The sequence below is a fragment of the Diabrotica undecimpunctata genome, chromosome 1 (assembly GCF_040954645.1).
Source record: "Diabrotica undecimpunctata isolate CICGRU chromosome 1, icDiaUnde3, whole genome shotgun sequence".
NCBI lineage: Eukaryota > Metazoa > Arthropoda > Insecta > Coleoptera > Chrysomelidae > Diabrotica > Diabrotica undecimpunctata.
Genome location: NC_092803.1, coordinates 181,523,210 through 181,645,105, shown reverse-complemented (window position 1 = coordinate 181,645,105; position 121,896 = coordinate 181,523,210). Strand labels below are relative to the sequence as shown.

The window sequence follows — 121,896 nt, the reverse complement described above, 5'->3', positions numbered from 1 at the left end:
TTTACTCCTGTTGAAACTTTATAACTGGAAGATAGAGGTCTACAATCAAATGACTGGAACGATCGTTAGAAGAACGGCGACACAGCTGTAATAAATTCGTTGTTATTCCATTAAAATATATAAACTAACTGAACTAAATTTTGCAATAATTACATTTGTTTGAAGCGTCCGCACTATATTTGGGGCTGATTTCATATCGCCCGATAAAGGCATGCGGTTACTATGGAAACGACACGCAGTAACTATAATCGGAACTAAGACGATCATAAGAAGGCGTTCAGAGAGCAGCTCAAAAATAAAAGATCTGTTAACAAATGTTTGCAATCTTTTTCTTGTTGCCTCTTTATGTTTCCAAGCCTCTTCACCATGTCGAAGAATAATTTAAAAACACTGTTTAATATATTTGATTTTTGTTGATTTCGATATTACGTATGTTAATAAATAATTATTTTTGAGTTCTTCTGTACCCGCTTTTCGACTCGTTCATGTATATTGAAATCTTTTTTTACATTTTTTTAAGGAAGGATATTCAAAATGCATATAAGTTATAAAATGAGCTATATTTCATAGAAACAATAAAAATGCAAGTAAATATTATTACCAATTCGTACTGACGAAATTTATCACTAGATTCACTTAAATTATTGTTTTCATTACAAATATACGGAAGTGTCACTTTCACACAGTACCGGCGACTCTATCACTAGCTATAAAACAGGTTTTAGTGAAAACGACAACTTCGGCCTGGAATTATTCTTCCCCAGTATTTTCTTCTGTTCCTCTTTCGTCCTCTTGTCCTGTTCTTTTCTAAGTCTCTGCCTCTCTTCGTCGATCTTGCGTTGTTCTTCCACCATCGCTAGTCTCTCTTCAGCCTAAAGGGAAAATATAAGATTAGTAAATATATATGTAGAGATATATGAAGAGAAAAACATTTATAAAATAAATTGCCAAAATGTCGGGAAGCACAAAGGAGCTATGACGAGTAACACCTTCAATATGGGTTAATGTAAAGAAAAATAGATAGAAAAGATACAAACATCGGGAAGACTTACAAGGAATCAGATAAACAAAAATACTTCTAGGAAACTATAACTATAGAAAAGGTATAACAAGATGATTTACCTAACACAAAGCCTATAGATATACTAAGCTTCCTGGGAAGAATAAGAATAGGACTGTTAATTATATATATATTTAAACAGCGAGGGAGAAGATAGAATGCTCGGATTAGGTTTGTTTCTACAAAAAATACAAAAACACAAACATTTAAAGCCTAATTAAGAAAGAATGTGTACTATTGGAATAAAATGGAAGATAGTTTTGTAAGTATCTTACATTATATAACAGTAAAACACTGAAAACTTTTGTTTTCACAACTTCCACAAAATTTATTATATCTTATCACTACAGCAATTTCGGCAGAGCCTTTCTCAAGTGATCTATTTTTGGTATGTGTTTACACTTTATAGTCTTTAACTGCATAGGTTGAGGAGAGAAAAGTAGTTCTAAATGAACAACTTGAGACAAACAGTTCGCCCCTCCTGAACCTATTCAGTTAAAGGCTATAAAGTGTAAACACATACCAAAGATATTATAATAAATGTTGTGGAAGTTGTGAAAATAAAAGTTTTCAGTGTTTTATTGTTATATAAAATGAATTTTCATCAAGAATCCATCACTTATCTTACATTAAATAAGTAATTATCTGTAAAATATAAGTGTCGGGAGCCGAATCATCTCGAATGTCGGTGCATTGTACAGAAATCCTCAGAAATTGTTCGAATATCATTATCATCAGTAGCTCGACACCCTTTCTGGGTCCTGGCTTGTTCTAGGATTTTCCGCCATTCTGCTCTGTTCCTTGGTTTGTTTTTCCAGTTGGTAATCTTAAGTGTTTTCAGATCTTGTTCCACTTGTTCCATGTATCTAAGTTTGGGTCTTCCCTTTGACCTTTTCCCTACTGGTGTTTGCCTCATTATATGTTTTGATCTTTCAGTCTCCAACATCCGTTCAACATGGCCCATCCAGCGCAGACGTCCGATCTTTATGTATGTCATGACCTCGGGTTCATTGTATGCTGTGTATACTTCAAAATTATATCTTCTGCGCATATGTCATTTTCTTTCACACCCTTATATATGTGTCTAAGGATTTTTCGTTCAAACGTACCTAATAGGTTCTAATCGCTTTTCGACAATGTCCATGTCTCTGATCATATACAAGGACTGGTTTTATCAGGGTCTTGTATATTTTGCATTTGCTTTTTCTTGTGATGTTAGATCTTAGATATTTAATTAGTCCATTATATGTTTTATTAGCGATAAGTATTCTTCTCTTAACTTCTTCACTGACATTGTTATCTGCGGTAACTAGTCAACCGAGATATGTAACATTTTTCACGCTTTCGATGTTATAGTCTCCTATTGTCAGATTCTGTAGGTTTCTTTGGCCTGTCGATTTGCTAGCCTTCATGTATTTGATTTTTATTTCGTTAATGTTTAGGCCACTGTTTTGTGCCGCTCTTTCTATCGCATTAAATGCTTCTATCATCTCATTTTAGCTTCTAGCTATGATATCAACATCATCTGCAAATGCCAATATTTGTACACTTTTTTTTATTATTGTTCTCGATGGATGCTATCATAGGCACTCTCAAAATCAATGAAAAGATGATGTGTGTCTATATTAAACTCACTAGTCTTTGCCAAGATTTGCCTCAAGACGAATATCTGATCTATTGTGGACTTCTGCCTGCAGAAACCACATTGATATCCCCCAACTATTTGTTCCGCATATGGTCTCAATCGGTCATACACAATATTTGACAGTATTTTATATGCCACAGTCAGTAGCGTTATTGCCCGGTAGTTTTTACATTGAAGCTGATCTCCCTTTTTATGTAGTGAAATAATTACTCCGGTATTCCTGTCTTGTGGCAGTTGTTTATTATTCCATATGTTCACTATTAGTTCGTGTATCGTTTTCAATAGGGAGTCTCCGCCTTCCTTTATTAATTCTGCGCTAATGTTGTCTAATCCAGGTGACTTGTTGTTTTTCAGTCTGGTAACTGCTTCGTACATTTCAGCTACTGAAGGTGAGGTTGTTTCTCTGGTAAACGTTTAATCCAGTATAATTCCATCATATAGTGGATCTTCGTTTTTTTCAAATTTTTCTTTGAAGAATTCTGCCCATCTTTGTAGTATTTCACTCTGTTGAGTTACTATATCTCCTTCTTTGTCTCTGCACATCATTGTTCTTGGTTTAAATTCTTTTCTACTTTTGTTAAGTTTTTGGTAGGATATTCTGTTTTCTGATGGTTTATTTAGTTCTTCTATTTCTTGGAGTTCTTTTTCTATGTGTTCTCTTTTCTTTCTGCGATGTATTGTGTTCTCTTTTCTTTCTGCGATGTATTTTGTTCTCTTCCCTCCTTAGCATTCTATATTCCTCCTCTGTCTTTCGTGTTCTATGTCGTTGTTATAGTTGATATGCATTATTTTTCCTCTCTGTTATGTTACGACACTTCATCGAACCACTGTCCTTCAGTTGATTTGAGTTTTTTTTGTAGACCCAGGATCTCTTTGGCCGCGCCTTGTATGATGTTTTTACACGCTTCCCATTCTCTGTTTATATCTTCGTGCTTTTGTCTGTTTTCTAGCCTTCCTTTTATATATTCTTTGTATTTTCCCTTTTTTCTGTTGTCTGCTAAGTTTTTTATTTCATATTTTTCAATTTTGGATCCCTTTTCTTTTTTAATGTTTGAGATTCTGGCTCTTATTCTCCTTTCCACTAGATAGTGATCCGAGTCTGCATTTGCCCCTCGTCTGCTGCATACGTTTGTTACGTCTGAGTGATGTCTAGAGTCAATAACATGATCGATCATGTTTACTGTAACCCAATCAATCTGGAGATCTACACGTTCCCTTATGAATATTTTTTCGCTGGAAGCATGTGCTGGCAATGACCATGTTAAGGGAACTTGCTAGATTTATTAGTCTGATGCCATTATCATTGGATACCTAATGAAGGCTGTGCTTACCTATAGTTGATAGGTATTGTTGCTCTTTTCCTATTTTTTTCGTTGAGATCACCATAAATAATTTTGATGTAATTCTTTGGACATGAATGGTATGCTGCTTCTAGTTCTCCATAGAATGGTTCGAATATATTTGTTTTAATATAAAAGACCGCTGTATTTGATCTAAGAGTAAGTTATAAAATAAATTTTAAGGCCATTAAATTAGTAAACATTTAAATAAATTATATGTGTAGATAAATTGCAAACGTGTGTTTTAATTCCCGTTACAATATGTATCTATTAGACCGTACTGGCACCAACGGTGCTATATAATGGGTGTTTTTTTAGAGGTATAGAACTTATAGAGATATAGAATAAAACAAAGACGATTTTTTAAATTGACATGAAATTGACTTTATTCAAAAGATAATCTTTTAGCATTATAATTTAAATATGATTTCTGGCATATGACCGCCACGGCTGACTCTGGTGTAGTCTAATCTAGAGGTCCAATTTTCGATGAATTTTTCCAACATTTGTGGCCGTATATCGGCAAGAACGCGTCGAATGTTATTCTCCAATTGGTCAACGTTCAGTTTTATCGGCTTAGATTAGCGACTTCACATATCCCCACAGAAAATAGTCTGGCGGTGTTAAATGACATGACTTGGAGGCCAACTCACCTGTCCGAAACGTAAAACTATGCGATTACCAAACGTTTCTTTCAATAAATCAATTATGGCACGAGCTGTGTGACATGTGGCGCCGTCTTATTGAACCCACAGCTCCTTCACATCTTGGTTGTTCTAATGAGGAATAAAAATCAGTAATCATGGCTTTATAGCGATCGCCAGTGAATGTAACGTTCTAATTAGCATTGTTTTTGAAGAAATACAGACCAATGATCCCATCAGCCCACAAAGCACACCAAACAGTCAGTTTTTCTGGATGTAATAGTGTCTCAACATACACTTAACGCAGTTTTGTTTGTTGACATAGCCATTCAACCAAAAGTGAGCTTCGTCGCTAACCAAATTCGCTTATGAAAATGGGAATCAACCAACGGGCCTGGTTTTGGGCCAATTCACAGAATCTATGCCTTGATATAACTTCCTTTTCTTGCACAAGTTGGATTTTTTGTAAGCACGCAAACCAAGATCCTCTAAATCTTCCAAAAAGCAGATGGATACATATCCAACTGCTGTGTACGATACGGATAGACTGATTCGGGTCTTCCTCTATGGTACACTCTACATCAGCAACAACTGTACAACTGTACGCACTGTAGGACGTCCCTGTATATGCGTATTATCATTTAGAGTAAATGTGGTGCGAAAACGTTCCATAGTTAATCGAATTAATTGCTCTGATGCACGATTATGTTGACCATAAAATGGACGTAGTGCGCGATACGTATTTCAAACAGAACCATGATTTTCAAAATAAATTTGCACAATTTGGAAGCGTTGTTCAGCCGTCAGTCCATTCATGCTCAAATGCCAAACCAAACTAAACATAAATCACTTGACAGCTGTCAAAAAAGCCGCCAGTTAAAAAAGTGTTGCCAACTTACATTTCTATACCTCTAAAAAAACCCTTATAAGTGATACTTGGCCTTTAACCCAAGTAGAAAAGGGCAAAATTAACGTATGGTAAAGAAAAATTCTATGAGTCAAAGTGGATCCCCACAGAAAAAGAATTGCCACTAATGTGATGGATTTATATGGGACACCTGGAATAGCTCAAGTACCCAAAGCAAGGAGAATAAGATGTCTAGGACATTTAGAAAAAAATGATGAAGAAAGGGTGCCAAAGAAATTAAGGCAAACAAAGTTGAAAAGTAAAAGAAGAGTAGTAACTCATAGAAGACGAAGACCGAATTGAAGGGAATTGTTAGTAATACTAAAAAATAATAAAGACAAAAAACATAGACCATAGGGACCTACGAATAATAACAAATCTCTACTGAAATCAATGAGCACAAATCGTAATAGATAACGAACCCAGTCCAGAAATTAAAATCAGGAGAGGAGTTAGGCAGGGATGTATTATTTCCCCATTACTATTTAATGTATATAGTGAAGCCATTTTTGAAGAAGCATTACTATCTCAAAGTAAAGGAATAATAATTAACGGAAGATCTATTAACAACATAAGATATGGCAAGCTATGCTGAACAAAACAAACAGTTTCTGTGAAAAATATGGACTAAAAATGAATATAAAAAAGACCAAATACATGATAATAACAAAGAAAACAAATATACCAACAAACATACATTTGGGAAATGTCCGATAGAAAGGGTTGATAAATACAAATATCTAGGAACCTGGATTTCAGACAATATTGATCAAACAACCGAAATAAGAGCCAGGATAGAAATAGCAAGAAATGCGTTTGTAAAAATGAAAACAATTCTCTGCAACAAAGAACTTATATTAGAACTGAGAGTAAGAGCACTGAGATGCTACGTGTTTTCGTTACTGCAATATGGACTTGAAAGTTGGACATTAAAGCACACATAAATAAGTTACAGTCCTTTGAAATGTGGTGTTACAGGAGGATGCTTAGAATAGCATGGACACAGAAGAAAACTAACACGGAAGTTTTGCGAGAAATGGACAAAGAATGCGAAATAATAAACACAATAAAAATAAGAAAATTACAATATCTGGGACACGTAATGAGGGGACAGCGATATGAACTGCTAAGGCTGATAATACAGGGAAAGATAAGAGGAGGAAGGAGTATAGGAAGAAGGAGAGTGTCATGGTTGAAGAATTTACGGGACTGGTTTAAATGCAGTTCTATAGAACCCTTCAGAGCAGCAGTAGATAGAGTAAAGAGAGTGATGATGATATCCAACCTCCGATCGGAAGACGGCACTTAAAGAAGAAGAAGTTAAGCTATGAACCTGAAAGGCTTGCGTTAACAATGAATATTTCTAAAACTTACCAATTTTTTCTGTGCCTCTTCTATCTTTCTTTGATTCTCTTCCAGAATTTTCTCCACTATCTCTTGTTTCTTCCTTTCTTCCTCCTATAAAACATATAAGTCACAATCAATAACCGCAACAACAAAAATTTTGTCCTGACCCAGCTCGCTATCATGCCTAAACTTGCGCACCTAATGAACTAACAGTTAATTTACAATTTATCAGAAGACAAAATATTAGTGCGAAGTTTTTGAACCACACAATGCTTTCGAAGTAGAAAAGGAGCGGGCGTATGTGAAGTTAAAATATTGATTTGTTTATTTTATCTCATATTAATATTTATCAAAAATCAATGAGACAATTTTACGAATTCCTTAGGATCGTTTTACAATTCCATTATTAATCTTCTAAATATTGGATTTATATAGTTATCCTAAAGAATAAGGACATATCATGGACCTACGTACTCTCTGGTTTATTAAATCCCGTTAAATAATACATGTAACAACCGTCAAACCTTTTCCGATCTATACGTTAGTACTCACTTCCTTAGAGTTTATGGGCAAATAAAAATGACAGCTATCAGAGCCTTAATAAATCAATAAGCTTTCCTTCTACTCTTTCTCCAGTAGTAGTACGTTACTTATCAACGAAATTTACTATGTGATTATGTACATGTGTTTCTCATACTGTCTTCTGTCGTTCGGGCCATTTGTGAATTGAAAAATAAACTTAGAATCCAGGAACAAATCCAAATCAATACAACGTTGAAGAATACAACGTTTAAACCTTCTCACTCCTTAAAATATATTGAAAAGTAAAGGCAAAAAACACCCCAAAGGAAGTTTTTATATTCTTATACCAAAACTCACTCTAGCAACCGATTAGTTAATAAAAAGCTTATTTTATAACTCAATTTATTAATTATAAAATTAATCACATATTGATTACACATACACAAGCTCCTTTTCTGCCGATGCCTCAGGATTAAGATAATACGGAACTAGGTTATACGAAATTAATCCTGAACATATTTCTTTAATACAAATGATTGGCCATTCATAGCTGGGCATGGACGTTTAGATCATTACAGATACAAATCCTGTTTGGCAGGTCTTAAAAAATTAATTTACACTAACCAAAAACACATGGGAATATTACTGGAATAAGCAAATTACATATTTCGTTGTGAGTAAAGTTTTAAAGAATTTAATGTAGCACACCAAGGACATCGAACTAGTACATACAGAACCAGTAGTAGTAATAGAGTAAAAAACTGTCTTTCGTTGGTGTTATGACTAATTTTTCACACTAAAATAATAAGAGTGAATTTAAAATATAATTTTATGTACAGTGAGTGTTCGAATCTCTCTTAATAGGAGCTAGGAGTACCAAATCAGTTGGTAAATTTAACAAAACTAACTCTTGAATGTAGGATACGAATCCAGGGAGACTGTCTGAACCATTTTAAACAAATAACGGGCTGCGCCAGGGAGACCTTCTTTCCTGTATACTTTCTAATCTGACTCTGGAAAAAGTAATACGTACATTTGAGTCCATGATTCTTTACCCGCGCGTCATTAATACTTGTGGAGATAAAATATGCATTTCACGAATGAAACTAAAGACAAACCAGCTACCGCTTGTTATTAAGTAAAGACACATGTTATTTTTATGAACGCTCCAGACTCAGTACATCGAAACGAGATATAGTTCGTCCCAAACCCTTCTTTCAGTGCGTCATAGTTGATCGAATTCTCTCTAACGCATTAAGCTAGAAGTGACAGAAAAAAACGTGAGTCTGTGATTATTTTACATAGAACTTATAAACTTATTTATCGTAAGCTAATTCTACTTACGGATGTATAATTGGTTGGAGTTTAGAATACGCTAAATAGATATCCAATCAATGATGCGCATAAATATAATTTAATGCAGATTGTCTCAATCGTGACAGTACTTTCACAATGTCAACTGATAAAATGATAATTGTCATTCCAGGTTAGTATTTTCAGACATTTTACAGTGAAAATTTAATTTTGTATTTATTTATTGTATAATAAAAATATTTTAAATATGCCGAGATATATCGAGAAAGAACAAAGACTAATATTAAAATTATTAAATTATTTTCAATTAGAAAAAGACAGATTACGATCCTGCAACTGTCAAATTTAACTAAAATGTCATGCAATAATTCTCGACATTCTAAAAATCCTATATGACGTCAAAATTAGTGACGCACTGACATCATCCAGCGATTTAAAAACAAAGTGCTAAGGAGCATTGTCAACACTCTTTGGTACTATAGGGACAGTGAACTGCATAGGAACCTAGAAATGGATACTGTTAACGATACCATTGAAAAAGCAATGACTTCTTCAATATGTGACTGTTGAAGTCATCCAGCTCCTTGACAACACATCTGGCTAGAAGACTCCATAGGAAGAAACCCTTTAAGCTAGTTAAGTGAAAAGCAGAGGATAGTGCAAGGGGTGGTACAGGTTAATATTTGTGCAATAAATAAATTAACAGAACCTAAGGATCTTAGAACCTAAGAAACTAGTGAGTTTGTCCTTAGTCTTAAATTTTTAGTAATAATTTAAGCTAGAAAACGGTTGCTTATTGATCATATTGTTTGATGAGATTGTAATGTTTTTAAACATCTTATTGGTGTTTATTAAAAAAAAATAATAAAAAAATTTATGTTAACTATTTCTGGAAAATTGCAATTTTGAAAATGAGACATACTGTAATGTTCCCATAGAGCCTTTGGATGGTGTATAAAAAAGGTTTGATAATACCTGTGCCGCGTGGGCGTTCCTTGGTCCATCATCGAGAGCTGCCAAATTTCTTCCATAGCGGTTCTTTGTTCACGCACTGATGACCCTTAGCTTACACGCTATTGGCATATATTAAATGACATAACTTTTCAAGACTAGTATGTAGACATCAAATCTACAGTCTACCTATCAGCTTTACATTGTTCATTTACAGGTACAGAGAAGTTTTTATTACTGAGCTTATTTAACTGATTTTAGAAATTTTATTGAGTCGTTGTGATATGGAGGTTTTACAATTATACAGGCTGTTTAAATATAAATAAGTTTTAATAAATGTAATGACTAATACACTAAAACATTCATAACTCGGATTTAAGTAAATAAGAAAGCTGTATTCAAAGTGGGAGCCACATTTGTTCTCAGTGAATCAATACAGTAATTTTTGTATTCATCAATTAACTTAAAAAAAAGAAGAACCATCAATGGCGAATATTATGCAGCTGTAATGGTCTATCTGGAGGAAAAAAATATAAAAAACTAACTGATCACAATGATTAAAAAAGTACATGGATTGACTGCTTCTAGTCACCAAATGTATTTTTAAGCTTAACCTCAACGACTATTTACTGTTAACAGACCTCAAAATAATGCTCCATGACAAAGAGAAATTATTCTACAAAAAAGAGATTTGGTTGGTGGAAGAGTTGAAATCAGTGTAATCCTCGAAGGACATGATGAATAAGGTTGAGTTTTGTTGTTTTTTCTATATATAGGAATTTTACTGCTAGATGGATATAAAACTTTTTAAAAGGTACTGGACAGAACGAAGACTGAATCATACTGCTGAAGCTGTCTTTGGAGAGAATCAATTGTGCTTTAAGGTTTATTAGATTAACGACCGATCAGATCTCTGTATGACGTCATGAAGCACTAGTTGTATATGCAATAATTAAACCCATTTTTCTGACAATGAAGACATTTCTTTGTAATAACCATCTCAGTTTATAACTAAGACAGAATAGTCGAGTGCTATCAACCAGTGTCAAGCATGGACTGAATTGAGCATTAGAAATGTGGATTCATAGATGGATATTTAGTAAACTGAAATGTTACATTTTTATGCCTTATGCCTTAACTGTAAAAATGGAAAATAAAAAAGTTATTAACAAAGATAACTAAAAACTTTTGAAAAATTTTTCTTTTGGCCTGAACTTTTTTTTCTAGTTATTTTACAATAAAATGATGTCAGAGCAATATTATACAGGTTTTTGCATCGAAACTGTGAAAGTATGTGCAACAAGTAGGCCTCAAATGCTCTGCAGTGTGACAAAATTGTTCTGGTGAAACCTACAGTGACATCATAGAAATATTAAAATTAATCGAAAAATTGTAAGAATTTGAAGATGAATTACCTACAATGATGCCAATGCTAAATTCCGTTTTTTCGCAAATATTCACCTTTGATACTGAATTAGATCCTGAAACGCAGTCTGGACCATCAAAGAAAATGAAAAAACAATAGCTGGAAAACAACTTTTTAAATATATAATTATGTTCCAATATTTTCTCTACTATTTAAAAAACGCGCCTCCAGACTCTACCTCATAGGTGGTCGGGAAAGAGATCGATAATACACTAATAAGTAATACCACAGGAATGTGAACAAAATAATAAATTATATGAATAAAAAAATATACATTAAAAAAATAACCCTAATGGTTCGTTTCTATCGTATTCTTATGAGTATTCAAGACCCGGTTAACTTGAGAGAAATTAATGAAATTAAACACATTTCTAGTGAAAATTATTCATTGAAAACCCTCTATAATATTGCTCTGATGTCCTTTTATTGTAAAATGACCAGAAAAATGGTTATAAGTCAAAAAAGAAAATTTGTTCAAAAATATTTGATAATACTTTTTTATTTTCTATTTTACGATAAAAAGTAATAGGAATAAAGTTGTAGGCAATTTAATTTCCTACAAATAATGTTCTATAAAATTTTATGTACGGTTGCTAACTTACGAGCTACAGCGCGTAAAACCCTTTGCCCCCGGGCCGCGGGACAAAGGTGTCGACGCCACAAACTTGAACCCTCCACCTATCAAAAAAATAAAATTGCGTTCTCTCCAAAAAGAAATCTCAATGTGGTTTTCAATGGATTCATTGAAGATAGCTTTTAAGGCAAGATAAACTAACGAGGATGTACTATGTAGGGTCAACAAAAACAGTGAACTACAAAAAGACTGTAAAACACCGAAAAATGTCTTATCTGAGACACATATTGAGGGGAAATTGATATGGAATACTGCAACTGATTCTTAAAGTCAAAATAGAAGGCCGTAGAAGTGTAGGAAGAAAACTGGTTTCTTGGCTAAAAATCATTTGTACATGGACTTAGATATCAAATAATGCAGGACAATTATGCGACAGAAGATAAGGAGCCTTTGCAATGGTGATCGCCAAAGTCAGATAATTATGATATGGTATGTGAAGAAGAACAATGGCGTCTAACACAGCCAAGGGAGTCAGACTGATGAGGGCGTTAAACTAATGGCTTTGCTTAGGATAACACAAGCAGATACTAGCAGTTTTGTAAGATTAGGTGAAATGAAACCATTTAGAATTAATATTGGAATGAGCAAAAAAGGAATCTGTTAAGTCACATTTTTTTAAATTACAGTATAAAAAAATAATGAGACAAGTTCATAGCACATACTGAGTATTTCGTCACATATTGTTCAATGATCTCATCATCATCATTGGTGCTACAGCCCTATAAAAGAGCCTCGACCTTCCCAAGTCTATTACGCCAGTCAGTTCTATCCATTGCCAACTGTTGCCAGTTTGCTGCGCCTATTTGTCTACCATCCTCATCTACACCATCCCTCCACCTGAGTTTTGGTCTACCCCTTTTTCTACTTCCCACAGGTTGTGACATAAGGATTCTTCTAGGAGGGTTGTTCTGCTGTGATCTTGCCAGATGTCCTGCCCATCTTAGTCTTCCTATTTTTATAAAGGATACTACGTCTTTACCACCAAATATATGTTTATATCTGTGATATATCTCGTAGTTGTACCTCCTTCTCCAAACACCATTTTCACAGATGCCACCAAATATTCTTCTCAGGATCCTTCATTCAAATATAAGCAGGAGATTTTCATCTGCCTTGGAAATGGTCCATGCCTCCGACCCATATGTCAACACTGGTTGTATAAGGGTTTTGTATATGGTTATTTTTGTTTTTTGGCTTAAGTTTCTGCTTCTCATATGTCTACTCAGTCCGAAATAGCATTTGTTTGCTAGGATTATTCTTCGCTTGATTTCTTCCGTCATGACGTTCTCCTTGGTGATCAGGGAGCCTAAGTATGTGAATTTGTCCACCACTTCAAAGATAGAATTATCAACCGTGAATTGGTGGCCGATGTTTCTGGCTCTATTGTTGGGTGTTGATGCCATTATCTTAGTTTTATTTTCATTTACTTGCAGGCCCATATTTTTTGAGGCGTGTGATAAGGTGGTATTGTTCAATGATCTTCTTTAACAAAATTTGATACAGCTTGATGCTTCACTTATCATTGATATTCACGAATGCTTGCATGTAGCAAAACGAATACTGAAATGACTATCAAATCAGATGGCTAACTTGTATGACCATGAATACAGAAGTTTGTTATTTGATATAAGCATTTTAGTATTGCCTGATGTCTTGATATTGGTGACAGTTATGCGGAAAAGTAGTAAAATTGTTATACAGTAATAATTATAAAAACACTTTTACTACACCAACACAAACATTCTATTTAATTATGTCAACTATTTACAAAAATTTAAAAAACAGTACTTAATTTATTCAAACATTTCAATTAATAATCTTTATTCGGATTAATTTAATATGTTTTGATGCAAGTAATTATGATCTATTCATTCAACCATATTTATATTTCAAACAGCCTATATAAATGTAGTAAATAATGCATGCAGTTTGTGATAAAAAGATTTTTATCAATTCTTTATTTTTAGAACAGAAAAAAATATTATTACACAATTAATTAAAGTATGTGCACTGTTCAATTATAAATAGATACAAAAACCAACAAACTTATCTTAAAAAAGTAATCATTATGAAAAATTCTCTAAATGTTCATCAATATTTCACAGATTTGTTTAATAAATATACAATAGATTATTTTTTTATTATTATAAATGTTTCCTATAAATTTGAATTCATTAGTTCTTACACCACAAATATATCGATGCAAAAGATATATTAAATCATTTCAAAAGACTATAGAGGGATAAGAGGTAAAATCTGCACTTGGCTGGATTCTTATTTGGGATTAGGCACTCAAAAGTATATATTTAAAAATCACTGTAGCCAAATTTTTAACTCCCTAGGTGACCCCAGGCTTCCCCTGTCGCAAAAAATCTGTTTTTTCGAACAAAAAAAAATTCCTGAGTGACATTTTAATGCCCAAAAATATGGTTTATTTTTTCTGATTTTTTGGATCAAAATTTAGGTCAGGAAAAATATTTGAATTCTTCAAAAAAATTTTAGGTTATGTAATTAATTTTTGGCAAACTTCTAAATAAATATTTTTTGTGTATTTTTTCTCCGTTTTTTTTTAATGGCGGGGTTAAATTTGTAATTTTCTCTCTGGACTATCCTCATAATTCGAAAAAACCCATTTTTGGTGGGGTCGCCATGTTTTTAGCACATAAATTCACCAGCATGTCAATAAATAATAATTTTTGATATAGTTTTTTGTTATTTGTAAAAGCGGGATCAGATTTTCAAACCAGAATATGCTCAAATTACAACAAACCTTCTTTTTTAATGTTTCCCATGTTTTTAGCACATAACCTCAACATGTAAAAGACAAACGATTTTTCTTATGTTTTTTCCGTTTTTGTAATAGCAAAGTCATGCTGGCCATTTTCAAACATAAACATTCTCTGAATTAAAAAAAAACTGCATTTTTGGGTGACATTTTTATATTTTAAGCACATAACCTTATTTAAATGTGACAAATAATGATTTTTGTTCCCCCTTTCCTTTATTCAAGCGGTGATTATCACTTAAATATTATCATTTATGGATTAAATTAATAAAATAACTATATTACATTTCATATTAGACTATTTTCAATTTTTCATAATTATTATTAATAATAAAATTTTATAAAATTACAAAATTACATTAAGTACATACAATTAAATTTTTTGAAAAATTTAAATAATTTTTCCTGAGCTCAATTTTGATCCCAAAAATGTAAAAAAAATGTAAAAAAAATCAAGAGTGTTTTGGGCAATAAAATATCAACATCATCAGTGGTGCTACAGCCTAGTTGAGCCCCACCACCCCACTCTATTTTGCCAGTCATTTCTGATCATCTCTAACTGTTGCCAGTTTGCTGCGCCAATCTTCCTGGTATCCTCGTCCACACCATCCCTCCATCTCAGTCTTGGTCTACCTCTGCTCCTATTTCCTACTGGTGCCGCTAATAGGGTTCTTCTGGGTGGACAATTTTCATTTGATCTCAAAACATGTCCAGCCCATCTAAGCCTACCTATTTTTATGAAAGATATTACATCTCTACCATTAACGATTTCTGTATACTTCTCATACTATTGAAAATTATATCGTCTTCTCCTAATACCATTCTCACAGATTGCACCAAATATTCTGCACAGTACCTTCCTTTCGAAACAAAATATTCATCAATTTTTTCAGATTTTTTAAAGCAAAGAGTTGCACAGGAACTTTTTTTTTTTTTTAACACCTTTTTTGAGATAGTGGACCTCTGGGGTTAACTAAGGAGCTAAAAATTTGGCTACAGGGGTATATAAATATGTACTTTCGACTGCCTACTCCCAAATAAGAATCCAGCCTATTGGAGATTTTACCATGTTATCCCAGTATAGCCTTTACTTTTATTATAAGTTTCGTATATCTTTTTAAATTGAATCTGTAAATTTTGTATATCTTTTGGAACTGCAGGTTCCACAAAGCTAACAAATGAAATTTTTAACTGTAAACATATATAGTTCATATTAGATGGTTAAACCTTTCAATATTTTAACATTATATGTTTATTATTGTCTTTGATTTTGCTTTATTTCTCATCATGTTTTTGTATCTGATTTAGAACATCTAAAGCAATAATTAATGATACATCCTTCTTACACTTTCCCTACTAATGACAAAACACGACTCTATATGTCATATTAGTAATGATGTAGCTGTTTTTTATTTCCATAGAAGTTAATTTTATACTGCTTTGTGAATTTATCTAAGACTGTTTTAATAAAATGTTTACTATTGTACAAAAACAAATTTAAGAAAAAGCTAATCTCTAAGAATGTTTAATGTAATCCAGAATTTAAGTTAACTGATTTTTTAGGTATCCAATCAATATAGTAAACTACTTTTTAACCATTTACTGTAAGAATTTGAAGTAATTAAAAGTCTTTTTACCATTACTTGCTTTATTTCTCCATATTTTTAATTACTATGGTAAGGGAAAAGGTTGTAGGTCCCTGTAAGCTATTTACAAAGAGACCATTAAAAACAATTACAATATGAAACACGTGTTACAAAAAAAATCTATAATTAATAACCGAAAAAACTCTTTAACAAACATGTAAATGTCACAAATTTCATTTCAGTAAAAATATTGTATTAGTAGCAGAAATTTAATTCTTACCTCACGTCTTCTTTCTTCTTCTTTTAATTTCTCCCTCCTCTTCTCCAGATCCTCCATCATTTCCTTTTCCATTATCCGTTTGGCTTCCTCAACCCTTTTAGTTACCTCTTTCTCTATTTCATCTCTCCTCTTTTCTAATTCTTCTTCTACCCTTTTCTTGACTAAATCTTCTATCCTTTTTGCAGTTTCTTCTTCTATTAACCTTTGCTCAGCTTCCCTCTGTCTCCTGTTGCGTTCCAATTCTGCCAGCCTCTCAACTTCATCCATTTTACGTGATTTGTACTTTCTATTGGATTTATCATTTCTGGAACCATCATCAGAAGCATTACTACTGGAGGTTGAAGATATTGAATTTGAACGTTTTCTGAAAAGAACATACAAGTCAAGTATAAAAATAAAAAATATGTTTTTCGGACTAAGTAGAATGATATCCTATATCTAGTAGGTATCTAACTTTTAATAGAATAGTAAAAAATGTTAATTTTATTGTAAATTATTAACACAATTAAGAAATCAACACTTAAACATAATAACACTGGTGGTTTATTAATCCAGATGGCATGTCTTATTCGTAATATATTTAATCTAATAAATGGAAACTATGATTATACTCTTATGTGTATATCATACTCATAATTACATGCTTGAGAAAAGCTAATATGTAAATATATGGTTTTTGTGCCCCATGTACTATCCAAAATAACAAGAAAATCATGAAACATATACTATTGTTAAACTTAAAAGGTTGTTTTAGCTTTGGCAGAAATTAGCATTTGTTTATGACCAAATACCCAGTTCAAAAGAATAATCTGATGCCAGTGATGTTGCTTTAAGATAGATCTTCATTTTGCTTGTTAATCTTACCTTGACTTAAGATGCTTATCCTTCGTTTTTTCTTTTTCCACTCGATCAGAATTTTTGTAACTCCTCTCTCGAGATTTACTTCTTTTGTGATGCTTACTTTTATGATGCTTTCTTGGAGATCTACTTCGAGATCTGGACCTACCCATTTTGTTTCAATAAAAATCTATGAGGTTATAAATAGTGGAACCGTTGTTGGTTGCACGATATATTATGTAGCAGTGAGTAAATAAGTTAAATATAGTGATATAGTTAGACTAAATTGATTAATCAGATACCTAATCGTTGCACCACCAAGCACAATGAACTTATCAAACTAAATGTCAAATTTGTGACATTATGACATCATAAACGTACCCACTGACGTTGTGCTGTCAGTGTTTCCGGAAATACGTATTCAAAGTTTTTCATAATACCACCGAATAATACTTTCCATAACGTTTGATGACACTATTAATGCAATAATGAGGGGTTAATGATATTATTAGGTCAAAAATTAATGAAAAATCCGTGGATAACATAAATTATCCTTTTTGATTTAATGGCATCATATATTTAGGCAACTAGTAAAGTTTTTGCTGTAATTATAATTGCCTATATATCCCCAAGAGGCGTCGCGACGTCAAAATCGTCGACGCCGGCGAGTAATAGACGTTTGTGTATTTTTAGAGCAAAAAGTGTAGAGCACCACGTTATAGTAAATTATATTGAAATCATTATTTAACATATCGTCTAAGAATGATGGGTACTAATGTAAATAGTCGAAAAAATAGCCGATCAATACCGAAAAACAAGTGGTGTTGTTGATGATTGCTAAAATTATGACCTACTAAAATTTATACGGGTGAGTTAATCATGTGTGTTTGGTCCAACAAGAACTAGTTAGCTATTTCGGTAGGTTCAGAAACCTTTATTATATTTTTGTTATATTTTCGTCTGGTGCGAGTCTATTGCAAAACTATAAAATGTGCGTAATGTTTTTCATGCACTAAATTCTTTATTAGTTGTAATAAAATTTTAAATATAGAAATATTTTAAGGAATGAAGCAGCAGCATTAAAGAAATAAAGAAAAGCCACCGGTTTATTTGTACGAAAACTTATTGAAAAATTTTAACAGTGTTTTTTCAAAGCCACTTTTAACGAATGTTCAAAAATTCTTTAAGATTGTTATTTAAACATTAACACGTTGCTTAAAATAACCAAAAGAACATTGATTTTAGCTCTAGTTGGTATTTTAAATATTATGTCAATTATTAATAGACCCAAAATAGAGATTTTAATACATTTAAGTAATTTATTGTTATCTATGTTAACCTAACCTAACATAACTTGATTGTATATATACATAAAAATATTCATAAAGGAACCTGGATGATACTTGGTACTAATAAATTTAATCAAATTCATCACATATTAATATCTAAGCGGTGGTCAACCTCTAATTCGGACCATTTCTTGGTTATATCGAAGATAAAACAAAGAATATCAATGGTAAGAAAAGAGAAAGGCGCCACACAAAGAAAATGGAATACATATATGTTTAAAAATCCTAAAAAGAAGAATGAGTACCAGCAGAAAATAAAAGTAATATTAAATGAAAGAGGAGAACAAAACAACATTGAAGAATAATGGAATATCATCCAAACGACAATTACAAATATGGCAAAGGAAACATTAGGTGAAACCTCAAGCAAAAGAAACCGATTCCGAAAGATCGAAACCGAAACCGAAAGAAGGGATTCCCGATCGAATAGAAAGGCATATGAAGAACTCAGAATAGATGCAAAGAAAATATGCAGAAGGAAAAAGAGAGAAATGTTGAATAGAAAAATACAACAAATTACAGATTATAATAACAGAAGAGAGACTAGAAAATTTTACAAGGAAACCAAGCAATGCACCCAAGGATACATGACAAGATCAACAGTTTGCAAGGACAAAAATGGGGCAATTATCAGCGAGAAAGAGGAAATAATGAAAAGGTGAAAGAAGCATTTTCAAGATCTGTTAAACCCAGAAAAAGATGAAGAGATAATTCACCACACAGCAGAACAATAAGTTGAGCAACCAACATTGGAAGAAACGATAAACGTCATAAAACATCTAAAAAATAACAAAGCACCTGGCACAGATGGAATAACTGCAGAACTGATAAAGAATGGTGGACATGCGCTATGGAGGCGTATCCATAAACTAATCGACCGCATATGGACACTAGAAGTCATCCCAAAAGATTGGAAACTAGGAATCATACTTCCTATGTACAAAGGAGGACTCTGCAAAAATTATGGGGGCATAACAGTTTTAAATGTCATCTACAAGATATTATCAGGAATTATATACAGTCGCCTGGAATCGTTTTCGGAGAAGATGATCGGTGAATACCAATGTGGCTTCAGACCAAAGAGGTCAACTATAGACCAAATACATATGTTAAGAGGTATACATGAAAAATGTGTTGAATATAACATACCTATTTACAACTTGTATATCGATTTCAAACAGGCGTTTGATGAAGTAGATCGACAAAAGATGTTAAAGCAACTATCTATGTTAGGGATACCCAATAAGTTGGTTAAACTTATACGAATGACTCTGGAGGGTTCCAAAGCTATGGTGAGAATAGATGGAGATATGACGCAGGCCTTTGATATTGAAAATGGAGTTAGTAACTTAGAATAAACAAAAAAATTCTTTTGATTGAGATATTTGAAATTAAAAATCACACTAAATTTTTTCTTCTTTTCACCCCTGTAATTTACTAAAATAAACATCATAGAAGTTTTCAGGGACTTTCTGCCCCGAGTAATAATGTAATCTTTCATTCTGCGTTTAAATTTTTCAAAAATTTTTCAGTTTTCTCAGGATTCGAAAAAAATGAATGCATTTAAAAAGCATTAGCCCGAAATTTTGCGCCTACGCTATTAAGATTTTGTAAGAATTTCTTTCAGATATTCGAAGTAATTTATCATACACTTATTTCTTTTAATTTCTGGAAACTTTTTTGTTTTTGTCTTGGTTTTATGTAATTTTAGAAGGCTACGGGACGTATCCCTACTTTTTCAAGGCAAGTAATGTCTTTTTTTATGCAATTTTTTATATGCGCTTTCTATGGAACGTACCCACCACATAAAACGAGACCTTACTGTAGTCTGCTTCGCTAGGAAGCAGTCTTTTAAAGTGTTCAAACCAATCTATTTAGTAATAGTTTTTATGCTTTTATATAATTTTTTTTAAACCGTGGTCTTTATTGTTTGTATATATTTTTTAATTTGTAATCATTTTATAATAAAGGTTTTTTTTTATTCTGTTTAGAATATGGCTCTGGTTATGCTTCCAAGTGACCTACCCTGGTGGGATTCAGTTAAAAGATTACTAAAAAAAATTGCAGAAACCAAAAATTCATCTGAGCTGATAGATAAAATGCAAAAAATATATGAAATGTGCAAGTAAGTTATTATTGTATTTTTATTTAGAGCCATCGAAAAAAAATGTAATTTAATGAGGCCATGGAATCGCTAATTTCTACTTTTTTTTTAACAATCGGTAGAATTGTAACTTGCTAAATGAATTTTGTCAGCTGGCTAATTAATGTAGTAGAAAATGTTATGTTCACTGTGTTCATTTGTTTAGTTGTTATAAATGCTCCTATACATGCACTTTACAATTTAATTTTTGGATTTAAGATTTAATTTACGTATTTAAGTAAAATTATTTAAAATAAAAAAAAAACAGTTAAAGGTAGTCACTATTTCATCACAAACACTAATGCCATGACTGGAATTCTCGAATGTAAATACAGAGCTGTCCAAATTTAAGTAGTTTGGGGGCCACCATATAAGATAATAACAATGTGAGGGCCACATTATATGCAAATTGGTAAATGATTTATAATGAATAAAACCGGTGTATATTTGGATACCCATTTTTATTTATCCAAGAAGCTAAGTTACATTACAAGGTTAATTGTACATAAAAAACACACACATATATATATATATATTCGTAAATTTAGTGAGAAGTTTGTGGATGCTGATTTTCAGTAACAAGAGTATCATTATTTGTTGTTCACAACGAAGTAAGTATCACGTCGACTGAAATTCCAAACTGGAATATTAATTTTTGGCGATAAAGACGCTTTGCTCAACCAATAATGCCAATAATCAAATATCCGAAGTGAACGACAAAATTCAACCGATTGAAACACAACTCGGCTCATCTGGTGAATTCAATGAGTATTTGTTTCCGAATCTCTTAAACCTTATATGTTTAGTTTTTCGCGTTCATAGACTGTGAACCAAAGAGTTTACAAATAAAAAATGTGAAACAATTTATTTAGTAAAAGATTTTCATAAACTAAAGAAACTTTTATGCTTTTTATTGCATTTTCAAACTATTTTTAGTGTAAGTTTAGAGCCCGATGAAGAAAGCATTGATCCTCACCAGTTTGCAGGCTTTATGAACTTTTTAGATAACGATTTAACAAATGAAGAAAGAAGTACATTTTTTTCCAAAACGTTACCCAACTTGGCAACCAGAGCATTAAAAATAAAAGAATGTCGGCCAAAAAACGGTCTACACTTCAGTTTACAACAACAAGGTAAGTAACTTTATAAGTGGGATCACGACATGTTTTGTTGAGATACATCAAATGAAATGGTAATGAAATTTTCAAAAGAAAATAAAGGTTTTCTTAATGAAAAATGTTCTAGTTTTTTTATACTTTATTTTACTGTTTTCTACGATGCCACAGTCCCTTAAGGCTCTCAGCATGCTTCACGACATCTCTCTCTTCTTCCTCGTTGTTAACTCTCTGCCCTCACAGTCGGATTTGTGGTTTTCCCGTAATTCTTGCTAAACTCAGGCCACCCAAAAGCACTTACTTGATGGTTTTCTTCTCCTTCAGTATCTGTACGTGAACAGCCTACCTTATCTGGCCTTTTTTTTATTTCAGTCACCAAATCTGGTTATCTGGACACAGCTGCAGTTTCTGGTGTTTCTTTCACTATCAAATTTCACCGTCTATAACTGGTCCATAAATTTTTCGGAAAATTTTTCTCTCCACGCTCCTGAACGCTTCTTCATCTTTTCTGGATAACGTGCATGTCCCGCCTCCATACATCAGTACTGGACGGATCATGGGTACAGGTTAAAGATCTTCTTTATATTGCTAGTAAAACTCTTGGACTTGCTAAACCTGCAGCAGACTGGAATGGCTTTAGTTAGGCTCTATCATCTTGGTTTTAATCTCTTTTGTCACAGAATTATTTGTGTTCAGTATTGTACCCAGGTATTTAAAATAAAGAAATGAAAGAGGCGATCGGCTGTTGCAATTTTGCCAGGAAAATAATTTTATAATTAAAAACACATTTTGTCAACTACCAAGAGGATGAGTATACACGTGGAAATCTCCTGGAGACACTAAAGACCATATTATACGAAATCAAATAGATTATATAACCATAAACAACAGATATAAAAACACAATCGAATCTGTGAAAACGTATCCAGGAGCAGATATAGAGTCAGACCACAATCCAGTTGTGGCACAATTTCGAATAAAACTTAAAAGAGTACAAACACCTAAGCCCAAACAAGTAATAGATATCAATCGTTTAAATTATGAAACAATTAAACATCAGGTAGAAACAAGCATTCAGGCAAATCTTGAAAAACTTGAAAAGACAGAGAAGATACCAGAACTATACATTAATAAACACTGGGCCATTATTAAAAAGAACGTGCTGGAGCCCGCTAAAAATATTCTGAAGAGAGAAAAACCAAAGAAACAGAAAGAATGGATGAGTGACGAAATTTTGTTATTGATGAATTCTCGAAGACTACCGAAAGGCAAAAATGAAGAACAGTATAAGCAAATTAACACAGAGATCAAAAGAAAAATCCGCGACGCTAAAAAACAATGGTTACAAAACAAATGTAAGGAGATTGAAAACTTGGAAGCCAAATATGATTCGTTCTATTTTCACAAGAAAGTTAAAGAAATGATCAACAATAGAAACAGGAAGCAGACAGTACTTATAGACCAACAAGGGAACATGATAATGGAAACAGAGGAGAAACTAAAACATTGGCAGACATACATAGAAGAACTGTTTGACGATCAAAGGCAGCCTCCTTGTGATAATTTTCCAGAGGAGACAGGTCCAGAAATAAGCAAAGAAGAAGTAATGCAAGCGGTGAAGTCATCAAAGAATAGCAAAGCTCCAGGACCAGACGAGCTACCAGCGGATATACTAAAGTTGATAGACGAAGATCGAATCCACTTGTTAGTAGACTTATTTAACAAGACTTATGAAAACAGTATAATTCCTGAAGAATGGCTAAGATCAACGTTTGTCCCTATACCCAAGAAGGCGCATGCTAAGCAGTGCAGTGATCATCGCATGATCAGTCTCATGAGCCACACCTTAAAAATATTCCTCAAAATAATTCACAATAGAATTTACAGAAAATTGGAAGAAGATATAGGAGAAACTCAGTTTGGATTTCGGGAGGGATATGGAACTCGTGAAGCATTATTTGCCTTTAACATCTTGACACAGAGGTGTTTGGATGTGAATCAAGATGTATTTGCTTGTTTCATTGATTACAACAAGGCGTTTGATAACGTCAAGCATGACCAACTCTTAGAGATCTTGGAAGCTAAACAGTTAGACACTCGCCATATAAGAATATTATCTACTCTGTATTATAATCAGAAAGCAGTCGCACGCATCGAAAATAGCACAACAAATGAAATTCAAATTAAAAAAGGAGTTAGACAAGGATGTGTGCTGTCACCATTGCTATTTAATCTCTATTCGGAAGAAATTATGAAAAGAAAGCATTGGAGGAAGAAGAGATTGGGATAAAAGTTAACGGCCAACCAATTAATAATATTAGATACGCAGATGATACGGTTTTAATGGCGGAGACAGTAGAAGACCTGCAAGTTGGATAACAGTAGACAGTACATCTTATCTTAAATCGATTAATGTTTCTAGAGGTACTAATAAATCTTTCTGTTTATTTTAATCGTACTGCTTACTGAATCAAGAGTCATTTTGACCAGTCATATTTCTGCGGAATGTCAAATTTGCTTTTCTAAGGTCTGCTTTTTTAAAGTCTATGTAGAGCTAATACACATCTATATTATGCTCGTATCACTTTTCTAGTATCTTTCTTAGTGTGAGTATGTGGTCATAGTAGAGCTGTTAATTCGGAAACCAAATTGATAGTTTTCAATTAGTACCTCTGAGAGTAATGTCAACGGTTTCTCTAGTTAACTTTCTTAAAAGCTATCTATAACCTACTCAGCAGGGAGATTCCATTGTATTTTGATTGAGTTAGCCATATCTCTTTAATAAACTTATTCCTTTTTTCAATTAGAGCTTATCCTCCTTGTTTTAAGAGCTTAGCTGGTAGACCAACTGTTTCTGGGGCTTTGTGGTTTTTCAGAGATTTGATGACCTCTGCAATATCTCCCATAGCTGATATCTCCACTTCTATTTCTGGAATATCGACTCTGAATATTCCCTTTTCTTGGTTTATTCGTCCAACCTCTGTAACCTCTATATCTTTCATCTCATTCAAGGTGTCACTAAAACACTCTGCCCATTGCAAGGACTTTTATCCCCAATGAGATTACCTTGTCTACTTTTACGTTGAAAGCCTTTCCTTTCGTTCTTTATGTGCTTGAGAAGTCTCTTACTTGATATGCTTTTTAGTTTTTGCAACTTTTTAATCTTTTTGTTTTTAAAATCTCTTTTTCTCCTTCGCGCATCTTGTTTGCTTTTATCCTACGGCATATTCTACATTCTTCAGTTTTTATTTTAGCGTATCTGGCCTGCAACTTATGCCATGCTTGATCGTCTCTGTTAACTATTTTTGCACACTCTTCATCATACCAATCTTCTCTTCTTTCTTTAGTAACTGTACCTATTACTTTGTTCGCAACCCATTTCACTCCTTGCTTTATTTTTCTTCAATTTCTTTCTTTAGTATTCGTTTCCTTACTTTTCTTGGAAATTTCCTCTAATCTCTTCGATTTCTAAAGTCTGGACTTTATATTTAACTTTTTTTTTCTTTCTTCTCTTCTCTGCGCACTAATATTTTTTCGACTTTAGTCTTCACATATTCACAGAACTGATCTGCAATCCTTATAGAGTTTAAAAAGAAGAGCTATGGAAATACTCGTTGTAAACATATTTATGCATAAATATTTATTTGATTTTTATGGTCTTTTTCGCTTATACTAAATTTATTTTTTGTAGCTGACAGTACAGAGTTGGACTACGCCTTTGTGTCGTCCTTAGTTGCCAATGCATTTTTTTCTACATTTCCTAAAAGAACTGATAAAACCCATCCAACGTTACAAAATTTTAATTTTGCTGATTTTTTTAAAAGTCTCAATCACACTACCCAAAAATCCAAATTAAAAAGTATACTCTACTATTTTGAATGGTTGGCGAATAATGAGAATTCTAATGGCAAAATGAAGGTTTTGCGGCAAGTAAGTATTCAATATTCATTGATAAAATTTTCTACTAACCATGATCTACGCCACTAGTTAAGTATTTGAAAAGTTGGTCCATTTAAATACACTTAAGGAAAATGATGGTCATTAAATTAAATATATATTTAAAAGGTCGTTTAATAGTGGAAAATTATTTATTTTGATTACAAATTTTAATCCTAAAACTAATCCTATCCCATGAAATCCTAAGATTTCATGTTCCTACACAAATCGAGCATTTAATAAAGTACCTTGCAAAAATAATACAATATAATGTTTTTTAAGTTTTTCTGTTAAATAATTTATATTATATAATTAAACTTCTTTCTAATACTCCAACGATAAGGAAAATTTAAGGGGATTAAGGACATCTCAATAGCCAAAGATCTTCTGGAGGTTTCGGTATAATGACTTTTTGTTTGCAATATTTATTCTCACTTTTTTCGGTGTTCTTCGTCAAATTCCTCTTTGGTATTTTCTTATTAGTCGTTTTCTTATTTCCTTTGTTTTATAGTTCCGTTTTAAAAGGTGAGCTTGTGAGTACTTCAGTTTGTTGGCATCTGGTCCGGCGTTTAACTTCAGTAAATCTGTTAGCTCTAAGAAAAGATAAGATTTCCTTATGAGACACTGTAAAAAAGTCCTTGCTGCAAGATGCGTGTGGCAATTTTTTTCCATGATTGTAGATATTGCTAGTACATCTTTACATCGGGAGGGCTGTATTGAATTGACTTCTGTGCCTTCTATGGATGTAACTGAGTTTTTAGTAGGTTGCAACTGTACTTCAGTTTGGCTACTTGTGTCTTTATTCTGAGGGGTTTCTGAGAGGATTTTTTCTTCGATAAAGTGAAGTTCAGGTGGAGAAAAGTCCAGGTCAGAGAATACTTCTGAGTTGAATGGGCAAATGCAACATTTTTGAAACCTAAAGGTGATATTTGGAGAGGTGAAACTCTTTTCAAATGCAGTTTTCATCAAACTGGGTATGTCATGTTCGATTATTCTCCGACCTGGAAATTCTTCTCAAAAGTGTCCACTGCAATTTCAAGTGCTCTGAACACCGTCACATCGAGTAGTTGAAGTTTATGCGTGGTGTGTGATGGAACAGATAACATGATGACGCCGATTTTTCTGGCGAAAATAATAGCGTTCAAATTTAAATACGAACTGTGGTTATCCAAAATTAAAAGCACGGGGTGCTGTTTGGATGGTCGAACTATTTTAATAAAGAAGTGTAGAAGTAATAAAGAAGCCATTCATAAAAGATATCAGCATTTCTTCACCCAGAATCACTTCACCAAGCGGTGCTACCAATATTCTCTGTCCTACTTTGTGATCAGTTCACTTCCCTCAGCAGAACTGTATTAGGTACTCTTACTTGTTTTTTTTTCTTTTACTGAAATAATTCTTGTTTACTTAGAAGATAATGTTTTACGCCAGATTCGTCCTTGTAATATGCGCGGTTGGGTTTTTTTAAGAAATTGTATTTTTCATAAAATTTCGACTTTTCGTTTATTTAAGGCTGCACATCTCGCTATACTTGTCGGATCTGGCAATCTGAACAATAATTCAGGATTTAGATTCACAAACCCGTCAATTCACGCGCTTCCTGCATGACTATTTTTAAATGGATGTGATACATCATTTTTCACTGAGAGCTGGAACGCAAGTTTTTGAAGAGAATTCCGTGTGAGGTCATAAAACTTGGAATCCATTTCTTCGGCATATTACACAATTTCGCCTTCCATTTCTGGACAAAACATGTGAAGCTGCCTAACTTTTTTTCGCTGCTTCTTTCTTTATGTGGTGGAGCGTACCCAAAGGAATATTGTAGAGTTTTAAAGCTTTTGAAATGCTCGTATTGTAAGTTTCGGCCATTGCGAGCTCTATATCTTTCTCGGTTCATTGACCCTGACTGGTATTCCGTTTATTAATCATTTGAATCAAGAACACCAGATTTCGAATTAAAATAATTATTGTTACATATGTATAAGAGTAAAGCGTAAAGTGAACGAATTTTCTACTATGTCCTCACTCAATACAAACCATAAATTCTCATATAGAACACTTGTTTAAAAAATATGTGGCGGATGTTCAGTGATTTTGGTGGAGAATAATAAATAATAAAGGTTTATATTTTGGAAAAATAGTAAAAATACTTAGCCTAGTTTATTTGATGATATATATTCACTAAAACACAACTCCAGCTGATGTGCAGTCTTACCCGTGGGTAACTGGGAATGACCATGTGGGACAAATACTATGCCCTCTGTTTTAGATGATATATAACATTCATTAGACTATCTATAGGAAGCTATAAGTGCCTTTACAACGGTCCATCTATTAAATATCCATGAGATAGCGATTTTCCGCTTTACCGCTATAAGCTCCGTTCCCTTACGGTACCTTACGACAGCTAAAGATTTTTCTTTATAATAAACATAAAAAAAAGTTAAAAAAATATTTTTTTTAACTTTTTTAACATTTTTATAACCAAAAATTGTTTTATAAATGTTAACTTATAAACAATTAGAATAACTTTTAAATTGTCAGACGATTGCATAAAAAGTAGTGATTTTTTTAATTCGTAGCTAATTTGTTTACAATAATTATGAAAAGTAATTAGTTTCATTTTAAATTAGCAGAAAGTGAATTGGAATACAATAAAAAATTGGGAAACATTTTTCTGGGAAAAATATATTTTTTTAACTGTCTAAACAAATTAGACTGTTTGTTTATTATTAATATTCTGAAATTTTACATTTACTACATTTTACTACAAATTTTACATAATTGTAATATTTTAAAAAGTGCATATGTGTTAAAAAAAAGAAGATCAAAATCCATCTTGAACGTTTAGTTTCTCTTTCCATGATCCGACTAATCGTCATTTCCGGCGCATTTTTAAGACTCACATATAATGCTGTTTAAGTTTAATCTGATACCTACCTACTTTTTACCTAATCGTTCTAGAATAACTTAATTTTTTGTTTAAATTGCGACTGGTCAAAAATAATGAATTAACGAGAACAAGAAAGTATTACTTACTTAAACATTAAAAATATGTTTTCAGGTTATGAGTAGTAAAGAATGGCTAACTATAGAAGATTGGGTGGAATGTAACTTACCTCTTTGCTCTTTAAAAATACGCCATGATGGAAAATTGAATCGAACGGAAGAAGATTGCCTTCAAATATGCTTCTCAAGTGCCAAAATAGGAGGCAACGTTTTGGGCAACGGATTTACTCAGGTAATATTTTTTTAATTGCCACTAAATCGTAGTTAACTGTTAATAAAAACCTTATATGATAATCATATCCCTATTCTAAGAATTATTGAAGAATTATCAAACGCCAACGGTGGAAAACCTGGTGGAGTGCGGACATCGAAGAGCTCAGACATGATTGCATAGCCATGAGAAGAAGGATAACGAGGGAAAGGGGCAGAGCAGGGATGAACTCTGTTGTCGTCGAGCAAATCCAGCTAATCGAAATAGAAAATTGCGCTTGAAAGAGAGAACTTTACAGAAAAAATCGTACAGAAAAAAGAAGGCATTGGAAAGAACTGTGTGACAAGCTGGATGAGGACATCTTTGGTCAGGGATATAGGATAGCAATGAAAAAGTTCCATGCGTACCCCTCATACGAAATGCCACTAGACAAAAAGCTTAAGGTAACACGAGAGATTTTTCCGTCCGGCACATGGCATAGAGTATGGAGGAACGAGGGAGCTGAGCGAGCCGTACCCTTTACCATAGATGAATTAGTTGAGGCATTGGATACACTCAAGACATGTAGGTCCCCCGGACTAGACCAGATACCGCCCGAAGCGGTAAAGGATCTTGGACGCCCGGAACTTGGGTGACTTTTGGAGCACATGAATGCATTGCTTGAAGCACAGACATTTCTTGAAGTTTGGAGGACATCAAGGTTGGTACTGCTACCCAAAACTGGGGAGAAATATCGCCCTATATGCCTCTCTCCCATGCATTGGAAAGTGGTACGAGAGGATGCTGTAAGGACGGATCGACAACATGATTGAGAGATCAGAAGCTCTATCTCCGAGACAATTCTCAGAGGAATTTTTAAATAAATTTTTTGTGATACAGCCAGCTACAGGAATTTAGTTTCCTTGCGAATTAAAATGTATATCAATTATGTAGTATACACTAATGCTTCAAAAAATGATGCAGGCTGTTTTGTTACAATTTCACATACACCTATTACTCACCCTTATTTCTTAACTTTATATCGTTCACACTGACGAATTATTCAGTATACATCAAGCAATTAAATCCATCTTTTCACTAAATAAGCGCATTTCAAATATATTCACCTATCATCCTTACCTACCAGCCTTATATGATAAACAATGTTTAAGAGTCCTCCAATGTTTGGCCTTATAGATGAAGATCGTACTGTGATAAGAAGACTTCGCATCGGGCATTTAAAATTAACCCAGGGCTACTTGATCTCATCTAGCAACCGAACCTCTTGTCAAAGTATCGCTTTAAACCAGATGCACGAGATATCCTAAATAAGCCGGATAAAAAAAATCTGTACTACAATTTCTAGCACTAGTATGATGCCTAATTGTATCATCAAATGATTTCATTGCAATATATTTTACAATATAGTCTATATCGGCGGGGGGTTAATATCTGAAAAATAAAATGTAAATCTATGGGTCTCCCAATTGGAGATCATAAACTGTACAGCTTGCATTTATAAATTGTTTATTATTATAAGATATTCTAATAAACGTACTTAAGTAAGCACCTACCTTAGCCAAGTAGGTTCATCATCAATCAGCCAATCGCGTTCACTGCTGGACATAGGCCCCCCTCAGTTCTTTCCAGTATTCTCTACACTGGGCCGCTTGTAGCCAGTTTCTCGCTACACGTTTTATATCATCCGTCTATCGGTGGTTCTAGGCGGTCTATCGGTCTAGCCAAGCAGGTTAGTCCTGAATAAATAAAATTGTCAGTAAATTTGAATTTTTTAGGAATGTATAAATCTAGTGACTGCGCCAGAGTTACTTACAATACTTTTAAACGTTGAAGCCTTAGAAGACAACGAAGTACTTACAGTAGAAAACGTAAGGCATATTTCCAGAATGGTAGATCCCAAACATAGAGCCTTTTTAGAAAAATTTGACAGCCCAAGAGAGGTAAATATGATAATTAAAGTTCAAAACTATGGTTTCTTTAAAAATTATTCAATCTCATTTAAGTTACGCTAGATATTTAAATTTTGGAAACTTAAAAAGTTTCTGATGTTAACCCATTCCACATTACTTCATTTTTGTTTCTGGTTAAGGCCAACATTGCTAGCCTTACCAAGTTACTTGGGATAGCCAGGGGCTTCAATGCTCCAAACAAATTTTTTCGTAATAAGTATATTGTATGCGTATTTAAACTCAATGAATATTGTGTATAATTTTATTTAATACTAATAAGAACTTGCCTGGATCACTTTTATTTCAAACATTTGATCCGTTGTAGATCTGTTGATACTGACGCCAGCTTGATAGCTCATCTCCAGACCGTCAGGCAATTCTATTGGTATCTTTACTTTCTATCATCATCATAAGTGGCTCGACAATCCGTTGTGGATCTTGGCCTGCTCACAAAGAACTTGCTACTCTTGTCGATTCCTGGTAACTTCCCTCCATCTTCTGACCCTTAGAATCTGTAGGTCTTCTTCCACATCATCAATCCACCTCCTTCGTGGTCGTCCTCTGCTTCTTGTGCCCTCAAGGTTTTGAAAATGTTAATCTCGTGTATTCGTGGTCTGACATTCTACCAATGTGTTCATCCTCATCTGTAAGTCTCTGCACTTTAACGAATTTCACAATATCTGGATCGGTGTATAACTGATATAGTTCAAAGTTGTATCTTCGACGCCATAGCACATTTTCATTTACGGCCCCAAAAATCTTTCTAAGAATTTTTCTCCTAAAAGTTCCAAGAAGTCTTTCATCATTTTGAGATAAGGTCCACGTTTCAGCCCCATATATCAAAACCGGTCTTATTAAGGTCTTGTATATATTGAGCTTTACTGCACGTTTTATATTTCTATTTTTTAAATGTTTCTGGAAACCGTGAAAAGTTCTGTTTGCTATTGCTATGCGACTTTTTATTTTGCCGGTTGTCGTGTGTGTTGCGTTTACTAGCGATTCCAAGATATGTGAATTCTTTGACTTGCTCAAAGGTATGGTTGTTAATTTGAATTCTCTGTTGGATATTTCGTGGGTTTTAAGAAACCAACACATATTTGGTTGTTTCCTCCTTTACCACAAGTCCTAATTCACTTGCCGCATCCGCAAGCTTTGTAAAACACTGCACCATGTCTCTCATACTTCTGCCCACTATAACTATATCGTCAGCAAATACGAGAAATTGTGTCGATCTATTAAAACTAGTTCCATTCATTCTAATATTTAATTGTCTGATTGCCTTTTCCTAAGGCAATATTAAAGAGGAGACACGTCCAGCGCGTCCTCCTGTCTTAGACCATTATTAATGTTGAAGAACGTAGAGTTTTCTCCTTCAACTCTAACGCATAAGCTTATGTTTTGCATTGTTAGTTAGGTCAACTTAACTAACTTGGGTGGAATCCCAAAGTCTATTATTGCATTATATAATGCAGTACTTTTCACACTGTCATAGGCTGCTTTGAGGTCGACAAAGAGATGTTGTGTATCTATTTTATATTCTAGTGACTTTTCTAGAATCTGCCTATCTGACTGACTGAATCTGACTTTCTGCAGTAAATCCGCATTGATATTGACCAACAATATTCTTTGAAAAATGTTTAAGTCTTTCAAACAATACATTGCCGAAGATTTTATACGCAGATGCTAACAGAGTAATGCCTCTATAGTTCTTATTATATAACATATTATTCCCTTTAGCCACTCTTCTGGTACCAATTCATTTTGCCATATAAGTACTATTAGTTTATGGATTGCTGCAAAAAGTTGATCACCACCTTTTTTATACATTTCCGAATAAATTTCATCGATTCCTGGGGCTTTATTGTCTTTGAGTTATATGATGGCATTTGACACTTTTGCTCTTGTTGGGTCTTTACTGTGTAGTTGACGTTGTAGATTTTGTTGATTTTCTATGTTGTAACCTCCTTCAATATCGTTTATATGTAGATCTTCGCTGATATGTTGTGCCAATCTGTTAAGAACTGAGTTTTTATCATGTACAATTTCACCGTTAGTGTCTACAAATTTTTAATCGTGGTTTAAATTCTCGACGGCTAGAGAGGAAGAAACTTCCTAAATTAATTTAGGAAGTTTCTTCCTTATTCAGGACTCTTGTATCAGTCAAACCGAATATTCTCACCAGGTGCCTTTGTAGATGGTAGATTTTAAGGTATCAATGAGCCTTGCAGACCTTTCCACTGTGTTACCCGATAGACTACATTTTCACATTAGATGTTGGTGTTTAAAAATAATGAAAAGACATATAAATTTTATTTACACTTAGCGATTCAGTGAAATAATAAAATTTAAAACATTTCTAGCTGTCCGTATGTTGTATAGATGCAGAAGATTACACAAAGTTACCTATTGGACAATACGAAGAGGACAACATCTTACGGGAATTGAATAAGTGCCTATTGGGATTTCAACAAAAACAGTTAGTTAAAAACGAAAAGGAAACACCATTTCATCAACGTAGAAGACTCTCCCCAATTGGAGAATCTATGGGTAAACATTATTAAAATATTACGTTTAGCACATTGTACTCAAAATAATTACTATTCTTGTTTCTTGTAGGTTCTAATCAATCAGACTGCCTAAATATACCTTTAATAACTCAGCAATCTTGTAGTACTACCCACAGCGGCTCAATTTCTCCTATACCAGACAATAATAACTTAGTAAACGATAGACTATGTGTTCAGTTAGAAATGGAAAAAAATTTGCAGAAACGAAATAAAGCCAGTGATTCGGTGGTACATGGAAGAAGGGGAAGGTAAAATATTAGCATGTCCTCATTCAGAGTGTTTACTTAGTCTTTTATAGATTCATAGTTCTTGGTTCCTCCGGAGAATGTCTTCCAATTACAAGAAAACCATACGAGGAGGAAAGTAGAAGTGAGTACGACAGTTGTGAGTCATCAGAAGGGGAATTCCACAGTGCTAAAACGAGTGTGGATGACGGTAAGTTTTATAAGAAAACAAAGAACAAATAATTTGTCTTCCACTTATATACTATTTGGCAAATTTCACTTTTGGTCTCTGAGATGCGCAAACAAAGAACAAGACAGTTAAAAATGTTTTTTAATTGTCTTTAAAATCTATAGGGGAGAGTGAAGCAAAATGGTCTCTCTAACATTTTTTTAGGCTAGCAATAACAAAAATCGAAATAATTAAGTAACGTTTAATGAGACAATAACTGAGGTATATAAAATAACATTTTTTTTAAAAAGCTCTAAAGGGACCGTTTTACAGCATGGTTAGGGTAAAATAACCCCTTCCATGAGGTAAAATGATCCATATAGCTCTTTTGTACAGAAAAAGTATATTTTACATTTTTATTTACAAAATTCGCTTTCCGTTTTTCCGTTTTCAGTTATACCTGCACACAGTAATTGTAAACATTTATTACATAAATTGCACTTAATCCAAACCTCCTTCGCCTGTGATTTACTGAATAATTCCGAGCCAAATATCATCAAAGCTCTTATTTTCTTGTGTTTTTTCCAAACATCTTTCTGTTTACAGTTTTTCTACCTGCTTGTGAAGTTGAGTGTTTTTTGTTTTGCTTTCATCAAAATATAATTTGGTGTAGATGTGAACAGAGTTGATCCTTGCAAAGGTCTTGAAATTCTTGCCTGAGGTGGTACCTGAGGTAGTTGAGATATATCATGGAATTACAAAAGTATCCTCAAGTGATGATGAAATTTCATTCCTTTTAACGCCACCATTCTGTTCTGATGTACTAACTTCGAAAATTGGGATTGGAGTACCAACTGCAGAGCTTGTAATATCGACTTTATGGTTTGAAGCAACAACTTTTGGATTTAAAGCTGCAGTGAATAGAGTTTCATTTTCCGATAATCCCGCCAAAAAGGCTGATATATTCTGAAGATTGTTCACTTGCTTCCCATTTCTCTGAGTCGTGTGATAAAGACCAATTACGATTTTTTCTTTTTCTCATAGGTAAAGTCATGGACGTATAAACACAGAGGTAAAGTACTTGGAAGCGAAGAAGCATCTCTTTGTGGAGAAGGAGTTCTTTGTTCATGGATGGAATCAACGGTTTCATTTACCATGATAGGTCGATCAGTTGTACACGACGGTTTAAATTTCCAATCTACGAATATGTTCGGAATAAAAGGACATATGCCTGTTTTCTCGAATCCACTGAGTCCGTTGTCAAGTGTGGCATCTCCTCGATACAATTTTTCAAAAAAGCTAGTTATGTTATACATAGTTACGCCTTTTCTAGGGTTTCTTTTAAGCCATAAAATAACGTCCTTATTAAAATATGTCATGTGGAGGAAACGACAGCTATATAATGCCATTTTCTCTACAGTATTCTATAGCTTCGACGGACTTGTGGCTTGAATGACTATCAAGTAATAATAGGACTCTATTTTCATCTGATTACCATGTATGTTATTGAAAGTACTTTAAGAACAGAATGAAGGTTTCAGATTTCATGTATCCAGATTCGTTGTAAAGAGAAAGTGTTCCATTATTTCCTTGAAATAATAATTCATTCCTTCGTTTGCGAGGGAATATTATTGCTGGAGGGATGAATTGACCCACAGCATTTATACAGAGAACAACGGTGACATTTTGTTCCCTTTCAGCGCTTGTTAGGAAACCAACCTGTTTCTGCCCTTTATGTGCTAAAATTTTGGGCAAGTTGCTAGAGTCCGTCTGGATACAAGACTCATCCATATTATATATATTTTCATAGGATTAATGTTATTTTTATTTTGTATTTCATCTAAAAGAGAAAAAACCTGGCAAATTCTCTTTATTAAAACCTCTCGCTCCGGCAGCTGAGGTCGCTTCAGGAGTTATTGGTTTCAGAAAACCTGTATTTAATGCCATTCCTCTCTGCACGGTCGTAGGCTATTTCACAAATGTTTTTCTTCGTCATGCCAAATAGTCAGTCTTCCACCTCTAAAACATACTCCTTTAATTAAGTCTCCAATTTTTTGGGCAATGTTGTAGTGAATCCACCAAGGCTTTTCGAATAACCTGTTGCCTACGAATAAAGTAGTCTACTTTTAGTTCACTTACCAATACATTTTGATTTTTGGTCTTTTTTTTAAGTACTCAAGGGCAGATTACAAAGCCTAGCAGCTATTTTAAAAGGCATGCCATTAGAAATATTTTCCAAAGCAAGTCTCATTGAATTTGAATCTCATTGCTGTCGTCTTCCGAACATAAGTTCTAACCATTATTATATTTTGAGTTATAACCAATATAACTCAAAACTTTATTTGGTAGGCTAGGCTAGGCTAGGCAAGGGTAAAATGGTCCCCGGGGTCATTTTGCCTCAACATGGGGGGGGCCATTTTACGTCAAAATCTGATTAAATACAAAAATTGATTTACATGATAATTCTCTAATCTTCTGATAATTAGAGAAATTTCAGCAGATATGAAATAAACAGAAAAATACCTTATTAAACTCCATTGAAAAAATTGTACTTATTTTAATTAAAACGCCTAAAAACACAACTTTTGCGAACACGAAATTAGCAATATTACATGTTTGTGTTTTTATAGGTTATATTAAAACTAGCCTATTATGCTTCGCACATCTTCACAGCTTTGTACATAGGTGGCGCTAGTAGTACTGAATATAACAAAGAAAACTAAACGGCGGTTTTATGAAAATTATGAGAAATATGTTAGGGGACCATTTTTCAAGGAGAGTATTTTACCCGACTTTCCCCTACAATATTTAACAACCGTTTTTACTAGGTGACGAAGATGAAAACTACCATAAACGCTACAGCATAGACTTAGAAACTCCTGAACGCCGAAATGTTTTTGCTCAACGATTACGAGACGCCCTGCGCAAGGAAATAACAACTAGCACGCCATCTACCAGTGAAGAATCCAGTTATGCCGTTGGAATTTCAGTTACGGGATCAAATTTACAAGATAGGGATATAAGGTATCAATATATTTTATTATTTTTTTCTTTCTTGGTCTTTTTTCTTTGTTTTTTAAGCACAAACATTTTTAACAAAGGTAAAACGTCTTATGGTTTCTTCTCAATAAGCTTTACTTTATGTCCCTTTAACTTTGAAATCGTATACACACACGAACACATTAAGGACTTATGAATGATCAAAATACGCATAGGCTTGAAAAATATCTTATATGAATGTTTATTAAATTTTTAGGGTACGGAGAGGAGGATCCACTGGGTTTGCACTAAAGGAAGAATCTCTGGATGATAACTTTTTAGAAAACTCGTTAAACCAAGAAAAAGAATGGATAGATAAATTTAGGAATAAACAATCTTCTGTGTTAAATCGAAAAGAATCTAACAAATCATCTGAATATAGTTTTAGTACTGAATACAGGTAAATACATCCCTATTTAGTTTGTTTGATTTTTCCTTTATTTCTTTCTTTATTATACTTCCAACCGCTTAAAGTATATTATATTTGTTACCTTATAAAACTGGTTGCATTCTGACATTTCCATGCTCTTCTACTCCATCATATGTTAATCGTTCTGCAATCATCCACTGCGACTTTTAGCCATCTCGTTTTTTGGATCTTTCTCCATTTCGTATTGCTGTTGAATTCCATTGTAGCATTTTTCCTGTCACGCTAACGTGTAACTTCATAAATCATATAATATAATGCCTATCGTTTAAATAATTGATTTCCTCGTTTCTTCGAATTTTCCAAGGACCCTCCTGTTCGTGTATCGGACCGTGTGCTATTCTCAGTATTTCAAATATCCTTATTTGGTCTTCATTCTTTTTTGTCATTGTCCATTTTCTTTTATAATTATTTCGTAAAACCTGTCTACATGTTCACTCTCTAAAATAAAAACTGGTTTTTATAATCATCAAAAAATATTTGAGAGAATTATAGCAAAGGATCGAAGTATCTCCGGTTTTTGGATACCTGTGTGGATAATGGATACCTGTTCTAGATTGCCGATAGTTTGACGACTGGTTAGTGTTACGTTACAATATTATAAATCTTACTGGTATACTACCTATGGAATCCATTTGACTGATTTCTATGCACAGAAACTATGTTTGAAACTATAATAATTGTTTAAATAGGTAAAAGAAATAAGAATAAAATTTACTCACAATCTATTTATTCTACCATTAACGACCGGTTTCGCATATCATAATTTGATATGCATCTTTAGGTCTTAGGTACAATGGTAAACTAAATGCTGAAATTATAAAAACCCGTGTTAGTGTGCTGTCTGGTAAAGAAATTACAGCAATTATGCCAATACTATATGTCTGTGATTATTAAATATGACTTAAAATTGATTAAAACACACAAAGTGAAAATAAGTGACACAAAACAATCTAGTAAAATGAAATTTAATAAATAAATAACGAATAAATACTACTTACATGCCGATACTTCTTTTTCTTCGTGCGACTAGTATTACTCCTGTTTGTCTGCCTCTTATTCTGTTTCAGTCGTTGTTGACTGTACATTAGCTTTCCACCTTTTTGGCGGCCTTCCAACGGGTCTTCTGCTATAAGGCTTGTTGTTTTTACAGATGTTCGCTAATCTATCTGGTCCCATCGGTTTACATGTTCGTTCTAGTTTTTTTTTTTGTTTTTATCCACCTGTTAATATTTTGAATTTTGCATTTTTTTGCATTTTGAAAACTTCGGTATTTATTATATCGACGAATAATTTTAGGAGCCATTTGCGTAGTGTAGCCTCCATATTTTAGCAGTTCATTGCTTATATTTATCAGGACCAGGTGCTTTTCTGTTTTTAAATTTTGTTATTCGTTCTTGTAGCTCTTCTTCTGATATTAGTACTCTATCGTGAGTTTCGTTAATGATTCTTTCTCTGTTCTCTTCTTCTCCTTGTCCATATAATTTCGTGAAATGCTTAGTCGATTGTTCCTCCGTAATGTTATCTACGCGTACAAATTCATTCATTTCTGTTTTTTGTCTCCTTATCATCTTCCACACCTTTTCCTGGGATCCATAGAGGTCGTGTTCTTTTATGATGTTATCTATATCTTGGTTTACTCTATTCCTGATTCTCACGTAATCTTCTCGTGCCTCCAGTGTCTTCACTCCTTTGCATGTTAGGAAATCTTGTTTCTTTTCATTTGCTAGTGCTTTCACCCTTTCGTCGTACCATGGAGTTTTGTATTCCCGTTTAGTTCTGTTAACTTTTCTTTTACCTAAAGCTTCTTCCGCTGCTTGTAAGATACATTTTTTAATAATTTTTCAGCTTTCCTCTATATTCTTTTTAGTCTCTAGATTATGGCTGTTTAGCTTTTCTGTTAGTCTGTTTCTATACAAGTTTTGTGTCCCTTCTTCTTCTAAGCTTTCTATGTTTAACTTTTCTTCTTTCTTCTTTAAATCTTTGTGTAACTCCAGCCACAAGTATGTTGCCTACTCTGGCATTTAGGTCGCCGAGAATTATTGTTTTACTACCGGCTATTGTGGTGTCCAGTAGATCTTGGAGCTGTCCATAAAAAGTATCTTTGTCTTCTTTGTTTTTGCTGTTATCCGGTGCATATACGGGTATAATATTAAGTATCGTCTGGTGAAGTTTAAGGCAAACCAGCATCATGTGTTCGTTGATGTATCTTATTTCTTGAATATTGTTACTATATTTATTGTGCATTAAGAAACCTACTCCTGCCTGAGCTCGTTTGCTTTTATCTACTCCGCTGTACAGGAATATAAATTTGTTTCTATTGGCACTTCCTTTCCCTTCCTTTTTTGTTTCGTTCAGGGCACATATATCAATTTTATGGAGCTCCAATTCCTGCACGACTTCCTGTTCCCGTTTGTTCCACGATGCGATGTTCCAAGTGCCAATTCGTAGATTATTTGGTCTCTTTGTCCTTTTTCTTGCGTGGTTCGTCATCTGTCTATCCATCCAATTCCGGGGCTTCTGTTCGATTCTCTGAGCATTGATTTTTTTGACAGTAGGTAGGCTGCTAACCTTGCTCACCAACCCCCTTTTCGGACGACCATTTCTCCCTTTCTCGTCAGCCCTGAGCCTGCCTTCCATTGGTGTTGGTTACCCAATCTCCAGTAAGGTTGCTCAGATGCCACTACAAGGATTATTATTTAGTGGTTAAGAAAACATAGTTCAAACTATCCTGGTCAACTGGCGATGAGTGATCATCGGTTTTATTGTAACTATTTTAATAAATAGAGGGAAAGTTCTTGAGGGGGGAGATACTAACAAATAAACTAGAAACAATAGGTATATTTTGGAAATGTGTGTTAATTTATTGAATTATTTATTTAGAACAGACAGCTAAGTGATAATAAATGAAGGAATATGTATAATTTGTGGGTGTGTAATAACTCCAGTTTGTAATTATAATTGTTCACTTTGACATTGACTTCATTATTAGGTGTTCTCTTCACCGTTACATACTTGGTTTTTGTTTCTTTGATGTTGGGTCTCATTGCTTCATTCTTGAGTTAATGTCAAATAAGGGAGTCAGTTTATCTTCCACCCTAACTCCGACTTTTGAGCCATATAATGTAATTTTTTTATGAGCCTGATATATTTGCTTGCACGCCTTCGATGGATAGGATATGTAATTAGGCGAGATGAAGATGCAACGATGAGAAACCAGTGGGAAGACGAGCCAGAGGAAGACCAAAACTTTGCGCTAAGGCCTTCACCTCATTCCAAGACTTTCCTTGGCCTCTTATCTCGTCCATGATGGATCTTCTCCAAGTTTGTGCTGGGCGACCTCTTTTTCTTTTCCCTTGGGGATTCCACTCTAGGGCAGTCTTTTGCTATTCCACTTTAGGGCAGACCAAAACTTAGGTATCAAGATAACATAGAGGATGATCTAAAATCTATCGGAGTTAAAGCATGGAGAAGAGTTGACAGAGACAGGGGCGAATGGAAGATTGTTCTGAAGAAGGATTTGGCTCATAACGAGCTGTAATGCCACTGATGATGATATATTTGCTATAGTTAGCAAACTAACGAGATTTTGGTGACCCGAGTAGGGTAAAAATAGCTGTCACGAATGAATTAAGGAAATGTAATTCCTAATATGGTTCAAGTTATATCTGATTGTTTGTTATTAAAGGACGAATAATTGTCATCATCATCATCATCATCATAAACCTGTATGCGTTCACTGCTGGACATAGGTCTCCCTCAGCTCTTTCCATCTGCCTCTGTCTTGTGCGGCTTGCATCCAGTTATTGCTAACACGCTTCACGTCGTCAGTCCATCTAGTGTTGGTATCCATTCTAAAATACGTTTTGTCTATCGGTTGTTTTATTATCTGGCGACGTGTCCTGCCCAATTCCATTTTAACGACGCAATTTTTTCGATGGCGTCTGTCGTTTTTGCTCCACGACGTATTTCTTCGTTTGGGATACTTATAAGAAGTACTTATACCATGTAGTCTGCACAATATCCCTTTCATCAACAGCAATATTTCGATTTAGTATCAGATTAGTCATTATTTGCGTCTTGTTCATATTAATCTTTAGTCTGATCTCCAAGAAAGCGTGATATAATTTTTCAAACATTATTATAAGGACGATGTCATCTGCAAATCTCAAATGACTGAGTTTCTCTCCATTTATGTTGATACCAATAATTGTCATATCTGCGTAATATTGGAATAAAACTGAAAGGCTACATGGTCATCGCTAAATTTTTTGTTGTATGCAAAATGACTTTATATTTATTTATATATTTCTTTATATAAGTTGGAATAATGACAAATTTTGCATGTAAATTGTTTTAGTTCCGAATTAGAAGAAGTGTACGAACAATTTTCAAGGTGGTTGGAAAGTCCAATGTTAGAAACTGAAAAAGGTACAAAGAGGGAGCTAGATGCAAGGGAATTAGCAGTTGTTAGATTTGCAGGTATCTATTACTTTATTATACACATTATTTCAAGTCATACATGATTTTAATGTCGAATTTTTATAGTATTAACTATATATACTATAAACTTTTGACTTACCAAGCGTGTAAAAATTCGGTACTAACAAGTAGACGTCACAATTAAAATAATATTAAAAACATAGGACATAAGTCAAAAGTTTAACTTTTAAACCGTATTATGTCTGTCATAAAATGTTTTTTTAGTCAATATTACTTCTTGAAAAAGGCATGGATTTCCTGCCGAAACGTCGAAAAAATATATGAAAATGTCTTAGTATCAAATCAAATTTTTTTATGAACCTAAGCCCAAGAAAATCCACTAAAATATATATATATATATATATATTTGTATAATATAATATTTTATTAATATACATAAAGCATTTCAGTCATTTTCATTGTGTTTTTGCAGTTTTTCTTCTCCCAATAAAAAAGTCATAGGTAATCCGAACGATGAGATCATCCGAACAACCCGTTTCCCCGATTCTGTTCGGATTAACGCGACCGTACTGGACTAATAAATTTTCAAGTCCCGATATCGTTTGCAAAACCTTGTGACCATGTTTTTGTCGAAAAAAACTTGTAGTTTTACTTGCAGTAGCAAATATATATATATATATATATATATATATATATATATATATATATATATATATATATATATATATATATATATATATATATATATATATATATATATATATATATATATATATATATATATATATATATATATATATATTGGTATAAATATTTGTTCTATAAAAGTAAGATAAAAACTTTATATTGCTAATATTTTGTTTTCAGGGTCAATTTTAAAACGCACTTTAAGCGAATCCTTCGTTGGTGTTCCGGTACCGATGACGGAGAATTGTGATATACATTCATGTTCAAATGATGAATATTCAACAAGAAAAAACAAATTAGTTCTTAATGCCAAATCGTTAAGTTTAGAATTAGCGAGACAGAAACACCGACTTGCCGCTCAACTCGTAAGTATACTTCACTTTTTTTTCTACGAGGGTTGCTCTAAAATTTCTTAGTAAAAACCGAACACAGGAATTATTTTTATAAAATAATTTACTAAAAAATTAAATGAACTTAAAATATTCTTTATTAGCTGTGGTGAATATATATTACAAATCGATTAATAATACGTTATAGACTACGCACTCCGGGAGTAACCAAGGGGCGGAAGCATAGCTTTCTTATCCTCTACGCTCGTGGTTTTTAATTTATTTAATTTTTTTTATTTTACTTTAGTTTATTTTATTTTATTTAAATTTATTTATTTTATTTTATTTTATTTTATTTTAGTTTATTTTGTTTTATTTTATTTTATTTTATTTTATTTTATTTTATTTTATTTTATTTTATTTTATTTTATTTTATTTTATTTTATTTTATTTTATTTTATTTTATTTTATTTTATTTTATTTTATTTTATTTTATTTTATTTTATTTTATTTTATTTTATTTTATTTTATTTTATTTTATTATATTTTATTTGTTTATTTTATTTTATTTTATTTTATTTTATTTTATTTTATTTTATTTTATTTTATTTTATTTTATTTTATTTTATTTTATTTTATTTTATTTTATTTTTTTTTATTTTATATTATTTTATTTTATTTTATTTTATTTTATTTTATTTTATTTATTTTATTTTATTTCATTTTATTTCATTTTATTTCATTTTATTTCATTTTATTTCATTTTATTTCATTTTATTTCATTTTATTTCATTTTATTTCATTTTATTTCATTTTATTTCATTTTATTTCATTTTATTTCATTTTATTTCATTTTATTTCATTTTATTTCATTTTATTTCATTTTATTTTATTTTATTTCATTTTATTTCATTTTATTTCATTTTATTTCATTTTATTTCATTTTATTTCATTTTATTTCATTTTATTTTAATTTTATTTAAATCTTATTTTAATTTTTATTTTAATTTTATTTTAATTTTATTTCCATTTTTTGTTTTTATTTTTTCACATGCCTGTGCCATCTATTGCACCGATCAATTCATTTCGTCCCGAGGCCCCCAATCAAAAAAACTATGCTCCAAAATTAAACTTTGTCTCTGAATTTTTCTATATCTGACCGATTCGTACATAGACTGTTTGATTGTGGTTAACATTGTTGAAAGTAAATTAGATAGACTTAAAATAAAATGTACTTACAATAAAATTTAAAATACAGTAAATTGTTCATTATTGTGAAAACACTATTAGAAGGTTTGCTACTACAAATGTTCAGATCAGCCCTCGTATTTTAGTTTTTGTTAATAGAAAGATTTGATGAGTTTGGCAAACATTAGTTTTAGTGTTTGAAGTGGCTTTTGTACATTATTTTGGTCATAAACATTCAGTAAAAAAACTCAAACATTCGGTTCTCGTGAAGTATAATCTATTTTATTTGAGTAGTTACAAAGTGGATTTAATAATTCAATTATGTAAGTAAAGTTAAGAAATGGCAATGCATTTTCTATCGGAAAAGTGTGATACATAAAGAACAACACATAAAGGAAAAAGATAGACAAAAATATATAAAGAAGATAAAAATGTTACAAAAATATTGACTTATCAAATGCAATGGAATGTAAAACGGGTCTTGAAATCTATATCGCAAACATACAACATAAATAGATAAATTCGGCGACAATCGTCCTTCATAAAAAAAGAGATAAATTAGATTTTGAAACTTATGGCCCCATTAGCTTACTCAACCCCCCATACAAGGTCTTCACTCGCATACTGGTAAATAGATTGGAAGTAAAACTCGATTTCTAGCAGCCAAAAGAACAATCTGGGAAAGAATGACCAATTGAAATGCTTTTAAAACTCTATTCGAAAAGTCTGTCGAATATAATAGACACCTGGTTTTTGACTTTCACACATTTGTGTTGACTTCCACAAAGCAATCTTTGTGACTTCCACATCTTAAAAGCACTATCAGAATGCAGAATAGATCACAGGTAAGCAAAAATTATTCTAAATATATACGAAAATGCAATAACTGTAAACCTGCATTACATGACTGAGATACTTTGTTATCAGGTAGATACTTTTTCGCCAAAATTATGTAAAACAGTCATGGAGTACCTATGCATTTAAACAATTAGAATGGGACTCAAAGAGTATTAACTTCGATGGACAGAAACTAAATCATCTACGATATGCCGATGATACTGTTCTTATAACAGATGACTTAGGAGAAGTCAGAGTTATGCTACAACAACTAAAGCAAGTCAAACAGAGAGTCGGTTTGAAGATAAACTATAAAAAAAAATGATGACAAATCTGATCCCAATAAGCTAATAGAAATCGAGAAATCGTCCATAGAAGTTGTAAAAATAACCAAACATGTGAGCCACTGAGAATAGTAATGTTCTAATGAGAAAGTTCTCAACCAGTCATTACATACGGAGCAGAAACCTTAACTCTCACAAAAAATCAGCGGAAAATTTGAGGACAACGTAAAATGCATAGATTAATGCTTGTAATAAGCTTGATAAACAGACTAAGAAAGAGAAAGTTCGCAGACGAACAGCAGTGAAAAACATTATCAAACGTATTAAAAGGCAAAATTGGAGAAATTTAAAAACTAATAAAATAAAACTCAAAAGAGGTGTTAGACAGGGCTGCATCTTGTCGCCATCACTGTTTAATGCATACTCAGAGGAAATATTGAAAAAAGCATTAGAAGATGAAGTAGCAGGCATAAAAATAAATGGCCTACCCATACGTGAAATAAGATTGGAAGCATTTGAAATGTGGACATATCGAAGAATGCTGAGAATCTACTGGACAGACAGAATAACTAATGAAGAAGTACTAAGAAGAATACAGAACAGTAGGGAGATGCCGGGTTCCATCAAAATAAGAAAACTACAATATCTGGATCATATAACACGTAGTGACAGATATGAATTCCTAAAACTAATAATGCAGAGAAAGATTCAAGGAAAGCGCAGCATAGGTAGAAGAAGAATGTCCTGAGAGAAACCTCAGAGAATGGTTTGGATACAGCTCAACTGAACACTTTCGGGCTATAGTTTCAAAATTTAGAATAGCAATGATGATTGCCAACCTTCATCGCGAAGATGGCACGTAAAGAAGAAGAATATTAAAACATAAAGAGAAATCAAATGATTTCTACCTGGCGAAACCGAAAACTTTACTCCGTTTGGAGTACCAGAAACTGAATTCACTACGAATTTTGACCATGATGAACGACATGTGGAATGCAATTTTAGATTCCCTTGCCGAGTAATTTATCAAGCTGTTTGCTTTGCAAAGTTTTAGAAAGCACAGTGGTAAAAATTTGAATTCGGTTTCGCCAGGTAGAAATCGTTTGATTTCTCTTTTTGTTTTTAGATGGCGTAGTTACGTCCGTATATAGTTATTTTGATAACTATTGTCTAGGACGGGAAAGATTTTTGTTTTGGTTCAGAGCAGTGGCTATACCGTTCTGAGGAGACCTAAAGAGGTCGATATACGTATAAGTGGCTTGTCGCTGCCCTGTATCGAAACAAAAATCTAATACCGTCATTATGTAAGAAGAACATTGTGCACACTAAACCGTGATAGTCAATTGCCGTTTGTTAAAGAGGTCAGGTGGACTGACGTCACTGATGTTTTGTATCATATAATTGATGTTGATCAAGAATTATTTGAAAGATTTAAGTACTGCGTTGCCTTTTAGAACTTTAGACGTGTATCTCCGGTTTGCGACAAACCAGCAGTGAAAGGCGTTAACAACAGGTTTTATATATAACTCAGCAAATAATAGGACATCTCTCTCTGACGAATTTTATGGTATATAAATGAAGTAATTGTTTGGACTTCTATAAAAAACTTAATAGAATGTCTACGAATCAATAACTTGAAATAAATATATTTTTTAGTTAATTTCGAATGCACAATTGAAGAAATTTAATATTGTAAACTTTCCGCTACAAACTTAAAAATATCACTGGCCCAAAAGCTTTTTTTCAACTAACAGAATTTGCATTCGTTAACTTTTTCGTAAACAAATCTTTGCTACAAATCGATAATTGTGTGACCAATCTTCAGACACCAAGATGCTTTTTTGCCATGTCATAAAACACATTCGTAATTTTTAACAGACCGATGACAAATGCTGCGATACCCAAAGTAGGCCTGTAACATTAACACACTGTGATAATGAAGACTCAGCTTGTAGTTTAACAAAGTCTAGAAATTGGTTTATTACTTGTGTTACTGAAGCTATTGTGCAGAATTTAGAAGATGTTTCAGTTAGTATCCGTTTACAACAAACTGACGATGAGGTAAACAAAAGAAACTAATCATTAAAGACTTGAGTTTGTTGAAAATACTAATATTTGACTAATAATTTCACTTACATCATTCACACCATGACTATTATCAAGAAAAAAATTGTTTCGCTGTAAAACAGATCTTTTTAGTTTTCTTTAAAGTGTCTATCTAGAGAAGACTTTTAGATTGATTGCCTGATGGTTTTTAGTTTAAAGGATGCTCCAAAATTCCCAAAAGATTTTTATCTGATGCCTTTTGTGTCGCACAGTATTATCAAGTAAATAAAATAAAGAGAGCAGTATCTTCTTCAGGTTCCTTCTCCTATCGGAGGTTGGAAATCATCATCGCTATTTTAATTTTATCGGCCGCGCTTCTGAATAATTCTAATAAGCTGCAACCGAACCACTCTCTCAAATTTCTTAGCCAGGATATTTTGCGTCGTCCTGGATTTCTCTTCCCTTGTATCTTCCCTTGCATAATTAACCTAAGTAATACGTACTTCTCGCCCCTCAATATATCACCCAGAGAGCAGTATAGTAAACAGTTTCACAAGGTTCACTATTAAAATACCATGTAGAACAATACTGTAGATATGATGATTTACTTGTATGTGTGTGTGTTTGAGGATTATTGGCTTAGGAGTCGATGTCCATTCACCATCTTACCTTTATGGGATTATAACGATTTACTTACTCCTGGCCATGCACTCCTTGAAAGAACGCTACCCATTTTCTGGAATCCAACAAGGCAATTCCCACTTTGTTATAACTACACCAAAACCATCTTGCTAGATTGCTCCATTTCTTTTTCTCATTGCAAACCCAGTAGAGCCTATACAAAATTGTGGTCAAGAATTAACCACTACCAGATGTTTTCTACATATTTCGGGTTAAAATCTTTAATTGAAACAGAAACCAATTGATCACGATAATGAAAGAATATATTTTGGAATAACAAAAAGTTGTATCTATATACTCCCCAAATTACGATATATGAGATATACAATCACGAGCAAGGATCACGAACAAGGAAGTTCTAGAAAAAATGAAGAAGGAACCAGAGATTGTGTTTACGATCAAACGCATAAAATTGCAATATCTGGGACACGTTATGAGAAATCAGCACCATTACTCCCTGCTGCAGTCTATATTGCAAGGTAAAGTCAAAGGTAAGCGAGGACCCGGTAGAAGGAGAATATCATGGCTGCGGAATTTAAGAACATGGTTTAAGAAAACCTCAACGGAGCTGTTTCGAGCCGCAGCGAGCAAGGTCATGATTGCCAATATGATTTCCAACATCCGAAACGGATAGGAACCAGAAGAAGAAGAAGAGATATACAAACACAAGTTGCACATATATCTGAAAAATAAATAAGAAATAGGCTAAAAAGGATGAGAAATGACAGAGCAACTGGTCCTGGATACCTTAATATAAGGATTAAAACAAATAATGGAAAATGGGCTACTTAAGTTCCGTACATAAACAAGAAAACAAAAAAGATTCCAATAATTGTAAGGGAATATGCGTCACACCTTCTGTGGGTAGGTTGTATGAGAAAATCATTAAGAAGATTATGGGAAGATCATAATCAAGAACGGATAGTGAAAAAGCTGCGAACTTCAAAAGAACAGAGTGGTTTTTGACCCGGACGCTCATTTACTGATAATACATTGTTATATTTTTTTGAAGGTACAAGGATTAAGTGAGGTATACGTAGTTAAACTAATTTTATTTAAAAACTCAAATACAAAAGAAAAAACAACTAATTCACTATATAAATAACAAATTTCTCAATTATTATAGTATATTACTTTACAAAATAATCACGTCGCTAGTCGCATGAAAAACTATCCTCAAAGTGACACCAGAGCTATTTTTATACACAAACAGATGTTCTAGATATCGCCAGCGAAGTTATGAATGTCGAGTCAGCAATTTCAATTTGAAATTAAAGGAAAATATCGCAAATAAACCATTAATAGAACGCCAGATATAACAGTCCCGAACAAGACAAAGAGAAAGTTATGCAGGCGAAGTCAAAACTAAAAAATTTAAAAGAAGATACAGTTTATATAAATGATGAGTTAACAAGAAAAGAAAGAAAAATGCAAAAATCAATCAGACAAGCGGCAAAGAAAGAAAGAGAAAGTGGTAATGCAGTCAAAATTGGGTACAGAAAGCTAATAATAAATGGAATTGAATGGCGATAGGATAATGACAAAGAGACCTTGATAAAAGAAAAAGGAAAAAAGTAGAACAGGAAAAAAGGGAGAATGTTTTTCTAACTACGAACCCGGCAGTGATTATGGATATGAGAAGATCACTAGAAAATAAAAGAAAAAAAAACAAAAATGAAGTAAATCTAATTAATATGGCCACTTGGAATCTTAGGGGGATATATGAAGCGGAAGCAATGAAAATTTTAATTAGTTTAATTTAATTAACTAAATAGATATAAAATAGATATTATTGCTCTACAAGAAACCCATCTAGTGGGAAATGAGACAACAAACTTAGAAAACTATGAAGTAACTGCATTTATAGCACGATCCGATCCACTATGAGCCATACGACTAAGAAGACATAATAGACATATATACATTGTAAATATTCACGCACCCACAGAGGAAACAAAAGGTGCTTCTACGAGGAAATAGAAACGCCAGGTAGAAAAGTCCCGAACAGTACCTAAATGGACCAGGTCGGTAGATTTTGCCCTTTATAAGGACACAGTCTCCCTAGATGGATGACCTTCGGCTTACTTCATGGCTTTATTTGCACCCTATATACAAGGTAGTTTATTTTCTTAGTAACCACGTACGGCCCCTCCCAGTGCCGCTAACAATTAGGAACTTAGACCTTTCTTTGTGGATTTCAGAATGGATTTCTAATCGAACCTAACCTTCAGCCGGTCAATGGTGAGTTGTAGCTTATTCCTGGCGAAATCATAGACCTTAACCAGTCGATCTTTTAGGCCGTTGACATACTCGGAGAGTGTTCTGCCTCTCCGTCTGGTAAATTGCCATATAGGAGAGCGATGGGAAGCTTTATCTCTCGAATAGTGAATAACATTGCTGGAGTGTAACCAGTTGCTTCATGTTGGGAGCTTTGGTAGGCTAGTAGAAACACAGGCACTAGTTTGTCCCAGTCTCTATGATTTTTATGTAAAACCAGGGACAGGTAGTAGTTAATAGTCCGGTTATACCTTCCTACCATGCCGTCGGACTGAGGATGAAGCGGTTCGTTCTGGTCTTCTTAATTCTCAGAAAAGCCATCATGGTCTTCCAAACTTCCGATTTGAAGTTGCGCCCCTGATCAGAATGAAGCAGAAGTGGAACCCCATGTCGGGAAACGACAGTCTCAAGCAGGGCCTCACCAACTGTCATTGGTTCCTGGTTGGGTAGTGCAACTACTTCTGGCTATTTAAAAAAATAATCCACAGCAACCATCAAATACTTGTTTCCTGATGTTATTACTGGAAATGGCCCCCAGAATGTCAATAGCAACTCGTTCTTATGGAGTCCCGGTGATGTATTGTTGGCGTTTTCCCTTATATCTGGTTTTGGGTTCCTTTTTGAACGCACACAGGTCACATAGTTTGCATCATTCTTCCACATCTTGCCGACAATGATACCTCTCACGGCCAGGGTCCTATTAATCCCAAAATGCCCTCCGGAGCGGCTATTATGGAGTCCTGCACATACGTCCTTAACACAAGAGTTTGGGAGAACAACTTGGAGCTTTCCCATTTAGGAGTGATGACGTCATCTCGAAGACACAATGAGTCCCACTGAAGCCAATAGCCCTTCACTACTTGACCATATTTGGCAATCTCCTTCCACTGTGGCCTGGCTCCGTTGTCCAGCCACTCACGGACTATTTTCAGATCTGGATCTTTCTTCTGTTTAGCCTGGAGGATTTCTTTGGCTGCAGCTTTTTCGTCACTTCCGCCCTCTAGGGTTTTAACTGTAGAATCTAGCTCTCTCGTTCTTCTAGGGCGGTCGCAGAATCGGCAGTTCCTCTCTTTGCATGGTCTTTTCGAGAGGCCAACGGTATTTACATGGCTTCTTTTCGCTCGGTGGCGAATTTCAAAATCATAGGTCTGTAGTTTCTCCAGCCATCGAGCTATCTTGTCTTCAGGTGTCTTGAAATGGAGGAGCCATTGCAATGCAGAAAGGTAGTGTTCTACTGCTTTAACGACTGCCAATAATTTTTTTCTGGTGACACAGTAATTACTTTCTGCGTTTCCCAGAGTTTTAGTGAAGTATACAATGACGTGTTCCTCACCTTACTGCACTTGGGAAAGTATCGCCCCGATGCCATTTTAAAAAGCATCCGTATCAAGCACGAAAAGATCCGGTTCTTTCGGATATGCCAGGATTGGAACCCTCGTCAATGTATGCTTAAGAGTGGTGAAGTCAATGGCAGTTTCTTTTTGGTCAGTCATGGTGAGTTTTGGCAATCTTTCCAAATTCTTTCGTGTTTCTTGGTGTGGGTCATTCTTGTACTGCTTTTATTTTTGCCGGGTCTGCTGCAAATCCTGATGATAAAATTACATGTCCAAGGAAACTAACTTTTCTTGGCATTTACTTGTGAGTAAGCGTTCCTAAGTCTGGTGAAAATTTCTTTCAAATTGGCAAGGTATTCGTCGCAATCCTTTCCGATGATTATGATGTCATCGAGGTTTTCCATGTAAGTTTCCTAAGTACTAGTTCCATTAATCGTTCAAACGTGGCAAGTACGTTACACAATCCGAATGGCATCACTTTGAATTGGTAGAGCCCATTTTCAGCAGAAAATTATGACTTCTCTCTGTCTTCAGGGTGGACTGCAACTTGCCTATAGCCGCTTTTGAGATCCACGGTAAAAAACCATTTCGATCCAGCCAAGGCACTAAGCCTAAGAATATGATCAGCGGGTTTTTCTTGGTGATGCTATTTAATCTTCTGTAGTCTACACAGAACCTTGTGGAACCATCTTTTTTAGTTACTTACACCACTGAAGAAGACCAGAGACTACTCGACTCTTCGACAATATTCTCGAATATTTTCTATAAAACGCATATACCTATAGCATTCAACGCTGAACTGCATATTGTATTCGTAGATCGCCGAAAGGCCTATGGTAGTGTCCCAGTCAATAACCTGTGGAAAGAAATGAAAAGTCAATGAGTAGATAACATCTACATAAATAAAGAAATTCTTGCTAGAAGGCATTAATAAACAGATCGTTTTTGCAGCAGATTTTTTTATCAGTAATCAGTATTAGTAAGTTTTATCAATGTTTTTATCAACAACATTGAAGCATGAAGCCACATTTAGAATTTCCCCGAGATCCAAAATTTCAGATAATCAGCTCTCTTGTAACCCACTTTCTTGCATAGATGATATTGAAAAGAAAAATTTACCTGTCCTGTGACCCATTGTGTGACCACTTTCCGTGTCCTCGTCTACTGCCTTTACCTATAAAACAGCATCAATGCCCTTTGAGGTTGTTCCCTCTTGGTTTCTGTTTTGTCTCGCCTCCTATACTAACATAAATAAAGAAAGAAAAGACAATAACAAAACAAGTACACTGGATTAAATGGAGCGACGATATTACAATCAAATCTTTAACCCGAATCTTTAAGACAATAGTGGAAAGCTGCTCACTGTATGGCTCAGAGATGTGGGTGGAAAATAAAAGAATGGAAATCAGAATAAGTAAATGTAAAGGAAATTATGTTTTGGGGAAAAAGCTACAGATTAACACTAACAGGCAGAGTGAAAAATGATCTAATTAGAGAATTAATGAATGTGAAGGGATTCCTTAATACATCATCATCATAAGCCGTTTTGAGTCCACTGCTGGACATAGGCCTCCCGTAAATAATTCCAATGCATTCTATCTTGAGCAGACTGAATCCAGTTGTGCTGAATGCGCTTGATGTCATCTGACCACCTTGTTGGAGGACGTCCTCTATTACGATAAGCATCGTGTCTAGGTCTCCATTCCAGAATTTTCTTCGACCACCTTCCATCTTTTAATCTGGCAACATGCCCCGTCCAGTTTCATTTAAATGTTGTAATCCTTTGAACTGCGTCAGTAACACCAGTTTTTCTCCTAATTATTGTATTTGATACTCTGTCTCTGAGGGATATATTCAGCATTGACCTCTCCATTGCTCTCTGTGCCACTTGTATTTTATTGATTACTTTTCTGGTAAGGGTCAATGTTTCTGCTCCATATGTTAGAACTGGGAGTACACATTGATCAAAGACCTTCCTTTTAAAGCACATGGGAATATCTGATCTAAAGACTTCTCTCAGTTTTCCGTAAGCCGTCCATGCCAGTCCTATTCTCCTATTTAGTTCCGTTGTTTGATTATCTCTTCCTAACTTAATCTCGTGGCTCAGATATTTATAGCTATACACCTGTTCAATTTGTGTGCCGTTAGTTGAGATGTTTTTCGCCAGTACTAGGTTGATTATATATTGTGTTTTGGAGAAATTAATTTTAAGTCCAACTCGTGTACACGAGCTCTGAAGGTCTTGAAAAAGCTGGCAGGCATGATCTACCCGGTCTGCAATAAGGACTATGTCGTCTTCAAATCTCAAGTTGTTCAGAAATTCTCCATTTATGTTGACTCCAATATTCTCCCAATTATTGTTTCTCATAGCACTTTGCAACAAAGCGGTAAATAGCTTAGGAGAGATGGTATCTCCTTGCCTAATACCCCTCTCGAAAGGAAATGTATTTGTGTTGCCATAATACATTCTAACTGCAGCTAATGCGCTATTATATATATTCCAAAGAAGAGTTGTGTACCTATGATCAATACTGCACTCTGTAAGAGCTCTTAACATGGAGCTATGCTGGACTGAGTCAAACGCTTTCTCAAGGTCTACAAATATTAATATTAATGGCTTGTTGTATTTGTAACTTTCTCTATTAAGGATGTTATTACTTTTAGGTGGTCATTCGTTCCAAAGCCACTCCTAAATCCGGCCTGCTCTAATGGTTGGTGAAAATCCAGCTTAGTTTCCATCCTGTTAGTAATTATTCTCATAAAGAGCTTATATAAATGAGATAACAAGCTGATAGGTCTGTAGTTTCCAATTTCTGTTACATCTTCTTTTTTGTGCAATATTATCATAATGGCACTATTCCATTTTTCTTGTGTAACTCCTTCAAAGAAGCAGGCATTATAAAGGGCTTTTATGACGCATTCGCCTCCTAATTTTAGCATTTCACTTACAATGCCATCTTCTCTGGATAATTTGCTGTTCTTCATACCTTTCAACGCTGATTCGATTTCCTCTTCGTTTATATCTGGAAGTTCCTCTAATCCTTGATTTTGTATGGCTGAGATTTCCACATCTGGAATGTGAGCATCTCGACAATATAATGTTCTATAGTACTCTTCAATAATTTTCATAATTTCTTGTTGTTCATATACAGCATGTCCTTGTCTATTTTTTAGCTTATAAATATTCCTGGTTCCTGTCTTCAACTTTCGTTTTAGAACCTTAAAGCTTTTATTTTGTTCTATGGTATTAGTTGTTTCTTTAGTGTTAAAATCCCTTATCTTTCTTAACAGCTTTTGAAATGGTTTTATTTAAATTCCTCAGCTCTGTGATGTTCACTGTGTGCTTATCTTTCATTTCCATGCTTTTTTGCATTAGGTTCCTTGTGCCTTCTGTAAGTTTTTCATTTTTCCTTGTTTGCTTAACTTGGCAGTTCTTCTGTGCCTTCCTTAGAGCGTCCACCAACCTTTAAGTTAAGTTAAGTTAAGTTGTTTAATATCGGTTTTATCTTGCACGTCATTTTGAAGGTTTCTATCTATTTCTTCGTGGTAAGCCCTTGTGTTAGTAATTGCAGTGAACGTAACATTTTTAGTCCTTGTTACCATATTTCTTCGTTCCTTCTTTACGTTCAAGACTACCTTCGCTCTAACCATTCTATGGTTACTTGTGGTTAAAAATTGATTTAATACAGTTACGTCTTGAACAGCGTCTTTTTTGTTAGTAAAGATAAAGTCAATTTCGTTCTTGTTCAAGCCATTTGGTGATTGCCAAGTCCACTTTCTTTGGGGGCTTTTTTTTAAATGGGTGTTCATGACATATAGTCTGTGTTGCAGAAGAAATTCTATAAGAGTTTGACCCCTTTCGTTTCTGTCGCCATATCCGTGAGGTCCATGTACAAACTCCGAATCATCCTGCTTGTGGCCTATTTTTGCGTTTAGGTCTCCCATCAGTATGGTATAGTTGGTGGTTACCTCTTCTAGCGCAGTGTTAACGTCATCGTATAACCATTCATTCGTATAACCTTCGTCTATGTGGGCACTGGTAAGTGCGTATACCTGGATGATCTTTAATCGAATTTTTTCGTTTATTTTGTAGATAAGATAAATAACTAACTTATACTTTTAATTGTAAGTATATTCTTCGTGTGTTTTTTATTTATCATAAATCCGACGCCATCATTAGAAGATTCTTCTCTATAGTGATATCGATTTCCCGACGAAAGTATCATGTATTCTTCACCTTTTCGCCGTACTTCAGATAATCCAAGTATATCCCATTTTATATGCTTCAGCTCGTTTTCAAGTTCCTCAAGTTTTTCGTCCTCCATCAATGTTCTGGTGTTATATGTTGCCATAAACCATATTCTTTGCCGTTGTCATTTATCTAGGTAGTCTGGTCCATTCCGGAGATTCTTAGCACCCTCTGTCCCTTTAGCTCCGTGACTGCTACCATAGCCTAGTTTCAAGGGACTGCCGGAGACTGAGGGCCTTGCGTCTTCATCGTTTCTCATTTTACGGGTGTTCATGGCCGTTTCTCTACCACGCTGGCCTGTGCGGGTTGGTAGATGGATGTTAGGATTCATTATTACACGGATGAGTAAATAAGTCAGCAAAAAAAACTTGAACATTCCGATTCTTAGAACAAAATCATCTTCGAAGTCTTGTACATCTTTACTGCAAGCGTAGTCATTAAAATGGTTGTATTTATGAATAATAATATCACTAATAATTGTTGGGACACACGTGTATCCACAACTTGTCGTTTTATGCTAAAATGGTGCTAATCAGGCAATAAGAGCTCATAGTTCTTGCTATAGCGACGTGATAAATAAATCCGTTTTTGTATCTAAATTGAAGATATTAAATGAACTTTGGTTGACTTTTCTATTCATATCAAAAGGTCTATTTGAATACTTGAATCTGATTTTTGTTCACTACCATGTTGCTTTTTGTAAATGACTGTATCAAAAATTTGATATTCGTTCAGTTAATATACAATCTATACATTTAAAACTATTTTTGCTTCCAGCTGTCACAAATATCCGAGAAACCAAAAAACGGCCTAAAACCCATATCCACAGGCAACTGGGGCTGCGGATCTTCACACAAAGGTGACGTCCAGTTAAAAGTCATCATACAGTGGATGGCTGCTAGCGTAGCAGGTGTACCGGCACTGATCTACTGCACTTACGGCCATCAACAGCTAGCCAAACTAGACACAGTCTGCAGAATACTGATCGACAGAAAATGGACGGTAAGAGACTTGGCAGAGGCAGCTCTTAGATATTCGAATAGGGTTATACAGGGCAAGGAACTCAGTGGGACATTGTTTGAAGAGCTGATTGGTATGGAGAGAACAGTGTAGGGTTAAAATGTTATTTGTTACGATAAAAATATACTTGCGAGAAGTTCTGAGGTACAGGGAAAAATGAATTAACAAATAAATTTAGAAAACAATAAGAAATTGGTATTTTTTCAATCAGTTATGGGAAAAGTAGAACAAGGTATGAAAATAAATATTTTATTAATGTTTGTATTTTAAATTGAAAACGTAAACACTAAGATATATGTTACATTTTGACGTCTTCAGCCGAAATTATAGAAATGTGTATAATTACCTTATTTTCTCAATTTCATGGTATTATTCTCTTACAGGATTGCAAAAAGGACGATACTAAAACAATTTTTTTACAATACTAGATCATTTTTACTTTTTTTTTTGGATAAAGAAAAATGACATCTAAATACAAAAGTCTACAGTTACGTGTTCTGTCAAAATATGTCTGGAAATGGACAAATGCATTTAAGGATTTGGTTTTAATAATTTTATTAAACCTTTCAATTGAGTGCTACATAGATTACACAAAGTATCAAGAAAGAACCCCATTGGATTTTTAAGTCAAGAGATTTTTCTCTTCTCATATTATTATAACGTTTCAGGCGTTGTACTGTTGTTTCCGGTATCCAGATCCCCTTTCTCGTGTACCCCATTCACCCACTTCTATTTTTTCTATCCAGAGATTACCAAAGTATATTTTTTATACAGGGTGGTCCTTAAGTAATTGTACAAAAAGAAACAGTATATTCTACACTATACAATAATACGATTTAAGCCAACTTGCTCTAATAAAATGTTATTTAATAAATATAAGATATTAAGAAAGATACAGGGCGTTAAAGTGAAAATTTAAAATTTTATTTTTCGCTAAAACATTTATGTTTGTGAACATTTATGTATAAAATTTTACAAGCGAGTGCTTTTGAGTATGAGGAATTATAATTTAATGCATAATTTGGTGCAGCTGATAGAGGGCACTATATATGTCACATTATCTGGCATAAATTTGCGCTTAACTTTTTTGCTCTTCAAGTTAGCGCTATTTGTATCGGAAAATATTCAAGATACATTATTTTAACAAAAAAGGTATACAATTAATAACTTCAAAACTTAACAGTTTTCGAGATAATCGCATTTTACAAATTAGCTGCATAGTTTTGATTTAACGCAATTACTCCATGTAACCAAGGAAAAATAGACAAAAACATCAATACTTCTAATTTGGTTTGAAATGCTTTTAATTAAAGTTAATAGTTAACGAAATATGAAAGAAAATAAATATATAAGTAGGATAATTGGATTTGAAAAAATAATAGGATAATAGGATTTTACATCAAATATTTTACGTTTTATATTAAATTAAAGTCATAATCAAAATATTTGATTTAAAAACCAAATTAGGAAATAGTTGAACCAAATTACTTTAAACTTTTAACTAATAATCATATTTATTTAACATAAAACAAAGCAAAAACAACCCTGCCTAGAACTTTACAATAAATAAATTTGGAACTGATGCTTAGGGCAAAGATGGGCTGCTTCCTTCTAATTATATGTTGCTTCTACATTATGTGGTTAGGTCCTGTTGCCGCCTCCAGAGCATGTGGGTAGGTCTTACAAACAGCTGCAGTTGATTAGTCCCATAAATTCCATATTATTCCATAAAACATTTCATAGAATTTCAATAAATTATCCAATAAACCCAATAAACTAGAATACAATATCAGTATTAGCGAGTAATCAAAGGGGGTTAACTTCCTTGTCAATTATTTTACAAAATCACAATTAAACAAATAGCAGATGGCAAGGATAAAGAGAAATAGAATTATTATTAAAATCAGTTAAGTTTTGTTAGATTCCTACATGCATAAAATTGAAAAAGTGGCTTTCAAAGAAGTGAGTTTATGAATATTGAAAATGCTGTCAGAATTATAAAATATAGATTACAATGAAATTACTCACCCCAAGAGATTTCTGCAGACGATAAAATGAACCTTATAATAATTCTTACCTTCTTTTATAAATTTCAATTACAGACAAAAAATAATATCCCACCATGTTAGAAAAGCTGATTGACAGAAAGTAAGTGGGAGACTACAATGAAGTATAGCACAGAAGCCATAGAACATATATAGGGCATATGTCTATGATGGGCACATTATGAACCTAGTGCTAACGGACATAGACGAGGGAATACTTATAAACGGAGAACGATTGAACAACATAAGATACGCTGATGATACTGTCATTTTTGCAGATAGTCTTGAAGGTCTGCAGACACTTGTCTCCAGGGTGGCAGAAGTAAGTAGCAGGTTTGGGCTTGATTTTAACATAAAGAAAACCAAATCCATGCTTATAAGCAAAAGTAGGATACCACCTGGTCAATTACTAGTTAACCAACAACCTATAACACAAATCACCAACTTTTGTTATCTGGGTGCAAACTTAAATGAACAGTGGGACCAATCGACGGAAATTAAGAGAAGGATCGAGAAGGCAAGATCAGCTTTCGTCAAAATGAAAAAAATCTTTAACGGCCACGATATAAAATTGGAAATAAAAGTTCGTTTACTAAAATGCTACGTATTCTCCGTTCTTTTATATGGTGTGGAGTCATGGACCTTAACTGAAGCATCACTGAAGAGACTCGAAGCATTTGAGATGTGGTGCTATAGTCGCATGTTGAGGCTTTCCTGGATAGACAGAGTTACCAACGAAGAAGTACTACATAGAATGAGTAAAGAGCGCGAACTAGTCGTAACCATAAAACGTCGCAAACTAGAATACCTGGGCCATATAATGCGCAATGAACAACGATATGACCTACTTTGGACCATACTGCAAGGCAAAGTGCATGGGAAAAGAGGTCGAGGACGAAGAAGAATATCCTGGCTGCATAACCTGCGAAAATGGTTTAACTTAACCACTACCGGACTTTTCAGGGCAGTAGTCAATAAAGTCAGAATATGTTATGAATGAATAATGTTAGTGTCCAACATCCATAACGGATAGGTACCATAAGAAGAAGAAGTCTATGATGGAATTAGCTCTTCTGTCAACTTGGAACAGAATACTTACTACCGGACAGAAAGAGAGAGGACGCCAACTATTTTTTGAAGAAAAAATAGTAAAAAAGAAACTGATGAGGGTTAAGGAATTATAAATTAATAAAGAAATTAAAATAAAATAATTATTTAAATATAAATTAATAAAGATGTGACGTTTATGTACAGATATTCAGTGCTTTACCGCACAAATATCACAACTAAGAATTATTATGCATCTGATTTATAAAATGCGATTATCTCGAAAATTGTTGAGTTTTGAAGTAATTAACAAGTATAGCTCTTTTTGTTCAAATAATGTATCTTTAATAGTTTTTAACACAAATAGCGCTAAGTTAAAGAGCAAAAAGTTAGGCGCAAATTTAGGCCACATATGTGGCGCCCCCTATCAGCTACATCAAAGTATGTATCAAACTATAATTTCTCATACTTAAAAGCACTTAGTTCTAAATTTTTATATATAAATGTTCACAAACATGAAAGTTAGAAGGCGAAAAATAAAATTTTTAATTTCCACTTTAATACTCTGTATCTTTCTTAATATCAACATTTTTTTAAAGTAAGTTGGCTTAAATGGTAATATTTTGAAGTGTAGAATCTACTGTTTCTTTTTATACAATTACTTAACTGAATTATCATTCACAACATCGAGCATATCGACAATATAGATATATTTGCTGTAAACATTGAAGAGATGAAAGTTTCTATTATATATCATTTGTAAAAATAAATAATCTGTAATTATCTCTGTACCTTCAGATGTAATAGTTTGCCAGTGAATTTCAAATTTGTATATTTTTGTACATTTTCGATTTAATTTGTTTATAAAAAACATAATACAGGGTGAAATATATGTCCAAATAAATTCAGTTTCAAAATTATTTGGGATTTTTAAATTTAATAAAAATGACGAAGAATTATGGTTAGTCTTTTAATTTTGTACAGTACTTTGACATTTTGTAAGTAGGTATATAAGGAAATTACTTTGTACTGCAGAATTCTATATTAAATAGAATAATAAATATCGGATTAAGGAGTGTAAATTGACACCATATAATTTTAAAAAATTATTGATTTTCTCGTTGCATAAGATATTTTTTAACGATTTATTATACACTGTAATGCAAAAAAATTTGATTCAAAAGCGAGATTTGAGATTACAACTCCTGTTTCAATGTAAGAAGTATGAAAATCAAAATTTTTAATGTGCAAACAATTACTTTATTATTCAACTTACACAAACTGCTACTTATTGCATTCTTGGAGGACGCATTGCAAAAACAATATGCAATACGAACAGAGTTTCCTAAATATTATAACGTTAAGAAAGACGATATGAACAGAGAAATCATCAATTACAAAATGAATTTCTTTATTTTGCAATATTTGATATTACCTGGGGAGCCAATGCTGATTCGGATCACATTTTGGTGATAGGCGACATGAAATTGAAGATACTTAAAGATAAAAACGACAGAAAGAAAAGAAAGAGGTGGAATCGGTCGAAACTAAATACAGATAATGCAAACAGAAAATTCTGCACTAAATTAGAAGAAAAACTATTAGTCCTAAAACCATCAAACATAGATAAAACATGGGAAGACATAAAAGATAGTATCTTAACAACAGCAGAGGAGACGATAGGACTAATGGAAGACAATAAAAGAAAGGATTGGTACGATGAAGAATGCGAGCAAGCTAGTAAAGACAAGGACAAAGCAAGACACAGGTGGGTGGCCACAGGGAAACAAGAAGATCTCCTACACTATAAAGAGAAGAAGAAAGAGTCAGACAAATGCTGCAAAACAAAAAAGAAGAAATGGATCGAAGAATTACTGCAGGAACTCGAAGCCAATAGTAATGACAATGCAAGACTATACAAATACATAAAATCACAGAGAAAAAAAGAGATACCGGCAAATATTGGAAAAATGGAATGGGAAACACACTATAGAGAACTGTTTAAAAAGAAAGACGAGGCTGTAAATGCAGAAAATGAAGAACAAACAGAAAATAGAAATGGAGAACAATCAGAGCCTCCCTCATACAGCGAAGTATTGGCGACCATAAACAGATTAAAGACAAGGAAAGCAGCAGGACCAGACGACATTATAAATGAGTTCTTCAAGAAAGGGGAAGAGGAACTAGCCCACAGAATCCACAACCTAATAGAACGAATATGGGAAGAAGAACGCATGCCGAACGACTGGAATTGTGGTCTGATAACACCAATCCCTAAAAAAGGCGACAAGACGAAATGCACTAACTACAGGGGAATCACGTTATTAAATACAATGTACAAAATATTAACTAATTTGATCAGACAAAGAATAGAAAAAGAAACTAGAACAAAAATAGGTGAATACCAACATGGATTCAGGGAAGGCAAGTCAACAATAGATGCAATACACATTGTAACGCAAATCGTCGAAAAAAGTTACGAGCACGGAATAGATCTACATATACTGTTTATTGACTACAAGCAAGCTTTTGACAGTGTAATAAGGGAGGAGCTAATTAAGGATATGAATCAATTAGGCATCCAAGAAAAACTAATAAGTCTCACGAAAATGACGATGAAGGAATCCAAGGCACGAATCTTAACAAGGGAAGGCCCGTCAGATGAAGTACACATGGAGGTAGGTGTCAGACAGGGAGACTCCCTGTCAACAACATTATTTAACATTGCCATAGAGGGGGCAGTAAGAGCAGCCAAAATTATGGGAACGATTATCGAATCCTCAGCCCAACTGATAGCGTATGCAGACGATATTGCACTGGTTACTAGAGATTTAAAAACCATGCAGAACATAATATTAATACTAGATAAAGAAGCAAAGAAGAGAGGGCTAGTAATAAACCAAAGCAAAACGAAATACCTCAAGTGTTCAAGAGAGAATACGAACATAGAGAAAGAAATTAAGCTTGGTGCATATACATTTGAAAGAGTACACCGTTTCAAATACCTGGGAGTTATGGTGAATGACAGAAATGATAGAACGAATGAAATAAATGAACGCATCCTACTGGGTAATAAAACCTACTGGAATTACCAAAAATTCCTGAAAGAAAAGTACATTAGTAAGAAAACTATTATATATACATTAGTAAGAAAAATTTACAAGACTGCAATCAGGCCAGTGATCACCTATGGTGCAGAGACGATGTGCCTAACACAAAAAGATGTAATGAGGTTGGAAATCCTAGAGAGAAAGATAATTCGACGAATAATGGGACCGGTGAGAATAAGTGTATGCGAATTTAGAAGATTAACCAATGAAGAAATTAAAGAAGTCATCGAGGGTGAAGACATAATCAAGTTCGTGAAGACGCAAAGGCTCAGGTGGCTGGGACACACAGAAAGAGCTAACCCAAACTCTACCCTAAAGCGAATAACTGGATGGAGACCAATAACAAAGAGACCAAAGGGGAGACCCAAAACAAGATGGAGAGATCAAGTCTTAGGAGACATAAAGAAGCTGAGAATCTACAATTGGAAGGAGCGCTGTAAGGACCGGAAAGAATGGAGGAAAATTGTAGACAGGGCCAAGTCACATACGCTGCTATAATAATAAAAAAAAACAACAGCGGACTGATTCTCCGCAATAAATAAATCAGAGAGCCCAAAAGGGCGGCAAACACTCCGCCAGGAGTGAATAAGCCATGATGATGATGATGATATTACCTACCCTACTCCTAGTTACACTTTCCAATCGATTTCGCATGGATCGGATGACTTTCCTAATAAATTCTTGATGCATTGCTTCTCATTCATCATTAAGCACAGCTCTCACTGCCATTATGCTCCCTGTTGCATGATTTCTCTCCCGGACTCTTCGTTTAAGCTTATCCCAAACATCCTCTATTGGATTTAAGTCCGGGCTCAACCCAGGCCAATTTATTGTAGGTATACTGATCTCAGTTTGATAAGTAGTGGTGACTCGTGCATTAACATAAAGGTATCACCAATAAATTCCGCGTATGAAATCACATATATTCCTCCAAAAAGTTTCTGTTGTAACGATCCGCCGTTAATGCTCCTCCACGTCGTCCTCCACCAGGCACGAAAACAAATTCGGTTTTCTCATCCATGGAAATGCTTGCCCAAAACATACAAGCACAGCCTCCATTATAACACACAGTTTCTCGTATACAACATTGAGAAAATTGCTCTCCTGGCCTTCTAGAGATCCTAGCAGATCTTACTTTCGCCGAAGAATAATACCTGACTCCATTGACAGTCGTCCCAATCAAGATGTTCGCAAGCAAATTCTAATTGTCTTTGCTTCTGGGCTGCAGTTAGCTTGGGTTCCATAGCTACCCTTTAAGATGTTGTAGGTTGGCTGCCTTCAGTCTTCTTCTGACTGTCCAAATGCTGGTAACCACATCTCGGACATCTCTAAGCTCTTAGCTTTTCTTTAAGATTAGCATCAGTCAAATGTCTATTTCTCAGGGACTTCCATCATCTCTCTCCGTTGTTATTCGTTTACGACCTCCTCCTTGTCGGTAATAATCAGCAGTATCTTGATACCGACGATACACTCGGGACACAGCTGATTGGCTTAAATTCAGTCTGGCTCAGGCCTTCTCTCAATAATGCTAATGCGTGAGCTACTTTGATGGATGTAGTATCCATTTGTAATATACCTGCTTGCGAACTTCGTATAAGTGACTGATGTATTAGTGGGTTGCTATGTAAATTTATGCGTAGGATGTTAACCGAAACAAGTCGGTGGGTATCGATTTCAATTAATTAAATTCTGTCCCCCTCTCTAAATGTGTTGCATTCATTATTTGTAATACGTCATCCGATCATCCATCATCACAAGGGCTGGCTATAAAATAACGAGATTGGCTATAAAACGCTTCATGTAAATCTTACATTGTTAAGCGCTATACGTCTTTTTCAATCAGCTACTTAAGAACGCGTATTGTTTTCTTTTTCACAGATTTAACGGACTCAAATATTGTTCCTTTTAATATAGATTTCACTTTGGGAGACAGATAGAAGTCGCACAGTACACGATCTGGCGAATAAGGTGGATGATACAATACTGGAATGCTTTACTTCGCTAGAAACCTCTTGACAAATGCTGATTAAATTATTCTGTAAAATTTGTCAACCAAAAATGGAAAATCCAAATCATAAATCAAGGCTATACACATACAGGGTATTCAAAAATTCTCCTAAGAAACGAAGATCGCAGATTCCCCAGATAATTTAAAGGCAGTTTAATCCAATTCACCTAGTCCGAAAATGCTTCCTAAGGGAGCTAGAGCTCCCAAGATGGCGCCTTGTAATTAGTTTTTTTTTAATATCTACAGTACGCTTCTATTTAGAAAAACGAAAACTGGTACGATTATTTATCCTCCAGAGTTAAATAGATTTCATCAATTGCAAATTTATCGGTTATAGGCGTCCGTTTTGGGAAGGTCAACGGTTATTGCAACTCAAAACTTTTTTGTCTCTACCTTTTAAGCATTTGCAACACTAGATTATTAAATTTTCAGGTAATGTAGTACTAAAAGATGTTCTTACTTTAAGTTGGTAGGAAGCACCGCTTTCTAGAAAAATCGATTTGAAAATTTTTTTCATCGTTTTTTTCATTATTTTCGTCATGAAAGTTAAATTAATATTTTTTGTACTAGTTGGCTTTGAACTGTCAACAGAAGTATAATCTACGTTTGTTATTGTCAAATTGTTTTCAGTTCGCGAAGTTTATCTTTTAGTATTTTAGTTTGTGGCATTCAAACAACAATTTTAATTCTAGAAAAATGGTTTTATCTAATGAGGAATACGCCGGTATGCATTTAGTTTATGGCAAAATAATGTGTAACGCTCGAGTAGCACAAAGTAGATATGCTGAAAAATTTCCGAATCATGAGCATCCCACTCACTCAACATTTACAGCTCTTCATCAACAATTAAAAGAAACAAGTTTTAGTGGTCCAAAAAAATAATGAAAAAGGGCGACATATTGATGTAACAGCAGCAGATGAAGATGATATTTTAATAGAAGTTGAGGAAAATCCAGAAATTAGCGTTCGAAGACTATCTGCCATGTATTCCATAATTTCCAAATCTTCCGTAGGAAATATCTTACACAACTAAAATTTATATCACTTTTATTTTACAAAGGTACAAGCACTACTACAAGGAGATTTTTCTGCTCGTGAAGACTTCGCTAGATGGTTACAAAATCAGAAAAATCAAAATGAAGATCTTTCAGGTAGGTACATTTTGTTTTGCGACGAAGCTACATTCACAAAAAATAGAATTTTTAATGTACATAATGCACATTATTATTTGTATGTTGGTGACAATCCCCACGTTGTCGAAAAATTTAAGCATCAGCATAGGTTTAGCATAAACAGCTGGATATGAGTAGTTGACGATGATCTACTTGGACCTGTAGAATTGCCTTAAATTCGTTCGTTCGTTTAAATGATGCCGATTACTTACATTTCCTGCAAAATGTTTTAAATGATTTGTTAGAGAATAAGCCTCTAAATACAACAATCTACAACCTCGTGGCCTTCAGCCTCTACAACAATCGCGGAAATTGTCAAATGTCACTCCCATACGCAAACTGTAAAAAGATGGGAATAAGGGCAAGGATGTAAACTTGCCAGGGTAACACTAAATAACCTTGAAGAGTCAGCATCAAAGAAGTACTTGGGAATGACAAGGAAAAACCTACGTTTGACAGTTGGCTTTTTAACTGGTCATTGTCAGTGTCAACTGACACACCGCCATGTAGGAAGTGTGAACGAGAAGACGAAACTGTAGAGCATGTCCTATGTGAATGCCCGGAGTTATCGTTAATACGAGAGTACGCGTTCGGCGAGTCCTGGCCCACAGCTGCCCACATAAGAGAGATGTCTCCTGGTGACTTGTCCACCTTCCTAGAAATGGCAGGATGGACAATGAGCTAAGGGTGACAGCTACCTGGGAGGATGCACAATGGGTCAATTGTGGCCTAAGTGCTGTGAAACTTAACTCACCCTCCCTACTCTACAGATACAGAAGCCTCTAAATATTCGGCAAAATGTACAAGACTTTCTTGATGATAACTACGAAGACCTATGGATTGAAAGAGGCGGTTCAGTTACTTGGCCAGCAAGGTCGCCGGATTTGAATCCTTGCGATTATTGTGTTTGGGGATACATAAAAGCATTTGTTTTTTCCGTTACGATATAAAATTGTGCACAACTATGGCTAAAAATACAAAATGCTTGCAACGAATTTAGAAATAACATTGGAATTTCTGAAATAATTCTGCGTTCTCTAAGCAAAAGAGCTATGTATAGAGTCTAATAGTCATCACATTAAACATCTTTAACTACCTACCTTTGATATGTGTTCTTTTGTGTTAGTTTCGTTTCATAGTAATAAACAGGCTTTATTTTTAAAAACCTTTAAATAAAATTTTGTTTCAATTTGATTTTTGGCTTCTTTTTCAAAACTTTTTTTTACGAATTGTGTGCAGTATTGATTGAAACAAAAATAATTTATAAAATTAATTACGGTACCTATTAATTTAACTTTCATGACGAAAAAATGAAAAATTTTCAAATCGATTTTATTAGAAAACGGTATATCATACAGACTTGAAGTAACGGTCCTTTTATACTAAAATACTTGAAAATTTAAAAATATAGTATCACGAATGTTTAAACGTTAAAGACAAAAAAGTTATAAATTAAAATAACCGTTGACCTACCCAAAACGGATGCCTACGACCGGTACTAGAAATTCGTAATTGATGTGGAATCGATTCAACTCTGGAGGATAAATAATCGTACCAGTTTCTGGTTTTCTAAATAGAAGCATAGTGAAGGTATTTAAAAAAAAATAATTACAAAGCCCCATCTTCAACGAGGTCTAGTTCATTTATGAAGCATTTTCGCACTAGGGGAATTGGGTTAAATTGTCTTATAATTATCTGAGGAATCTCCGGTCTTCGTTTGTCAGGAGAGTTTCTGGACACCGTGTATATGGCAGAGAAGATAGATAATGTGATCAACAAAATGAAAGGAATGCCAGTCAGCATCATCGAAATACTTAAGTGAGTTAAAATGTACAGGAAAAGGAAAATGCTAATATGAAGAAGTGGCTATTATAATTATACTACTCTTGTGGTGATTTATCAAATCACTTGAATGCCGTTGGTGTAATACTGATGGGAACCATAGACCGGCCTTTGATTAATTTCATTCCAAATTCAGAGAGAACTGTTTTATTATAGCTCAAGGCCTACTCAGTCAATATACATAATACAGTGCTATGCTCCAACTGCAGATAAGAATGAAAATGGCGTTGGTATAGTTTATTAGAAAATGGTGTTGGTATGGTTTAGTAGAATGCAATGAGCGAGGCGATATACTATATTTTTCTATCTTACTTTTATCAGCTCTTCTATTATTTTTTCGCTATTTTGTGATTTTAATGCCACATTTTCCGCTTATAATTCTGCCATTTCCACTTGCGTTAGCTGGAAATCATGTTACACTTCATCAATTTTTCGTTTTATTCTTATACCTCTCTTCTTCATACTGCCTAATTTTTTACGTATCTTTTTCATCATTTCCTCTATCTCAACTAAAAGATAGAAACACACCCCCAGTCAGCCCGTCGAAAGAATTATATTACGTTGTAAATTGAATTTCAACTTGCTACTGTGGATTTCTCTCACAATCCGGCAACATTGCCATTCGGCTGGTTAGATTTCGTGACCTTATCGTTCCTTATCTGTCAATTGTTAAGTTGAAATTTTACTGTTTTTTACACTATTTATATATGTTGGCTTTAGTTTTTGAGTTTTTCCTGTCTCGATACTGCTTGCTGTGTATATTTTTTCGACTACACATATTTTTCGACTTTTTGTTGCAGCGAAACAATTCTTACCTGTTATTATTCACACACTGTTGCCCAACCTGAGAGAAATCTATGAAATAATAATTTTGAAATAAAAATTGAATAAGTTGTTTATCTCCAGTAAAAAACGCCTTTTTTGACAGTCGTACTTGTAAATCACCCTGTATATGTTAAAATAGCCAGTGCCTGTACTCAAGAGTCAGAAATAAGCACGGTCTTCCCACTTTTATATGAATATTTTTGGAAGTAAGAATCTGTCTTAAAATTGAGAAAAACGTGAATTTCAAGAAAATCACTGTAATAACCTATTTAAACAAAAAATACAATCCAATTATTATTTTCATCAGTTTTAATGTTAAATATCACCTGCACCTCAATTACTTTAAAAATCCAATCAAAATGTACAGGAATACCTTTAGCTCTGCAGTTATATTCACAAATATTTCTTTTTTTCTCTTGAGACAGTTTCTTACAACTTATTTTTAAGAAAGACATTGTATTTATAGGATTGTTTATTAAATTTTAATAAATAATACAACAGTTAGTGCTCTTAGAAATTAAAAAAAGATACCCCTCATTCTTCTACCCACTCCTTGTCGATCATAGAGAATATTGAACCTTGTAACAAACTGATTCAAGTCGTTGCAGCCTTTTGTTAGGGTTCCTAGGTAAGTCATCAATCCTACATCATTGCATTGCTGAAAGTTACAAAATAAATTAATTAAAAACTTACATAAGGGATCACACTTGTTCCATATTCATTACAGTTACTGGTCTGTAAAACGACTTTGTTCTAATATTTTGTGAATCACACAATACTATTAACCCTTTCACGAAAAAGATGGTAAAAAATGTCAAATAATTTTTGTCGGTGTAGATAAGACAATCACAGCCAGCGGCAGTGTATAAATATCTACTACTGTGGATGAATATTTAGTTGTTAGGGTATGATATCCTCAATAAACTTGACTTGATTTCTCCTTGCCTTCTGCATATTTATGCCATGGACCATTTGTTTGATACATGCACATTCGAGATCAATTGGTAAGTCTTTAAACAAAGAGTGCACTTTCTCTTGCCAGCTCTTCCAATTCAAGCTGTTGGCCAATCAGTGGTGGATTGCCTCCACCGGCAATTCAGTTAAACATATTGATAAAACGGGGGAAAAAAATAACAAGATTATGTTAGGCAAACTGCCAGTAGTAAAGAGAAATAATGGGCAATCTAAAAAACCTTAAGTTAAAAGGATTAGAAGATACCGAAGATCGAAAGGGCACTTTGCCTATTGAGAAGAATGAAGAAGCACTATTTTCCTGAACAAGTATAATAAATATTTAATTTAAAAGAAAGTACTAACTCAATATATTGAGCAAAAATACTTCTATTCTTTCCAAGAGTGAATTTATAAACCTTTTCGGTACGGTACCAGTTTACTAGGATGTGGCTGACTGAACGGGCGCAGACAGCGCTTCCCGTCCTGAACCTTTAAAACTACTCTGTTAAAAATATATTACATTTTGTTGTTTCTTAATAAATTTTTTTTGACGTAGATTGAATAATACTTGGTATACCATCCAATGAATTTTTTTATTGTAAACTAAAGCTACACTCAAATAAACATAAAAAAGTAATCAAATCGCATGTAATGGGATATCATTGATAAAAGTATATGTATTTAGCTTGAATTGCTTCCCGTCTACTGGGTACAGACATTTTTAGCAACTATGGTGGTTTTCTGCTGTAAAAGGGTTAAACTAGGTTTTGTATTAATTGAAAAGTCACACTCTATTACTTACATTATAAAAATCTTGTCTAAATCTTGATCCATCAATAACAGGCAACCTGTGGCATAAAGAAAAGGCATCTCTAAGTACTTCGTGATTCCTCGGTAACTGCCCATTCTGCACGGCTTTCATATATTCAAGCACCAACCTAACTCTAGAATGAAGCATTTTAATGGCACTATGCTGTGCAGTAAGATGTTCTGCTACTAAGGAACTCTCACCAGAATCTGTTGCTGACATTCTAGCCACATGGTCAACACCAATTCTTTCAGCTTCTTCAGTTGCTAGAGTGTATGTAAGAGAGACAAACAGCATTGTGGCTTCACCATTTACTAAGTCTATCACAGATTCGTATAAGTTTACAGGTAAATGCTGAAAATTAAAAGTGTAGTGTTAAAATGTGTATTGCCAGAGTCTACTCTATACTACCCTAGTTTTCAATATTGAACATAATCAACCCCTTGCATCTTTTAGCTTATTTTTGAGAACCCTTGTTATTCATATATAAAAACAACACTGTTATGTGGAAGTGCTGGCTAAATAACTAGCTTGATGAGTATAAGAAAGGATTATGAATATGAAAAACAAATACATTTTATTCACTGACAGTACTAACTGTCTAGTAAATTTAATAATTAGAATCACAATCACTATATTATCTAGATAAGTCATTATACAATATACAACTGAATGCATGTGCTGATAGCCATTGTAACTTAGTAAAAAATTATTCACATTCAGTTTATTAATAAAATAAAACTGCATCAATTAAAACAAGGTTTAATGAAATGTTTGAATTTTTTTAGTCATTTATAGATTAGTATTTACAAATAGAAACTTTTTATTCAAAATTAATAAGCATATGCTTGCATAATTCATGATTATTATTCCTTTTTTTAGACCGAGTTCCCCCAAATAATTTTCAAAGTCAAATTTTTTTTTATTACTAGAAAATACTCTTGGAATAGTATATAATTAGTGCTGAAGGCCAGCGCGACCTTGAAGTAGGTAGAGAAAAAGGGAAAAGCGAAACGCTGCAAGTGGTAAATCCAGCCATTCAAGTGGACCAAGTGACAGCAGCTGTTTACTTTAATCGACTTTTCTCGAAACCCCATTTTTTCAACTGGGTGTCACTAGTATTTCTAAACTGTTGCACTTATAGATAATCCAAACGGCATTTTACTCTTTAGATGAAATTTTGATTTTCAAATATCTTTTGTATGTACCATAAAATTTATTTAAAAAACACGGTTTTTGGAGGAACCTGGCCTTAATGAAAGAAGTCTGCAACAGAAAGTTTATTTCAGCTATTAATTAGGAGTCATAGGAATCTTTGTGTTCTATTTTTCTGACAATGGCCCTGTCAAAATATTTCCTAGCTAAGTAAAACGACTGTACCTGATTTGTACAGAGTATTGTCACCTTAATTGGAAAAAACAATAATTTATTAATACAGACATTGACGAAAAAATCAACCTTTCTCAGCAGTTATTGCAGCCTAAGGTGTAATGTGATGTATCCAGCACAAACACTTTGCTGACAAAGTAACTTAGTGGGAATTTGTAAAATATAACACAGGCCTACAGAAAAAAAAAATTGTTTTGGTTTGTCTTGTAAAAAAAGAGGTTTATTTTGTACAGTCTCAATTTATTGAATCCATCACCTCTTACTGGACTTTATTTTTTAATTTTTTGATTCTCTTAATATTTGCTTTTAAAGTTCTCATAAGAAATGTTAGTGTTCTATGATATATTTAGCATATTTCATTTTAGTCTCATTTCTTTGCTGGTGGTCATTAAGCCACATCCAAATACTGTTTTCATGTTTTTTTGTTCTTATTACATCTTTCCTTTGTTTTACTCAACATATTTGGCTGAGGGGTTAACCAGGAATTTTTAATTATTTCAATACACTCATTACTTACTTCAATATTTTTATCATAAGGATTGAGCTTCAATAAAATGGGAGATTCATTGATTTCACAAATTTGTTTATGAACTTTGATATCCATTTCACTTGGAGCATCACCTGTTGTGTACCAGCCAATGAAATCCAAATCACTGAAGACTTGCTTAACTAAAAAATAATTAAATATGATGTTTTATACCACATTGACATAAAGTACATATATATCCTTTAAATAGTTTTTTTTAGAAATTATTATATGTAAGATCTCTGAAGTAACAATTATATTAAATAGGAAACTGTAGGAATACTATAGAAATAAAAATACAGAGGAGAAGCAGTAGGCACATAACAATCTATATTGAAATTTATTTTAAATGTTAAACAAATTTGTAATAAACCAAGAAAGAAGATTTTAGTGCCTAGACCTTACTGAATGAGATAAAACAAATAAAATGATTGAAACCACTACTAAAACACAAAAAAAAAAACAAAAATATCTAGACAGCCAGTCTTTACAAAAGATTTAATCATAAGTTATGAATAAAACTACTTACATTGCTCTTCTTTCATGTTGTAATAATCTTTATCAATAACTATATCACCTCCAATAAGAGTAAATACTAACTCAAATGAGTTCATAACTTCAATATTTCTACCCTTTTGTTTGCCAATCAAAGCTCCAATGACTAAAATATAAAGAAAAATATGAAACATGCACTAATCTATTCAATAAATGTAATTTACCTTGTTGGACAGCTCCTTCTTGGGCCCTTTCTCTAGTCCAATGTTCTGATACATTCATTATTACAAGAGGATGAAGGGAACAAGTGATTGATCCAACAGCTCCAGGGGCCATTACATTTTTGCCTGTATCTGTGGTTACATCCATGGAAGATTTTGAATTTTCAGCAACCGGAGCTGTTTCCACCTCAACTTCCATTGCTTCCTTGGCTTCGCTCATTTTTAAAAGTTTTTGACTATTTGTATTTTTACAATATAAACAACAAAGCAGCAACCGAAAATCAGAATTGAAACACTGAAATGTCAGTTTGTCATGTCAATATCATCTGTCACTGTAATGTGTCCAAACCACAGCATAGACCATCGGCATAGACACAAATTTGTTCATTATCTGTGATCTGTAATTATACCACTATACTATATTATTCTGTGACTATACCACAGAATCACAGAATAAATAACAATTGTTTATTATAAACCATAGATAAATAGGTAAATATATAAATATAATAATTTATATAATAAATAATAAGTAATAGATCCAAATAGTGTATGTATGGCAGTGTTGCCATTTCATCATAATGTATATGTTTTATGCTTCAAATTATAGAGGATATTTAAGCTTTTAAAAAGTACATTTTGTACAAAAAGTACAAATTCTGCAATTTTTTAATTTATATAAAACACGAACGAATAAATATGATATTACTTGAAATTCATTATTAGAAAACTTTTTTGGCCATTGTCCTTTGATATATTAGCGGATAAGCGGATAGATTTGGCAATGGAACCAGAACCACAGCTTAAAAAGAAACCAATATACTGTGCTCTGTGCCAGAACCCTTAAGCCACCAGTTGCCAGATTGCAACAAATGTCTTAGTAACTTTATTATGTACATATTATTATTTACTTTTAAAAAACTGTTTTAGAACTATTTTAAATTTTTCTCTTTTGGTAATTATACAGACACTATTAATTTCTATATTCTATATATTTCATTTGAAGCTATCTTCACCCAGACCTATTATGAATGATGCCGCGCATTATGCGTCTATTCTATACAATAATCGTTGCCAGGCAGCTCATCTCTGATCCTTGCCTATACCTAACCTCACTCAACAAATTATTAATTAGGTATTTAAAATGTTAACGTTTCGAATAATATCCAGGTTATATAAAAATTATTTCTTCATTCATGTAGTACAAACCGGTACGTTAATGTCCACTGGAGACCTAGTGGCTCAAGTTTTTGTTGAGAAAAAAACAGACTTGATAGATTTTAAAAGAACAATAAGATTTGGCTTTGTTGGAATTTCTGTGGTGGTACGAATTAATTTTTTTATCTAAATGATCAATATTATGAAACATATTTATTTTAAGGGACCCGCAGTTTCAGTATGGTACAGACTTCTTTCAAAGTCCAAATATTCATTATTAAAACGAGTAGCAATAGACCAGCTACTTTTTGCTCCTTCCCTTTTACCTGTAGTGATTACTTCAGTTAATGTATTAAAAGGACGAAACTGGATTCAAATAAAAGATGAACTGAAGAATAAATATTTTCATATCTTAATTACTAATTATAAAGTATGGCCTTTAGTACAATTTATAAATTTTAAATATATACCTGTAAAATATCAAGTTGCTTTTGGACAAGGTGTAGGCATATTTTGGAATACGTATTTATCTTTAAAAATCCAATGAATATATTAAAATCACAGTTTAACCACAAATATTCTTTTTTATACTATGTTAAAATATTTAAAAATATTATATTTAGAAATATTTATATTTAATTGTAAACAATTATTTTTTACATTTTAGCGATAATGGACATGTTATTTATAAATAATTAATTTAATACTATAGAAATAATTTAAAATAAAAATATGTTTTATTTATCAATTAACATTTAAAAAAATTGTCACATGATCTATCACCAGTCAAATTCAAATGTCAACAGGAAAGTAACCTTTCATCAACTTCAAAAGTTTGATATTTTATATTTTTGAGGTTAATAAAAGATTTTATGAATTGGTAAGTACGAGAAAGTATATATCATTTTTAGTGGCATTCAATATAAACCTACTAGAATAGTATTTATAAAGTGTAATAATATAAAAAAAACGTTCGCAAATTGTCGAAAAAACAGTTAAGTATTTTTTATAAAATTTGCTAAAAGTACTTTTTTTTTCCTTTTTTCCGAACTTTTTTCCTAAAAGAACTAAATTAAAAACTGTATGTTTTGAATTTTGAACAGTTTTCTCTGTGCGTCTCTATGGAACAGTAAGTTAAGGAACAAGTTACAAGTACAAATATCTATTGCCTGCACTACAAAACAAAATATGCCTTACTATGTAAACAATACAGACAAATTGTCACGTTTGATCAATATTTGTCATGCAACGATTTTTTTCAGATAGTTTTGAGATGTAGTGGCCAGGATGTTTCGTCAATATAGATTATTCCAGCGCATTTTTCGATTGTACAGTCATCGCATACCAGGAATTGTAAACTTTAGACAATACAAGGATATTGTAAACCTAAATCTGCTGGCTGGAACTAAAATTTGTTGTACTGCATTGATGGCTGAAAAGGTGTTGCAAGAATCACTAGAAGATGATATCACTAAAGCTTTACAAGAAGGAGAAGACGCTATTATCAAACTAATGAACCAATTGAGAGATTTTGTGGTGGTGGTGAGTGAAGAATATAGAAGTTGCTTGTTAAAACAAATGGAAATTGTTAAGAAAGCCTCTGATTTAGGCTCTTCAACAGAATTATGGGATGAATTACCACATTATCGAACCTTAGCTAGTGAACTTAATAAAGAAATAATTGAATATTATACCTTATTCAAGACATTGGATGCTTTAGCGAAAAATAGATCTACTTTAAAGGATACTGGTGATGGTATAGTAAAAGATGCTTTACAAGTGTTCTTAGAGATACAGACTTTTATAGAAATACAAGTTTCTGAAAATCAGAAGATGGAAAAAGAGCTACTGAAAGTATTAGCAGACTCAATAATTAAAGAGACCATACAAGAAGTTTCTAGTGAAGAATACTAGTTTAAATGTTTATTTATACCTATTATTTTACTCAATAAAACCTGTTATATATCAATTTTAGATTTCGTTGTGCTTATTCTTTGCCCTTCTTCAGATAATCTACTATACAATAACTTAATAACTATTTTTTGTGATCATATTAATATTTTAGTGAGCATATTTGATTTGTACTGAAACCTAGCGAGTTGTTTATGATGATAATGCAGAATTATTATATTTAAGTAATTAATTAAATTTCATAAAAACGAAATCAAGAGACAATAATTTGCAGCAAATGTTTTTATACATGTTTAATTTTAAATGCTATATCATTTGTCACCTTCCAAATATTTTTTAGATCCATTAATAAACCATGAGTACTCAAAAGGGAAATACTGGCCGTACTCGTCCCCAGAAACACAAAAATCGTTCAGCTTTCAAAAATAATCTCCATGATACCAACCACAGGACCAAGATGATCAATTCTATTCAAGTTAGTGATGTCTGTGCTCGCTGTAAAGATATTATAGAATGGAAGATAAAGTATAAAAAATACAAGCCTCTGACACAGCCCAAAACATGCAATAAGTGTGGACTAAAAACAGTTAAGAAGGCATACCATGTAATGTGCTCAGATTGTGGGAAGAAATTGGGAGTATGCACAAAGTGTTGTGAGAAAAAGGAAGTTTTTGTTGCTGAACCAACTGAGAAACAACAGGTAACTTTTTTTTGTGTTTTTGGAAGTTATTTTCATGTAGAGCTTGTACCATTACTATTTAAAATTGCTTAAGTCCTAATATAGCTGTTAAATTGATTAATTGAAGGGATGCAGTCCAATAGCTTGAAGAGATAAATTGCTACAGTTCAAAATTTTGTTTTTGTCCATCTGATTTTTTAAGATTAAGAAATTTTCAGTAGAATTAGATGCTCTTTAATTAATTTATGTATATTTTCATTTGAATAATTACTTATATTTAATTTTTTGTAGTTGCAACTGGACAATGAGCTTAAAGATCTGTTACAGTCATTGCCAGAAAGAAAAAGAAGAACATTTATAAGATATATGAATAAAAAAGATAAAGATAAAGAGGTAACAGGTGAAGATAACAAATTAAAAGAAGCAACAGAAGCAGAGGACAGAAAAGATTTGTTAAATAAGTTAAAGTCTTTGAAAGTCAATGAGGATGATGATTTTGATGACTTTGATGAAGATGATTCTTGTGATGGTAGTGAGGATGAAGAAGGTAGTGAGGATGATGAAGATATTGAGGATTCATAATATTATGAAAAAATAAATAAAGATGTATTGTTTATTTATAATAAAAAAACAGTTTTTGTTATGTTTTTTTTTGTTCTTAGTATTAACTTTTAGCTCTTAGTTCTTCTATACTTGTGACCCTACTGCTTCAATTAATCTGTGATGTCTACTGACTTTTTCATTCAACTTTGATCAGACTTTCCTATCTGCTGAAGTTCAATAATGAACCACAAAACAGTTGAATAGTACAATTAGTCCACGCCTTTACCAAAAATGAAATGTTAATACACCTTTGACAGCAGGTGACATGTAATATTTACACATCAATAATTGTTTTGACTAACACATTTTTTATTAATGCAAATAATTCGATTCAATTTAATTTAGCAGTTATTCCTAGTATTATTAATATTTTCATTATAGATAGTGAATATTCTGATCTTGAAATATTTACTCCATAGTAGAAGAAACTGCAGTAAAGAAAAATGTGGCAGAATTAAAAAAATTCAGAAAATTCAAATCATCTACATTATGGTCCAGGTATTCTAAACTAAAAGCAACCTTAATTATATTATTAATGACAAAGTAGACATTGTAAATAGTCTAAACTAATAGCATAGGTATCTTAAATGAAAATCAAGAAACAAACCTAAAAGTTGACAAGAAGGCAGCACAGAAAGTGGGCAGAAAATGTTGCTGAAGAAATGTGGGTCACTGATGAATAAACAACTAGCCAACAAAAGATATGCCACCCACCAACCAATTATAAAAAGCAATAGAATATGTATGCCTGAGATGGCATACATTTTTTTGGCAAACCAAACACTAAAAATATAAGCAGTAGTTATTAATTAGGACAAGTATAAAAAATTTAAAAAAATTCTTACAGGTGCCATCTTACCCAAATATTTGTGGGTAAGACGGCATACCAAAATAAAAATATAACCTACACTCTACATATATTAAAAGTATATATTAAACATACGCAAATGTATGTTTTTTTGACTATACCCGTGCTCACTTGACATGTTACTATTTTGTACAAATCTGACATCTGATCCATTTCTCTTGAAATCGTTTGGTTAAAAATAGCTTATTACAGAATATACAATCTACATCTTCATCGTTAGCGTTATGAGCAAATAACTATGCTCGTGTTTCCCTCACCAAGTAGCCTACAGCGATGCCATATTATGTATTAACAATCTAGGAAGAATCTGTGCTTTGCCATCTCACCCAGTATGTCTTAGAAATGAAGATCTAGCATCGTCAGTAACAAATCAAAAGATAACATGAATACTTCGGAGTCTTTATGTGAAGTCTCAACACTACCAGAAGACGCACAAAATATAAACTCCAATATCAACAAACTAAGAATTTCCACCAATAAATCAACAACACAAGAAAAAGAAATGGCCATAGAAAAAGTGAAAGAGCACAAAGCAGCCAGTCCTGACAATTATTCAACCACAGCTGACTGCAACCAAGCATCATAACATGGAGAGAAGAAAAGTTCTTAAAGAATGGAAAAGCTGGATAGGAATCACACTTCTAAATACCATAAATAAACTAACAGCAATTATGAACAACAGCAATAATTAGATACGCGGACGATACAGTAATTTTGTCAGAACACATTGAAAGGTTCCAAATTCTGTTTGATTGTATGCACGAAGTACGAGAGAAAATGGGCATTAAAATATCTCAAACAAAACCAAATTTTTAGTCTTAACCCACATCCATTTGCAAAACTTCAATGAAATGAAGTCCAACTTGAAAAAGTTTACAAAATGACATAGTTGGGAACTGTCATAACGGGCCTATTATTATATCCAGACATAAAAATAAAATGCAGAATAGCAATGACTAAAACTACTTTTATGCAAATGAAGACATTTCTTTCGCCAACGTTGGATAATTCTGATATGGCACGTGAAGAAGAAGAATTATAAACAACCGATAGACAAACGGTGTGTAACCACTGTTAACAAAAGGTACAAGCCAGTTTCAGACCGAACTGATCAGGCACAGACCAAATTAACATACTTCTAGTGTAATCAATTCTACAACTTTTTATATGCTTTGTGGATTTTAAAAGAGCCTTCGACATGCTCACACATATAGCCATGCCGAAGGTAATAAAGGAAATGGGAATACCTTACCAAGGAGAGGATCTGACGTCAGCATGCAGCACTCCTCAGTTGAATTTAACAGTATTTGGGATATCTTCATTTCAATTCAGAAACTTTCACCTCAGCACAAAAAATATTGATCTTTTGAAAAAGGTCACATTTAATTTCATAAGAACGAACCCAGAAACAAAGGTCCGACGATATTGACCTTTGCAAACATTTATGGATCAAAATAAATAATTCGTCCGATATAGAACTACGAGAAGTCAAATATTGTTACGTTGTTCTGTAGGTTCAGAGATTAAAGAGATAAGTAAAGCACGACGTGGTTTAACTAACTTTATTTAAACTCAAAACTCACTAAATTAAAGATACTATTTACTATATTAATAATTATTGCTTAAAAAACAATTCGCAGTCATACGTCGAGTCACCAATAGTAACAATCAAACCCACCTTTCTAGTTCTCAAAAAAAGCTGACTGGGACGATTGCCAAATCCATGGGGAAATTAGAAATTTTCGAAAACCAAAATTTTTATAATAATTATCGTTTTAAAATAAATTCATATAAATACAATTATTATTTTTAAACAAATTTGGTTTATATAATAATTAAATTTATTTGACTGCAGTACCTACTGCCTACTGTACCACTTTTTTAGTTTGCTTAACAAAACATGATTTATAAATAAAAACAAATCTATCACACTTTATTAAGAAAATGTATAACAATTTTTGCACAAAAACAATTGAACCTAATTATAATTTTTCATTCGGTTGGAGTTTTACCAATTTTTCTGAGGCGTTCCATATCTTACTACAAAGTACTTCGTTATCTGAGCCCTGAGGCTTATAACTTGGTAGAAATGCACCAACAAATTCTCCAGTAATATTTTTATATTCTTCTGAAACTACGATATTTACTGCAGTTTGACTGGCGTCTCTTGGAGTCTAAAATAATTTAAAAATATTTTATAATACCTGATGCAGATTTTATGAATAAATTATTAACAGTGTTGTTAGCGTCTGATTTATTCCTAAGAGTGGCAAACGCCCTTCAGAGGAGTCAAAGTCTTATAAGCATATTAGCATAACATCCTTTCTTTTAAAGAGTATAGAAAATATACTAAATACATAAATAAGTATAACACTTTAAGAAGAATAATTTAAGCTGTTTTATGACGTATATAGTTTCTCTCAATGTTCATTTCTCAACTAGTTGTTCTGCTGTATGTTGAATAATTTATACTTCTTGGTTTCGTTCTTTTTTGCAGGATTTAAGAGCTCTTGAAAATGCTACTTCTACCTTTTCATTAGTTCCTCTTTCTCGCTGATAATTGCTCCGTTTTTTTGCACACTGTTGTTCTTGTTATTATAGTTTGAACTTTGTTATATTTTTATATTTAACATTTCTCTCTTTTTTCTTCTACATATTCTTCTTGCATCCCGTCTTATATAAAAATATTATTACATTATTCTACTAACTACACAGTTATGATTGTAATGTAATCGTTGTAAAAAGGCATTCACATCACACGGTAAGATAACGCATTTCTTACATCCAGATACTAGATTTAAAGTACTATTATCCCCATCAATAATTTTAAAAGAACCGCAAAACTGTTGTTTTTGAGTACACGTTGAATGTTGTCTGCGATTTTTTGTGACAAAAGTTTAGATAATCATCATCATCATTCTGGCTTTACAACAAGAATTTCTCTCCAGTCGTCCCTATACATCGGCTTTCTCCGCCAAGCACGTATTGCCATATTTCTCATGTCTTCATCGATGTTATCAAGGAACCTTGTTCTGAGTCTTCCTCTTCTTCTCTGACTAATGGGTCTATCAAGGAGCATTTTTCTATCTGGGTCATTTTGTTCCATCCGCATTACATGCCCTATCCACCTCAGACGTCCTATCTTAATGTTTTATAGTATCAGGTTCCTGGTATATTCTATAAAGTTCGAAGTTGTATCGTCTTTTCCACACTCCATTTTTATTAACTGCTCCATAGATTTGCCTTAGCACTTTTCTTTCGAAACATCCTAACATGTTTTCATTATTGTTTGTTAGAGTCCAGGTCTCTGAACCATATGTTAGAACTGGGTGTATTATTGTTTTGTAGAGTTTTATTTTTGTATTTCTCGATATAATTGTGGATTTAAGGAGAAGATTGGGCCAAAAATAGCATCTGTTGGCCGTAAAAATTCTGCGGTTTATATCTGCGGTAGTATTATTTTCAGTGTTAAGGACGCTCCCAGATAAACAAATTCGTTCACTGCTTCGATGACGTCGTTTTCTATAACAAGTGGCTGTAGGGTTTGTGGTTGAGTGCTTATTTTCATATACTTCGTTTTGTTGGTGTTTATTATTAAACCCATTTTAATTTAGATGATACCCCCGCCAATTTGTTTGTTTTACATTAGTATAAGTTCCTTCAATGGGTGCTATCCATTCAGCAAATGGTTACTTCGTTGCCACGTGAATTAGTTCCTTTTTCAACCTTTATTGAACTTAATTAATTTGATCTTAATATAAATAAAATATTAAATAAAAAGTTAATATAGCTTAGCTTATAATGTCATAAAACATTTATTAATTCTAACACAGTACATCCAAGCGCAGATGCAGATACGGATCATAATCTATTACTAGCAAACGTCAACATTAAACTCAGGAAACCGGAGAAAAAAGTTAAAATCACCAAAATCAACATCAAAAACCTAAAAGACGACAACTGCCAACAGCAACTAAACGCAGAGATAAATAAATTAACTGAAGGAAGCGTTGAATGGACAGATATGAAAAAAGCCATACTAAAAGCGGAAAAGGAGGTCCTAGGCGAAGAAGAAAAAACCATTAAAAAAGACTGGATGACACCGGAAATAGTTGAGCTAATAACTGAAAAAAGAAAATACAAAAATAAAGATGAAAATAAATGTAAAACCATCAAGAATTAAATCAAATATGAAATTAGAAAGGCTAAGGAGGAATGGATGAACAAAGAATGCCAGGAATTGGAAGAACTCAGCAACAAACATGACACCTCAAACTTACATAAAAAAATGAAAGAACTTACAGGCAACACCAGACAAAGAAGAACACTCATAACAAGAGATAATAATGGAGAAATACTTACTGAAGAGAGCAAAATAAAGGAAGTATGGGAGCAATATATAATCCATCTGTTCCATGACGAGAGAGAAAATGAACAAGATATAGGTGAAGAAAAACAATACCTACAAATTTTACCCTCAGAAGTAAAGAATGCCCTACAGAATGCAAAACAAGGAAAAGCACCGGGTCCTGATCAAATTCCAGTTGAACTGTTAAAAGCCTTAGATGACGGTAATATAAAGAGACTCACCCGAATTCTCAACCACATATATGTAGAGGGCAACATCCCGGAAGAATGGCTTAAATCGATATTTTTACCTCTACTAAAAAACAACAATCCCAAATCATGTAATGACTATAGATTGATAAGCCTAATGTGCCACCCTTTAAAGATTCTCTTGAAAATTGTTCAAAACCGAATTTATAAGAAATGTGAGGAGCAGATAGATGAAACTCAGTTTGGCTTCAGAGGAGGCATGGGTACAAGAGAGGCATTATTTGCGTTGACGGTACTCTTGCAGAAATGTCGGGAATATAACAAGAGTGCATATGTATGCTTCATAGACTTTAGGAAGGCCTTTGACCGAGTGCAGCATATGAAGTTATTAGATGAATTAAAAAACATCAATTTAGACAAAAAAGACATTGAGTTTATTAAGGCTATATACTGGAACCAGAAAGCAGTAGTAAAGGTGAACGATATAGAAACAAATAATATACCGATTGCGAGAGGGGTTAGACAAGGATGCGTCTTGTCTCCGACGCTTTTCAACGTGTACTCACAGGTCATATTCAGAAAAGCCTTATGGGAAAGAAAAGAGGGAATAAGAATTGGTGGAGAAATCATAAACACCATGAGATTTGCAGATGACACGATAATTATGGCTGAGAGTATAGAAGAACTACAAACTTTACTAGATGCAATAAATAGTGAATGCATTCAAATGGGACTGGACATCAACACAGATAAGACCAAATTTATGATAGTATCAAAGAGTCCAATAAATAATGAACAACTAACTCTTGGTGGACAGCAAATAGAGATAATGACAAAATATAAATATCTGGGAGCTTACATCAACACAGAATTAGATCCAGACCAAGAGATCCTGGTACGAATAGAAATAGCAAGGGCAGCGTTCTTAAAATTCAAACAATTGTTCTGTGACAAAAATCTGAATACTGCGCCGAGACTGAGGTTTGTTGAATGTTACGTCTAGTCGCAACTATTGTACGGGGTAGAAACATGGACACTAAAAGCGCAAATAGTTAAAAAGATTGAAGCCTTTGAACTTTGGATATACCGGAGAATGTTGAGAATTCCATGGACTGCCAGGGTCACCAATGAGGAAGTGCTGAGAAGGATAGGTCGAGACAAAAAATTGTTGAGAACGATAAAAGTACGCAAGACTGCATATCTTGGACACGTACTAAGAAATAATAAATATAGTCTTCTGCAGGTCATCATGCAGAGTAGAGTCAATGGCAAAAAGGGAATAGGTAGAAAGAGGAAGTCATGGCTGCGAAATATTCGAGACTGGACAAACATGACTGTAGACGAATTATTCCACGTTGCAAAAGACAGAGAAGCTTTTAAAAATGTGGTCGCCAACCTCCGTTAATGGGGAGGGCATAGGAAGAAGAAGAAGAACACAGTAGAAAGTTCACTGTGTCAGCTAGTAAAATTATAAATATTACAACGGAATATAGGTGTAAATACTTTTTCTGATCCTGGTCTTATACCACTTTACTTTTGTAGCATTTCTACTTTCTTTTGTATGTATTAAAACACCGACGAATATTTTTAATGTATTTCTATTTGCTATCGTACATGTTAAAATACCAAAATATTTTTTCAATACTTTTGCATCGTTGGCAATGATAATATAAACATTTCTGGTTTGTGTATAATAATTTTTAATGCTTTCATTTGATCATGAAGCCGCTTTAGGATATTTTGCGCGTCAAATAAACAGGAATGAAGTCACTCTGTTTTTTCGTTATTCTTTTTTTGTCATGGGAAAATGTGTAGTGTAGTAGCAGTGTGGATTTTATCAATCTGCAATGGATCACCGAAGTGGTCACTTCATTGTTTCAAGTCCGGATTTTTTTTTAAAATCGTAATGGCTTTTCGTTTTTCGTTTTTGTCATGGAAATATACTATATTGTAGCAGTTAAATGTGGAGTTTAAGTGGAAGTTGGATTTTAAACTTGGAAAGGTAAAGACCATGGGTGTGTAATATTCAAAAAGCCGGCAGATTATGTTTGTGAAAAGGTGAATTCAATCAAATGCAAATGTGACAATTTTGTAGAATTTAATCATCGATTTGTTGTATGTGTTGTGTCCCATGAGGGAGATTTGTAAGCAGCGTTAAGCAGACGATTAAAGAGGTCCACATGGTTTCAAGGAGTGTTTGAAAAGCCAAGATTTGAAGATTGCAGTTTATTAACCCAAAGCCCGATAATCCAGTGTCCAACTTCGTCTATTTGTTTTCCCTGGTCACTTCAGATCAATCTGCAGCTTGAGTGAGACGCATTTGTGTTATTTTGCAGTATTTTGGATCCAGTTCCAACCCCAAAAACTTTTAAAGAAAATACATCGGCCAGTAATACTGTATCAAGGTACTTTTGTTAAAATTTTACTAAGTAAAAATATACATTTTCATTAATAATTGCTTTCATGACAAGTTGAAAAATTGTAATAAATAAAATTATAAATTTTATGGATTGACTAATTGTCATATTAATTATTCTTATCTTCTTTCTTCTTTTTTTTTAATGCAAATACTTTTAAAAATATAATAAATATCTCAAAAAGTTAAAAGTTTTAATATTTAATCTTGACATGTGACACTTAGCATTATCTTCTTTGGACATTTGGTACATAACCAAAAATTTGGAAATAATTGTTTTGTTTTATTTGTACTCAATGTAAGCTCCATTAAAAGATCTAGATATTTTCAATTTAGTAATAATTTAAATTCTTATAGTGTCCCCAACGTCTAGAGTTTGTTGTAAACCGATAGCCCCATTGTAAGTTGTTTTTGCATTTTGTTATTATTATCTGTATTTGTAACTGTTTGTGGTGAAGTGATAATAAATATGTACTGTTTCTTCCTAAACCAAGTGTAGTATTATTTCCTTTAAAAAGATTCTAACCATTTTTATATTTTTTAGGAAAGAAAAACCTTTCTTTCATCCAGCAGGAAGATTCTTGTAAACGGCGTCCAAATTTAAATAGTTTAGAAACCTTCTTGTGTTGTTTTGTCCAGGAAATCCATGTAAGTACTTTTTTGATTTTCTTCCTTTGTTGTTGCCCCTTTTCAGTCCCTTCTATTCACTTACTCACGACCCAGCTCTCCAACCAAACCAAGAGGTAGAAATTCGCATACGTTCCGGTTTGTTTTGTTGACCCTGTCTCCACCCCAATAATTTCTGTCCCCAGTTTTCAACCCTCTGTCAGTAATACCCATGTGGTAGGCAATATAACCGCTACACTTTTTAGATGCAACTACTTAGCGTAATCATACTGCACATATGCATATAAAAAATGGAATTTGGCGAAGAAGATAAAACTTTGAACTATACAAAATATACCAGGATCACGATATCGTAACATTTATTCAAATAGGATGGCTGCGTTGGATGGGACATGCCAAAAAATGGAATATTGTGAACTATCAAACAAAATAAGCAAACAAGTAGCAGTAGGAGAAAGAACAAGAGGAAAACCGATCTGAGATACATAGAACAAATGAGGAGCAGACTTTCTATATGCATTTTGTCCATTTTTTCAAATTTTCAACCAAAGGTGGCATCGCAAACTATATGTATAGAGCCACCATTTTGTGTCACGAAAGACGTTCTAAATGCATTCTGTTGTCTGTAAATTAAATGAAAAAAATACCTTGGACTTTCTATGTGCTGTATGTCCATTGACGGTAGACGAACTAAATGAAGTTTGTCCGTGCGCTAGGGACTAATTGCGATTTGATTGTCGTTGGCGGTCGTTGTCGTTGTATAGTTGGTGTCTATACTGTTATGTTTGTTTTATGTGCGTTTGTTTTTTCGATTTTCAACAAAACAATATAAAATAATGGATGTAGTTGTGACAGGAGATCATGTAGTTGGTGATACGGACCGCGGTAGCAGAAAAAGAAAAATACATCTAACTTCTAAAGAGCGTAAAAGCAATGTTAGGTAAGCTTTAATGACTTATAGGATACTTTTGTATTTTAGTGTTGTTTACACAATATCATCTTAAGTTCTTATGTTGTTGTCGTTAATATTTTAATATCATTCTCTTTTCAAGGCATTCAAATCATTATCCTAATTTGGAACATTTTGTTGATTTTTCCTGTCATCACCCTAATCGAAAAGATTTTTGCTGTAATGAAGTATTCGAAGACGATGTTAGGACAATTAGAAGTATGTTTTATGAAACAATAAACAAAAATATACAGGATAATCATTTGGGGCATTTTATGGATGTTGAAAAACCAGATAGAAGTCGGAACCGAAAAATAGAAAGAAAATCCCACAATTTCTTTATAAGACATCATGTAAGTTTTACTGTAATTCTTTGCTGTACGAAATTTTATTGATTTTCTAGACCCTTGCTGCATAATATTCTTTTTTTTAGGTTTGGAAGAATGGAAAAAAAATTACATTTGCCAGAAATTATTCTTATCCATATTTAGTGTCAGTCAGAGACGCGTAAATACTATTGCTCGAAAAATGCAATCTGGCAGTGGTATTGTTGAGAACCGTGGAGGGGACAAACGATCTTTTAAGAATGTTGAAAAATTTGAAGCTGTTAAAAAATTTATACCCAGTTTGAAAGGACATGAAAGTCATTACGGGCGTGCTAAATCTTGGCGCATTTATCTATCATCTGAAAATAATATTACTATTTTATGGAATCTGTACAATCAAAGTACTGCTGAGAATTTGAAAGTAAATTACAAGTATTTTAGTAGGATCTTTAATAGTCATTTTAATATTGCATTTGGAAGCCCCGCTACTGACGTATGTGGCTTTTGTGTCAGGACCCAAACTTCTATTAGCCTTTGTAAAGACAAAACTGAAATAGAGAAACTAAGAACTTCTCTACGTGTACATAAAATACGGGCCAAACAATTTTTTAAACTAATTAAGAAAAAACAGGAACACACTGTTTCCTACTGATTTGACCTTCAGCAGGATCAAGTCTTATCGAAAGTGCCCATTCAAGATGCATTTTACGCCCAGCAGTTGTCTTTTTATTGTTTTTGTGTAACCGACGTGGATATTAAAAAGCCAGTTTTCTACACCTGGATGGAACATCAAGCAAAAAGGGGATCTGCAGAAACAAGTTCTGCTCTACGTGATTTTCTTAATAAATCTGAATTTGGATCAGGTATAAAACAGTTAACACTATTCGCAGATGGTTGTGCGGGCAGAATAAAAATGCACACATGATGCATATGCTCATGCTATGGTTATACAGAGATGCCCCACAAAATATTAAATCTGTGGTACTTATTTTTCCGGTACGCGGACATTCATATTTGCCAGCGGACCGTGTTTTCGGGCAAATAGAAAAAGTTACACGATCCTACAGTACAATAAAAACCCCTACACAATATTATGAAATTTTCTCCAAGAAGGGAGAAGTTAAACAACTTGGTAGAGACTGGACTGTTTATGATATAAAAACTGCGTTAACCTGTTTAAAAAAAATTGAAGGAATCAGTGCAGCCAAACGAATTATTATTAAGAGATCACAAAATAACAACAATATTTTGCTTAAGACCGAACTGTTCTACAGAAATGATCCATCCAAACAATTCCAAACATTATTGAAACGTGGAAAAAAGCTTTCGACTTTACACTTACCTGCTGTAGAACTCTAAAACGAAATTAAACCAAAAAAACTCCAGAGCCTCTCGAAACTATTAGTGGAACCATCAGGGGTGAATTGGGTCAACGATCCTGAGCTAACATGGTTACAACCAATTCTTTCTGACACTGGTGAGCAAAATGACAATCAAGTTAACCTTGGTGAAACTGAGGATGATGACGTTATCAAAGGAGCTGAGTGCTGTCATTGCAATGATGATGACCATGGGGACCTTTATGATATGTAAAATGCCATTATTGTTCCATTCATTTTTAAACATTAATTTGTATTTAAAAATAAAATACTATTTTTATGAAGCTACTTGAGTTTTTTTACATCGTTACTACCAAAAGTCTGTCATACCGCTTGGTGTAGACAATCAAAATGCGTTTTGTCCAAGGATGACAATCTAAATGCAGTTTGTCCAACAGTTTTTTCAAGTTTTTTGGGATATTATCAATACTAGATTTTTAGCATTATAGGTATAATATTTGAATGATTTTTCATCCATATTTTAGGTATATCAGTTTTTCGTTCAATTCCTTGCCAAACGCATAACAGTTTTTCTCTATTTGCCAAATTTACAAAAAAGGACAAAATGCATATAGAAAGTCTGCTCCTCAAATAGAAAATTATATAACAACCTTAAAAATAAGAAAAAACTGTAAAAAAAAGCATGAAACAGATCAGAATGGAAAAAATCCTGGAATGGCCCAAAAGACTCAAAAAGCGCTTTTCAGCAAATATTGATGATGATATATAGCGTAAAATAAATTATAACACAGTATACTCCTTACCTGTCCAGCAAAGAAAACTACTATTTCCACAAAACACATTACCAAAACATCAAAAATATTTATATTCATATATTTTCGCGCTTGATTGAAAATATTTGTCTTAACTGCTCCAGGATGGTAACTGTTACACTTGATGTTATCCTTACGTAGTTTTTTCGCAAAAATATCTGAAGCTACTGCCGTAAAAAATTTTGATGCAAAATAGGTCGTCATATTATTTGATATAATAATGTTATCGTCTGTTACGTTTTCGATACATGTATAAGGAAAAAACGAAAACATTGATGATGTGAAAAGAATCTTGGGTTCTTCGGATTTTTTCAACAAGTCTACAAAAAAAATGCAAGTAAGTATTTACTATAGAGGAAGTTGCCTAAACCCGGGCCTCCACTTTGTTTTTGAATTTAAAAAAATTCAAATTAAAAAAAAATAAAACATTTTTCAATATATGAAGACCTGCCCGAAAAAACGTTGTAAGCGACAAATTTTGGTTAAGTGATTTTTCAGTGTAAAAACGTTCTTTATGCATTAAGCAAACTAGTGACACCATCTATTAGCAGTAATTTCAATTTAATACCCTCCTTACAGAACTACGAAACACGGCGCGAGTAGAAAAACGTTACTTGTGCATTAAACATGGCGGAGTGTGGAGAGTTATCGTCTACAACACGTGTCTTAAATCATCTAAATAAAGGTAAAAAAACGACAAATATATTTTGAAAACTGAGTGAAAGAGAAGCGTAAGCGCTTAAAAAACAGTGGACAACTTTATAATAATTATAAAAATGTTCCTGTTCCAGAAAAATTGCCTCCTAATGTGGTAAGTGAAAAAACGTTACATGTGTTAAAAATCTGTAAACTCATGTTTCCGTTTTTAGGCTAGATCTTGTGCCTGTTCGCTCAACGGATGTCAGTTAATTACGCTGGAAATGAGACAACTTATATGATAATTTCTATAAGAAAACATATAATAAACAGTCACAATATTTGGGGTTATGTATGGAAGTAGCGGAGCCAAAGAGAAGGAGGGTAGATGAAGTCACGTCAAAACGTCAGTGTACTGTAAAATATTAGTTGTTGATTACTGGAAAAAGACAACAGGTATGCCAAAAAAATGTTTTGTGAAACTTTTTCTAAAACAAAACGCAGAGTTTAAATTTTATTTGAAAAAATCAAGTCAAATCAAAAGTTGCTTGTCTATCATGGAAAGCATGTAAATCGGCCAACAAAAAGCAAAGAGTCTGTAAAAGACCTAATCAGACAACATATTTCGTCTTTTTCATCTCAAGAAAGCCACTATTCTCGAAACTCCAACAAAAAACAGTGGCTCAACCCTGACCTAAACATTAGCAGAATGTTTGAGCTCTTTAAAATATTGTATCCAGAAGTTGAAGTAAAATTCCATACTTAGAGAGAAATATTCAAAGAAGATTTGAATTTACGTTTTGGAGTTCCTCGCTTCGATACTTGCAAAGTATGTGATAAGAATTTTATTAAACTGAGTGCTGCAGAGAATGAGCAAGAACGGGAGAAGATTCAAACTGAATCCGAGCTAGATCACCGAAAAGCAGAAAGTGTATACTCATCTTTGAAAGCTGATGAAGAAGCAGCTAAGTTGAATTCTAATGTCATAGTTTTATGTGTGGATTTGCAACAAGTCATTTTTATACCTAACTTATCACATTCCGATGTTTATTACCAGCGTATTACCTCTGAAGCTACTATGTGTTGTTGGCATGAAACTGTAGCCAAGAGGGACAGTGCTGGAATATTTTCCTGTATTTTAAGGTATGTTCTTGAGAATTTTAAAAGACTAGAGGTTGGAGCGGAACGAAAACTTATACTATGGTCTGATCGATGTGTTGGTCAAAACAATAATTAGAAGATGATATCATTGTGTCACTATCTAATGTCAGCAAACTTCTTTACTGAAGTAAATCAAAATTTTTAGTAGCAGGACATAGTTTTACCGTGTGATAGGCATTTTGCTCTCATCGAAAACGTAAAAAAAGCAATCAGCCATATTCCACACAAGATGTACTTGAGCTAATCAAATCAGCAAGATCAAAAAAACCTTTTCAAGAGACCAAGAGGACGAGTTGCAGTCCGAAATACAGTTTACAAGCTTATTGAACCATTAATTGTAAGTTTGGGATCCTTTAATAAGGTTCGTATTTTCCTAAGTTAAAAACGTTCCAAGGAATATTGTGTATAAGTAGCGGAAAAACGTTGCATTTTCGTTAACACTAGGTACACATGTAAAGTTTTTCTTCTGAAAGAAATTACCTTTTGGTTTTCTGCGCTCATTAGTCTTTTGTTTTGTGTTATTTATATTCAACATTATTACCTTAATAATAATACACACAAGCACCACTTAAATTCACAAAATTTAGTAAATAATATTGTCAAAATATTTTTTTGCTATTATCTGAGAAATTTCATTTTGTCGGTTTCAACGTTTTTCCGGGCAGGTCATCATATACCTTACTATGTTTTAAATATGTGTCTATTTTATTTATATTTTTTTATTAAGTTTTGTAGGCGTGACATTTTTTTTTCTTGAACATTGCATTTTTGTATGTTCGAGAAATGTCTCCTAATGTAGGCTCCTAAAAAAATATTAGAGAAAATTTTAAGAAAAACTTAAAAATAAAACACTAACAATTTAAATGAACGAAATTGTAATTTTACATTGAAAATTTAATAATTGACAGTCAAGTACGACAATAATCGCATATATAGTTGTCTTTTAACCCAACGCTCTCCTTTACAGGCATCTGCAAATTTAACATAAAACAAACACTCCGCGTCCTTTTCAACTGTGTAGGAAGATACACCTGGTGGAATTTCTAACTCAGAAGAACCTGAGGATATGATGTCGTGCGAGTCTTTTCCGGAGCTAAATTCTCCCTTGAACTTAAGACTTTTCTTAGCTTTCTCTTTTCTTTGCAACGGGAGACATTTTGAACCACGACCTTTACCACGTGTCGGTTGTTTACTGGTCTTAGCTAATTTCTCCTCTATAATTGTTGCAGCCTCTTTTAATTGCAATTTGTAAGGAGAAGTAATAAGTGCTAAACTGGTTGCTTTACGTCCTCTAGTAGAAGCTCTTTTCTTAATTTTCGGTATAGGGTTGATACGAAATGCGATTGTATGGAAAAATTTTTGTTGTGTTCCATGTTTATTATGAGGTTGGCTCTGGGTAGATGACTTTGGCGAACAACTAAATCAGATACGCTTGATGTTGATGGTACAGCCAGTTCAACTTCAATACTATTCAACTCAGATGCTCTTGATGTTGATGGTACAGCCACGTCAACTTCAACACCATTCAATTTTAAGTTTCACTGGAATTTAATTCTCTCTGCTCGTCTAGTTCCTGGGAAATGGTAGAATTTGGAGCAAGCTGTTGATTCTTACATGCCTCCACATTGTATTCAGATTCGTGAATATGTTTCGGTTAATAGGAAAAATTCCAGTATCTCTAAAGCCATTGATAGCTATATCAGCCTTCTGATATTTAATGTAGGCTCTCCCAAAAAGCTCCATTACATCATAAGCACTAACAGGCCGATTACTATGTCGTAGCCATTGTCGAATTTCTTCGCTGTACATGGCTTTTAGAGGTCCCATGAATGTCCTACCAAGTGGTTGTATTTTGTGTAATGAATGGGGTGGGAGTGATACAATTGAAACATAGTTTTGTCTGGCCAAATCAATTAAGTCGATATTTTGGGTGTGATTGAAATGTCTGTCTAAGTTGAGAAGGGCAGGATTCTCTTTCGAAGGTTTTACAACTGCTATAAACTGCTGGAACCACATTGTAAACAGATTTGCTTGTATTCATCCTGAGGGATGTGCCGCAAATATAATTTTCGGTGGAACCCCTTTTTTTAGTTGATAGCTTAAATTCTTGCGTGGAAAAATGACTAAAGCGGGAACGAAGATTTCAGTTGCATTCATACAGGCAACGATTGTAATGAGAGATCCACGCTCAGAAGATGTCAGTGCAGCCTTTTTCCATGCAAACCAATTACTTTGACTGTACGATAGATATACCACTTTCATCTACATTGAAAATTCTATCGGGGATAAATTTTTCTTTGTCATAAATTTTTCTCCAAAGTCTCTATAAAATCCAAGTAGTTGGCTGTATACCATCGTTTAAAAAAACATACAGAAGTTAAAACACTTTGGTCAGTCCTTTTTTTTTTGATAATTTTCCTTTTCTCACTACTCGAGAATGCTTTGCTTTTATTATTTAAAAAAAAAACATACAGAAGTTAAAACACTTCACCATTGTATTTAGGTATATAAAAACATATATTTAAAACTTTTACAAGTGTCGTCAAAATTTATACAGTAGCAGCAAAAAGTTTTCGACCTAATCAGATCATCTTCAGTGCCTTATGTACTTGAAGCTAACAATGAATTTGTGGCTATGATATCCATATATGGGTTTACATCTTTCCAAAATTAAATTATATATAATTATGTATATATACCCATACATGGATGTCATAGCCACAAATTCATTGTTAGCTTCAAGTACATAAGGCACTGAAGATGATCTGATTAGATCAAAAAAGTTATGCTGCTACTGTCTAAATTTTGACGACTCTTGTAAAAGTTTTAACTATGTTTTTATATACCTACATCCAATGGTGAAGTGTTTTAACTTCTGTATGTTTTTTTTAAATAATAAAATCAAAGCATTCTCGAGTAGTGAGAAAAGGAAAATTACCAAAAAAAAAAGGACTGACCAAAGTGTTTCAAACTTACATCTCAAACGAAGACAGTGACTCATCTGGGTCTTACACAATTGGTACAGCTTCCAGCGAGGATTATAGTGATGCAGTTTACATGTCAAATAAATATAATAAAAATAAAGTTGCCAAAATAAGTGAGACAGAGCCATGTGAAGAACTAAATGCAAGTTTTAGTCCCAGTGGTTTGCTGATTACACCGGAGTTAATAGTATCAACCAAAAACGTCGACAGGCCATTAATGCAAAAGCACAAGAAGTTACCAGAGATTTATTTAGTGCACAATCTCATAGCTCAGCAAAACCAAAACCAAATTTAACAAAAGATTCATGGTACTGTTTCTTGTGTGATGAAGATAGAGTGGCTGATATGCGCAAGTGTTTTTGTTATAATAAGTATATCCACGAGGAATGTATAGGATTAACAAAAGACGACAAGGATATATTTGTATGTCCTCGATGTGTGTAAATGTGCGATATATGTACTTAATGTATTGACAAATTTTTGTTTTTAATATGAATAAAAGTTTCTTTATTCTGTATTTATTCTTTAATTCTTAGGTTTAAAATTTATTATCCACGTAAATTTCTTTAACAAATGAAACTGGCCTTATTCAGTTACCAGTTTCAAATAAGATCAAATATTCAAGATTTATTCAATGTTAAAATTTTATATTTCTTTATTTATTTATTAAGTATTTTATCGTAATATTCGATAGCTAAAATGTTAGGCAATACGTATACAAGACTTTTCCCCCCATATTTTATTTAGGTAGGTATGCTAAGCTCGAAAGTCGAGCTTAGCATACCTACCTAGAAAGCTCGAAGGGATCATTTTGGCCCCAAGTTCCTAAATCAATAAAATCCAAGTTTAGAATTAACTATTTATTTGGGAATAAACAAAAAATAAAAATAAACAGTTTTAAGAAATTATATAAACTCTTGACCATAGAATTTGATTAAATTTTTTAGTTTCATTTTAAACATTTGGAACACCATACAGTTTGTAGTTTTTGGCATTTGCCGCACATTGCCATGTTACAGCCGTGGCACTCATTGGAAGTATGATTTCCTTTACAAAACATTTTTTACTGACATTTTTTTCTTTTTTGGCTAGTAACAGTGCTGGTGGTTGGTAAATCCGGTGGTGCTGGGTATAGTACCAGATTTCGGGAGGCAAGGTATGGAGCCCGTAATTCTTCACACAGCTGAAGAATAAACTTACGACGACTGATTTTACTTCCAGTAACTTCTTTATAAATAATCCATGCATTTATTGCTCCTAAGTCAAGAATGTTATAAAACACGTGCATTGGCTATCGTCTTTAAGCAACTTTTGTAGTATAAAGACGCGCCATTTGGTCCACTACATCAACCCCGTATTTTGTTTTATTATAAAAACTTACTGTTTGAGGAAGTTTTTTTCCATCGACAGCAACATCCACTGATTGATGTAATGAGCTCAACAAAAGCACATTTTTGTGACTCTTTCCTTGGTATGCAGTAAGTGTTATCTTTTCGTCGCTCTGGAATATATGGGTAACATATAAAATTCTCCATTTTTACTCTTTACGCTTGGAGGAACCTCCTTTCTGTTGCGATTCAAAGTACCCACAAGACTTGTTGATTTTTTTTTGCAATGCCTTGGCCAATTTTAACGATGGAAAGTAGTTATCTGTCGTAACATTTTTGCCCTTTCCCAGTTGATTTTCCATTAACTGCAAAACAACATGTTCACCAACACTTGTATCTTTCTTGCGTAGATGATCAGTGCCAGTATAAGGGTAACCATTTACAATATATTTTGATTCCACGCATGTCAAAAGCCAAAATTTTATGCCAAACTTATCCGGCTTATTTGATATGTACTGTGTGAACGGGCACCTGGCTTTAGATGGAAGTAGTTGTTCGTCCACAGTAAGGTTTATTCCTGGTTTGTAACATGCACCACTATTTTCTATAAATCCATTCCAAACCGCAGAGGCTAGAGCAAATTTGTCGGTTTTCAATCGTTCAGATCTCGTTTGCTTTATGTCAAATCTGAGATATTTTATAATATCCTTGAATCTGTCTCGTGGCATAGTTTGCCTAAAAACTGAGGACCCAATACTGTTGACCACAAGCTGTTGGTTGGGAAATTTTTGGCGCCGTAGACTCCTCTTGCGTACATAATAGCAAGGGCAGCCTCCAGTTCTTCCAAAGTTATAGTCCATGTGTCATTTTTCAAACATCGATGTGCTTCTGCAATAGTGCATTCTTTTATATGACGTAACATGCTGTTGTTGATTATTAGATGCCAAGCACTTACCACACAATTGTTCCTCACGTTCCTTTTTGCATACGACGTAGGACCTGATTCCTCTCGATAAATGTGTTGAGCGCGGCGTCCTGTAATGAGCAAACATTCAATGAATATGAAGATACTAAAAATCATAATCTTACCAGGTACTGATCCAGAATCAATAACTTTCCACGTTGTTTCGTCTTTCGATTGTTCGGTGTCTCCCATTGAAATAGTTTTTCCTTGTTGACCTCTTTTTCTCTTGTGACTTGGCTTAGATGCACTTGGATTCACGATAAAATTAGCTGACTCGTGCTATTGAATTGTAGAAGCACTGTTTACCTAAATTGGTGAGTCTTGTACAATAAAACTTTTTAACTGCTCTGAAGCATCAGAGTCACTTGAATCATTATTTTGTGGTGGTACGTATTGTTCATCGTCTGACTCATTATTTTCTGCAAATTCAGATTCACCTCCCGAAACATCTTCTTGTATTTTTCGTATTTCTTCAAGAAGTTCAAGCTCTGATAGTCCACGACGAGACATCTTTACAGTCGTCTTGAATTTTCACAATTGAACGAATGTTTCAATATTCTAGAAACGAGAGTCAGCAGAACCTAATAAGCAGCTCAATAAACAAAATACTTTCAAGGAACAAACAGTATGTAACAAAATACCTTCTAGGAATAAACGTACATAAACATAATTTTATCTATCCGACAGAAAGTTAAAAGAAATCGTCAAATTTCCGAGAAAACGATAATAATTAATACAGGACCAGTTTGGCCCCTTCAGACTTCTATGGTAGGTTTGTTAGAAAATCCATTTAATAAATTTAGTAAACAATATTTTTTTGCGTTAAATAAGACTTTGTATCAAAATTAAAAGTCATAAAATATGAAATTATTATTGTGTCAAATAAAAGAACTACAATAACTTCAAATCGGAACAGGGGCCAAACTGGCCCGTCCGACTTTTTAGTGTTAAACCTTAACGTACTTACCTTAAATGTTTACACGCTTTAAAAATACTCTTCTTTCCATTCTTTGATTTATTATTATTCAACACCGATTGAACTGCTATTGAGTATTAAAAATATTTGGTACTTGCGTATTTGATGGTACACCCTGTATATTTGCTAGCGTAAATGGATGGCTTTAAAATATCAAGGTCTATTGGTGGTTATTCATGTTTTTATTTCACTAATCAAGTTAATTTAAAAGTATTAATAGGTTCTACATGTAACTTAATTTTATATTTTAATATTAAGTAATTTAAATTTGGAAACCGGTTCAATATCTTATTGTGACGGAAGTTGTTACCCTCTAAAACAAAACATGTGTACATGTAGTCGGTTCGCGGTAGTAACTTTTATAATGTACTTTTTTACCGAATTAAATTATTAAATTTAGCTGATGCAAATAATAATATATGAAATGTACATCAAGATATTTTCTTTAATATGAATTTGGACTCAAGAAAAGCGACCGAAAAAACCTCTCAGACTAGTCGCACCTTAGCTGGCTATCAACCTTTCAGAACTTAGTAAAATAAATGGATCAATTATCTTATATACTAAAACGCTAAGCCCTTTTCTTGTCCACCACTTTACTCAAAAACCATATTAGATAATTAAAATATTTTTTCGGAATATTATTAGTATTACGTATGAGATTGTCAAGATATACTTTTGGTACAAAAATTCACTTCCGGTTTTGAGATGACCGGAAGTTAAAATTTACTTTAAGTTTTAGACCCCACAATGTATATATGGATCGAAAGGTCTCGTCGAGACGAATCTAAATATGTACTTCCGGTTGCGATCCGACACCGGAAGTGACCCGAAACGCGCATAAAACGTCAAGAGCAAATCTGTCACCGGATTCGTGATCAGCATGCAAAATTAACTGCTAAATTAACTGCTAAATGATATCCATGTCGACATTTGATGAACTAAATTAGTTTTTATTAGTCAAATCAATAGTGAATTCAACGTAGAGTTCAAAAATGTAAGTTCACGAAATTATCATTTATAGTTTTTGAGTTATTGATAAAAATATTTTTACTTATTTTTTCTCGCAAAATAAAAATTTCATTTAAAAAACTCGATGTCGAGTTGGTCCGCTAGTATTTTCTATGCAGGTTTTAGAGTTTCTATAGTTATATTATTAGAAGTATTTTATATCTAAGTGACAGAGAATCTGCATCTTAAATACGGCCTTTTTAGAGGTACCGTAAAATGGGATTACTTTGCACCATTTTTTTAGTTTTATTTTCTTAGAATGGATATAACGTCACTCGAAAGATCTGACCTTTTTATTATAAATATCTATTGAACAGGTTTGTAATATAGCTCTTATTATAGTAATTTTTGAAGCAAAGTATACCCTAGAAAAGTGATACTTTAAAAGAAGCATAAAGAACTTGGCTACATTTTTGATGAATAACCTTAATTATAACGATAATAGTAAAAATAAAGTTTAAAACTAATCCCACCACAATTTGTCGCATTCTGGAACAATATACAATCCTCGTCTGGAAATTTTCTTGTGAGGGTTTATGGCGCCAATTACATTGTCCCACGAATACCATATTTCGTCGCGTTTTTCTGGTCATTTTAAAAACTTTAACGATTTTGACATGGCATTGATCATCACCTCATCATTTTCTATTGCTGTTACTACTCCAGGGTAAACATGATCTTCATGGGTCTTCCACGGGTCTCTCCGGTGGTCCTAGTCAAGAAGAATGACGAAACGACAAGGTTCTGTGTGGACCAACGTTTGTTGAAGAATGTTACCAAGAAAGATAGTTATCCTCTGCCTCGGATCGATGATACGTTGGATACATTGGCTGGAAGTAAATTGTTTCCTATTTTGGATTTGAAGTCTAGATACTTGCAGGTAGAAATGGAACCAGTAGATATAGAGAAGACAGCCTTCAACACAGGATCTGGATTGTGGCAATTCAACGTTATGCGATTTGGACTCTGTAATGCTCCTGCGTAATTTGAGAGAGGCTTATGGAGAACGCGTTGCGAGGATTATCAGAATTATCCGACGTTTGAGATCACCATTGCGAAGGCTTCTCGACCTTCTGCAATATGGAATAATTGTCCTGCATTTGATATCTGAGTCCATTCACGAATGTTTTTTTAACCAAGAAACTTGTTTTCTTCCTACACCTCTATGGCCCTCTATTTTGCCTTTAAGGATCAGTTGTAATATTTTATATCGACTTTTTTTTACTATATGTCCCAGATAAGACATTTTTCGATGTTCAACAGTCTTTAGCAGTTCTCTATCTTTGTTGACGCTCCTTAGTACTTCTTCATTAGTTTTCCTTGCTGTCCAAGGTATCTTCAGCATTCGTCTATGAACCCACATTTCTAATGCTTCAATTTTATTCATGATACTTTTAGCGTCCACACTTCTGCACTATACAAAAGTACGGACCAAACATAGCACTTAAACCATTCTTTGTCTTAGTTCTAAACTAAGATGATTATTGCGAAGAAATGACTCCATTTTCATAAAAGTAGTTTTAGTCATTGCTATTCTACGTTTTATTTCTATGTCTGGATCTAGTTGGTCCATTATCACAGTTCCCAAATATGTCATTTTGTGAACGTTCTCAACTTGGACTCCGTTTAATTGAAGCTTTTCATCGGGATGTGGGTCATGATTAAGCACTAAAAATTTGGTTTTGTTTGAGTTTATTTTAATGCCCATTTCCTCTCCTACCTGGTTAATATGATCAAGCAGAATTTGGAGACCTTCAATATTATCTGACAGAATTACTGTATCGTACATATCTAATCACATTAAGTACTTCCCCGTTGATTTTTATTTCATATGGTTGTCTCTCAAATGCCTTTTTAAATAACTGGTCCGAGTAAACATTAAACAATGTTGGCGACAAAATGCAAACTTGTCTGACTCCTTGTTGTATGGAGATCTAATCGGTGTAATTATCTCCAATTTTTATGACAGCAGTTTGATTCCAGTACAAATTTTTAATGACATGAATATCCTTGTCATCTATTCCGATATTTTTCAGTATTTGCATTACTTTTACATGCTGTACTTTATCGAATGCCTTTTTGAAGTTTACGAAACATGCAAATATTTTCTTTGATCACGGCATTTTTGTAATAGGATGTTAAGCGCAAAAAGTGCTTCCCTAGTTCCGATAGCATTTCTAAAACCAAATTGGGTATCTTCGAGATCTTCTTCGCATTTGCGTCTAATTCTGTTGTGAAGTATTCTTAGGAAAATTTTAAAAGTGTTAGGCTAATTAATCGATATTCTGAGCATTTTCTCGCATTGTGTTTTTTAGATATTGCGAGAAAGATGGATTTGAGCCAATCTGTGGGAATCACTCCGGTGTTATATATTGAAATAAAAAGTTTTACTACTACTTTTATGTTATCATCCTCTATTAGTTTCAGCAACTCGGTTGGTGTATCATCTGGACCACAAGCTTTTCTTATTTTAGCATTATTAATAGCGTGTTCTACCTCGCATTTCATAATTCCTAGGCCGTCAGTACAGTTTTGGTAGAATTCGGCAATATTATTCCTGTCGTCTTCAAACAACTCTGATATATACAGCTGCCATTCTTTTCTTATTTCGTGCTCATTTACAATAATTTTGTTATTATTGTCAATGAGTACAGAGAGACCTCATTTTTTAAATATGTTACTCATTTCTTTTAGTTTTTTGGGCATATTAAATAAGTCGTGTTTAGATAATACATCCTTCATTTCGTCGCACCTTTCACTCAACTATTTTTTTTGGCTAATTTGATCTCCTTTTTTTATTCTTCTCTGCAGTTGTCTATATTGTGTTTCATTAGATTTTATCAGTTAACTTTGTTCCATTAATTTCAAGATGTCGTCTGTCATCCATTTATTTTCCTTGATTAACTTTTTTCTATAATCATTGTTTGTGAAAATTTCGTTAACTTGGTTTTTAAATTCACTCCGTAGTTCTTCTGGATCTTCTAGTTGTTCTCCGATGTTTTTTATTCTATTGTTAAATTCTTTTTTAATGTTACATATGTTTTATGTTTTTTTCGTCAAAGCTAAGTACATTGGATTTTGTTTTTTCTCGCTGAATTCGTTTTAACCTTAGTTTAATATATGCTACAAGTGGTTGATGATCAGATCCAATATCTACCCCAGGAAATGTAGTGACTCTTTTGACGGCATTTCGGAAACGCTCATTTACAAGTATATGGTCTATTCGATTTCTTGAGGAGTCAGGGTTATTGCCATCATCAAATGGGGCTTTCAAACTGTATAGTCGTCGCTTGGGTAGTTTATACCAGTTATTTGCAATGATCATATCGTTTTCTTTACAAAATTCATACAATCTCTGTCCTTGATCGTTAGGTTGTCCTAGACCATAAGGACCTACAATCTAACCTCGTCGACCTTTGTCAATTTTTGCATTGAAGTCGCCTATAGTATATAAAATTTCGTGTTTATTAAGTTTCTTTAAGATGTCTTGGATCTGATCATACCACTTCTCGACTGCATCGTCATATTTTCCATTTGACTGAAACCGATCTATTCCAGAGAATTTGTGATAGACTATGCATATAGAAAACAAGAATTACAGCCTATTATCCATAATCGAATGGAATGGTAAAGCGGATGAGTAAGACAGTTGGCAAGTATTTGACAAAAATGGTGTCCAATCATCAGCTAGACTGGGACCAATGTCTTCCGTTCTTCGCAATGGCCTACAGATACGCTGTTAATGAATCAATAGGCCAAACATTAGCAAAAGTGCTATTCGGACGCAAGATGTGACTACCTTGTGATCTAGAGTTTTAATGTCGACCTGGATAAGATGTAGCTGGCGAAGATTACGTGGACGAGTTGCAAATAAGAATGGACGACATACACGAGTTGATCCGTTCCCATCTTCAGATCGCTAGCGATTGTTGTTCTCCCAAGTTGCATCAGTTCTGGAGAATATCAACGATGTTATCTACCGAATAATCAAGATTCTGAGGAAAAAGCTGATGATAGTACACCATAACCGGCTGACGTCATTCGAAAGAGACCACGACGTAGATGAAGAAGTGGAAGTAAACCAAGTCCAAGAAGTATATAACCCCACGTTTGAGAAATTCATGGGAGCCTATGGAGGTACCGATAAAGTAAGGCACGATGTTACCACTAAGAAAAGTAAGATCTACACGCACTTCACTAAAGACGCACAAGGTTTGACATCTATTTTTCGAAGAAAGTTTGGTCGAGTTGCAGAACTATAATTCTAACTACCAGCTCTTGGAAAAGCTTTGAAACTCCAAGATGCATCACGTTACCTTTTCTATCTGGTAACGAAAGACACTGCCCATGAGCAACCTACCTACCAAGATGTATGGGAAGCATTACTTTAGTTGAGAGAGCACGTACTGGAGTGCGACGTGCAAAAGTTAGCCATGCCAAAGCCAATTAGATTGGGGGGTTGTCCAAAATTAGGTGAAGGAGATCTTCAAAGATATTAAAGTCCAGGTACTAGTCTATTGCAATTTGCATAGTCGGAGAGAAAACCGTCCCTTGTCACTTTTATACAACAAGAAGCTATAAAAGAGGGTCTAGTTATCGATACTAGCATCCAGTTCTTCCAGTGATTCCAGGAACCATCTCTTAAGGAGGAAGCAATGTTACGCCACACTCTCCCAACCTAACAATCGAACGCAGACGCAGCGTCGCCAGAAACTGACCGAAAGATCGAGAAAAAGAAAGGTAGAAAATTCCAGTGACGTTTCGATGCAGAGCGGAACCCTATAAATACAAAGAAGTTAGATTTTTAAGTTTAGTCTAAAATAAACTGTTGTATTGCCTAAGCTGTAAAATAAATTAATGTTGTGTTTATTCTCTCAATTAGAATAAGTGTAAAACACTGTCATAAATTATATAGTGTATATAAATAAATAAATAAATAACTACGTTATCAACCTGTTACGTTAGAATATTGCTTTGATTTTCACCAATGAAAACAAAACTGTTGAAAATACTTACCGATGAGTAAATGTGTCAGCAAAAATGGACTGTAGTAATTTATTTGCATGACTAGATTTAAACCATCCACAGTAGGTTTATCATCACATCTCCCTATTCCAACATTATTTATCAATAAATCTACTTTTTCTTCAGTTTTCTTTAGTTTCTCAACAAAATTTCTAACCGATTTGAAAGACGCAAAATCTACATACTCAAGAACAAAATTTGAGCTTTTTGTTTTCTGAATGATAGAATTTTTAACACTTTCAGTTATTATTTTGTCTGCTACTATAACTCTACAACCCCTTGATAGAAGTGATAGTACTATTTCTTGTCCAATTCCTGCAAAATAAGATATGCCGATTATATGTAGGTATACCTATATATATATATATATATATATATATATATATATATATATATATATATATATATATATATATATATAACAAGAAGTCGAGACACTTCTCAATGATGGCGATTAAGGTGAACTTGTAGCATTTTAAAATTCCTTGGTATATATTGAAATCCCCTCGTATATGTTAAAATACCAAAAAGTATTTGCAATCCTCTTATATTTATATATATATATATATATATATATATATATATATATATATATTATATGTACAGATATACGTACATATATATATATATATATATATATATATATATATATATATATATATATATATATATATATATATATATATATATATGAAATAGAGTAATGAGGGGACAGCGATATGAAATGCTTAAATGGATAATGTAGGGAGAGAGACGTGGAGAAAAGAGTATTTAAAGAAGGAGAGTGTCTTAGTTGAAAAATTCAAATAGCTTTACAAATAGAACTTTTTCGAGCAACGTTAGATAGACTGAAGATAGTGATGATAATAGAGAGACGGCACTTAAAAAAGAGGATAGCCTTAGAAAGTGGCTTCCACTATCTACCACTGGACTATTTAGAACAGCATTAAATAAAGTGAAAATAGCTATATTAGTCGTCAACATCTTTGGGAATAGGCTTCTTCAAAAGAAGATTTTTAAGTTTTAAAAATTTTAAAAATTCGTTCACCTAATTATAAACTTATATGATATTTATATACTTATTATAAATATATGCTTATATAAGTCAAGGTGAATACTAGTAACTGAATTATTAAATAAAACAAACAGAAATAAAATTAGGACTACATCTTACCTAAACTTCCACCTGTGACTACAGCGGTCTTCCCCACTAAACACACATTGCTGTTACATTTTATACAACAATATTTGAAAACAAAATTTAAGAGAATGAAAACACCTATTATTAAAACTACTGGCCAATTAGGTACACTTGTTACAAACATAGTCACTGTGATAATCAATATTAACTGAAAAAAAGTAAATAAATCGGAAATTAAAGGTCAGTTTTATATGAATATACGATAGAGATACATCATTTCGATTTTAATTTATAGTCCAGTAAATTTTTTGATAGTTTATGAATAGGTATATGAATTTTGTTTATGAATATATATATATATATATATATATATATATATATATATATATATATATATATATATATATATATATATATATATATATATATATATATATATATATATATATATATATATATATATATATATATATATATATATATATATATATATATATAAGTAAAATGTAATGGCATGTCTCGCAAAACAAAAAACCAAAAAAGGTATATTGATGGAAGGCAACCGTATATATGTATTTCTGACTATTGGTCGTCTTCAGTAGGGTGTAGCCAAGTTAGAAAAGGAGCATGCTAACTTGGGAAAGGATCACTACAGGAGCAATGCGACCAATTTGTGGCGTTAGAGTTAGAAGACCCTGATGGTTTCCAGGGCAACAACTAACAATAATTTTATTATTCACTCGCATTATCCTTTTTCATTTGTTTTATATATATATATATATATATATATATATATATATATATATATATATATATATATATATATGTGTGTGTATATATATAGGGGAGGAGGGTTGCAATATGTTTCGAACGATTAGTATATTTATTCCGAGGTTAGTACAATTAAACTAGAGCTAAGATTATTACTATTAAAAGAATTAATATTAAACTCAACAGTCTTTTGAAAAGACTTATATTGCTCAAGAAACAATAAAGGATCCAACAGAAGACGCAAAACCGATTGCAAAGACTATTCTACCATATGTAAAGGGTACAACAGAGAAAATAGGGAGGGTGCTAAGAAAATACAAAAAAGAAACGATATATAATACCATCAGAAAAATCTCAACTATTTTAACATCCACCAAAACAAAAATATCGTTAGAAAATCAAGGAGTATATGAGATTCCATATGAAGACTGTGACGAATCGTACATCGGACAGATCAACCAAAGACTCAATGTTAGACGAAAAGAATACCAAAATGCCAACAAAAGGAGGGAAAACTGTCGTCCCTTGCACAAAATTTCTCAAACAAAGGATATACAATAAATATGAAACAAACTACAATGATATCCAACATTGAAATTAAAAGAAAACGCGAAATCAGAGAATCCATAAAAATAGAAAAAATCTCAACAGTTTAAACCAAAGAGATGATGCTCAAATGCTTCCAACAACCTGGAAAACGGTATTAAAGAAAAAGTTAAAAATACATTAGGCCACAAGACCGACTAGTAGAACTCCTACCTACACACGGAGAGGACCAATCACAAGAAGCCTAGCCAGGGACCTTTCGAGAGAAGCGCGCATCGATTAGCTATATAAGTAACCGCATCGACAATGAGAGTCAGTATTTTAGATTCGCTGACATTTCACTAAAGGATAACAGGAACATGTCTCACAGGCTGGGTTTAATTAAATTGCTTGCTTGCTTGCTGAGAGTCAGTTTACTTCAAGCACCAGCAAAAAGCATTACTAATTGATTTGACAATGGCAAGTACGAAGTTTCTTGCCGAAAAATCGTCAAAATGATGTTTTTTTAACCCTTGAACTGCACACTGGGGTCTGAAAAACCCAGGCGCATGAATCGTTCAATGTAACTTGCGCATGTCTGCGTCTTTTGTCGATCCCATGCACGTAAATTCAGTTAAGAGCCGACTATGTTGAGAGACAGTCGCTGCTCCGTGTAAGTTTGTTGTATAGTTTGCTGTGACGCTTTTAGTGGAGCTATGGGTACTTCGGACCCCAGTGTGCAGTTAAAGGGTGTAGAATAGGAACCTGAAAACCTGTATTGTGTAGAAGTTAAAAGGCGGAGCGATGCGCATCTTCTGGCTCATTGGTCCACAGACTAAGGTACGCGATGATATTGTGAGTATGAAGATGAACCGGATAACATCGAAGATGATTTTGGAGACTCATCAGATGGAGACGATAATTATGTACCTAAACATCAGTCTGACACTGATTACGAACAACGAAGTGACGACTATAATGAAGAAGAATAAACAGAACCCAATACTCCGCAAAGAAATATCGCCAGTATACTGGGAAAAAATGGTCATCTTTGGACCACACAGGTACCAGCACGACAAGGACGCCCAAGAAGGGAGAACATCGTTTTACATTTACCTAGTCTAAAAAATGAAGCAAATATTAGTAGCCCCGTTGAAGCTTAGAATTAACTATTTTCTTAAGAGAGTTTAGACATTATTGTGCTGCATAGAAATCAAGAAATTCTTAGGAAGTGTCTGAGTGGCTTTCCGTAGAGTTACAAAAAAATAACCAACAACACAAAAGTCAAAACATTTATTGGTTTGCTGTATCTCGCTGGTGCATTACGAGTCTCAAATTGTAATTTAGATAAGCTTTGGTCAATAAAATATGGCAATGGGCTATTTCGGGCAACCTTGCCCCAAGAACGATTTCAGTTTTTAGCTCTTTGTTTGAGGTTCGACGACAAAACAGACAAAAATGCTAGAAAATTGTTTGACAAGTTTACCCATATTCGCCAAATATGGGACATTGATAATATTAATAAAAGTCAGTTTTAACAGTAAAATTTATTTAATAATACAAAATAAAACAAGAAATACAAAATAACATAAAATATAGATACATAAAATAAAACTCTGGTTTAAATGTGGGATATTTGACAGCAATCCAGACAAAATCCAGAGGTATCGTGACAGGTTTTGCATTCGTAAATTGTATCTTTACGGATATTTCGTTCGCTGCGAGTTTTACAGCGTTTTCTCATAACTTTTCCCTTTAGATCTTTTAGCTCTCATTTTGTTAATAAGTTGAAAATTCAAGCAAATTTTTGGCTAAGCTGTTGTAAAAATTGTCCATGTAAACGCAATAGCAAACATTTAGTTTTGCTTCTAAAAGTGCAAAACCACTTTATTGGCATGTTCCTTTCCACCTGAATCGTCAAACATTCCAGAATAAACTAAAAATTTTAAAATTAATGGTTCGGTCAACATATACAACTTGATTCCATATTTATGCTTTTTGTCAATTAAGTATTGTCTAAAGTTAAGTCGTCCTCTATGTAATACCATGGACTCAACTAAGCTCAAATTACGATCAGGATAATAAACTACTTCCATTCACTTATTAAAAAAGTTCAGCCACGATAATGTATTTGACTACTTGAATTTGTTAATGATGTATTGACCTATTGCATTTTTTAACAAAATAGTACTTCGTATACAGGTAAATTAAAAATATAATGTAAACATCAGTATCACAAGAAATAGTAGATTGATAAAAAACCATACATTTATTCGTTCCATTCAATGCCCTAACCAACTTATAGTGAATATTTAGGACCAACAAGGGATTACATAATATAGGGATACTTTTCACGCTAAGGTGCCTTTCATAGCGACTTTTTTTACAACACAAGACAGGCAACGGCTAGGAGGTAACTATATAACATAAAGATAGACAGAGGGAACCCAGCTAGATTTATACATTCACAGTACACATTCCATCCTAAATTTTTCTTTTAAATATTCCCAAAAAATTTGGTTAAACCTAATATTATGACGAGAGATATATAAAATGGAAGATTAACACTGAGGAAGAGGTATTTGTTCTTTTATCAGATTTTCCAATAGATACTTAATAGCAGCATCATTATATATGCACCCGAACATCCAATGATTGATATCGTCAGTGTTACCATTACAATCACAAAGTTCGGTTTTACTTAAATTAAATCTATGAAGACAGGCTTTCACAGTAGCATCATTAAGAAGGCATCTAACAAACATTGAATATACTCTTCTATTGGGATGACTTCTTGCAGCAAAAGGCGCAGTAGGTAAAACAGGGTGATTTTTTGTATAAAGGTTGATACTTCTGTTACAAAAAACATTCCATTCTATTTCCCAGTTTCTTTTTAATTCTTGTTTACGCAGCGAGACTAAATGACTTCTATTGAGCCAGCTAATTTCTAATCCTTTTGAAGCCGCTTCTTTAGCAAAATAATCTGCTTTGGTGTTACCCGAGATACCAGCATGTTCTATTAAAAAAGTTTATTATCAATCTAATTTTATATATTCTGTCTTCAGGTACTTCTCCCTCTTCTGGATTTTTACTAAAATGCAAACAACGCAGTATTACCATAAACCTCTTCCGGCCCACAAAAGTGGAAAAAATTGCATTAGCAAAAAGAATATCTTTCTTTTTCCAATAATCCTCAATCCTAGGCAATGAAATGTGACACATATGTAAAACCTAATCCTAAAAAGACAAGCAGTTCTTTGGGAGTCAAAATTGTCCAATAGAAAATTCTAGAATGTGTCGCCACTGCATTAAACAAGAAAACGTACTCGGCATACCTATTAGTCTCATCACATATTTGCTGTAAACATTCATCTGTAAGTAGCATTCGAAAAAAGTGAACTGGATTATTATCGGAAATTTGTATTAGTAACAGGTGTTTTGAAAAAGGGAACTTTTCCATACCATCAAAATTTTCTTCTTATTAATCGCTTCCATCAACTTCAACGAGCAGCTTAGTCTACAATTAAATATATTTTTATTAAAAAATTAATATTTGCATCTAATTTTATAACATACATTATCTTCAGTATCCTCAATCTGCAGGTAAGTTATCTTCAATTTCATTCTCAGATTCTGGTAAGTACTCACTGTCTGAATCAAGAAAGTCATTCCTCATCGATTGCTTCTAATAATCTCAACAGTTTTCTTTTGATAACGTTTTTTCATATCTAACTTTATATTTTTATTTGAATTTGAAATTATATTTAAAATGTCGTCATTTATATTATTTTTATTCATTTTTGTTCAATATGCACACCCTATGCCATTCAAATATAAACTAACCAAATGAGATGTAAAAGAACCCAAATCATATTTAGAGGAAACACAGAGGAAAAAATATCCGGGTATTACCAAGCTTTATGACTCACGAGTCTAAAAAATAAGGGAAATATCGAAATCTGGGAATTGCTAACTCTTTATACGGTTACTAATCTGTTAAAATAATATGCATTTGCAGAATTTTATGTACTGTTACTAATATTTACAATTATTACAAAGCCAAAAGATGTAGACACACTGTCGGGACAAAAAGTCGTTAGTCGGAGAACCAATAACAAAATTAGAGAATTGATACTCCTAGTTACCCTTTGAAAGATATGCCCTGTTGTAGTAGTAGTTCTAGCGCCAGTGAAATAACCCAAGATCATAATCAACAAAAGACTGAACGCGCGGGAGCGTCGTCGGTGTCTAATGTTTATTCGTTTAGCAAATTCCCGTCTGTCAATATAAGCACGTGTTGATATTCGCCGTCTCATTCGTCAAGAGGCTATTAAATATAATTTATTGCCTTAAGCCAGACAGATTGTCATGTTACAGATCCAAACTTGCTAGCATGTTTAAATTCAAATTATATCGTGTTGATTTTTAAGTTATATATTGTTTTATATTTATGTTATAGTTATTGTTAAGTTATTTACTGGTCGTGTTATTTTTTAGAGTTTAGTTTAATTGTGATATAATGATTAAATTTCAAGAAATTCTTACACTAATAGTTTCAAAAGTAAATATTTTTAAAAATCATATGATACACATCAGTACGATCCTGTTTGGCTTTCACGTGCTTCTATTGACAATTGAGAATTTGTAAAATGAATACGGTATACGGTATATATATATATATATATATATATATATATATATATATATATTTATATCCTATATATGTGATATATATATATATATATATATATATATATATACATATAATACATATATATATATATATATATGTATATATATATATACATATATATATATATATATATATATATATATATATATATATATATATATATATATATATATATATATATATATACAGATTGAACGAATTTAAAACGGAACATACGAAATCAATGTATTTCGGCTCAACTCCGCTCTAGGTGGTTGGCCAACAAAAGGTTTGTCAAATAATTATATTATAAAAATTAAATACTTCAGCGGGCTGCTGGATTCGGAACTCATTCAAGAACAAGTCAAAACTCCACCCAAATAGGTTGCCTAGAATCACTGAAAATCTAGACTAAACAAGCAGTTATTATGCTGTCAAACCACTTATCGCTTCCTTATAGTCCAAGAGATAGAGCCGAATTTATAATTTAACTATTAAATATTTTTGGTATAACAAACAGTAATTTTACTTATTTTTTATTACAATAAAAAGGTTTTTAAATACATATTGCATAAATAATGATTGTTCAGATATAAGAAAAATTTGATTTATTATTACATTAATAATCAAATACAAAATATATTATTTCTATTTATCAATAGGTAAAATTCAATTTGTAGAATTCCTTTAACATTTTACAAATAATTATTAATAAAAATCAATTTAATAGTGGAATTATCAATTTTTTAAGTTTTGAAATTTACTTTGTAGATATTTTCAATATTTTTTTTAACTTTCAAATTGATTGAATTTTTTTTTCATTAGTTAATTATAATTTTACAAATTCTGTTTGGACATTAATTTTGCATGAATATTATTTTAAAATATTAAAATAATAATGATGCGCGTTCATTTAGATCAGTAATTCTAGACGCATGCGCTAAATGTAATAAGTATCAAGATGCTTTTATTCAACTTGGTGAAACTGACTTCGATTGTAATGAAGTTTTTGAAACCTTAGTCACTTATATGGAACAGGACTGACGAGAACAATTCCAAAAAGAAAAGTAAACGATGTCAGATTTTTATTATTTAACCGGCAGTATAAGTTGCATGATGTGAACGAGCCTTAAAAAAAAACTAAAAAATTTCGATGCTTCAAGCTTACCACCATGTCAAGATGAATTACACCAACATCTACTGCGAGCTCATTATATTTCAAATATTTGGACAAATGCTCATAAAAAAGTACCAACAGAATTGATTGTTGAAGAACATGGTTGGGAGTTTGAAGATGAAACATATAAATTCAAATGGTTTAGTGGACCTCAGATGCCAGAATCAGTTCGAGAAGTAGTGATTGAAAATGAAGCAGATAATGAATGTGATATTATTGAAAGTGAAAGTGACGAAGATGATGAATGTGATAACATCAATGAGAGTGAGAAAAATCACGAAGTTTTTCTAAATTTTTTTTTCTTATCGGAAAAATCGTTTGAAAATTTTTGGAAAAAAATCATGGTATAACTTACAGAAAATTGAAAGGATTCTACAAATTAGATTTTACCTCAAAAAATTACGAAAATTTTCATTTACGGAAATTTTTTTGGAAAATTTTGAGGAAAACTCTACTTGACGCTTCTCAGAATAGTAACAGAAGTGAGCATACAAATTTTCAAATCAATCGGTATAAAAATATCATAATAAAATCAGTTTGAAAATTGTTACCGAGACCTAAAATGCGCAGGCAAGTGGTACATTTGACCCCTTTTTGTGGCTCTCTGTACCAACTCAGCTGTCCGCCCTTTTGGATTTAGAGTTTTTAGGGGCTAAATAATAAGCCATGAAAATCGCGGACATATTACTTATCGTTAATTTTTCCCCAAAAAATTGCAACTTCACCCCTGTCCGCCACCCCTTATGTATCCAGTCTCGCGTCCGCCCTTTGGGATTTCGTCTAGTTATACCAAGATCTTACTCTGGGCAAATTTTCAGCCATATTATCAATCGTTAATTTTTCCGAAAAAAATTTCAACTTCATCCCTGTATAGCCACCCCCTGTACCACGAGGGACGTCCGCCTGTAAGGCAAAGTCTTAACCCAGTTACAATGAATATATTCCAATAGAGAAATGTCATACTGATCAGTTCAAAATTTCGGCTCTATCTCTCCGACTATTAGGCAAGCACCTCTTTCCTTTAAAGGAGACAGATAGTTGAACGATATTTTATACAATGTCTATCACCGGGTATGGATTTATTTTTGTCCAAGTTTTATATTGGTCCACTATTTCAAATGCAGTTCAAACAGACATATATTAAATTGTATGTTCCGTTTTAAATTGGTTCAATCTGTATATATATATATATATATATATATATATATATATATATATATATATATATATATATATATATAATCAATACGGTTATAGCTAAAGTCTTGTAGCGACGCGCCAGCGCGTTATCGGCAAGGAACGTGTTAAGAGATAATTATGCTTTTATAGATTTTGGTTCCTGTACTATACAAACGTACATACAAACTGTATCATAATGTGTTTTTTGGAAGTGGGATTAATGTAGACTTCAGTCGTATCTTGGTATTTTTTCAGTTTCGTAAATGCACTAATAAATGTTTCTTAGCTCTGTGATATTCTTATTTAGAATGTTTCTTCTTTTACTGGCCTATTGTTTGTAACTATTAATAAGTGAAAACGTGTTTTATTGAACTTTAATAAGTTGTAGTGTATGGGAAATAATTTTTAATATTATTTTAGTAAGTATCTAGAATTACAAAATTAATGCGCTTTAAAAATATTTAATTGTCTGGAATTTGAACATGTAAAGTAATTGTTATTTTTATCAAAGATTGATACACGTGTGGTAGAGTAATTTGGAAGACGCTTTGATGACGAAATGTTTTCGTTAAAGTTTTATTTTATGACAATGTATCGTATTTAAATATTATCTTATCATAAAACGTTTATATAATCACTAGAATAAAAAAATAGTAGTAATCACTTGATTACCCATACCATTAGGAAAATAACAATTTCGTTTAAATAGTCTCTGTGAGCGAGTGGAATGAGAACGTGAAGTGGTAAAAACTTTTTTTGTGTGTTTACGCTGCCGATTTTATATACCTAAATTTTATATTTTACTATAACAATTTTTAATTGAAGGTGATTCATTGGCAACATCGCACTTAAAGCGCCTAACCGATATTCCCTTTTTCAACTTTGCAGAGGCATACCAAAATAATATTTTCGTTATTTATTGTTTATTTAAACACTTAATAATTACTTAAAAATTAAATCTAAGACCAATATAGTTATTAAATTATCATATGTGTTTTGACAGGTATCATATAGTTGTCTAACAAAATATAGTAAAATTTTATTGTTATTATAAAGTGCGTAATACAGTACTTTAAAAAACAGAAAAAACTTTGCAAAAAAATATTATATTCCATTTATATAGATCTTTTCCTTTATATTTCCTTCTTTCTTCCATTTGTAATAGTATTTCTTCTGTTATCCACTGTTTTTTAGCCTCTGACCTCTGTTGTTTCAAACTTTCTTGAGCTGGTTTCAGTAATGTGTTTTTTATATTATACCTCTTTTTATTTACGTCCATAATTTGTTTGTTGTCAGTTAGTGTTTTTTGCATATTAACATTCACATAATTTTTTAATTCGTTTTTTATTTCTTCGTTTTTTAGCACTCTTACATTAATTTTTGGTTGTTGTTTTCTGAGTTCAATTCTTTTTAATTTTATTTTCACGTCAGCAACTAACGGATTGTGGTCTGAGTTAACATCTGCCCCAGGATAAGTTTTAACTGAGGTTATAGAGTTTTTATATCTGCTATTTACGAGTATAAAGTCTATCTGGTTTCTCACACTGTGGTTTTCTGTATGTGAAGGAGACGTCCATGTATATAGTCTTCTCTTAGGAAGCTGAAACCAAGTATTGGCAATTACCATATTCTTTTCTTTTCAGAATTCTATGAGCCTTTCTCCTCTCTCGTTTCTAGTTCCTAATTCGCCTTAACTGTCCAACTATATTTTCAACTGTACCTACTCCAATTTTTGCTTTAAAGTCTCCTAGAATGTAAGTAATATCTCTAGATTTTGTTAACTTAATTGTATTGGGCAATTCTGAATAAAACTTTTCGATCTCATCTTCGGTCGTATCAGCTGTGGGAGTATAGACTTGGATCATACTAATATTACAGTTCCGTGCTTGAATTTTTAGCATTATTATTCTTTCTGAGATTTGAATCACACCTAGCACTGATTTTCTAATAGTGTTGCTTATGATGAAAGCTACTCCGTATCGATGATCAGTTTTGTCTCCTCCAGTGTAATAGATATTGTGGTTATTTATTGATATCTCTCTATTTCCTGAACATTGTACATCGCTAACCCCTATTATATCTATATTTAGTCTCTGTTTCTCTTTAATAACCTTATGTAGTTTTCCAGGCTAATACATACTTCTTACATTCCAGGTAGCTATTTTTATTTGAGAGGGTTGTTATTTTTTTTTTTGGTTTTTTTGTTCAAGGGTTTCGCATGTTGACGACCGAGGAGGCCTTGCTTTCTGATTATTGTCCTCCCCTACCGGATTTTGGTCTCCGATTACCATAATCAATAATGTCTCTTACGCAAATAGTGCTAGCCATTATAATTTATACTAGAGATGTCATCAGGAACCTTTAATGCAGCGATTTCTCGTTGCCTTCTGCATTCTGATGCTGTTAACCACTTTCTTGGCTAATTTCTAATAGCTTCAGCAGTTCTATGGGAATTTCATTAAGTCGTGGTGCCTTTCCATCCTTCATTTGTCTGTCGGCTGCCGTTATTTCTTCTGGTAGGATTTCGGGACCTGAATTTTCTTCAATGGTGGGTTTTTGTATTGTTTTAAGGTCGTGGAAAAGTTTCTCTAAGTATTTTTCCTATGCTTTCTTTTTATCTTCTTTGGATAGGGCAAGACTGCCTTCATCAGTATCATATTGCAGAAGGAACAAAAAAAATCAGACACAAAGCAAATATATGGATCAATATTCCATTTTCCAACGAAGAAATATAATAAGCACAGCGTCTTTCGTTTCAAGTTTATTCTTTTCCAGCCGCAATTAGAGTTTTGAATTGCATGTCCGTATTCGAAAGCTTTCCCAATTTAAGATGAGTATATAAACTGCAAAGGTTTTGCTAACATTAATGTTCAAGCAACCTGTAATGCACAGGACAAATTTACAACTGTAGATATACAGTGGCCCTGTTCTTCTGATGACAGTAGAATCTGGAAAACGTGTGACATTTTTTTGGTTATGCGTTGCAATAAACAGAGATTTGCTTCTGGCAGATGACTTCTGGGTACAGAAAAAAACCGTCTTTAATGAATCCTTATGGAAACCCAAATATACCAGAAAAAACCTTATACAAATCATTTGTTAAAGAAGAAAAGGAGTATATTGAATGTTTTTTTGGTAAGTAGAAGCACAAATTTTCCACACTGCAATATAAAGCTAGATTGAAGCTTGAAAACATTTCTAAATTAATAGTGAGCTGCGTTATACTACACAACATCGCAAAAATACTACGAAATGATACCAGATTTTGAATTGGAAGAAGTACAGCTTGATAATGACACAAATAACCACATTGAGGAAAATGAGAACTTTAATATTAGGAGAAGTGGAATGTGGAGACTGAAGGAAATTGTCCATCTGATTTTTCAATAAAACATGTAGGTTTAGTTGAATTCACAGGGATGTTGAAACTAAAAATTATAAAAAATTTTTGAAAAAAATAATAAGTAGTTTAGGATCTAATAAAGAACAGAATTCTTCTTCTTCCCTTTTATAAGCAAATCTGCATGTTAATTGGCGGATTAACACCTCTATGGAAGGTTGTCACTCCATCTTTTGCACCGTCCTACGATACTTCTGCCGATTGGTGACTTATCTCTTGCTATTTTGACGACGCGGGTCTCCTCCATTCTGCTTATGTGGTTATTCCATTCTTTTTCTATTTTGTTCATTTATACACTGTACGTTACATTTTTTTTTTAATGTCTTCACTTCTCTTTCGATCTCTCAGCGTATTTCCCATAATTCTTCTCAGTACTCTAATCTCTGCCGTTTCCAAAAGCCTTTGCGTTGTGGCTGTGTCGAGTCATATGTCGTTATTGGTCTTACACTGGCTTTATAAGTTCTTGACTTCATCTCAGTGTTAAAGTGTCTGTTTAGCCATATAGTCTTATTAAAACATCCTGCCAGTCTATTTGCTTTTTGTATTTGATCTTTCACTTCTTTTTCCAGGTCTCGGTAACTGGACAGTGGAATTCCCATTATTTCCATTACTTGTTTAATATTGATGCCATCAATTTCTATTTTACATCTGGTTGCTTCTTTGCTGACTACTATTGTTTTAGTTTTCTCAGATGAGATTGTCATATTCAATTCTTTTGCTCTTATGTTAAATCTGTGGACCAGTCTTTGTAGACTGTCTTCATCTTGAGCTATCAATATTGCGTCATCTGCGTAACACAGTATTTTTATTTCTTTGTTTCTCATTTTGTATCCTTTTCCTTTGTTAACACTATTGATGATTTCATCCAAGATTTAATTAAAGAGCATGTGGCTCAATGAATCCCCTTGTCTTATTCCGCTGCCTATTTCTATTGGTTCTGTAAGTTGTCCATCTATTATGACTTCCATTTTGTTGTTTTAGTAGACGTTTTCGATAGTTTTTATAAAGTTTAGGTGAACTTCTCTATTATACAGAAGATGGATTACATCTTTGAATCTTACTCTGTCAAACGCTTTCTTTATGTCAATCAGACTAAGAAATGCTGGTCTATTATACTCTAGTGATTTCTCAGTAATTTATTTTATAACGAATATTGCATCTGTACATGATCTTCCACTACAAAACCGTGTTGTTCATCTGCTAAAAGTATCCTCTGATTTATTAGCATTTGTAAAATTTTAGTTATAAGTTTTAGGGTAGTATTTAATAATTTTATACCTCTGTAGTTTTCTGGCTGTTTTTTATCTCCTTTTTTGAATGTTAGAATTAGTTCGCTTGTTTTCTACTCTTCCGGTCTTCTTCTGCTCTCCACAATATTTTAGTAATTCGTTTCGTATCCTTTCCTTACCTGCTGTTTTTCTGTTCTTCAGCTTTTCAAGTATTTTCCGAACTTTCTGTATATTTGGATTAAGTTATTCATTTATGGTAATTTCTGGTGTTTCCAGTTCTAACGTCGTTTGTTCTTCCCCTGCACATAGCTTTTTTAGGTAGTCAATCCACGTATCCTTTTCTATGTGTTTTAATTCTATTAGTTCCTTTTCCTTTGTTCTTTGACCTCTTAGGATGGGCCATATTTGCTTTTACAGACCGTAAAAATCAAGAATAGTATTCGTCAATGCAAAACCTTAACTTAAATATAGCCCTATGACAGTACTCAGTACGTTGTAATAATTTACAACCATGTATACAAGGTATAAATTTCTGTAATTAATAGCACTTCTTGTTCTAACTCTCTCAACAATTTTCTTTTCTTTAACCTCAGGACATGCAATTGTTTGTAATCAGCTGTTAATTGCTGTAAGTTTTGTGTTTTCGTTGTATCCGGAAGACAAGATGTTTTTATTTTTATTGATACCGTGAAGTTTCTGAAATCAAAACAGATTAATCGGACTCCGAGTAGATGTCTGCCGATACAGGAATTTTTATCGGTGATGTTACGCCGACTTGCACAGCATGTAATGCCATTTAATCATGTAATGATCTGTAATCAAATAAATACTTACCTTCAATTAATAATTATCTTGAATTAAAAATAACCTTGAATTTTGCATATGATCGGGTTTCTATTTTTTGACCATGAATTTTTGTTTACATGTTATTGACTTTATTAGATAATTGCTTTACACTTATTATTTTCCTGATCCTTGTCTTCCATTACGTTTGTAACTTAATTAATACAATATTTTTCACTTTTTTATAGTGGATACTACTTTTCAGAGCAGCCGTCTCAAAAATCCGAATAGCTATGATGATTGCCGACCTCCGCTGCGGAGATGGCACTTGAAGAAGAAGATAGTGGATACTATACGATACGATTTTTCTAGTACTACTTTATACTTTTGCAGTATCTCTATAAATTTTACCTGATCGTTCCCTTCACACGTCGTGTCGTCTTCGTTGGAGGTCACAGGTCTTACCTTACTATTATGGGAATATAGGTGCGTTTTTTTACCTGAATTAATTTCTTAAATCCACACATATCATTAATATGTTAATTCGCGAAATATGAGAGAAGCAGACAGCGATAGTGATCACTTTTTGATAAAATCTAAGTTAAGAACACGAATATCAGTTGTAGCATTTCCGTTTTAACCCCGTATACATGAAACACCAAAAAATATTCTCAATGTTTTTGCGTCGCTGAGATTGATAATATAAACATTTCCGAGTCTGTTTATAATAATTTTAATTGCTATTTTGTTTGATATTGATTATGCTTATTAGATATTTACGCAGAAAATAAACAGAAATCTTTCCGCTGATGCCGACAAGAGACCGATTTTGGGAGAATGATATCACTCTTCAATGAACAGCGAGAGAAGTCCGTTTCATTGTTGTAGTCATGTAGAATTTTCATATCGGTAATGCGAAAGTGAAGAAGTGAGAAGCAGATAGTTTAGAAGGAGCTGAATTTAATCTCAAAATGCTATTTGTTTAGTGAGTTAGTTAATCACCGGTTTGTTGGATGGTGTACTCCGAAGGGATTTGAAAAACAGCGTTTAGGGGGGCTAACAGGCCCACATGGTTTTAAGTGAAAATTAAGCAGCTGAATTTTGAAGAATACATATTGTTATCATCAGGATAACCTGAAGCTCAATTCGATGTTTGACCTCCCCAAGATTTGTTCATTTTGTCTCTCCATGGCTCAATCCAGATCATTTAAAGTTTTTGAGTGTGTGGGACAGTGTGTTTTTTTGTATTCAATTCCAAGGTAATAAACCTTCTTAATAAACATAATAATAAAAATAATAAACTTAAAAAGAAATAATCAGCCAGTGAAGCAAAATAGTTTTTGTTAAATTTTTCGAAGTAAAATAAACATTTTTCGTTAATATACTAAGATTTGCTTTTATGACAAATTAAAAAATTATAAATAAATATAAGTTTTATGGATCACCTAATTGTCATGTTTTAGTTTTCCTTTAAATAAAGTTAACCTTGATAATTAATTAATAATTCAGAAAAGTTTGATATTTCATTTCGACATGACAGTCAGTAATATCCTTTTCGGTCATTTGGTACATCGCCAAAATTGTAAATTCTGTTTAGTTAAAAAGTTAAACTCAATGTAAGGTTTGTTGATAAATTTGAATAATTTTATTTGTAATAATTGTTTATGTAAAATAATAATAAATATGTAATGTTTCTCTTTAAAGCAGTAGTTTAAAATTATTTCTTTTAAAAAGATTTTCACTCTTAAAATTTTTTAGGAAAAAAAAGCCTTTCTTTCTAACCAGCAAGAAGATTTTTTTTAGCGGCGTCCACTTTAATTAGTTTAGGAACCTTCTTGTGTATTATTGCCCAGGAAATCACTATAAGTATTTTTTTGATTTCTTTTTTGTGTAGTTAGTTTCTCGAGTCCCTCAAATAAAGAAACCTTTATCCACGATCTAGCACTCCAATCAAAACACGGGTAGCCGTTCGCAAACCTTTCAATTTGTTAGCTTACCCTATCTCCAGCCTAGTACTTGTTCAGTCCCTCTTTTTAACCCCCTATAAGCAATTATATATTCTTATAACTGTCTTCCAACAACGTGATAAGCTGTATATATTGTTACAAGGGATATAGAAGATCTTCAAACACCAAATAAAGAACTGGATTTATTAAGTAGCCATAAGCAACAGATTCCAATTACTGGGAGAGGAAGAGCATAATATAGATTTAGGACAAGGATGGCAGCAAGTGGCATTAGTTGCAGAACAAGTTGCGGAAGAAACCATTGAAAAAAAGAAGACTCGCTCAAAACTGAAATAGTTTGAAAAACAATGCGAGGAAACGTTGGAAATAAAAACTCACAAAAGATTAAAAATGTTACAAAACCCTGCAGATGAGAAAAAAGCAGATTTTCACAGAACAAGAGCACAGACAAGCCAGCTACTCAGAACTAAAAAGAGGAGCTATATAGAACAGAAAATACGAGAAATGGACATAAGTGGCGAGAGTAATTAGGTAAAAGAAATCTTTGGGGAAGCGAAGACAGTCAGTCAAGGTAAAACTATTAGGGTAGCATAAGCTATGAGAAATTAAGCTGATGAATTAAAAATAATAATAACAGAAATCATCGACAGAAAAAAAAAGAAATACTTTTGGAATTTACTAAATATTCAAAGTAAGATGGAGGAATCAGATATTCCATTCCATTTTGCAGATGTGGAAATACCAGCACCAATACTTCAAGAAGTAAAAAATGCGATAGCCTCTCTTAAAGATCACAAACCGCTTGGAAATAATGGTATAAATGGAGAATTGATTAAATGAAATTATTAAGAGAGTATTGCAATAAAATAAAATGAGAGAATGGAATGAAAGCGTTATAGTATCCATACATAAGAAGGGAGATAAAAAACAATTTTGAAACTATAGAGGCATATCGATTATTAACACAGCATATAAAGTGCTATCCATTATCTTGCTAACGAGGCTCACTTTCTATTCGGAAGATATTCTAGGCGACTACCAATGCGGCTTTCATGCTGGAAGGTTAACAATAGATCAATTATTTACGATCCGACAGACATAAAAAAAATATAAAAACTGGAAATTCAACCGAAATGTACACCAAATTTTCGTAGATTTCCAGCAAGCATATGATTTGATAAAAAGAAGTAAACCATGGTTAACAATGCTAGAAATGGGAATACCAAGAAAATTAGTGGAACTAACTCAAATGTGCGTGACAGACTCATATGCGCAGGTAAAGATAGGAAACACAACGTCGATGCCATTTAGTATTACGTCAGGACAAGAAGACACCTTATCACCGTTGCTATTCTATTTGGCCCTTGAATATGCAATAAGTAAAATATCGTCTGAGCTGACAGGAGTATTTGCGAATCGAGGATCAAAACTATTGTTGGCCTTTGCTGCTAATCTAAATGCAGCCGCTCGTTCTACAAGAAACGGGAG

General features: G+C 33.2%; 6 protein-coding genes across 8 annotated transcripts; 3 read left to right on the top strand and 3 right to left on the bottom strand.

Annotated features, from left to right (window-relative positions):
- Positions 1-541: 541 nt before the first annotated feature.
- Positions 542-17,636, bottom strand: Arglu1 (Arginine and glutamate rich 1). Its single transcript, XM_072520698.1, has 4 exons — positions 17,306-17,636; positions 16,442-16,805; positions 6,971-7,054; positions 542-872 (listed from the first exon to the last, which is right to left on the bottom strand). Exons 1-4 carry the CDS (start codon positions 17,449-17,451, stop codon positions 708-710), a joined length of 759 nt encoding a protein of 252 aa, XP_072376799.1. The 5' UTR covers positions 17,452-17,636; the 3' UTR covers positions 542-707.
- A 291-nt stretch (positions 17,637-17,927) lies between these two features.
- Positions 17,928-56,900, top strand: LOC140432658 (uncharacterized). Of its 3 annotated transcripts, none has more exons than XM_072520694.1 (15): positions 17,928-18,146; positions 20,619-20,752; positions 21,707-21,903; positions 25,577-25,815; positions 28,886-29,062; positions 30,817-30,981; positions 33,351-33,537; positions 33,607-33,805; positions 33,856-33,992; positions 36,779-36,974; positions 37,207-37,389; positions 41,777-41,898; positions 42,727-42,911; positions 47,063-47,245; positions 56,549-56,900. In XM_072520694.1, the coding sequence occupies exons 2-15, from the start codon at positions 20,622-20,624 to the stop codon at positions 56,882-56,884; spliced, it is 2,637 nt and encodes an 878-aa protein (XP_072376795.1). In that variant the 5' UTR covers positions 17,928-18,146; positions 20,619-20,621; the 3' UTR covers positions 56,885-56,900. The 3 variants fall into 3 exon arrangements, with proteins under 3 accessions (XP_072376795.1, XP_072376797.1, XP_072376796.1); XM_072520695.1 differs by having other exon boundaries at positions 18,135-18,196; XM_072520696.1 differs by lacking the exon at positions 47,063-47,245 and having other exon boundaries at positions 17,930-18,146.
- A 12,394-nt stretch (positions 56,901-69,294) lies between these two features.
- CSN6 (COP9 signalosome subunit 6) lies at positions 69,295-73,555 on the bottom strand. Its single transcript, XM_072520697.1, has 5 exons — positions 73,237-73,555; positions 73,047-73,178; positions 72,509-72,660; positions 70,597-70,956; positions 69,295-69,498 (listed from the first exon to the last, which is right to left on the bottom strand). The coding sequence occupies exons 1-5, from the start codon at positions 73,451-73,453 to the stop codon at positions 69,358-69,360; spliced, it is 1,002 nt and encodes a 333-aa protein (XP_072376798.1). The 5' UTR covers positions 73,454-73,555; the 3' UTR covers positions 69,295-69,357.
- Positions 73,556-75,132: 1,577 nt separating this feature from the next.
- LOC140432656 (uncharacterized protein C9orf85 homolog) lies at positions 75,133-77,624 on the top strand. Its single transcript, XM_072520691.1, has 3 exons — positions 75,133-75,271; positions 76,643-77,002; positions 77,273-77,624. The coding sequence occupies exons 2-3, from the start codon at positions 76,658-76,660 to the stop codon at positions 77,561-77,563; spliced, it is 636 nt and encodes a 211-aa protein (XP_072376792.1). The 5' UTR covers positions 75,133-75,271; positions 76,643-76,657; the 3' UTR covers positions 77,564-77,624.
- On the top strand, positions 75,264-76,365 carry LOC140432657 (uncharacterized). The gene is made up of 2 exons (XM_072520692.1): positions 75,264-75,385; positions 75,654-76,365. The coding sequence occupies exon 2, from the start codon at positions 75,679-75,681 to the stop codon at positions 76,303-76,305; it is 627 nt and encodes a 208-aa protein (XP_072376793.1). The 5' UTR covers positions 75,264-75,385; positions 75,654-75,678; the 3' UTR covers positions 76,306-76,365.
- A 2,732-nt stretch (positions 77,625-80,356) lies between the features above and the next one.
- On the bottom strand, positions 80,357-104,931 carry LOC140441534 (retinol dehydrogenase 13-like). The gene is made up of 4 exons (XM_072532318.1): positions 104,739-104,931; positions 103,556-103,879; positions 89,471-89,799; positions 80,357-80,626 (listed from the first exon to the last, which is right to left on the bottom strand). Exons 1-4 carry the CDS (start codon positions 104,887-104,889, stop codon positions 80,435-80,437), a joined length of 996 nt encoding a protein of 331 aa, XP_072388419.1. The 5' UTR covers positions 104,890-104,931; the 3' UTR covers positions 80,357-80,434.
- Between the last annotated feature and the right edge of the window lie 16,965 nt (positions 104,932-121,896).

Excerpts from the sequence above, each read along its gene's own strand:
- Arglu1 (XM_072520698.1), bottom strand. The coding sequence starts at position 17,451 with ATGGGTAGGTCCAGATCTCGAAGTAGATCTCCAAGAAAGCATCATAAA. Across the intron at positions 7,055-16,441 it reads AAGAAGAAAGAAGACGTGAG|GAGGAAGAAAGGAAGAAACA; the intron begins GTAAGAATTAAA and ends TATGTTTTATAG. Across the intron at positions 873-6,970 it reads AAGAGGCACAGAAAAAATTG|GCTGAAGAGAGACTAGCGAT; the intron begins GTAAGTTTTAGA and ends TTTTCCCTTTAG.
- LOC140432658 (XM_072520694.1), top strand. The coding sequence starts at position 20,622 with ATGGCTCTGGTTATGCTTCCAAGTGACCTACCCTGGTGGGATTCAGTT. Across the intron at positions 30,982-33,350 it reads AATTTGACAGCCCAAGAGAG|CTGTCCGTATGTTGTATAGA; the intron begins GTAAATATGATA and ends AAACATTTCTAG. Across the intron at positions 47,246-56,548 it reads TACAACAAACTGACGATGAG|CTGTCACAAATATCCGAGAA; the intron begins GTAAACAAAAGA and ends TTTTGCTTCCAG.
- CSN6 (XM_072520697.1), bottom strand. The coding sequence starts at position 73,453 with ATGAGCGAAGCCAAGGAAGCAATGGAAGTTGAGGTGGAAACAGCTCCG. Across the intron at positions 70,957-72,508 it reads CTTATGATAAAAATATTGAA|CATTTACCTGTAAACTTATA; the intron begins GTAAGTAATGAG and ends TTTAATTTTCAG. Across the intron at positions 69,499-70,596 it reads TTAGACAAGATTTTTATAAT|CAATGCAATGATGTAGGATT; the intron begins GTAAGTAATAGA and ends TGTAACTTTCAG.
- LOC140432657 (XM_072520692.1), top strand. The coding sequence starts at position 75,679 with ATGTTTCGTCAATATAGATTATTCCAGCGCATTTTTCGATTGTACAGT.
- LOC140432656 (XM_072520691.1), top strand. The coding sequence starts at position 76,658 with ATGAGTACTCAAAAGGGAAATACTGGCCGTACTCGTCCCCAGAAACAC. Across the intron at positions 77,003-77,272 it reads AACCAACTGAGAAACAACAG|TTGCAACTGGACAATGAGCT; the intron begins GTAACTTTTTTT and ends AATTTTTTGTAG.
- LOC140441534 (XM_072532318.1), bottom strand. The coding sequence starts at position 104,889 with ATGTTTGTAACAAGTGTACCTAATTGGCCAGTAGTTTTAATAATAGGT. Across the intron at positions 103,880-104,738 it reads AGTCACAGGTGGAAGTTTAG|GAATTGGACAAGAAATAGTA; the intron begins GTAAGATGTAGT and ends CTTATTTTGCAG. Across the intron at positions 80,627-89,470 it reads TAGTTTTCTTTGCTGGACAG|ACTCCAAGAGACGCCAGTCA; the intron begins GTAAGGAGTATA and ends AAATTATTTTAG.